General features: G+C 41.8%; 4 protein-coding genes across 9 annotated transcripts in view; 2 read left to right on the top strand and 2 right to left on the bottom strand.

Moving 5' to 3' along the window:
- Positions 1-3,297: 3,297 nt before the first annotated feature.
- Positions 3,298-56,419, bottom strand: IQGAP1 (IQ motif containing GTPase activating protein 1). Its single transcript, XM_041418604.1, has 38 exons — positions 56,180-56,419; positions 54,322-54,421; positions 41,954-42,110; positions 41,505-41,582; positions 39,757-39,833; positions 38,304-38,371; positions 37,163-37,276; positions 36,590-36,768; positions 35,858-35,948; positions 35,189-35,352; positions 34,082-34,166; positions 32,854-33,017; positions 32,327-32,487; positions 31,687-31,811; positions 28,258-28,421; positions 25,500-25,590; positions 24,346-24,507; positions 23,808-23,950; positions 23,285-23,455; positions 22,395-22,478; positions 22,225-22,296; positions 22,063-22,132; positions 21,092-21,300; positions 19,877-20,032; positions 19,499-19,662; positions 18,456-18,680; positions 17,105-17,245; positions 16,932-17,016; positions 14,529-14,761; positions 13,625-13,757; positions 13,175-13,277; positions 11,559-11,694; positions 10,654-10,741; positions 10,027-10,239; positions 8,804-8,970; positions 7,020-7,142; positions 6,036-6,144; positions 3,298-4,502 (listed from the first exon to the last, which is right to left on the bottom strand). Exons 1-38 carry the CDS (start codon positions 56,229-56,231, stop codon positions 4,389-4,391), a joined length of 4,971 nt encoding a protein of 1,656 aa, XP_041274538.1. The 5' UTR covers positions 56,232-56,419; the 3' UTR covers positions 3,298-4,388.
- A 2,981-nt stretch (positions 56,420-59,400) lies between these two features.
- Positions 59,401-72,365, top strand: TUBGCP4 (tubulin gamma complex associated protein 4). 2 transcript variants are annotated; one of them, XM_041418871.1, is made up of 18 exons: positions 59,401-59,526; positions 59,611-59,739; positions 60,284-60,406; positions 60,797-60,850; positions 61,314-61,370; positions 61,918-61,997; positions 62,615-62,816; positions 64,716-64,881; positions 65,871-65,995; positions 66,670-66,720; positions 67,091-67,196; positions 67,519-67,626; positions 67,858-67,996; positions 68,508-68,685; positions 69,453-69,587; positions 70,627-70,743; positions 71,167-71,306; positions 71,606-72,365. In XM_041418871.1, the coding sequence occupies exons 1-18, from the start codon at positions 59,449-59,451 to the stop codon at positions 71,616-71,618; spliced, it is 2,001 nt and encodes a 666-aa protein (XP_041274805.1). In that variant the 5' UTR covers positions 59,401-59,448; the 3' UTR covers positions 71,619-72,365. The 2 variants fall into 2 exon arrangements, with proteins under 2 accessions (XP_041274805.1, XP_041274806.1); XM_041418872.1 differs by lacking the exon at positions 60,284-60,406.
- A 52-nt stretch (positions 72,366-72,417) lies between these two features.
- Positions 72,418-98,365, bottom strand: TP53BP1 (tumor protein p53 binding protein 1). Of its 4 annotated transcripts, none has more exons than XM_041418806.1 (28): positions 98,102-98,365; positions 97,966-98,017; positions 97,809-97,896; positions 97,519-97,589; positions 96,668-96,826; positions 96,136-96,217; positions 94,789-94,934; positions 93,836-93,965; positions 93,418-93,509; positions 92,204-92,406; positions 90,100-91,261; positions 87,346-87,465; positions 86,485-86,721; positions 85,588-85,645; positions 84,309-84,401; positions 82,716-83,220; positions 81,788-81,940; positions 79,765-80,054; positions 79,277-79,450; positions 78,567-78,988; positions 78,244-78,435; positions 77,559-77,762; positions 76,870-77,082; positions 76,240-76,334; positions 75,023-75,222; positions 74,066-74,211; positions 73,170-73,353; positions 72,418-72,738 (listed from the first exon to the last, which is right to left on the bottom strand). In XM_041418806.1, the coding sequence occupies exons 1-28, from the start codon at positions 98,360-98,362 to the stop codon at positions 72,702-72,704; spliced, it is 5,769 nt and encodes a 1,922-aa protein (XP_041274740.1). In that variant the 5' UTR covers positions 98,363-98,365; the 3' UTR covers positions 72,418-72,701. The 4 variants fall into 4 exon arrangements, with proteins under 4 accessions (XP_041274740.1, XP_041274741.1, XP_041274738.1 ...); XM_041418807.1 differs by having other exon boundaries at positions 93,836-93,962; XM_041418804.1 differs by having other exon boundaries at positions 97,809-98,017.
- Positions 98,366-105,828: 7,463 nt separating this feature from the next.
- The window catches only part of MAP1A (microtubule associated protein 1A), a 46,312-nt gene continuing 28,070 nt past the window's right edge, over positions 105,829-124,070 (top strand). Inside the window, exons 1-2 of one of the 2 annotated variants that reach the window (XM_041419006.1) lie at positions 105,829-105,964; positions 110,597-110,698. In XM_041419006.1, coding sequence (XP_041274940.1) covers positions 105,829-105,964; positions 110,597-110,698 — 238 coding nt within the window. Of the gene's footprint in view, positions 105,965-110,596; positions 110,699-120,772; positions 120,805-124,070 lie in introns of those variants that run through there. The other variant, XM_041419007.1, reaches the window with a different exon arrangement.

Raw genomic sequence — 124,070 nt, 5'->3', positions numbered from 1 at the left:
CTGCAGTAACAGGTCTACAGTCCCTGTCACAGCCTTTTTAGCAATTTCAACTCTGACCATTCAGTTCGCATCCCAGCCCCACAGGGGTTTTACCCCAAACCCTACCATATTTCTGTCTCCTCCAGCTCTTCTGCCTCAGCTCCAGCTCCTCAGCTTCCTACTGCCTGCTGCTAAAAGCTGCTTCTGCTTCTCACTGCAGTTTGGGGCTGTTGATAAGGCCACAAATCAGTTACTGTCATCATTTCAGTGTCCCTAGTAGCTGTCCCACCCACCCTAGTGGAATCCCACCTTTGGGGACACTTGAGGCCTGAAGGCCAGCATCTACCTTTCCTCTCCCAGCGTGTCTCAGCCCAGCACCTGCCCAAAGACCTCCCTCACCTCCCTCAGGCAGCCCCAGGGGCTGGGAATAGCTACCAGGCCCCTGTTCCCCCATCCCAAAAGGAGCCCTTAGGCCCTGGAACCCTCTGAGCCCCCACACCCTCAGCCTCTGCTTGGTACCACGGGGCAGGGGCTGGGAAACCCTAGGCATGTCCTGCAGGCCCTGCGCCTGCTGCAGCTCTGTGCCCTTCTCCCATGGCATTTATCCAGCCCCAAGATTTCCACCACCCCGTATTGCTTTGGTCCTGACTCATGCCAAAATCCTTGTTCCACACCCTGGGGCTTTATTTCTCCACTGGTCTCACAACTGGAGTTTCAGCCCCAATCCCACAACCCTTAGTGAATTAACATCAGATATCTCGTAAAGAAAACAAAACCAAACCAAAGAAATGTAATTAAGCAAGCAAAATAACGAGACAATACACTAAAGAAACAAATCATTATTACTAGAAACAAAACAAAACAAAAAAAAAACCAAACAAAGATGAAAAAAAACCAGCTTTATTCCCAGTATTCTGAACGCTATATTAAACTCAGATGCCGGGTCCCCCCGGCGCAACTCCAGGCCCCACGCCAGCCGCCGGCGGCCCGAGCCGCGCAGAGCGCGGCAGAAAGAACTGGACAGCGGCGGCCCCCCCCACTGCTGGCGCAGGCAGACGAGCCCGTGCTCACCGGCGCTCCCCGCATCAGCAGCCGCGGCGCTCCCGTCCTGGCGCAGCGCCGCTCCTCGGATCGCGCATCCGCAGCCCCTGCCACTCCCAACTCCGCCGCCCAACTGACGCCACTGCCGCCTCAACGCACGCTATTTATGCCCCGGCGCCGGACCAGCCAGCCAATCACAGCCCGAGGCAGCGCTGGCCCCGCCCATTCCCACCCCCCCCGGGTCCCCTCAAACCCTGCTCCCGCCGCCGCCATTGCAGGGGCCGAGATCGCCCGCTCCCTGCCGTCTGCCCGTTTCCCTGGGAGAAATCCCGGCCAGGACCTGAACGGGAAGCTCCCGCCCGCCCTTCCCGGTCCCAACAGCGCCTGCCGAGGCTGCGGCAGCGGGGACACAGCTCCGCCGCCTCCCAAAGCGGCGGTGGCGGGGGAGTGGCGCCAGGCTGAGGGGCCGGGCCGCGACTGAGCGGGCTGAGATTGGCGGGACCGCGCCTCGATTGAAAGGGCGGCTGTGATTGGACAGGGCGGAGAAGAAAGGCGGGCCGGGATTGGCAGGCTTGGGAGCTGTGAGGCTGCGGCCCGTGGGAGCGTGGGGCGGAGCGCGGGCTGCTCGAAGGGCTCGCGAGACCCCCCCCCCCCCGTCCCCTTCTCCGGCCCTCTCTCGTGCCCAGGTCCCGGAGAAAAGATTCCCGCAGAGCCCCTACCGGAGCGCCCCATCGGCATGGGGCCCTGGACAGAGCATGGCACTTTCTTTAGTTGAGCCCTTTCCAGGTGTACATCATCCCAGAAAGGGACTGCTCCACCAAGAAAGGAGGGCAGCTCCCAGAAGGGTTGAAGTTCTTCCCCAGCCTCGATGTCACCGGCGAGAGGCAGAAAGAGGGAGTGACAGCAGAGAGGGCACAGGAAGAAAAGGAAGAACAGGGTGCAGGATGAAATTGACAAAAAAATCCAAACCAAACCAAATCAAACAAACAAACAAAAAAAAAAAAAAAAAAACCCAACCAAACAAAAAAACGCTTGGGATGGTTAGCATGACAGAGAGGGATTAAAAAGGAACAGGATCAGCAAACGGGACACAAGGATTCTGTGAGGAACAGTGGCACAACACATGGCACAGGGAGCACCACAGAGCCACAGAGAATAGAAAGGAACACAAGTGAGGCATGGAGGAGGACAGAGAAAAAGACAGAGTGCTACACACATGGCAAGGACAGAGGGTTACAGAGACAAACAGGGAAACAAGGACTGAGAGAGGAAATGACCATGGCACGTGCAGGTGGGGGGCGGGAAGGCGGGCAAGGCACAGCAGAGGAATGGAGAAAGGGAGGCATGGCCAGCAGGACAGAGGCTTACCAAGACAAGGGTACAATGAGGGAGAAGGGCTGGGCCATAGCTGCAGACAGGTACAGGCAAAAGGACAGTGAGAGGGACAAAGAAATACAGTCACAGTGCAGAACAAAAAAAAAAAAGACAGGAAGAAATGAGGAGAAATAAAGATGGAGGCAGGGAGGGAGAAAGAGAGAGACAAAACATAGAGGAGAGAGATTGAATAGTATTTATTAAATAAATATTGAGTATTTGTATTTTGAAAGAAAAGCAAGAACAAGAGAGAGTGAAGCAGAGAAAGAAAATGGGAGGGGGACCACACAGGACAAGAAAGGAACACAAAAGACACACTGGATGGAGAGAAGGGGTAGAAAGTTGGATGTAAGGCTGCAAGAAAAACAGGAACAAACCCCAAGACTTATTAAAGAGTGTGGCTGATGAATGTGTCAATAAACCATGAACAGAACTGCTTACTGTCGCGGCTCGGACTGGGACTCATTAATTACCATCTGTCTCTTGCCAGGGCCATAAACTCCCTGATAAAACATAAAGTGAAAGCTAAATGGCTGATGTGCTCCATGTTTCTTGGGCTTGGTAAGCAGTTTTTGTTATCAGGTTGGACGACACATATACCAACACCAGAGTATATTTAAATACAGTCTAAACACCAGCAAGTTTACGTATTTCCTTCCAAGAGAACTGCAGAAAAGTTATACTCAGGGACACAGACATTCCAAATACTAGGAGTGTCTTTCATGAGAAAAAAAGATATAAGCTGAAAGAACTTGCCTCGATGTAGATCAAAAAGTTCATTTAAACACTGTCCAAGAACCTGAACAAGCAGGCCAACTTGAAATTTGCAGGAGATATGTCTGTTAAAAAAAAGTGAAGGAAAAAACTGGGGGAACAGCTGAAGCAACTTAATTTAAAGGTCAATTATATTTTGTAAGAGTCTCTGCATTTTTATTGGATATAGCAGAACAGCCAGCACCACCACCACTGTGAAAAAGCACAGACAAAACCCCCATGAAATAATAAAAGATACAGGAACTTGAGTGTAGCTAGAAAAAATTAACTTTTTAAAAGCTAATCTATTTGAGATAGCCTCTACCTACAGACTTGTCCAAGGAAGAAAACTAATATTTATTACATCAGACACAGATATATAGAATATTGCTCTAAACTGGGGAAAAAAAAAGTGAATTTTACATTTCAAATGCTTTGCAAGCAACATTAAAAGTTAACGTGTCACAAGACATTGTTTCAGCTACCCTCCCCTTCCACAAAAATCTTTATATCTATAAGCCCTAGTAAATACATTCCACGGTCTCTCCATTGTAAATTACTACAGTGTGATAAACAGAAGCAAATCAAGAAAAATGAAACACTAAAGCTGCTATATGTGGCTGTAGTACATAATCACAAATAGCTCAGTAACTTTTTATGATGCTTACTGATTACCCTGACCGCAGTAGTTCTAATCTTGGCAAACTGGCCGCTGCCACCTCTACCAATGCAAGCTTGCAAACAAACAGGTAACCTGGACTTTGAACAGGTTTTCTATTGGTCATCATTGCTTGAGAATAACTGGAGTCCAAATACCACCTGCAACCCTTTTTTAGTTCTCAGGAAGAGGCTAACAGACCTCTATATAGTGCCAGCTTTCTCTTTGCATAGGCAACAAGAACTCAAGCCTCATAAAGCACAAGGTTAGGTAATTAAGCATTCAGCTGGCCTAAGTATACTCTAATATTAGTTTCATTCCCAAACCCATGTAAAAATACATTCTAAAATAACCTCTTTAAAGGGGATCTTCAAAGCTGAAGATTATAAATAAACAAGAAACCAACTCCCTGCAGACTCAATCAGGGTTGTCAATTCACAAGAGGTTCTTAGTCCTCCTTCATGATACATTTGATACAATTAGTACTCAGTGGGAATATACTGATACATCACTACATTATTATAAGTTGTATGTGCAGGTTTCTATCCATCTCCTCTTTCACAGACTTGCTGGCAGAGGTCGGTTACTTCCCATAAAATTTCTTATTCAGAAGAAAGATCAGAAGATTGACGTTCACTTTTGCTCTGTCAAACAACTTCATGACAGCAACACCTTCATACTGCAGCTGCAAGAGATCCTGCCGAAGAGAACGTTCTTAATGAGTGAGGAATCCTCAAGACCTGACAGAGAATATAAAAGACCCTGTAGTACAGTAGATCTTAAGGAATATCAACAAAAAAGTACACGGCGTAAGATAGAAAAGCGAGAGACTTATTAAAGAGCCACTTTTACTGTGTAAAAAATAGTCATTCTAAGGCATTTAAGGTCTTAAATATCTTAAGCAGTGGGTTAAAAAAATTACAAAAGAGAACAGAAACAGAAGACCATTCTACGTAACCCAAATTTCAGATTCAGCCATCTCCAGCCTTGTCATTTGCACAGTAGCCATAAAGTTGCTGTAACATTTAGAACATTTAGGTTTGCTATGTGCCTAATTCTATCATGTACCCATGAAACATCACAACATTCCAGCGTCCCTTTCTGAAAGCTTTAGTTGCCACAGATCTCAGGGAAGTGGATTACAGCACTTCAATCTATGGCACAAAAAGAAATGGCATCTCAGTCAGTATGCATATGATGTCGAGTCAGTCTCTCAGGTGTTTATGTGGGCAGTATTTCTAGTTATACTTTGCTTTGTCAGCAATGCACCTGCACTGATTTTATCTCACGGATTAAATTCTTCCCGCAATCCCACTCCTGCAGGTAACATGGTGGGTAGGTGTGGGCATGTGGGTGGATGTGTGTGATGTTGTATCCCTTGTTGCTGTCCTCTGACAACATCTGCTTTATCTGCAAAGCACTGCTACAAAGGCATAGTGGTATAGTAAACCATGTGCCTGAGAAGCGAGTGACCTTGGGTAGCCCCACGAACCGACAAGTTCGTGACCAGCTCTGACAGATTAGGACCTCAACATACTAGGGGAGTCCTCGAAGCAAACGAAAGGTGTGAGGCAGCTGTCTATCCCAGCAGCCAAGCCAGCATAGACTAACTGCAATGCAAAGTGCTACTGTGCACAATCTGTTTCGAGAGGCCTGAGGCGTCCACAACTAACAAACCTAATGAAGACCAAGATGGACAGGAGGTGGGGAAAGACAGGGACAGAGACACCAGGTGTGGAAATACTGGCATGAGAAAAAGAACAAGGAACCGTTTGGGAAAAGGTCAGCATGCCTGTTTGGTGGCCTAAGTAAAGGCTGACACCTAAGGAGGACACCTAAGAACTGGAAACAAACAGGTAAGTATAGGGGAGCAGAAAGAATACCAATACACAATGACTGGCTGAAGCCATCACACACAAGCCAAGGTGACTGCTGCCACAGACTCCCAAGCTCTCTGCTGTAGCAGGAAGTTGGTGAAAACGCAAGTGTTTGTTTTGTGTGCATATGTGTACACATAATTAAGAACACAGACCAAATCAGGCTTTCATTAGCAAAGAAACAAAAAGCAGTTTGGATCCCCTGTACGTGTTGCATCTGTTTCACCTGCAACAAATGGGTTATTTTTGAGAGCATTATTCAGACCGTTTAGGCAAAAAACGTGTCATTGCTATTTTGATGAAGAGACTGGTAGGGGAACTTACATGACACTATTAAATAGGACAGTTCTTACCTGATAATGTAACATAAAGGTTTCCATCTGTACACCCATGAATTTTGCTTTAACCTCAAAATCTCCTACTTCTTCTGTGGGACTGATTTCAAAAATCACGTTTTTAAACCTATGAAATTGAGAAATGAAATCACAGGGAGGGAATACATGAGATGAAACCTGAAGATAAATTTCTAAGAATTCTCTTCTTAACTCTTTATTCTATTATCTCCATTTGAAATGAGCCCATACAAGCCAATCAGACTCAATACAACAATGAACGTAAGTCTAACAGATTCTATGTCCGGTACATCATATCTTCACACATGCATAGCAGGAAACAGGGTCATTTAATACAGTTTGCACAATCTAAGCAGTCTACTTTAGTGCTGCACATTCATGCCTCATTTAATGCACCAAGTACAAAGTATGACTCAGAGCTGAAAAAATTCTAGTAACAGCCAGCTCCTCTATATTCCACACAAGATGTGCCAGCTTCTCAAGGCTAGCAAACTACAGCTGGAAAAACTCAAGCTAGCATAAAGCTGATTTTTCAACAATGGAAGCTATTAACCATAGTAATAATTCACCCAAGGAGGTACCCTTCCATAACTGTGGGGGTGACAGAGAAGGGGTTAGGGGAAAGAGGATGTCATGTTTAAACCACATTACACTTCTCAATCAAATAACTGCTTTGCTCCAACCAGAAAAAGAGAACTGAAGAGCGATCACTATGCAAGGTGTCTTGGCACTAGGGATGCCAGCCCAGGTCATCAAAGCAACTTTTTCAGCTTTAATAACTAAGTCTAACAACAACACTAAAATTCCAGTAACAAAATTGCAAGACAATGTGACACAGCTTCAAATAGATCTCAAAATTTCTGGTCCTCAACTATCAGCACCTAGACTAGTTCTAAGAAAAAGGCAAGAATTCAGCATACCTATTTTCCTTTTCCTTCATGAAGGTTATTTAGCTCTAAAGAGTTTTAAATAATTGATACTCACTGGTTACCTTGCAGGTCCTCAATCTCTAAAAGCACTCCCTTCTCATGAAGTCGAGCTGCTGTGTATTTCAGAGAAATCTTTTTACTGTTTTTGCCTTTCATCTCTCGAGGTTTCTTGGAGACTCTGGGGAAAAAAGACAAACCAAACAAATTAGAAGGTCACAAGTAAAGACACTTTGAGCAGCAAATTTTCAATCCTATTTGAAAGAGGGAATAGAATCAGTATAGCTAAAGAACTATGACTAATGATAGATAATTATGTACTTCTACTAGTCAGTTTACCTATAAAGCACTTGTAGCCCAGATCAGATCTTTAATTTTCTACTATTTACCAATAACATTTAAGCAGGATGATGATGATGATGATGATGATAATAATAATAATAATAATAAACAACCAAAGTAAACAAAAAACAACCAAAAAACCAAAAAAAAATCCCACCCAAAACATAAGCATAAGGTACACTTTATAAAAAACAATACCATCTCCCACTAGGCAAAATGGGGTCTAATGACAACTGACATGGAGAAAAGCTGAGACTACTCAGAAACTTGCTTGTATTTTCATTCTGCAAACGAAAAGGGTTCACATTCTCACACCTGACTGGAGAAGACAACATCCTTTTTTTCCTCCAGAAAATCTGATTTTTCTAGCACTATAACAGCTGACTTCATTTGGCGTAGAAACAGGGACAATTTGCGACCAAGGGTTTCCTTGTAGGTAACTATGTTATTTTCATTCTCTGTTCCTAAGAAGGATGACAGGACAGACTGACTGAGCAGCAAGTGCCTATGTGGACAACAACCTTTGTACCACTGGACTCTCTGCACTCTCTTCTCCCAAAGGGACCAAAAAGTCTTTCAAGATTGTCTTTTTGACACCGTTCATGGCAAGGACCTCACCCTGTATTTTCTTACTGCTGCTGAGACCCTTTTGCTAATACTACTGCTGTGGGAAAGAGCTTGGACAAAGAGCTTTGAGCAGATAGCATTATGGTTCTTCTTAGCAACACATGCTTTCTTGTAAGAAGCACCTCTAGGGCCATGGAACCACCTGCTGCAGGTCATGAGGTTCAAGACCATCTAAGGAACCTGAAGGTGTGGAAGTCCATGGACCCTGATGAGATGTGTCTAATGAGACGGGTCCTCAGGGAACCAGTGGAGGAAGTGGCCAAGCCACTGTTCATCGTGTATGAGAAAATGCGGCAGTCCAGTCAAGCTCCTACCAACTGGAGAAGGAAAATAAGGTAGACGCAATCTGTCTCATCTCTGTGACTGGCAAGGTCCTCCTGGAAACTATGCTAAGATACATGGAAAACAGGGAGGTAACTGGTGACAGCCAATATACCTTCACTCAGGTGCCTGGCCGATTTGGTGATCTGCTACAACGGGGTTAATACACCATTTCTGGATGAGGTTTCTAACTTCTGCATCATCTACCTGTATTTGCGGAAAAGCATTCAACAATGTTCCACACAACATCCTTGTGTCTAAACTGAAGAAACAGGGATCTGATAGATGGACCACTTGATGGATAAGGATCAACCGGATGGTTGCACTCAAAGAATTGCAGTCAACAGCTTCCTGTGAGGATGGTAAGGCTCTGGGACAAGTTGCCATGCGAAGCTACCCCATCCCAGAACTGTTCCAGCCCAGGCTGGATGGGGCTTGGAGCAACCCGGTCTAATGCAAGGCGCCCACGGCAGGGCGGTGGGAACCAGATGGTCTTTAAAAGTCCCCTCAAAACCAAACCATTCCACGGTTCTGTGGTTCCAAGATACTTACTTGCCCTTGCTGGCCAAGTTATCCAAGCACGTCTTTATGTAACTTTTGTAATAATCTACTTGTTCTCCATAAAAAGTAGCTTTGGAGTTCAAGGCACTGTATGTCTGCTGCAGCTTCACTAGCTCTGCCTTTCTTCTCTGACGGTATCTACGCTGATTTCTGATATCCTACAGCACAGAGAAAGACAGGCAGAGAATTAATGGTCATTTGAGCTCTCCCATGTCAGTCCCAGAGCCACTGAGTACTTGAAACACACCATTAAATTTTGCTTAGTCTTGCTTCATGCAAGGCTTGAGCACTCATTTGCACTTGCCCCAGTTGAAGTGTCACAACTTTTTCTCTGTGATGACTATTTGTGGAACTAACCAACTCTACAAGTTGCACCTTCTGTGGCTTTCTTAAACTTCAGTTCTGTTCTAGATGAGGTGACTAGATTGTGCACTGAAAGCCCATAATATAAAAGCAGCAATTTTGCCAGCATTGGAAAGTATCTTACAAATTGAGCGCAACAACTATTTTTTGCAATAGCAGCACACAGACTTCATTATTTTTCTTTGTTAGGCTTTAAGCATCACTTGCCTTATTATCTCAACAAGAAAACACTACATTCATTGACTGCTACTTTAATTTGTGACTCATATTATCTATAGTACAATTAATTCTTATAAAATCCTTCAAGGTGATTATTTAGTTGGTTTACTTACTTAACATTTCCCATATAGTTTTTCAGTAAACAATGTGATATAAAATATATTGTCACTGTAGCAATACACAACAGTACCGGATCTCTTTTGTAAGTTTTTCATAGCCACCTGCCTTATCATTTAGGGATTCTTTAATGGACACATTTAAATCAAAATAACAATCAGGATGTTTTAGAGTTATGAGCAAAACTTCTCTGTGTGAATAAGCTTGCAGAGGCAATACTTGAATTAGTGAAATGGAGCAGAAGAACACATCACACATCAGGACCTCCCTTCCAGGCTATTAAGTTTTTTCTTAAAGTACCTGAGAACCTGGCAACACAATCATTTAAGAGAACAGAAACATATAAAAGTAAAGGACTTTCCACATGCCAAGAGGTGGAAATGCTGCAACAAAAGGCATGATTTTTCTCTATAAATTAGCTATTAAAAACCTTACTCTCCTTTTGAAAAGTCATGCCAGTTTCACAAAGCTGCAAAACTCCACTATGATTACTAGGAAATCATCAAATGGTATACCTTCGCAATGTCATTGATTAGTTCCTGGTATTTATTTTTGGCATTCACGGGCCCCAGTTCTGTCAACTTCTTCAGGCCTGCCTTGATTTTTTCTTTTTTTTCTTCGAGATTCAAGTTGCCATCTTCCTTTACAGAGATAGATTTTTTCATCTTATCAGGAGTCTTAGCATCACGAATGGCCCGTTTCTGCATAGCTCTATGATGCTCTGCTTCCTAGAAGAAAACAAAAACCTGCAAGTTCATAAGCAGATCAATTGCAAGGAGACAAAAAGAAGCAGAAACAGATTGTCTGATCTCTGGCATAACACAGGATAAAGAGTTTTGCTTGGCGATTCCCATACCGACTCAAATGAACACATTTTGATGAACACATTCTACACGCTGGAACCAGGAGAAGCCTACTTATCATCTAAAGTGGTCTTCTTCATAAACAGTTTCTAGCGACTGCTGCAGGAGTAAGATTCACACATAAAATTTACTCCCACTGTACACCCTCCTGATTATCATAACACCCTGCTCCATCAGTGGAGACAGCCTCACTGCAATACCTAAACAGAGAGTCCCACATATATCTTGACAGATGACGATTTCCAAGTCTAAAACCAGCACAGACAAACAGCATCATACTTGCTCTGAGGTAGCTGAAGTTTCCAAAATTTCAGTCAGCGTCTCCCCTGGTTGGAAGCGGATTACATCAACAATTAAACGTTTTGTGCTGCAAAGAGATCAAGGAGAATAGGAGAAAAAAATTTAAACAGAAAGACCTTTAATACTTTTCTGTTCTGCAACAACACCAATGTACTGATTTATTTAAAGTCAGATTATTACTAGATGAGCACTCAGGTAGTCACAGGCTAAACCAGACCAGAACCCTGAGAAGCACTTTACTTTTTGGACAGTGCATTATTGGAAATTGGTTCCTCGAAAGGTTCCTCTCTATAATATGCACAATTTGCTCCCCAAAACTCCTTCAAACAGCAAGGAGGCTACCCCATATATTAGAAGGTAGCCTCAGCACTGCCACACGGACCACAGAAATTGCATTCAAGGTGAAAGATAAAGCTTGTCTGCCTATGCCAAGTACATACTGACCCAAGATTTTTCAATTAAACTATCTAGCATCTCAGCAGGAATGCATCAGAGGAGGTAAACATACATTTGAATGTCAGGTCACTGCTCTGTACATCTCAGCAACAGGAATTTGCTTAAAACTAGCCAAGAGTCATTGTCAGTTAAAAGTGTTCCAGAATAAAGATTCTGGCAATAATAAAATCCCTGACAGTCCATTGCTCTCTTTCCATTAGGTTATAAGACCTATGCTTCTCAAAAAGACTATTAGTCTTCATCAGTTAAAAGTCATGCCACAGCATGGAAAAGGACATGGCTACAATCTCAGTGTATTTGGAGTAACAGTCCCCCCACATTTCCTTAAATTATGCCTCAATTCTCTCATTTTCACATGCTGATTAACTGGTAAACTTCCAGCTGCTCCTTCTTTTGAGTAACATACCTGGTAGTTACCCCCTACTTACTTCAACAGAATTGTCCTTGCATCCATCTCTGCATTCTCATCACCAGGAACGTCAAATTTATTAGTGAGTGTGAGAGAAACCTGAGTCTTTGCTAGCATTTCCCTGTTGGGGTCATTAACATTGCCAAAACCTTCCCCTGCCAAGCAGAGAGAGTTTATAGATTAAATCACATTCTTTACCTTCTTGACTTTTAGGACTTTGTAATTTTTCCCTACATAACAGACACAGAAAAACCAGACTGTTTCCTGTACTGTCCAAAGGACACTTCAAAACCCAAACCAACATTTAAAGACATCATCTTGAATATATCAGACTATATCTTGAATATCAGACTTTTTCATAACAAATCTAAGAGAATGCACTGGCCAGAAAAGCACCACAAAATCACCACTGTATCCCTTAAAGATTTACATGCATTCCACACTGAATCTCAGTATCTCACTGAGAAGAGTGGCTGAACTGCCAAAAGTAGAAAACAAAAATGTGATGATGCCCATATGTCCATGTCCTCATCAAAATGCATGTTTCAAGCTAAGAGCAAAGAGCGTGTTAGCAACTGAGCTTGTCATTGTCTCTTGAACAAAGTAAGCTATCCCATCAAAAAGAAATTGTCTTGCTCTAACTGCATATGAACTTTGACCAGAACAATAGCTGGTACCTTTCCCCCCATTTTTTAAAGGGCTGCAGAAAGATCTGACATATTAGCCACAGTGCAACAATGCACACAGGAGAAATGAAATGGGGAAGGAGGGCAAGTTCTAGCTAAACCCATGGTCTGTGCTTGTTCAGATAATGCCTCTTACAGTTCTTTGCCAGTGCTTGGAAGAAAACGTGCTTGCAATCACTGCTTTAGAAGGTTCTAACCTTTCTGATCAAGCAACTTCAAGGTAAGTGTTTGCTGTCAGAGCATCCTCTCCAAAATCTGTGCCTGGTTTGCCTCCCTCCCCTCTGCTAGACTAGAAACTTCAAATAACTGCAACACAGAAACCAATGAAGGAGAAAAACTTTTGCATCTTTCCAGTATGTGTTACACCCTGATGCAGTAAACTGTGTCTCAGGTTTCCAGAACAGTTTCACAGATTAGTAGTGTTAGTTCCTTCTTCCCCCAACCAGAAGAGGATAAAATTCTATTTTCCTTATGGAAGGTAACTCTAAAGGAGGGGGAAAATGTTACCTGTCCACATGCCAAAGACTCTTAAAGGAACACATGCTATTTAATACATTTATTACTGCACTCTGAAAGGAACACAGATCTATAGGTCACAGAACCTACAGATCTCCAGTAAGGACGGATCCTTGCAAACAAGCTGGAACAGGGACACAAGCACAGAGGAATGGCTCCAGTGTAATGGAACAAAGAAAATATGTCAATATCCATCTGTTTTCTAGAAACTTCTAGAGTGGGATGAGGTAAGATAGGTAGGGACAAGAGAAAGAACCCCTACTTTTTTTTCAGGGCAGTACATTATGCAGAGAAAACACACTGCAGCAAATCTGCTGCTTTTTAGAGCATGTCCTCCCGAAGGACCTCTGATGATTTCTTACTGTTTCCTTACTGCACTTTAAGTCATTTCAGTTAATATCACACATTACATTAGCAGAATAAACTAGACTACCTATTAAGGACTCAATTGTAGGAACCTCTCCGAGATCATCCAGCAGCTCGTGAATTGGATCATTGTGCTCAGGAGCAATTGCATCTTGATGGTCTAAGAGCAACTAGATGAATGGAAAAAAAAACCAATTATGTTTTAACAATACATCCTTTTCTAGACAGTAGAATTTCATTACTTTAGGCTGGTATCTTTTAGAAAAAAAATCACTGAACTCCAAAGCAGCAATGTCAATATTCAGATCTGCATCAGTATCACATACTCAAATGCTTCCCAAAGAAACTTACTGAAGCCGTACCTAAATTACTTGATTCTATAAGCCAACAAGCTCTCACAAACTACAATCATGACAACTTTCAGCCTTGTATTTGGTACATTTGTGTTTCAGACAGCAGCAGCATTTTCTTCACAAACACCGCTTATAAGGAGCAACTGTAACTAATGTATACTTACAGTGTGTGTATTGATGATTTCACCAATAGAAATATAAATTACTGGTTTAGTGAGAGTCACCAAGTCTGAATATTCATCAATATTAAATTTATCCTGCAATTCGGGAACCTCACAGGCAGCCTGAAAAAAACGTCTTCAGAACAAAGAAGGAGAGAACACTCAGTATGACTCCAAGAGTCATGTGATATGTCAAGAGTATTTCCTCCCCATGACAATGTCAAGCATAGACCCTCCTCTTTAAACTGTGGTACACTATGACTATGACACACTACAGTTTGCAGCTTTCGTTTAACACACCAGAAGTAACCTAATAAATTCAATCATTGATACTGGCCATGTTGACATTTGCTCATTTTCAGAACTGACAGAACTGCTTTCAGTGACCTCGTTCTCCTGCCCCCACTGCATTATCATCCTTTGCCCCCAACTACCTCTGGTTAACCCTTTTTCCAAAACACAGGAGATATGACAATTTTTGAACAAAAGCTTAGTTCAACTATATGAATAGCTAAATGCCAACCTGCTTTATTCCTGATCACCACTAGATTTTCATGTGCAACCAGGGTTCACATAGGACAGAAGAATGTATGTCTATTCTAGTTGTCCACGTTCAAAGTACTGTAATAAGTATGTGCAAAAGCAACCTTTATTCTGGATACATGAAACTCCTGACTTGGCAACTTCATGAACATACAAATCCATTGTTCATAAATTCCAGGTACACATTTTATCTGCCATTGTCACTGATCCTTGTGGCAGTCTGGCCTGAAATCCTTTTATTTTAAATAGACTGCATATTTGACAGAGACAGAATTTTCCATATTCTAGATTTACTGTTTTCCCTTTTTACTTTTAATGTTACCCTCTGACAAACTTCCCAACTTAATTAGCTATGGTCTTCTACCTGAATTTCTGGTATGACTGCAATAGGTATTCATTAATGATGCTTAGATGAGCATTGTCTCCCATGAACATCTTATTAGACGCAGCATGCTGTAACATCTTTGCAATGGAACCAAGGTTTCTGCGTTGATCTGTCGTCAGCTGACCTCCAGCTGAAAGGTCAATGATGTCAAATGCATCTGGTGCGACAATGGCTGGATTCATGTAGCGATAATAGAGTAAGTTGCCAACAATCTGGGAAAGAGAGAAGAAATGTATCAATAAACAAAAGTACAGGACCTAACCAAATTTTATTGAAACTACTCTCTGTTTCGATAAATTATTTCCTTGTAAGCCTGTTTCCAACATAAAGGTTCTGCTGTATAGAAGCACATACCATCCCCAAAGACCTACAGTGTTAAAAAACCCCCAATATCATAAAGATGCAATAGGGCAGTCAACACAGAGGAAAGCCTGAGCACTATTAGTCACAGGATAATACAGCAGGAGATATTCCTATGCATAAAGATTTAGAACTCCAACTTACAAAAATGTACGGATAGGAGATACTATAAGTTACCAATGAACTACTGATATGAGCATGAGACAGTGTCAGGAGAATTAAACGCAACTGAGTTAGCCTAACAGAGGGCAGAATGACCACAGTATAGAGGAATCCGATAATGAAGTTTCAGTGGGGAACAAGAGCCAATTTTTAAAGAAGCATAAAGCACTGGCTGCCATCTCTGACAAAGCAAAAATAGGGAGGAAGAATGGCACACCAAGAAGTTAAACTGAGGAAATCCTTTTCCATTTCTTGTCCAAATCCCTTCTCTCTTTCAGAATAAAAGCCTTTTTCTATAAGCCAGCAAGACATTCAGGCACAGACCCCTAGTTAGTGAGAAACCATTTAATCCAGAAGTAAGAAAATCAGAAGTACAGAAAACAAATGGCATTGGATGATTCAAATATCCAATTTACCTAGTCAAATGTGAGCAGCAGTACATTTCAAAGAACTACAAATAGAGATTATCACATTCTCCATATGCTCACAATATTCTTCTACCCTGTATTGGATATTTTGCCAAAAGTAATTCTAGCAAGGGAAAGTATTAACTCACCATGCTGATTTAAAGCAAAAGCTCTCTCACCACATGCTCATTTGCAGAAGGCCAGGTCACTGAACCTTGGCTTCACCTGCTTATCATGTGACTAAAATGCATGGAAGAGATTGGGGTCTGAACAAACAGTTGAACACACAGAGAAAAAACCAAGCCATTGCTAAGTTCCAGAAATTAATAACTGGTTCCAGTGAGGCCATGTTTGGACAAGTGTTTTATGCAAGCCTCTCACAAATTATGCCATGGGATATTAACAGTCTGCTGACCATTAACAGTCTAACTGTTTACTGACAGTAAAAAGAAAACAACACCCATGAAAGAAATGGAAATAATGACAATTGAACTTGCAGGGCAAAAAGAACAGTGTATTATATGAGTATCTTCGGCTGCTAAAAAAAAATCTACAGGTAGATATTGCACGCAACTGCAGTTTTGACTTTCATGTGGACAGTTGCATTGTTTCCATGAGGATTAATAAAACCTGCAGTTTTCCACCTAAATTTACAGATGGAAAAAATTAATTCACCTGCACAGAAAGAACCGATGTCTCAGAATGGGAAAGCACAGAACTAGAAAAGAGAAGAAAACAGCATTCAGATTGGTAATTATTTTGTAATGAAGCAGAGGCAGAGAAGCTTAAAGAGACGTTGTCAAGTATTCTAATAACCAAACTATATTGTATTAAAAAGTAAAGCGTTCATGGGCATAAATTCAGAATTTACCAGAAGCCACAAAACCAAAGAAATTTCAATGAAAACCCCAACACTGTAGTCATCTAAGAGCAACTAATATTAGGATCCTTTTAGTTCTCCAAACCAACTGAAATGTGAAATACAAAACTGACCAGGCATCATGGGAAGCGAATTCTGCATACTGCCATCAAAATACCCCAGTGGGTTATGGATGGGGCATTAGGAATATCAGAATTTGGCATACAGACTTTTTAACTTCTCTCTTTAAGGAAGGAGCAGTAGGCAGTGAACACACTAGTTAACCCAAGGTTTACTTTCCAGGAGCAACAGTAAACTCCAGGTCAAGAAATCTAAAGGTCCAAATGCCCAAGATACTCAAAACAAAACAGATGCATCAGGATACTTCCTTCTAAACAACGTATTACATCTCAAGCAATGTGTATGAAGCTAACATCACTAGGCTGATGTGAAATATTTTCCATCTGTAGAGGTAAATGAATGGGTTTACATGTGCTCAGCTCCACACATACACCTAACAAGAGAGAAGAATGAGACGTGTTCGCCACAGCCAATATGGCTGACAATCATTCACAAAAGTGTATAGATCCTCACCTTCAGAAGCTCATCCTCACCAGCATCAGGAAACTTCTCAAGCAGGGAGTCTTTTAGGACCTTGGCAATGAAACGCATTCCATACCTGAGGCAAAGAAAAGGTCAAATAAGACTGCTGCAAGCATGAAGACACCAGCAACTTCTCAGGGATAACACCTGTGCATCAGACTCACGGGATTTTGTCCACTGAACTAATAATGGCAGACAAGAACTTGTCTGTCACTGTCCTCATGTTTCTGATTGAGGCATCCAGACGCGTCCTCACCTCTTCATGACTTAGGGCTTGCTCAGGAGTAACATCATATGGCAGTTTGCTATTTGAAAAAGTCAGACATATAAAGGAGAGTATTACTCAGGCTAGTACACTTCAAAAATGTATAGCCTGACACAGAAACATGCTTATATTCACTTCACTGCCAAAAACTATGCACTGCCTTTAATTAACCTGTTTGACACCGTCAGAACTGAAATTCTGTTGCTTTTACTTCCTTTACTTCCCCTTGCACTGGCCACTGAGAGAAAGACCCAGCTAACTCAAAATTTAATCTTTTTTACAGCATGCACACTAGGCAAAAAAAGTACCATCCATAACACATAGTGGTACTTCAGACTGTGAATTGGTGAAAATGAAAGCTATGCATTTGAGTATTAAAATGATGAAAACTTGGACACAAGAAGAGCAGCATCCATAAACTCATACTGCTGAAGGAATAGTTATCCTTTTTTCAATCAGCTGAAACTATTGCATAGTATTCCAGTGAACACAGACAAATGAAGCTGGTAATTCATAAAGGTGTATCCTAAATCTCATGTATAGAGAAGAATCTGAATACACATCATCACTTCCATTTTTACCATGCCCAGAATTTTGCATAAAGTGTGCAAAGGTATATGACTGCTTTAGATATGGAGGAAGTCATTAATCTGTATGGCTTTTGCTTTTTTTTAAATACATTAAAAAACCCCAATAACACAACAGAATCCTCAAGTTCTAGCAAATCACATCCATTGAAGAAAAAGAGACCAGAATGACACAAAATCACACAGCTCAATACAATTGTCATCAATAGCAGATATTAATTAGAAAGATGTTAGGACCAATTAATTAAACGCAATGTGACGCTTTTTGCCAGCAAGCGCGGCTTTGTGTGCTTGAGACCAGTACCTGTTTGCACAGGCCAAGCGTGACATGAACAGGGACTGACATGGAAACAATTCCCAAATACATTTTCTTACAATACATTCTTTTAGGTTAGAGGGCATCTCATAGCTACCTATCAAGTTAACATAGGAAAACACCAAAGAGCATTTCTTTTTCCATCATTTAATGACATTCCTGTTCAATACTCTCAGCACCATAACCAGAGTAAGAACTTTAGAACTCTCAGATGAAAGTTGTCTTGACGAGAAAGTCAGTTGGACAGATGCATGCAGCGGAGCCAAGGATGGTTTTGAATGACTAACTGAGCAATGCAAAGCAGCTAAGCAATGTTTAGAAAAACACAGTATTAACAGGTCCCATACCTAGCCTCTCCAGTTTGAGATTCCATCTGGTTAACCCAAGACTTGTAAATATCCACAGGATCAGTTTTGATATTAAGTGACTTGTCATCGATGATTTCCTTCACAACTGGTGCAAGGATCTGCCTCAGGGCATTCTGACCACGGGCACCACGATTGAAACTTACCACCATTTTAATAACAGTAGGATTCCCGGTCACAATTTCATGTATCTGGTCTACTTTTGATCTGAAGAAGAAAGAATCTATTAGAAATTTGAGGTATGCATAACTCTGTCACTGCCTACACTTCCCTGGACTACTGTTCCAAGCATAACTTCGGGGGTGGGGTGGCAGGGGGAGACACACAAATTTTTTACAAGTTGTTATTTGTTTCAGGGTATATATCATCTTCATGCTTAAAAAGCATTCCCAAAAATACTTGAGGGTAGTTCCTCAAAAAGTTCATAGCATATTCTTCCTCACAGCAAGTTGTGCCACTCTGTATTGTAAAGTCATGTAACTCAAACTGACACTTTGAGTTACAGTCATCTAAGTCCTGTTACACTGAGCTCCTAAGGCCCAACCAATCCAACAAAACATGTCTGAGGACAGCCAGAGCTTCTAACACTGACAGGAAGTAGAAATGCTGAACAACAGAGATTTCAGACTCCTCATAAGCTTTTGGAAATCCAGACAGCTTAGATTTAGCGCTCTTCCTGGCTCCTAAAGCCTGAGTTGGCAGTTTGTTGGACATATTTATAATCAGACACTGGAGAATTGAGATTAGACTGAATTTTAGCATGACTTTGCATCAGATTAGAAGTAGCTGCCATGTTGAGCAGTAAAATCTTGATTGAAGTGAAAAGCCTTCATCTTCTATAGGCATACTTGATTCTTCTTTGATAGACTACATTAATAGATATGCAATGGGAAAAGGACAGTGAAGGGACAGATTAGCATTATCTACATATAAGCTTCACATGACTTCACATGAAAATGTGCCTCATTTTCAGGAACTGCCAAAACTGATTCAACAGCAAAAATGTGTTGTATGCTACCACATACTTGATCTCTTCCTGCAGTGCTGTTTGGAAAAGTCGCAACAACAGGTATTCCTCTCTTTGATTGGATGCATAGTTATACAGCGTGAAGATGACAGAGTCCATGAATTTTGTGGATTTATTTTGAGGCATCTGAAAAATCAGCTTGGCCAAGTAGGTTGGGTTAGTCTACAACAACAAGAAAAATTACTTAGCGTGCAAGTCCCCGCTGGTGTTGCTAAAAACTAAGGTGGCTCAAAACAGTTGCTGGCTGGACTTGATTTTAAAGGTCTTTTCCAACCTTACTGCTTCTATAACAATGACAGTGCACAAGCAAAGACTGTGCTAAGACATATAATCTTCTATAACAAAAAGTTACCAAGTGGTGTAAGAAATTGCTTACCTGAAGTAGGTAGAACAAATGTTGATAGGCTTCTAACTTTTCTCTCTTTTCTTTGCTCAATGCTTTCAAACCTCCCCTTTGTTTGTTCAGCATCATCATGTCAGAGAGCTGTTCCTTGTTCTTCTTGGTAAGTTTTTTGCTATGAGAAACAACATCCTGGAAAGAAAGAACAGGTACAGATTTCACTCTGAGAAGTTTCAAACAAGAAATACTGGAAAACAGCTGCATCTGAGAGCTACTTCTCCTGGATGTGGAAATGCAGGGTCAAGGAATGTCTGGGGCTATTACAGTGAAGGATTGTTTGCTACGGCAGCATTTTCTCCAACTGGAAGTATATGTTCTGCTTTGTTCCTGACTTTGTGAATTTGTCTGAAACCCTACAAGGGTTACTCACTCTTGGTAGCAATTACAATCAGAACTGGTAGCATTCTGAAGGCACTTGGAAATGTTTTCCTTTTTTAAACTGGGCTTACAGTTTACAAATACTGTTCCATATCCAGCTAGCTCACTACCTCCATATACTCTGACAGCAATGGCACTTTTCACTGCAATCATCAGCCCAACCACTGCAGCTTCCTTCTAAGATAAATTACACTACATCAATTGAGATTTTGCACTCAGAGAAGCCTAAGTGTAATGAATCCAGGACCACATGAAAAGCTGACCAGTACTTCAGCTTGAAGAAAAGACAATGCTGTATCCGCAAGAGGTTTTTTGTTTTGTTTTTTTTTTTTTTTTTTTTTGGGTTTTTTTTTTTTTTTTTTTGCAGAGGGGAAATTAATCACACCAGCCAAGCTTAGATAGAGGGCGCTTCCTTTATCAACAATCAACCCAGCCACACAAGCATGTCTCCTGCCTCCAAAACCACCCCGTGGCTGAAAACTTGTGGCATGTGACTAGTTTAACCACAAAGGAGCAAAAAAAAGAGTCTCAAAGCCTTTCATTACAAAACCTGTTGCATTTGTTAGATCAAGGTAGTCTTGCTGCCCTTTTTAGCTTCAGGACTTGTTTCTTCTCTTCCTACAGTTTTCTTTCTAGCGATACATACTAAATTAGTGGAATGAACTAAGAACATACCGGGAGTAAAAACTAGGTCAGGGGAAATGTTTTCCACTGGGCCTGAGCAACCAACATCTGAGGCCAGAAGCTCTCCATGGTAACCACCACTGGGCTCAATTCTATGTGTAGCTGGTCTCCCAACAACACATTTCTTACCTGCAATGTAATTTTGTTTTTCACTAGCAAACCAATTTTGATGTCCATGAGATTGAGGTCATTCTCCAGTTGCTGATTGGATCGGATCAAGGTTACAACTTCTTCACGCAGTTTCATTAGCTCAAGCTCCTCCTGAAAATCTTGGTCACTCTGATCCAGCAAGTGGACAAATTTCCGAACCACAGCCATAGGTGGATTTTCAGCATTAACTAAAAACAGGCAAGAAAATAGGTAACACTAGGGTATGGCAAAAAGAAGTAAATATATGCCTTATCTACGTTTAAACGGCACATCAAGGACCACCCAGAGTCAAATTAGTACCATCTTGTCTAAACAGCTTCAGACATTTTGATTCTTCTGTTTTGAGAAAGTTGTAAGAGAACTAAATCAAGAACAAAGTCAGTAGTAGCATAGGGTAGTCCACACTGTCAGAGCTAACTGCAAAGCTACAGTTCTATTTTTCAGAAAAAAAAAAAAAAAAAGGCAGCTAGAATCAACTTCTCCTTCAGCCTCAAGAACTACCTACTCCCTGCACTGCCCTATCAACTTTATCCCAACTGCTCCTCAAAACTATCTTGATGTTGTAGATCACACAGCCAATATCATACTGGTTGACAAGAAGCTTGACATGACCCAGCAATGTGCACTTGCAGCACAGAAAGCCAACTGCATCCTGGGCTGAATCAAAACCAGTGCGGTAGGAGGTCAAGGCAGGTGATTTCCCTCCTCTACTCTATTCTAATGAGACCCCACCTGGAGTACTGTGTTCAGCTCTGGGGCCCCCAACATAGTATGAAGGATGTGGAGCTGCAGGACCGAGTCCAGAAGAAGGCTAGAAAGATGATCAGGGGCTGGAGGATCTCTCCTATGGAGACAGGCAGAGAGAGCTGGGGAATCTCTTCTATGAATCTATGATCCCTCACAAACAGAGATTCGAGGCACATCAGTTTTCTCCTCTTGGCAATACTTACTGAGGGTTTTGTAGTCTTCTCGGGCTTTGTTTGCTCGAATAAAGGCTTGAATTTTTACAACATCATTTATCTAGGATTTAAGAAACAAAAATGCACTTGACATCATTCTGGAAAGAGTACCGAAGTCAGGTACAGAATACATTTAACAAGATAGCCTCTTACATGGTTTCTGAAATACTGCAGACGATCTCTGTAACGTCTTCTGGCTTGATACATCCTGGTCATTGACTGAATCTATTGAAGGGTAACCAAAACACTCAGATAGAAACCTTATCTACGAAGTTCACTACCCCAAAGGCTTACCAAAACAGTCAGCAGAGAACCTGCACTACCTTTACTACTTGGTCCTTTTGTGCGCGTAGGTAATCCAAACGGCTTTGATATGCCTTCCTTTGCTTGTAGCCACGCCATTGAGACTGAAAACAAAACAGGCACACTGACTTTACCTTCCTAATTGAACAGAAGTAAGTACAAATCTGAGCTTCTTTGTGTTCCTCAGCTTCCAACTGCCCTTTTGGCTAAATGAAACATCAAGGAGAAACACTTGTCCTTTCAAGAGATACACTGTGTGAAGCATTAACTATTTAGCAAATGTAATCGTGAGAGACTTGATGTTACCCCATGAAGAGCCTGGGCCTTCTGAAGCACAGTAAGGGAAGGATACAGTGAAACAGTCAAGTTGACAGAAACTGTTCTACATGAGGATCATGTGTTAGCAGCTGCTGCTCCTGAGAATAATGGTGTAACATTTTAAGCCTTCCCAGCAGACCCACAGCCCCCCACACTTGGGAAGAGAAGTCAGGCAAGGGGTTGCGCTACACTAAAAGGGAGAGTGTGCTATTTTAATGAGCTGGGAGTGGGTGTGGAGGTTTTGTTAAACATACAGGCAGAGTATGTGCTACTTAGGCAGAAACAAATGGACATATACTGCTGAAATAATAAAATGGTAATAGGATGCAAAGTAACTATTTGTTAAAGCCTCCTCAAATAACTTTTTCTTTCTCCAATTCTGTGTGATTATTGGATTGATTATATATGACACCTAAAAGTGAATAATACACCAAAACTCACCGGAGAAGGAAATGTTTTTAGATAAGTTACAATACGAGGAAAGACAATTGTGTGCTGTAACTACCTGAATTGAACAAAAACTGTTAATAAGCTTGTGTACAGAAAACAACTGCAGAGTAAAGTTCCAAACAGAATTAAAGGGTATCACTACCTGAATGCAAGTGATTGCTGGGACTTGCTTCTTCAAAAAATTCATTCTTGAGTTGAATTCCTGCCGAACAAGATACCCTCGACAGCAAGCCTGAAGTTTCATAATCAGGTTCTCATTTGCAAGCCACAACTGTTCTCGGTTGTATGCTGCAGTGACTCCAGATATGGTGCTCTGATTTAGTGTTATGATAGGAAGAGAAGCCAGAAAAAGAAAATGGAAATACAAGAAAAAGGATGTTGCATCAGCTTTCCACACTGTGCTTGCAAGAAACTCCAAAGTTGTCTTTCAAAAAACAGTGACATCATGGTCCCATACTCTTTTAGTGACAGGATAAATTTTTATGAAATAGGACAAGGAGTTGTGACACATACAATCTGATGATGCCTAGCAAATCAAATTAGTTACTAAGTGTGTTAACATGACTATGGCATTGAAGAATTCTATCTTAGAGCTGCATTAAGGGTGGGAATGGTGAGAACATCAACTTTTGAGAGAAGGAGCATGTGTTAATCTATTACTCTACCTGTATCTCTTCCCGTGACAGCTGAGTGTCATTTTGCACAAATTCTGCTGGTTCATCCCATCCTCCCTCTTTGGTCCGCAGGTTATGGTAATAATGATAGCCTCCTCTCACCCAGTGTTTCACCCACTCACTGCCATTGCCTCCTAAGAGCAGAAACTGCAATTAGAAGTCTGAAACTCTGACAAGTGTATTACCTTTCACACATACAAATGTTACAACCAGGAAATTTACTTTACAGATTCTTCTTCCTCCAAGCAAGGAAAGGAATGTTTCTGAGTCCCTAATGACTTCACATGAGAGCTACCTAAACACAACACATTCTGTAAGTGAAGAACATTATACTATTCATACTCTTAAAAAAAAAAAAATCAAAAAAAAAAAAAAACCAAAAAAACAACCTTATTTCACAAAGCATCCACAGCTGCTATCTAGAACACAAGATTTTTTTCCCAGGGGCTTTTTTACCTCTAGTTCCAATTCCATGTACAATGAAGTATCTTGCATTTAATTCACTAGTAGTTAGCTACTTAAGGTGTACCTGCTGCCCTTTTCTTAACTTCTGACAATTCTTGCTGGTACGTCTCAGCACATTCTGGAGTGACTCCGTATAGCCCAACATCAGGTGAACGCAAGGCACTCAGGGTCTGGCTAACGTCACCATGATCTACTGCTTCATTAATGGCCAGAATTCCTAAGGAGACTTGGATAACACCAGAAAGCAAGTTAGTTCAGGGGTTCAGTAGCTCACAGCAAGCACAGAATGGCAGAACAGAGCAAGGCAACATGAACACACTCTTAGAGCTGGGTTGTATGTAAGATACACAAATTTTAAGTGCACATAAACATGAAATATAAATAAAAAACCAACTAGGCAACTTGCAGTATAGAGGCCTCTTCAGTACAGAGTATCCAACCATGTGTGGAACTGCGCCTGACAGCATGTAATGTGTGTGCCCAAAGTCCCGGTATGGTGCTGATTTACCACCAGAACTTTTCAACACACACAGTTACAGCTCTCCTCTGATGTCTGTTTCAGTTAACACAGTTTCTTCTGGCAGAGCCAGTCGCAAATCAAAAGAGGTCTTTTCAACAACCAGAGCAGTAATTACTTAATTGTTTCTGCAGACAGAAACAATATTATTACAAAGACTGGCATGCAACAATGGGTGGACCAGTCCACCGGCAAACTGCGTTAAGGAGCAAAGGTGAGTATCAATGATGTGTAGTACTCTCAGTATCCAAAAAAACATGTGAGTGTTTGTCTCGTAATACCTAAGAGAACCAAGTCAAGACAACAGTACCTCATGCAAATAAAAGGTAATGCTCACCAGAAAACACCATTTCAATAGCGCATGTGAACACTCTCACTTCTAACCAACCACCCACTGACACGCACAATTAGTCGCCAACGACAAACAACTGGATAGAGATTTGTCCAACAAGGTAACGTGGTCTAATGGTCACATGCAAAACCAGAAAAAAATGCATATCCCTCCCACAACAGAAGAAATTTAGTATTTGAAGAATATGACATTCACTCCTGAAAAAACCACACCTCCACCAGAAGCCTGTAGGCTCTTTTGGTTTTCTCTGCCACATGTACATGACATTTCTAGTCCCCAGCTCTTCCTTAAATAACTGGTATTTGGCTGGTAGTAAGGATTAATTGCAATACTGTGTGGTAATACTTACATCTCTGGGACTCCTCTGTGTCCCTGTTAGCCTTATGAATCCCATCCTGAATTTCATCTAACCAAAGTACAGCGGTTTCATCCTGTGTGTCCTGAAGAGAATACAACAAGAAAAATATGCAATATCAGGAGAAAAGTATCACTATTTTTGTCAGGTAAGATAACCTATATTCAGAAACAGCCAATAGAGTAGTTTTCCATAACAGGGGGAAAAAGAAGTATTTCAGTCTTCCTAACTAACTCCAGCACAAGGACATCATGTGGATTTGTGACTGTCAGAGACTACTATGGCATTACCAAACTAAATACTTTCTCCCAGACAAAAAAAAAAATTCTCAGGAAACAGAACAAACAAGAAATTCTATCAATAAGAATCACTCTAATAAACTGAGTGAACACAAGGCCAGGGACTTAGTACCAGCTAGTCCTAAAGCCATACTAGCGAAGAGGATATGATTTCCCAGGAAGGTAGTCCTTCAACAGAAGAGGACTACAAAGAGCTGCTGATGCACATCTGTATGCAGAAGCTAACAAAGCTTTGGGTAACTAACGTCACATCAGGTTGTTCATTTCTATGAACACAAAACTTCACAAACCTATACAAACTAACAAAGCAAAAAGCATCGTATGTGTTGTAGATGGGTGTACACACACAGCAGTCAAAGCCATGTTTTAAATCTTTATTTTAACAGATTGCCTGTCAAGGAGCAGTGATCACACCGTATCCTGTATTTTGGCTGGGAAATCTAGCCAAATGAGTTAATGTTACATGCAGAAATTTGAGAGGAGGAAAAGGACAAGTGTTTTGCAAGTCCCAAAATATACATAAAGAACAATGACCCAGCAGTTGCCAAGTATAAGCTTCTCCCCACCCACTGGTGCTTCCTGTAGGTAACTACCAAAAGAAATGCTAAGATGCAACCACCATCCCTCTGACAATTTTCCTCATACAAAGAGAACACAGGAAACCTTTAGTTCTGGGAGGGAATAGTAATCACAATGCACAAAAGAATCACTATTTACAACATTCAAGAGCTTTAAGGCCAGACTTAAAATTAACATTTCCTTATGTGCTTTCCATATTTTAACCACTGTTGGCAGTGGCAGATCTGAAACTAACTGGCTAAATGATACTTCATTCAAGAGCTTAACATGACCTTCACAGGCAGACTTCATCTGAAATCCAGACAGTCCCACAAGAGTACCAGCAACAGCAAAACTCCTGTCCAGGATGTGGGGGATAATCATCATTGTAACTCTACTGTACTATCTAGCCACAGAAGTCAACCTGAAGACTACCCAAACCATGTCAGGCTTCTCTACAGTTTTACTGCTGCAAGGCTTTCTGCAAGATACACACAGTGTAACATACTATAGAGTCTACTGTTTTTTTCTCTCTCACCTCATCACATCAGAAACATGCATGATGCAGCACTCCCCAGCCAAGTAAGCAACCAAACAAGGTCTTCAGGTGAACAATAATCCTCCTCAGCCCCAAGATACAGAAATCACTAGTTCATAACAGTTGACTTAAGTTTGTGCTTATTTTCCCCACACTGTTACTGTATAATATAATCTTCCTATTTCTGGAATTATTCCCATGCTGCTGAGAGAAGCCCTTTATTTATCTTATGCCTAAATAAGGTAATTTCATACCAACTCAGAAGTTACCACCACAGTCTGGCACAAGTTTAAGTACAGGATAAAAAGATTTCATTGTTTCATTCTGACTCAGCGAGAGGAAATGCTTCAGCACAAAATGGATCCTGAGGAACATTAACCCTGTCAAGACCCTTGGGAAAGCTGCTTAATTATTTTCATCAGAACTGCGTACAGTTTTTAGCTATTGTCATCACCCTGGTTTACCTTTAGTCAAAAACAAACTGTTCAACACAATCTAGACTTTAGCCTCTATACAAAATTGTGCATTGCTACTAGAGCAATGAGCTCCACAGCAGAAAAAAGAAAACAAAACACTCTCAAGCCACTGAAAGCAGACATCTGCTACGTCTCTGTAAATACATAAGGAAAAAAAAAAAAAACAGTGTCTTATCCCTACTACCCAAAAATCATTTGCATACACACAGGTGCACTCGTCATCCTTTCTGATACCTGTAACATGAAACTTGCTCTTCCTCTCTTCACCTTTCAGTTAGTGAAAACTGCAACAAGTAGGTAGAAGTCCTTGACTAATGACAACTTCTGCTCAAAAAAGTCATAAGCTACGGAATTGTCATCAGGTGAACAACAGCATATATTTTGCTGGTAACATGTATGTTGTTTCACATCTTTTTTCTAATTTATCACTTTACAGATCCGCTTCCAGAAACTTTCTTATTTGCCATATATATAACTATACCTAAGAGTACATTTAACACAGAACATTAGAATAAAATACTTAAGCTTGCAGACAGAAAGAAAACTTGCAATGAGAAGTTCACTACTCCTGGAATGAACCTGGTCTCCTCACAAAACCAGATAATTAATATTATTTTTTCACAAAAAAAAATACGTCTCTCACTTGGGACCTGAGTTTAGCTATAGCAAGCCAACATGTGCACTTAATATCCTATACCCATCTCCACAGTTCATGGATTCACACTGCTAGCTGAAATCTCTTTCTGATTGGTTAAGACTGGTTGAAGGTATGCAGAATGCTCACCTCTCCATTGCCAATTTTGATTCCTGACTTTCAAGACCAGTAGGAAACCAGGAACTAATGCAAAGGTCTTTCAAGAGGTGCATTTAACTGCACTCACCTGCGCTTTCTCTCTCTTGGCTCGAAGTAGCGTATCCTGGTAATGCTGTGCCACCTTTGGAGTTACACCTTCCAATTTTGCTGCAGGAGTCTGTAAGGCTTGAAGAGTCTTCTTCGTGTCCCCTTCATCCAGAGCTTCATTAATAAGACCAATTGCCAAAATCCCTAGGGAGAAATGCAAAGGTGGAGGAGAAAGACAAAGTTCCATTCTTGGTTAACAATAATCACAAGCATTGCTTCAGATGAAAAGTGTGGTTAGTCCTTCCTAAACCAAGTAACAGCTCAGAACCACAATATTTTTTAAAGAAAACATTATTTACTAGCAAAGAAACCAAAGCTATTTCTCCCCCCCAAAGCAGTCGTAATTCTTGAGCGCTGCAACCAAAAAAATAAATTTTCAAAGGGACAAAAAAAAACCAAAAAACACCTCAAGCAGACCACATGCAGGGACAAAACTGAATCCTCAGACACCCAGCTCAGAGCTTCTAGAAAGCCCAAAAGGCCGGAGTTCACAATATTCCAAGGTTCTGGCTTCTCCAGAAAGAAATCTTCACATGAAATTAAGGACCTGCATGGAATACCATTTAAAAATACAGTAACCTCATATTTTAGAAAATAAGGACATACATAGTATCATCTGTATTATCAGAAAAGTGGATGCTATTCAAGTACAGTAAAATTTACTGTTCAGCAAAATAAAGACCTTACAGTTAGGTAAATACAAACAGAATCTACATCTATAGCAACTGATCCTGAAAATCATGAAGTAACTCAGGTCAAGATGAATCCCTGAGTTCATCTGATTCAATTCTCTACTTAAACAGGGATCCAACCATGGTTTGTTCAGTGCAGAACAAAGAAATCTTTTATCTAAAAGAAAGGAGATCAATGTGGGAATCTCCAACTTTGGTTGTTGTATTCAAAGATTGCGACTCTTCAACTCAGAGCTGTTTTGTGCAACAAGACCCACAAAACAGAAGTTCATACAAAAAGTAGAACACCTTGGGGAAGAGATTACATTTGGATGGAGTAGAGATCAGGGAAAAATATATGCTGAGGACACTGCAAGAACTGCATCACTAAAACAATGGCATGGTTTCTATCAAAAACCAGCTATGATAACTTAAGAAAGCACACAGAAAAAAAATACATACATACACATATATATATATATATATATATATATATATATATATATATATACACACACATATAGCCACAAAGCTTGAGGAACTTCTCTGACTTAAATAAAGTTATTCATAGAGGGAAGATAAAGCGTATCTTTGCATAAGGGCATATACGAAGCAGACCAAAGAATTAGGAAATTCCCCAGGTGAACAATTTACATCATTACAGGACTTTCTGCAGCTTTTCTTGCAGGACAAGAAGCATTAAAAGAAACAGGATGTTAGGACTACACACACTTTTAGAATTCCACTGTAACCTCTTACACAGAAAAGATACTATAAAACTAGCACCAGTGTGTGCACCCCCAGTGTGGCGCCCTGTTTGCGTGGTTTCAACAAATCCACTTATGTAACCCAAATAGGAAACACAGTGTCTATTTGGAGATGCAGGAAACAAGTTAACCAAGACAGCAAGCTTTTAATTTAAAAGTTAACGATCTGTAGAGTATAAGTTTTGCAAGCAAAACACAACATGCCAAGTACAGAAGAAGGAGTGGCAGAAGACACCTGCTTGTCTCAGTGTACAACATAAACTTTATCATCACCTCCAACATTTGTGACAAATCTCTCCTGCTTTATGCTTGCTTTATGATGGCAAAGCTCCAAGCCTTGCTGAGATATTAAATATTATAAAATTATAAATATTACAAAGATGGCTTCAAAGTTAGTGCCAAACCAAGGAGGTTTTCAGTATTGGTCATAAACAAAAATGAAGAACCCTTAATGAAAACAAGAAAAAAAACCCCAAATTAAACCACATGAAACAGAACATCACAAGGGTCTACTGAAGAATAAGTTTGTTTTCAATGACTCCTCTATCTCCAGTTTTGATTTTACATACCTAATACTGTCTTAGCACAAGAAGAATTACTCCAGTATTCTTTTCTGATGAAGTTTTCATAATTATACTCAGACCTAGTCTTTTGTCACTGCTAAAAGACCATTATTAACATAAATACTACTGAGAGAAATACAAAGTAAAAAACTTGCAGGGCTAGGAGCATAGGAATTACATTAACACTCATCCACCATTTTCAGCTTGCAGCAGTATTTTTTTTTCCTTCATGAGTATATAATTTTCAGTACTCACACTTGCTGCATAGAGTGGTTTGGGTTGGAAGGGACACTAAAGATCACCCAGCTCCAAGCCCCTCTGCCACAGGCAAGGCACACCTTTCACTAGGCCAAGACTACAGACCAGGCTGCTCCAAGCCCTGCTGAACCTCGCACTGTATATGTATGTATATACACCTCTTCCTGTTCTCTTCAGTATAGGACTACTGACCAAATGCCTGTAAGTGCAATGCATTAGTGGTGATTCCTCAATCACACCTTTGTATATGAATGCGAAGAAACAGCCTTCCATGCTCCAGGTCAATGAGCCATCTAGAGAAACACTGAGCAGTGCGATTGGCTGAGCAGGGCACAAGACACATAGTACAGCTGAAGGATTAATTTCAGAAGCATGGTCACTGTGAGAGCTCAAACACCAGCGTCCCCGCACCCAGGGAGCTGGAGTCTCACCAGTGATCTGTGTTAGACACTTGCAACTTCAGAGAGTTTTTGCACATCTTCTGATTACGGAGCTAAATTACTGGCAACTAAACCACGGAAAACCAGGAAATGAAATACTGGGAAGGTAAAAAGAGCAATGTAGATTAAAAAAAAAAAAAAAAACCAAAAAACAAACCCAACACAAACCGGAATAAAAGGAAGAAGAGGAAAACCTGAACAGGGAAAAAGGAAAAAGTAGCCATCAAATAAAAGGATAAGACTTCAAGAAAAATATCCTCTACTGAACACAGCAAATTAGGAAGAATGGAGCACTCCAAGACAAGGCTACAACTAAGTGAGAGATTTTGGAAATACTACCTTAAATCTGGGGGATTGAAGCAAAATGAGAAGATTCTACACTAATCCTAGACACTGACACCAGACAATGCATTTCCAATCCGAAAAAGGTTGAAATTTACACTGGCAGTATTAACAAACAGCTCTGAAATACTGATGTCAATACCACAAACACAATAGACTGCCTGATCTCTCCATCAACAAAAAGTCCTGCAATCAAGACTTTCATATTACAGAACACCAAGTCTTGTTCACAACTAAGATCTTCCTATTTTTCTAATGTATAACACAACTACAAGTCAGTCAATAACTTTTTGGATTGACATGCATCTAATTTTAGCACTCCTTATAAGCTACAATCAGTCTACCATGAATTGAACAGAAAAACTTACTTTCATGCTCTTCATGCACAACTTTATTCACATGATCAACACATGACTGGATATCATTCCATGTGATAAATTCATTTCCTTCTGCACTTCTTTCAGCTTTCAGCTTCACCAAATCATCAATGTATCTGTCAGAAAACAAAACCCAAACCCAGCAAATATGACATTGCAACAAGCTGCTTAGGGAGCACACAACCCAGCACTGAGAACTGCACACAAAGTGGCAGAGGTAACATGAGGGGTGAAACTGAAAATGGGGAGAAAGAGAAATGCTTGTGTGTGTGAAGGATATCAGCACAAATGTGAAGTAGGTTCAAAGAGACAAAATTGCCAAACAGAAAAAAACACTGAAACACTGAATAAGAGTCCAGGGCAAAGAAAATGGGTGAGCTGGCATAAGTACTAGTGACAACCTAATGGTATTACAGCATGGTTTTGATGTGAAATCCATGAGAAAGCACTGGAAGACAGCACAGGAGTCAGACCAGTAAGAAACAGTAATTGCAAAAACAAGGTGCAACAGATAGCAGAGATTAAATCCATACTGTAACAAATAATGGAGAAATAATGTAAAATTTAAGAGAAGGAACAGAAAATTCATGAAGCAACATCAAGGATAGCTACAATTCCTTGAATTACTTACCTCTGCGAGTTCTCATCCTCAATGTTTGTAAGGCCTGTGACAGGACTGCTCAATTGTTTCCACACTGTATTCATATCCCCTGAATCCAAAGCCCTGTTAATCAGGGCCACAGAAGACAGCATCTCTACAGCAACAGATAGTTCTGGATGGGTGAGGTGACCCTGCATACAAAGACAATAAGAAATTAATTATATTCACTCTATACAAACTATTGCTGCACTTAGAAAAAACTGAGTAGCTGTCAGAACAGACATGTAACAAGAAGGGACATCCTTTAAGACAAAAAAATAGAAAGATGAGTATCATAAACAAAGCTAGAGCACCAAGTGAGAGACTGAGGTAAAGTCTTACAAGGCCGATCAGATCAAGATTAAAGGATTAAACCACATCAGAAAAGACTGAACACGAAAGCAGTTCTGTGAAGACTCAACACAGGTTTGTTCCAGAGAACGCATTTAGGAAAACAGGCAAGGTAGACCCAGTGACCCATGACAACTTTCAGAAATAACAGAGAAGGTGATACTTACTTCAGGGCTCTGTTGCTGTAAGGTGGCCAGCTCCCTTTGGTAAAGATCTGCAGCAAATGTATAAACCTCTGGTAACTGGGCCTCTGGATTCATAATTTCTGCCACAGTATTCTCAGCATCACCCATTCGAATTGCTGAATTAATTTTGACTACTGCTGCCAGTTCTAGCAATTCAAAGAGCATAAAAAATAAGGAAAGCAGACAGTTGAGACTCTCATAATAACAGCACTTTCATTTTACTCAAGAGTAAATTTTTAATTTTACTTAACTGGAGAAAGAATATTACCCAAACTGCAGGGAAAGAGCCAAACTTTCAGAACCATACACCCCCTACACTAGTTAGCTAGTCTTCCCTTACTGAAGACCATTAAAACACACAATGCTCAACTAGTTCAACTTTTTGTCTGGTTATCAAGGGACTGTTTTACCATTTCAGTATTCTGATAGTAAGAAGCCTCATTGCAAATTTTTGGATGGGTGAATCATAATACAGATTTTCTCTTCCTTTCTACCTCTATCCTGCTCAAGGCAGTAACACAGGCACTCCATAGTGGGTACATGCTGGCTAACTTAAAACACTGCAAGAGGATAAACAAATGTGGACTTCCATGCCTAACAAGTAAAGTACTTCGAAGGTAGCTGCCTACTTAATTTGGCATTCGCTATTTTCCTCTTTTATTCTAAATCCTCTCTCCTCCAATCTCTGTTACTCTCCTTTCTATCTGTCACAAAGTGAATTGCTCATGGACAGTAAGAGAGCTCTGTGTGGTCTCAGAAGCATCTATCAAAAACCAATCAGCAAATGATCTGCATTTTATTTGCTACCTGATACTCAGAAACATTAATAGCTCTGTAGCTCAGCGTGAATGATCAGCAGATAAATCTATCTTTCATATCTCTTGGAGCAACCCAGATTTTCTTCACAGATCCACAGTATAAAAATTCATAAAAGTATTCTATAAAAGAGGTTATTTAAGATGGATGCAAAAATTCTATGTTTCTTAATTCAAATTAATGTTTTTATGCTGTTATCTCCAGCCATGTTGAAAGAGCTGGACAAAAGACACTGCAAATAATTAGGGCAACCAACTCTCATGTTCTTAGCAGCTGTGAAGTACTTAAAGAACATTCACAATGACCATTCATAACAGACCCAAATTCTGTGCTGCCTCATGTTCTTGATCACACCCACAGTAACTTGGCTACAATAATTTCTGCTGATCCTTACTTTGCTGGTACTGTTGCGCTGCCCTGTTAGCAGCATCCACTCCCAACTGCAACTCTTCCTTCTGCAGAGGACCTGCAAGGCCAGCCTAAAGAAAAACCAGAAACTGTAAGGGTGAAGCAATGCCAAGTTAATTTCAATTACCTCAATGAAAATACTGCACTTGAACTTAAACCAGAAAGAATATACATAAGGAAATCAGAAATTACTCACCAGATTCTCATTTCAGATGCTGAAAGGTTGCATGTGTACAACCTGACCTTTTTTATATCAGAACTGCAGTCCCATGGACATAGCAATAAAAGGCAAGACTGACACCAAAGTGGTAACATATTTAAGACAAAAGGCACAACTTCGAGGGAAAAGGCTCCCTGTACATGAGCTGCGTGCTGCAGTGAGAGTACCAACTGTGCAGTTTGGCATGAAAAATCTATTAAGTAACATTGTGTTTTACTTCTGAGCAACTGTAGAGTTAGCAGAACATCAAAATGGACAACATGCAACTTTGGCTTATACATACACGCCCTTGGACTATTATGATACTACACAAATACAAATAGAAAAGAAGACTGAGTAACTAGGGGGTTAGGAGGACTTTAATAACCTGGGTAGCATCACAGAATCACTGAAGCTGAAAAAGACACTCAGGATCATTGAGTTCAACCATACACCTAATACTGCCAAATCCACCACTAAATCATGTCTCTAAGCACCGTGCCTTCAAGCGGTCTATGACAGTATTCTCCACAGTGAAAGCAGTTCAGGCTTATCTGATTGGTGTTTATAAAACACACATATTCACATTATTTGGCCACTGACAATAGCAAAATGAGGGAGGACACACCTTAATTTTAACAGTTCTATATACACATAAGTTGGTAGTTTAAGGTTTGGTCTATTGTATGCACACCTACACACAAACATACTGGCCTTTCACATGCAGAGATAAAGCCTAAATAATAGGCTTACTGAATGCTTCCACCTCTTAACACTGACTTTTTCTAGACTGTAATGCAGGTATATACCAAGTGATTAGTACACAGTTGTATGGTGAAAGGCAGAAGCAGGGGAAAAACCTCACAAATCAGGGTAATCTACACTTTTCCATACCTCCTGTTTCTGTTGTCTGTCACTCAAGAACTGCTTGAAATACCAGTCGCAATTTTCTCGTAGCAATCCTCGAAGTCCCAGGGATGGTGTTGCCAAAGCTTCGTACAGTGCTAATGCATCTCCTCGTTCCAAAGCCAGGTCAATCTTTGATATGGCTGCGTGTGCTAGCAACAGTAAAACAGAGTCTTGAGAAAGTCCCATGGTTTACACAGCCTACTGCTCAGAAAGAAATACTCTTAGACCTGACAGATAGCAAGCTAGGTATGTAATCCAAAAGGAACACTTCCAGAATCAATTATGAAGTCAATTATGAATTATTAGCCTGAAATACAGGCTAATGGTTGGAAATGACATGCACGATCCAGGATGAAAGATTGAAGGGCCCAGTAACATGGACAATACATTTCCAAAAGGAAGGGTAACAGAAGTCGTAGTGAATTAGGCTTACAATTATGTACTAATAATGACTCAAAAAACAAAACAAGACCAAAACCAACTAACAACAACAAAACCACACAACTGAAGAAAACCAGAACACCCCACCACTAAAACAACCCACAAAAACAGGGGAGCTGCCCTGAAATTTTGTCAGCATTACAGAAAAAGAGGAGCACAGGTATCATTTTGAAGTACTCTTAATTAAGACTATTAGTATAACATTACACTTACTGTTCACTTTATTGATGTTTCCCTGAATCTCAGCTTGAGTCAGAAGTTCTTCATACACATCTCTCTCTCTATCTGAACTTTCTGAGGCAATCTGAAGATAAAATAAAAACTAATAAGGGTTTCTACAGCTTCTTTCTCCCTTACAGACCTCCTAACTGAAAAGGTCAGGAAGGGTAAATGTTGATCCATACAGAGCTGTGATAGGCCATACATACACTACCTCTACACATGCAAAAAGAAGTCCTACACATAAATACATTTGGAGTAACTATAGTCAAACTCTGATACAGACAGCTTAGAAACATCTTATTTCAATCTAATGGCTCTACTGAACACACAGTAGAGCTCCAGAACATAGAAAGCAGTACCCACAGTTAGGCATGTATTATACAGTGTTCTAAAGCAATATGGACCACTCCCACCATCAGTCAGTTTCATTGTTAGGAAAACATATCTGTGAAAACAGAAGGATGCATTCCCAACATAAAAACGCTGACAGGAATTCTGTATCTATGTGGTCCACATTTCAGACAGTTAAACAGAATAACACAGCTAACTATTGCCTGTTTTCTGCAAGAAGATAGGTTACTGGGAAACGTAATAGAATGCCACGAGGAGTAAATCCACCTAAGACCACACACACATGACCGTAACACACATTCGGCAAATTCCCCACAGTTTACACTGCAATACAACATGCATGCAAATGGTTTGAAAGAAGAACTGAACTACCCTATTTTTAGCATTCTCCATCTTGTCTTGCTTTGCTCTGTAGAGTGTGGCTTGGTAAGTGGATTCCAGTTGATCATCCAGATTTATTAGCATGGCATTAGGGTTCTTCATTGCTGTAAGAGTGTCAGCTGGAACCTGACGGTCAATTGCTTCATTAATGGCAATTACAGCAGCATGCACTGAAAAACAAGCCACAGTCTGCCAGTTACTCCCAAACAAAACAGCACTGTGAAAAATCAAGAAATCCATAATCCCTTATTTGAAAACAGCAGAAAAATCATCTGAAAATTAACTGGAAAGCAAAAAGAATTATCAAAGTATCTCTCATTTCATCATGGCTTCGTGTTGTTGAAAAAAACAGCAGCCTACTTTCTATTTACAATATTTTAAGTAGTCAAATCATCATCCTCCAGAAAAAAGAAAAACACACATGGGAAATAATAAAAACATCTTCCCAGTTTTCGAAAAGGCCTATCAGAAAGATTGTACTAGGCTTAAAACCTGCAGCATTAAAACCAACACTTAACTGATCTGCTGATTTGAATAAGCAAACAAAATGCCATTTTTCCTTACATGCAGCTTCATCCACAGAAAGTTCATTTGCAAGAATTCCTCCAATCTTGCTGAAGGCAGGCATCTGAATACCATACTTCTCCAGTTCAAGCCTCATATTACTGATTTCCTCCTCTGAAACATACGTTAAAATAGTGTTACATGGCATTAGCATTAGCAATGCATTACCACTGTTGCACTAACTGCTGCTAAAAAAAAAAAATAGGACAGCTACAATAGATGACTGTTTAAATAATACTTTGAATGTAACTCGGTAAGTGAAACAAAATAAATGAAAATGCTAAGACATTTTGCACACTTTCCTAAAATCTACATTTCTCCCAGAAACTCGTACAGGAGTATTCTGTAGTTTTTCTCATTAGAAAACAATGCAAGAACTCTCATGAGGAGCTGGAAACCGACTCCATTCTGAGGTACCTCAGATGTGGTTGCTAAAGGTCAGGAAAACATACAGTCAGTAGTTTAAGATTTTCTTTTTCCCCACAAACAGGCTACACTGAGAGAAGCAAATGCAGTGTGTCAATACGTGTGGTTGCTAAATACCATACAACTCCAAAATATAGTTAATAGTTCAGCATTTTATAAGTATAATCAACAACCAATTTGCAAGGAAATAAAGTTTATACACCTTTTAAACCAGATGCGTGCCCTTGGACAAGAACCTCACTAATGCAAAACAGAATGTGACACTTTCACAAAATTAAGGAAGTGAAACTTTGAGGAGATGTGTGGACACACAACTTTGTTCTGGCATCTCCTGCAGCAGATCAGCTGTCAAACACTTCTTCAGACTCTAAACTGTCACAGGAGGTCAGAACCATGTACTAAGTTCCAAACTGAAAACTCTCCTAAGGAGATAGATGCAAGGCTTAAGCATCTTACAACAGAGACAAAAGAGTTAAGGCATTGTTATCTGTGAAATAAATGATCACAGAACCGATGACTGTCTAACTGCCTGGCTCAGAAGCTGGTAAATGAAGTCTCTTTTTCTTAAATTACTAAAACTCCTCACAGCCATTAATTTATAATTTTATTTACATTAAGGATATCAACAGCAACAACCCTTTAATTGACCTAAACATAACTGATCTAGAAGGGTATGGGATAAAGGCAGCATACATAAGTGCTGGGTTTTTTTTACCTGTGAAGTCTACCTTGCCATACAAATCCTGAATCTGGGGGGCAAGACCCAGTTTAAAAAGGTACAGGCTAGAAAAGAAAAGAAGCAAATAATTAGAACTAGTCATTTTTCCTTGTGGTTCTGACAATGATACAGTTTTAGGAGATACAGATTCAAGGAGAGGTAAGCCAATATAAGAGCTGATAATCATCAAGAGAGTGAATTGACTCTTTTCTTCTGCCCTCAGCAGAATGTAACTGGCCCACCACTATGAAGTCTTCACAGAATTAGAGAATGGTTGAAGCTAGAAGGACACTCTCAAGTTTGTCTTGTTCAAGCTCCCTTTTCAAACCAGGTCACATAGGATCAAGTCCCCCAGGATCATTTCAGATGGCTTTTGAAGATTGAAACAGTGGAGACCCCACATTTCAGAGCAACCCGTGCCACTCTTTGGTCACTCTCACAGACAAATGAAGCATTTCCTGATGTTAAGAGGGACTCTCCTGTGGTTCAGATTATGCCACTTGCCTCTTGTCACACTATGGGACATCACTGAGAAGAGCCTGGCTTCACATCTGTATCACCTTTGCATCCTCCCTTCAGATAGCTGCACACATTGTCGAGATTCCCCTGGCACTATGTGTTATATAGGCTGAATAGTCCCAACTGTCTCAGCCTGTCACGATAGGCAAGATCCGCTAGTCCATTAAGCATCTTAGTGACCCTTCCTTCAACTCTCTCCAGCTTGTTTGTGTCTCTCTAATGCTGGAGAGCCCAGAACTGGACACAGGACTGCAGGTGTGGCATCTCCAATAGTGAACTATTCACTAGGCTGATTTGGCTTACTGAAATGGGGTTAATGTATTCATCCACAGCCTGATGAGAAATGGAATCGCTACAAAGGAGGGATGAACCCATACCGCTGCAGAAAGATGGGTCTGGGAAAAGAAAAACAGCTCCTACTTTTTGCCTGTCATGCTAGCTTAACAAGGTCACAGAATCACAGAAAGGCTTGGGTTGAAGGGACCTTAAAGATCATCTACTTTCAATTCACCCTGCTTCCACAGGCAGGGACACCTTCCACTACTCCCAGAATGCTCCAAGTCCCATCCAACCTGGCCTTGAACACTTCCAGGGATGGGACAGCCAAAGCTTCTCTGGGTAATCTGTGCCAGTGCCTTACTATCTTCTTGGTTAAAGAATGCCTAGCTCTACCTCAGACAGCAGAGAGGGTGGGAACCAGAATGAAAAGGTAGTAATCTCAACATACTTGCCTGGCTTTTTTCCTTCAGAATCTAATTTGGCCATTGCCCAAGGCAAAATATTGGCTTAATGGATCTTTGCTGAGCTGATGAGATTGTTCTGCTAGAAGATTTGCCCTCATCCAGCCTTCAGTTCAGCTCTCTCTCCTGTCACCTTTCAGCTTTGCAGAAAGATTTCAGAAGCAATCAGATTTCTGACTAGTATTCCTTACCTGAGTGCGTGAATACAATAGATACAGCGTGGCATGTTCTTGCGATCATAGATATCTGTTGTTTCTGGGTAGAATATCTAAAGATAAAACAAAGGTAGCAGTCTGAATTATATTCACTCTATACAGCCAAATCACATCAGCTCAATTCTTCCACATTACACTAGAGAAACAGCTCACGGAACAAAACTCTTCAAGCTTCTCTGCCCTGGACCAATGTTTCTCCTAATGAAGCGTCAATGCTTCCTTTTGTTTCCAATACCCAAATCAGAGCTCCCCTTTTCCTGCCAAGTTCTACATATGTGAATGGGCAAAACATTTCTTTTTTGTGTACACCAAGATACTGACTGGGCCATGAGATATTAACAAGGACTTCGGTGAAAGACAAAGGATGAAAAAAAAGACTTAGAGAAGAAGAGAGAAAACAGAATTTTGTTTGGATTAAATGTGGTTGAGAAACAAGAGGAGAGACAGTTTCAACGGGAAACTGGAAACCCAGACCAGCACTCAGTTTTCCAGAATTTTCCGGAAACCCCGACCAGCACTGAGGTGCTCTGTATACTGTATTTTCAGTTAGCTGGACCCAAAAGCTTTCAAACACAAAGCCCTTCAAAGTTTAACAAATGACGTTTCAACTATTTCAGAAGTCCTGATTTATTGTAACATAATAAAGCATGTTATTTTACAGCTATTTGAAGGTTCCTTGCTGTTGCCTGCGAGCACAAAATAGCATTGCTCCTTCTGTAAAGGCAAGAGCAACTGAATGACCCTTAATTCCACAGCATCAGTTCCCTGGCTGTCCTGCATGGTAAAATACTTAAAGCACCAGTATCTCTAAACCCCAGCCTAGTTTCTTCAACATCTTCTCACACATTTACTTCCACCTAAAGTCTACTTGCATCTGAAAATCTTACCTCATACCTGGCACTTAATGTCTCTCTGTCTAAATCCCTCACTTCTTTTCACCTAACCACCCTAACAGCTTATTTTAGTATTTCCTAATAACAAATGTGTTTCTGTAAGATCATCATAGATCCCAGGAAAGCTCAGCTAGTAAATCACAACAAGTTATTTAAAAACCTTTGCCAAAACCGAAGTGTTCAATTTGCAAGTACATATGCAAAGAAAACATGCATCAGATTAAACTACACAATGCCAGTTTTGGTGAGACTGTGCATAACATGGCTACAAAAAAACTTGGCTATCAGCCCAACGCTACCACAGTTCCATGTATTTTCAGGGCAACTGTGTTTATTAGCTCCAAGAAGTTTATCTGGCCATTTCTCTAGTCAAGTCAATCATTTGTATTTGATTAAGCCACACCAGGAACATTTCAACTTGACGCGAAAATTTAATAGGAAAGTCTGAAGAAACAGAGAACATAGTATTTTCTGTTGTGCTGCTATGTTTAGCATTGATTTCTAAAAAAACTTTTACAATCAAACTGTAGCCTGGATACTGCCTGAAAGAATGCATGGCAAGAACAACATATTGCAGATATCATGCAAGATAAGTAATATCAGGGATATGGTACACAGGAATAAATTATTTTGTTCCTAGCCATTCTCACACATGTAGCAGAATGAAATCTTTGAGCAAGTTTTAGGAGAGAGTTTCTACAGGGACACAAATCTAGAAATTTAAGAATTAGAGTAAGTGTGCTGATTTTTTTTATAACAGCAAATGCTTCCACAGAATGCAAAGCTTTTCTGAGATTATTTATTTATTTGGATGTACAAGACAGAAGTTACCTTGGGGAGACCAATCTCAGACATGGCATTCAGCCACTGGATCACATTATCTGTGTGTCGGAAGTGGAGACCAGTTGCCTGAAATAAAAATCAGCAGAAACAAGAGGGAGAGCACTAAGAAACAAAATATCACAGTTGTCAAGAACAGCAGTGAATTTCATTAACACAGATAGTGAAAACAGCACTTTTGCAGGAAAAAAGTCTGAAGTCTTCTATAAACACTTATATTGACCGTTTACGACAAATTATTTCACCCAAGTGCAAGCTTACATATAAAGCTAAGAGTCCACCCGCCCCCTCATCTAACCATTGTTCTAGAGTGAAGGCAGTTTCTCAGGTAAGACTAATACAAATTAACTTTACGTTTATTTTCTCACAGTATCTCCAAGCGTACATATTTCCCTTTTAGATGTCTACCTAAAGAAGTATCCATGGTCAACAGCACTCACCTTATATCTAGTCTGCTCCCTGTCATAGATTTTCTTTACAGAAACCACTTTAGGGGAGAAAAAGTTTCCAAGTTTTGCCAGGTAGACTCCATTTCTCAATCCTTCTTCCAGCTCGGTTGTGGCAGGAAGCTCTTCATTCAAACAGGCCTCCATCCATCTGGAAGCGCAAAAACAACAAAGCTGGTCACATGAGTACATTTCTAATTTGTGAACACAATCCCATGCCAAACAAGTCTCGTGCTGCTGCTGCTGTCATACTCAAGCATACCATTCACTTAGCACTTGGGGCTGAAAACGGATATAACACTAACACAGAGTCTGCATCATTAAAATGCTAGTCAGTAACACTTCCGAGAAAATATTAAGGAGAAGAGTTCAGAGTTCATCAGCCACAGTTTCCAAAGTAATTAAGACACCATCTCATCTTCATGTTTCTCCTTCAGCCCACGACTTAAGTTTGTACGGGTCTACACATAGCGTGGCCATCCTATCCTTTTAACTAATTTAAACCTTCCCCTTGTACAGGTTTGTCTCACAAGCATTTCTTTACTCTTATTAATATTTGCTAGTTCTTTCAGGACTTTGTGCCACTTACTCAAGTTTTTTTAAATGATCTCACAGAGAGGCCCTACAATGTTCACAGAATCATAGAACAGTTTGAGTCAGAAAGGACCCCTCAAGGCCTATTCCATTCCAACCCTCTGGTATAAGCAGGGACACCTTCCACTAGACAAAGTTGCTCAGAACTCCATCTAAGACTGGTCCTGAACACTTACAGGGATAGGGCAAGCCACAATTTCTCTGGGCAAGCTGCTCCAGGTGCCTCAACACCCACACAGTAAAGCATTTTTCCTTTATATCGAATCTGAACCTATCCTCTTTCAGTTCAGTGATGATGTTCTCAAGTCTATCTTCCTATATATCTTCTCCCACCCCACTATTATGTTTCAAGAACGGGGGAAAAAAACATGGAACAGGCATTCCTCTCCTCATAACTCATTTTCCCTTATATTGTTGCCTTCCATCTCATTTAATGGTATCAGAATCTCATGACAAAAATAAAAGACTATAGTAAAACATTTTGAAAAAAATCACTGTTCTCAAAACGGAGGTGCACAGTGATATTTTTTCTGTACAAGCTACTGGAGGCTGTAAACTGCAAGCTCAGCTACAGTTTCACCTAAAGATGACCTGCTACCTGACTGCTCTGGTCTCTAAAAAAGGGACCTCCACAACCACAAGCCACTTTCTGAAGTGTCTTACTCAAATCATGCCTCACTTTCAGCTGAACTCTACAGCTCTTACAGGACTTGGACCAATTAAGATCACAGAAGGGTGACTTTCAAGACAACAGGGGTCCAAAATAGCAACAGTCTATACTACACAACAGAGCTGACAGTATAATATAAAAAACTTAATAATTGGGTTTACAGGGATGATAAGCCCACATTACTGGCTCTGATCTGAAACACAAGCAGCAGATGATCCTGCTTCAACCCAGTGCACTTTAAATCCCAAATGAGACACCATTGCACTGCGGACTGCAGCCTGAGCCCAGGAAAAGGGTGGGGCTTGCAACCCAAAGCAGGACCTGGAAAGTAATATTTACCAGGAAGAAAAGGTTTCTGGGAACACCTGGCTAATATCTATACATAAGCTACAAAAATAAACTCAGTTCTTCTTAAAACTACTGTTTTTCCAGGTTTTGCTGCTTTCCTTTCAAAACTTAGTTGCTCTTGAATATTAAGTTCTAGAAAAATGCACATACTAACTGAATATGTGATAAACATGACATAAGCTTAAAAATTCTGGACCATTATCAAAAAGATACTGTTACTTGCATGCCACAGGCCATTAGAACCAAGGATTCCTGAGAGGACAAAGAGCTACTTAGATGCTGGAAGAGTCCAAATCATAGCAACAGTTTTCACAATACCTTCCCAACTACCTTACAAGAACACAAAAAAAAACCACCAAAAAACATCCACTTCCTTCAGACTAGAAGACCTAAAGTAAGTAGAAAGGACATGTGACCAAACAATTTAATTAGTACCTTATGGAAGGACACAGAGGCAGTGAGTTTTGTCTGTCTCCATAACGAAAGACAAATGGCCCATAATTAGAACATAAGCTATCTCAATGTACTCATACCTGTTTCAACAGGTTCCTAAGTGGGCGTTATTGCTTGGTGTGGCATTGCTTAACCATTTGCTAAGCCAGAGGACAAAGCTGTGTTTTCAGAAAATATCATTCAGTACCTTTTATATTTAAAAGCTCACATATTTGTATTAAAATTAACACCTGTCATCCTTAAAATGCAGAAATACATTTTCTGGAATTTCCAGATGAACGAGACAAATACATTTCTCAATGAGCAGGGAACCTGGCTGATGGGCAACAACCTCTACTCCTTTTTGACATTAGGCATTAGAACACTATGCCATCAATAAGCTTTTTGCAGAAACTTTCAATTATTTGCTGCTACTTCTGTTACTTATTTCCACTATGCTCCCTTCCTCTCACCAGTACAGAAAACAATGTTTAACCTAGAATTATTTTTTCAATCAAGTTCCATCACATGACTGCATAGATAACATTGGACTTACAATTTTACTGAAGCTAGCTCTAATTAAAGTAGTAACTGCACCTTTCCAATCAGTTAGTCATGCTGTTACAAAACTCCTCTTCTAGAAAAAGATTCTACAAAACCTACATGCAGCTACTACCATCAACTGCAATTTAGCACCAGGCTTTCCTGACAAGACATGACAATAAAAAGGCAACATCAGGTATTGTTAGGCAGCCAGTCTCTCAAGTAACACTGTCATCAAGCTTTTAAAGCAAACATTGCTCTATACCAAGGACTGGAAAAAAATAACATCATCTCTCAACTAACAACTTTTTTATTTTCCCACAATATGGCATTATTGAGAGTTATGACAAATTTACATGAATGTGTCCTTATGTTTGAAAAGTATCATAGGTGTATTTCAACAAGAACTGGAGTTCAGACACAGCAAAAACTTAACACTGATCATATGGCATACCTTTTGCTCTTTCACCTGTGAAGATGTTGAGTCCAGCTAAACCTGAGACAATTGAAATAGTGTGGAAAATAAATTAAAAGCCGCTCTTTTCCTCTCAGAATACAGACAAGCCTGAGGAACCAGAACTAGCAAACCATCTCTCCAGAAACTGTTGCAAATTGAATAAACAAAAATACTAGAGCAGAAAATTTTAAAAATGGATAAAGCCTGTAAGGAAGGCTGCTCATTTCATGACAGGACTACCATGCAGTATGTTCCAGTAAAAAAAGAAAACAGAGCACGGCATACAAAAAAGAAGGCATCAATAGTTGGAAAAAAGTGATTTTATCCACCCATGAGGAAAGCTCACTTCTCGGTCATCATTAAGTAGCAATAATTCCCAAGTAAAACTAATTATTTCAAGGGGCCAGAAATATAAATAACATTTTCTAACCTTCAATTGTCCTATCATTCCAAAATAATGGACTTTCCTTTTTTACACAGATCTAGCCAGGGACGTTTTTCAACTCTGAGATGACACAGCAGCCCAACACACCATCTAAGTCTGCACCTGGCGGTCAGCTCCACTGTGCAGACCTCAAGAGTGACATTATATTAATTCTAGCAAATAAGAACTCTAAGAAGATAAGGTACGTAAGCTTGACACATCACACTGAAGAATAACTGGTACAATTTGTATGCGGGTCTCATACCAACACTGTTGGTTTAAGCTCAGTTCCACATCACATTCTGGTTACTGAATACCTCAACAGTTTCATTAGCAGGAAAGCTGCAAACAGAACCTCTGTGTAAACTTCTGAGCCACTAGTTTGAGAGCACTGGCCACAGAGTTCCTGATCACAGGTCAGAATCATGTGAGTCTTCTCTTTGTAAGCATGTCAGTGCCACAGCAGCGCTTCTTTGCTGCCAGTGTTCCCCTACCAACTACGTTTTAGAAGATCTTTGTCTTCTTCTTCAAGAAGTGTATGCTGCATTTCCCCCGGAATGAGGAAACAGAGGTAGACTGGAGAGGCACAGAGCTTAACCCTCTTTCCAGGTGTGTATATGACTGTTAGTCTCCAATCTTCGTAACACTGTCTGTATACCGTACCAATGTATTTTAATTAGGAAAATACAAGCCTACCTAAACCTGTGCTTTACCAACATAGTCAGACTGCCTTAAACATCTTACAACCATGAAACAGGCAGGCTGTTTGCCCAAAATCACATTCTACAAAGACATTTTCAACACGTGATTTCCATGCACGTGCTCAGACTGTGAGTACAGTTCTTGAAATCAGGTCATTTTTGTGCACTTTTGAAGTGCCTGGAGCATCAATAAAATCAACACTGGATACCTTTGTGGTATAACTCTGCCAAATATCACAGTGCTGATGCAAAAGTTCCTAAAGTTGTCTAGTTTGGGCTAAAAAAGAAAAAAAAAAAGCACAAAACATATAATAATAGTTTTGCTCACAAGAAAATAAATGAAAAATTTATTCTTGATCTGCCAAAGTTGGTATGAAAACCTGCAGCAGTAAAAACCCAAATACAATCACATACTTCCGTTTTCAGTAGTTAATTAGCTAGTTTCACAATTCCAGGACAGCTACATTTTGAGAATGAAGGACCTATAACATGATCAACCTGTCCCTGTGTTGAAAACTACATTTATTTGTGTGGAAAGTAGCTTGTTTCACAGGATTTCTGACGTACAGTAAATAATATAAACCTCCTTAAGTAATAGTTTGTGATAGCATCTTATTCATGTGACTGCTGTAACAGAATTTGGCAAGAATCTTAAAGATGGTAGAAAACACACAATAGGTCAGAACTCTCTGACAAATGGAGTTTCAGTGATCACAGTATAACCATCAGTCAGAAGCTGGAAATGAGACAGTGAGTAATGCTAGCCTGCCATTTAATTCCTATGACAAAAATGACAAATTATGTCACTCAATGACTTACAGAATACTAAGCATTCCACTCAGAACAACAAAACCTCAATAAAGAAAAACTGTCTCACTTTCCCTAACTCCCCAATGGATTTGCTCACCCTCAGGGTCCATATTTGCATGACACATAAATTAGCACCCAGCACTGACACCATTTAAAGCGTTATCATCTTTTGCCAGAGAACTCATCCTACAGAAACAAGGCTCACAAAAGGAGAGTAAGGGACACCAGCACGTTCCAGACAGCAGGTGTCCTATCTAAAGGAAGGTACCAACAATACTTATTTAGAATTCCACTCTTCAAAGATCATAATCACGTCCCAGGGAAGGGTGGGGGGAAGAGGAGCACAGGAAGGCTTTCACAGTGGTGCAACAATCAATATCCTGGGAAACAAGATCATCATCAAGAGATACAATGTTCAAGATCAGTCCCTTAAAGTCTTCCTGAGCAGGTAAATATGAAATCACACTTAACTCAGAGGACTTCGCTCATATCAGTATGACACATTGTCAGGTACCTTTACAACCATTAAAATTACACCAGTAATTACCATAAAACTATCAGGATTGTAATTTGAATTATTCTGTTGAGCAAGATGTGTTTACTAAAACACATCCGACTGCTGGTCTATTTCTAACCCTCTATTTCTCTACCAAAAGCATCATTTTTAATTTCACTTTCAACTCCAACAGCTGTGAAAAATCTAACAAGCCAAAATAGAAATTTAAATCTTTGTCACTTGCCCCAGAAAAGAAAAAGCTCTTGCTCAAGCAGGAAAAGGATGTTCAAGCTATCCACCCAGGAGGGGGCCATCACACCTGGACCAACAAGGATCAGGAGGTCCAGGACCTGTTGTCCTGACATGGAGGGTGACCAGTCATCTAGTTCTCCTCACATCTCCTCACACTTTCTCAGCTGGCAACTAGATGCAGAATTTACAGGTTACAGATAAGGATAAATCTTTCCATACCCTTTGATAGTAAACAGCAATGACTATCTCTGTCCAGTATCATCTCCATGATTCACCAGCATTTGTTCACTATGCTCTACCTCCAAAGGGGGTCTAGTGAAACCAAACGCAAACATGTTGGGATCTGGATGACTAGCAGCTAATCCAGGCATTGTTAAAGACAAATCATTCCAACTGTTGCACACGGTGCCTTCACATCTAGATGCTCCTGTTTGTGATCAGTTAGCCCTTCTTCCAATGCAATTCCTTAGAAATGTATCAAGGAAAAGATGCATGGCTGCTGCAGCACCACAACAGAGGAAAAAGCGATGAGAGCAAAAGGGCAGCACCCCTTTTTTTTTTTCCCCAACAGTATCTGCATAAACCACCCGAAAGAATGTACAAAACTATGGCTTAAAAACTTTTTCACTGCTCACTACTGCAACACCACAGGTATGGCATTTTTTTGACTAGCCATACTATTCATTTTATTGAAAGATGAGGATTCCCATACTCCAGCAGATCATTCACATGTAGAGGCGATCTCAAATATTTGTAGTGCAGTTACAAATGTAGACTTGGAAGGCATTCTCACAGATGGTTAAGAAGAGAAAACTTGGAAGACAGTCTCAGCTCTTCATCCAGTTCACCTGAACAAGGGCATTAGACAGCCATGGAAAAAACCCCAACATAAACTTCTCCTCAAAATAACTCATTCTACCAACTTTAAACAAATCAAGGAATCACTTTAAAAGATGAAAGATCTCTCAGAGAGTTAACAACGGCAAAGTAAAATAAATTTATCACATCAGGAGTGTTCTCCTCCAGAAAAGTAGGTGGATATTTACATGCCTTTCGGTAAGGTTTGTACAGACGGAGAGCTAGGAAAACAAGTACTACCCACAGCTAAAAGAATATTCTCATTATCCACACAGGCATTTTCAGTTCAAAGATACAAGAGAGCAGGAAATTAATGAGTAACATATGTCAGATTTTTCCCAGTGATTGATGTACTCTTCCTGGCAACATGCAGCTGAACCAAAGAAAATACTGATACTCTGTCATTAAAATCTTTCCCTCTACCACTTCCCACCTCCTTAAAAGTAAATATGAGGTTCCTCTTTGCTCCCTTGCAAACAGTGCCATCAACCTGTAAAAATTCCCTTAGTTGCTCTTGCTGATGAGGATACTACTGCACTTGCCATGTGTGCCAAAAAAGATTGGTCATTTGTCCTGCAGAGCTTTCAGATGAGTACCAAGCCCACAATCAAGAGGAACATAATTATCAAACACACAGAAATCTTTTTCAAGATAATTGCCTTGATCACTTAGCATTAGAAACTAAATAGGCCTAAATGCTTGGAAGCTACAACATCACTGAAGTTATCACTCCTCGAGACCAACTTGACTTCTTGTAAATAAGGGTTATTAAGAAGCACTCCACTGTACTTGATAGCCAAGAACTGTTAGTAACATCTGTTTGCTTCGGTTATTTTGGGCTGCTCTCTCCTTACATTATACACAGTACTCCTTCAGAAAGCACCGTCCAAAAAGAAAAATCCTGGTCTCTGAACAAAGAGTAGTTTCTTCCCTCCTGGCCTGCCTTTCATTACCATTTCCAGTGAGTCATAAAAGAAGTATCTGAAGTGAGGCAAAGATGGTGGTACTCCACCACTGTCCTTTCTGTACCTCTCTCCACCCACTTCTCAGAAAAATATAGTCCTGAATGTGCATTCCAAGCCACTTCCAGTCCAGACAGCCACTCCCTGCAACTGCATGAGGTCACACAAAACAGAACAGGATCTGTAGAGAAATATCGCAAGTCCAAACAGGAGCTGATAAAAGCCCAAATAAAGCAGTAAGAGCTAAGTAGAAGTTACTTCAACTTACAGCCAGTGATAATAAAATATTGTCTAAGAATACTCCTGGATTACAATCTAACACAGCACTTGCATTGTGTCTGAGAGAAGCCCAAAACAAACAAAAAACCCCACCACAAAACAACACATATGAAAAACCAATATCTGACCAAATCTGCAAGTGGAAATATTGATGAAGGATATTATAGTAAAACACCCTGACTTCTAGATAAGGATCACAAAAATCAGGTCTTGGGCTGCTTCTATTCGAGACAAATACACCCTTACCCTTTTGTAATGAAGGCAACAGAGTATATTTTTACAGTTTTATCTGCACTTCCACAGCTTTTCTATCAGATTACTGTGATTTGGAGACAGGGAAAAAAAAAAAAAAAAAAAAAAAAAAAAGCAATCCAAACAAACAAACAAGAGAACATGAAAGTATTAAACAACATTTATTATTAAAGCCATTTTTCTTCAAGAATGAGGCATCTGACTCACACAGAGTAGAGGAATCCCTCTATTCACAATCTTCATTTTAACTCCAAATTTCATTTCAGTCTTTCACAATCTTGAGCAACTTAGTTACACTCTGCTTCCCTTTCTCCAACTAGAAAGAATTCATTCCTGTTTCACAAGACTGTTGCCTTATTATTTCATTATTAACTGAATTATTTCATTATTAACTGAAATAAAAAACTACTAAATAACAATAGAAAAACAGTGACAGTCAAAAAAGACCAATCAAACAACATGCTGGAATACCATTAAATAAGTACAAATTATTCCGCTAATAATGCTTCTGATGTATGCTCATTAGCAGACAGGTCTTGCAAACAGCAATAAATTGCCATAAACAGAGTACAGAAGTACCCAAAGTTACACTGCACATGGGCCACCACATCAGACAGATCAGAAATTCAAACTTTTCTAAATTTTTTATTTCAGTACGAAATTAGGTGCTAGCCAATTATCATCCTACCTTCTTCTAACATTTTAAAAAACCCACTTTGCATGTAGATTCCGTACCGTTGCTCAGTTAAAGGACTAGGAAGCCTCTAACAATGCTAATGCAATGCTAATCAGCATGTTGTTAATCACACGATTTTAGCTGTCTTTATGTTGTAGAAGAAAAAATAAATACAAACTACAGTGTTTGAATGCAATACTATACTGTAATAATATAACACGATTACGGGGAAGAGGAAAGGAATCACCAGCTGCTGTTCTTCAGCTGCCTCCCACCCTGCCTTGGCTACTGCCACCTCTACAACGTTCACCTTTTCAGCTCCTGAGTGTGACACAGAGTACACCAGCTACCCTCCTCTGCTCTTAGGTCCCCCTCCTTAGAGATATAACTTCCAATCTGACATTCTCTCACCATGAAGAAAGATTATTAGCCCTCTCACAGCTCAGAGGGACTGTAATCAACAGTACAAGAAAAAGGCCACAGTATAACTAATTCAGATGCAACGCCTCAGTTACACTACTGGCAAAGAAGTCAAATATAGAACATCTCAGATCAAGGGCATTAATTTCAAACACACTGATCTCTTATAGTTCTTGTTTAATTGCTTCTGCTAAATAAACTCCTTAGCAATGAAGCAGCCAAGAGCCCTCATTTAGACTGTACTAGTAGCAATAAATAAAACTCGAAGTGCAATTTACAAAATAACTTCTCAGGAAGGAAAAAAAATCCTGGAAACAGACAGTGAACTCAAGCCTTTGCTCTCCCTTGTACGTCTTAATTATTAAACTCAGAAGTCTGCTCTCCCCCGGAGCAGATTTATCTTTAACTCTTATGTTAAATGATTTAATCTTTAACTCTTATGTTAAGTGATACAGCCTTCTCTATAGGAATCAGGAACTCCCACTCACATATACATGAATAGCCTGTATGCCACTAAGCAAACATGGGTTATGGGTTGAATAGGTTGAGGCTCTCCAAGCAGACCTTCCACTTGAAAAATAAGTGATCCAACTGCCAAGGTAGATACAAGGAAAGCTGTACACCACCACTTGCATTTTGAGCAGCACAGATGTTTCTTCATTCTTTACAAAACATACTGGCTACCACTAGGCATTATTTGAAACATCTCAATGCTCACCCTAAGACAAGAGTGAAAACTTCTTTTTTCTGACAAGATGTAGCAAAAATCAAATGCCCAGCTGCTCAACCTCATCAACAACAAGACAACACTCAGAAGCAGAGACAAGATCACTAAGAAGCTCAGAGTCAAAGCTGATCTATTTAAAGAGTAAGTACCTACGATTAAGCAAGACCTAGATGAAAATATTAAAGCTGTTACTGTAAAATGTATTTTGCCTGAGGTTGGTTTTTGGTCTTTTTTTTGCAGACCTGGGCATGGAATTCAAGTGAGAATCAACACCTCCTCTAGCATTAACTCCAAGGTTGATGGCAGAAAGGGCACACAAGTGAAGGATCCAGTCCTCCTTCAGGCTTGGACAGCTTCTACTGTGCAGCTCATCTCTCCCTGTTTGCCCCGCATTTGCTGCTAGACTTTGGATTCAAAGGGAAGGAGTTATTTTGAAACACAGTCAGATCTTACTTACTACTTCAAACTTCATTCAAGTCTGTATGGAAGGAGAATTATTATCTACTAGTAACTAAGCAGTCTCTGTGAACTTACAGTAGTGATAACTCTCATAAAGCACCTAAAGGACTACCAGCATAAACTGTGTGCTGCCCGTCCCTTCAAAAATATACCATAAATTCTTGATAAGATTAAAGTCCTGGAATTAAATCCTTTATATTCTGCCAACAGTGAACTTGTACAAACTCAGTACTTCCTCCTCAGTAAAGTCACTACAGCTGAATATGGCTGCCTTGCTCAGGAAGAATGACACAGATTTATACAAAATTCATCACCCAGCCAGGCAAAGTTTTCTGGCCCTTAACCCACATCATCTTTTGAAGGACAAAGGGAGACTTAAGTGTTCACTGAGCCATGACGCTCTCAGCTATGTCGAACATGCGTTTATGTATGTTGCACTCCTATTCTTCACATACAGCATGTAGGATTTAAAGGTTGCAAAGTATTTTTAAAATAGCAACAATAGGACTTCATGCATTCATTTTTAACACCAGTCCTTTTTCCTTCACAGCATATACTGTGTTCTGATCATACTTTGAATAAATTGTCTGAATGAAGATACACAGTATGTTTGTATGCTTATTAAATGTGGAGATTACACACATGCTAGAAGACAAGAATAAGATAAAAGTTATTTCAATATTTTAAACAAAAAGCAGGAAAAATCTAATTCAGCAGGATTGAGTGAAGGGTAACACTCGGGAAAACACGATAGACCATATAAACAAAAGATGAGAAAAAAAATGTCAGCAGCACAACTTCAAGGTCACAACTCAGCAAAACTCTACTATAGCAGAACATCATGAAAAAGCAGATACCATGCAATAATGTATGATACTATCAAATCTGTTGCAGAATACAAAATAATCATGTGTAATGTGCTCTTTGTAAGCATGCCCACTAAGGCCCTGTTGGAAAAGTTTTCTCTCTTTTGGCAGTGTACTTCCAGAAAGACACTGAGTGCCCAGAAAGTAGTCCGAGAAACCCAGGGAAAATTAGTACAGATCTATTTAATAGATGGATGCACGGAGAAATACGCAAGAATTGAGTTCTCAGTGTGCAAGGAATATACACTGCTACAATTTTAATTTGTAAAAGGTTTCAGTTAAGAGGAAGGAACGTGTTTTTCATGTGCGCTGCTAAGCTGGGAGGCAATATTGCACCAGACATATACAAGTTAGACAACGGGAAGTGATGCCTTTTCCTGCATTTAGAATTAAGACGGGGTTAAGGGATAAAGGGCTTTTTATCTCGATATCTAAGGATTTTTATGGTGCAATAATTCACCAAAGTGGTATACGCCAAAATGTACAGACACAGTAGATCACGTATACAATTTTATGGACTTTGTAAATTAGTATATTTAAAAATGATGTTCCACTGAGAGGTTTAAATGAACAGTGTGACATTTTCTTATCTTCAAGTATTTTCCCCCAGATGGACTTAATTTTAGTTTACAGGACGTGTTTTAGATGGGGTCTTGGTTTTTCAAGATACCATAAAGGTTTTTAGCCTCCAAGTGCAAGGCCTTCAGGATGTTTGGTCTTCTGGCTTAATAGAATACCAGGACCATGCTAAGATATTAAATTTAAAGAATTACAAGTATGCATGTTAAGGGTATTGAGAATATATAAGTGGTATATAAAAAGAAAAGGGAAAAAATCATCATAGCGTCAGGAGAACCCATGAACCCATCCAGTGCTAGGAATAACAGAACAAACAGCTACAGAGTCCTTGCCATGAAGTCTTTGAGAACCTTAGAAACACACATCAGAGGTCAGCTGTTTTTTTTCAGGGAGGAAGGGAGTTTCTTTGATTTTATTAATTGGTTTTTTTTTTCTAATGAAACTATATAGCCACTAAGAAACCGAGAGAAGAGGTAAGATGCATCCAAATTATTCCCTGTACCAAAGGTCACATCTCCTTTTAAAGCACCAGCAGTTTCAAAATTAATTATTCTCACCTCTTTGCTTCCTCCAGATGACAAAGGTATTCATAGGCTACATTCTGGCGTCGCCTTTCATCCATTTCCTCCGCTGTTAACCTCTCATTATCCAAGACAGCTGAAAAGAAGCAAAACACAGCCCTCAGATGGTTGAAGATTGAATGTAATGGAATATGCGCATCAAAAATCAGATCCAACCTCTGCCACAGAAACTCATCACAGTTGTTTTTTTTTTTTTTAAATTCAGAAAACTAAGGATGACTTTTCTTTACTAGCAAGAGAAAACTCTCCATTTCCTTATCCTTGTCACATAAATTTGCCAGATTCCTTCTTCCTGATTTCTCAAATTGACTGCATCCCTCTTACAATTTCTTAGAAACAACACTTTATTTTCTTATTTTCTTCTAGCTTTGCCTTTGTCTTCCTCAAAAGCACATCAGTGACCACTTGTCCCCTCACCTGTCCTCCAATTTGCTAGCAAAAGATTAAGGAAGGACACAAATACATATTCACATCATATAATCCCTTCTATATCTTTATAGTCCACCTCTAAAACAAGGTGGAAATGCTACTTACACTCCCTATATGGAAGGGAATAATTCAGATTCCCAACCTGCATGCCATTTTCAGATCATGCTGAAGACCTACAATGTGGTAATAGGCCTAAATTGTCTAGATTCTGTGTGTTCGAAGACTCAGTGAAAAAGTCGTCTCTTCCCATACTTACATCTCATGTCAAAGAAAGAAGAAAAACCCGCAGCTTTTTTAGGTTTTATGAACCAATTTGACAAATAGGACACGTCTCATACTGTTATTAAGCAAAGGTTAGCTTATACCTAAAACAACTTCAACAACAATCTACAGTGCCGTTTTGAGACCCCAGCAGGAGCACTGCATCCAGGTCTGGCGTCCTCAGCACAAAACCTGCTAGAGCACGTCCAGAGGAGGGCAACAAAGATGCTCCGTTGGCTGGAACACCTCTCCCACAACGGCAGGCTGAGACAGCAGGGGTTGTTCAGCCTGGAGAAGAGAAGGCTCCAGGGATACTTCACCGTGGCCTTTCAGCACTTAAAAGGGGGCTTATAAAAGGAAGAGGGTGATACTGATGGGACAAGGGGGAACAGTTTTAAACTAGAAGTGGAGATATTTAGACCAGGTGATAGGAAGAAATTCTTGAACCAAGAAGATAGGGAGGCATTGGCACGGGCTGCTCAGAGAAGCTCTGGCAACCCCATCCCTGGAAGTGTTAAAAGACCAGGTCGGACCGACTGCCGCTTACAGCATCGCCCCTCCACAGCACTACGTTTTCCTCCGCCGCTGATCATTTTTGACGCGGTATCATAGCACAGGCGAGAGCGCGTGTCGGACGCCAAGATCCTCCTTCTTCACAGCAAGCCCACGACAAGGCAGTGAAGGTGTCCGATGGGAGCGGCGTTCCGCCCGGTAAATCGGGTGTGGTCGCCGAAATCGGCGGGAAGGCGGAAGGCAGGGCCGCCCCCGCCCCGCCCGCGGCGGACATCTTGGGCGAGGCGCAGGGCTCGCCCGCGGCAGACGACGGCGGCACAGCCGTGGGACGACCCGTCGCTGCTCATCCACTGCCTTCTCTCCAGCACGCAGGAGGACCGTCGAGCTTCGACGAGCTCCGGCACGGCGCTCATCTCGCGGGAGGCGCAGCTCGCCGGGGCCCGCGAGGAGAGCCGGCGGGGCGCACCGCGCCCGCGGGGCACTCCCGAGCCCGGACCCCGCGGCTCCCCCCATGCCTGCGGTGACCCAGCCTCCCCTCCCAGCGCTGGACGCTGGAAGGCACGGACAGCTCGGGCTGGGCGTCGCTTGGCGACCACGCGGATTCCCAGACCCCCGGGGTCCCGGTACTCACAGCCATAGTGGGGCCGAGACACGGCCAGCCCGTCCACGTCCTCCGCCGCCATGGCGCTGCGCCGGGCCGAGGCTAGCGAGAGCTGGGCGCGGCTGTTCCTCTTCCTGCCGCACCGGGTGTGGCGGGGGAGGAGTCGCCCCTCCGCGCTCTCTCCCCCTCTCCCCGCCCCGGCCGCACCCTAGGCGCCCCCGCCACTTTCGGCTGCCGCTGGAGAGAAGCGACGAGTTGCGCAGTCCCCCTCCGGCCGGAGCCAGCCCCCAGTCTAGCCCGCCCCATCCCTTAAACCTGAAGGACCCGGCTTGGCCGCCTTCTCTCTCCCCGGGGTCCCTCCCTCTCACAGGGCCAGCGCCCTGGCCCTGAATCTTCCTGTTAGCCTCGTTCCTAACAAGCAGCTAAGCTCTCACCTAAACTCCACCAGCATATGCGGATAAACCCAGGTAAATCTGGTCATGACACACATCTTGCCCTCTCAGCCCTCCCAGCACAGCCATGTGTGCCCAGCCCATGAGGGCCCCACCGTGTGCAGTGTGGCCTTATCAGCTCAGCCTCCACAGCCCAGCTGCCTTCCACATGCTGCTTTGCCCAAGTCCTCTTGTCCTGCCAGGTTCCCCAGCTGCACTGCCCTTCACAGTAGCAAAACCTGGCCTTGCTGGAAGCAGCCATGCCTTTCCATCTAAACATCTCTGCTGACCAAACCGTGGTAACTCACCTGAAACGTCAGCCACAAGTGGAAGCAGGGTGCCCCAAAACAATAGGAATATCCAGCAGCACTGCCACAGGAGACTCACTGAAAATTTCCTTCCCCTCAGTACATATTACTGTTGCTTTGCCAATTTCTTGTTCAAGGGTCAGAGCACTGACAATGCCAGCCACCATGTGCCCATTTTAATTAGTCCCATGAATTTCAGTGCCAGGGCATACATTTACTACCTAAGCACACATTAAGTAATTTGGAAGACCAATAGCCTCTGTTAGGAAAAGCATCACCAGCAGGTAAGGGGAGTCAATCAATCATTCTCATCTTTCCAGCTGTGGATTCAGTTTCAGTTTTCCCAGTACAAGGAAGACATGGACATAATGGAACAAATATAGTGAAATTGATTAAGGGCTCGGAGCATCTGACATATTAGGAGAGCACAAGAGAACATGCCAAGAATCAGTGGGCAACAGACTGAAAAACATAAAAAGTCCCAAAAATAAAAAATATTTGTTTTCTGAAGGTGATCCAACACTGGAACAAGTTACCTGGAGAAGTTGTGGAGTCTCTGCTCTTGGAGATAGTTCAAGCCTAACTAGGCACAGTCCTGGACAAACCTGCTCGAGTTCACCTGGTATTGAGGAAACAAGGTGGGACTAGAGACTTCTAGAGGTCACTGACAAACTCAATGATTCCATGAGCCCATCAAAAAGTACATTCACTTACTAGGCAACATGCAATAGGACAAGAAGACACAGTCTAAAGCTGTGCCAAGGCAGGTTTAGGTTGGACATTAGGAAGGCTGATTAGAGACTGGAATGGGCTGCTAAGGAACGTGGTGGAGACATCATCCCTGGAAATGTCAGAGGAAAGAGTAACATGGCACTTAGTGCCTCAGTCTAGTTGACAAGTTGGTTTTCAATCATTGGTTGGACCTAACAATCTTAGAGAACCTAATTAATTAATTAAAGGAAGACGTTAATTCAATGAAATATGAAACAGAAATAACTACATTGGGGAATGCCAGACATAAATTACAAAACAAAAGGTTTTATAATACAGTTAGGGTTCTATTTATTAATATTTGCATTACTTCGCATGTGGCCACTTGGAAGTTATGCAATGAGAAGACATTCAAAATAATGTTTATATATAGACTGTGGAGTGCAGAATTCATTTGGTTCCCCCTAAAAATCTCATAACATTTTTTGCATAGTGCCACTATCCTCTCTCAAAAACATCTCATTCTGATAAGAAAAATAAAATATTATTATTACATATCATCAAAGAACCTTTCTGAACCTTTTAAAGGTCATATTCAATTGTACCTATAACAGCTCCCCAGATTTAAGATTTCTGGTGTTTGTTATTGACTCTGTGAAATGTTTTCATCAGGAGTTGTGTATCTACGTGTCTAATTTATTGCCTTTCCTGTTCCTTGTATTTTTTTCCTTTAATGTTGAATAAGCACTAGTCAGATGGTCCTGCAAATATTATAGAGATACCTATTTTTCTCTAATTTCAAAATTTGAGCAACCAATTCTGTAAAAAAAATCTTTTAAGTTTTTTTGCCTTAATGACTAATCACTAGGCTTCCCAGAGAAAATGAGCACCAAAATCCTTTAAATAAACTACTGTTATCTGTTCTTTTGCAGGGATTTCTAGACCAAATGTATACTGTGATATTTATGTCAAGGATGCATAACAAATGTCTAGCCCAACTCCTCAGTCTTTATCATGACGCTAGAAGGTTTGTCAACAGAAAGATGACAGTTTTATTGTACTCATACATGATAAACAATAATGTTGGGGCTCCCAATTTACACATAAAGCTGTATAGCTATAGATAGTACATGCCCCTATTCTTCCTACATTTCAGACCTTATTGTGGCAAGCTGAACCAAATACAAATTACATGACCCTTAAGACTAAACAATCATTTCTTCTGAATGAAGAAGACTAAAAATGCACATAGAGAAAAACACTGTAAAAAAAGGGGGGGGGGGGGGGGGAGGAATGAAAAAGAGGCTGCTAAAAACCACTTTATTAAATAACTTCATAGTTTTCAAACGACACAGTTTTGATTAAAAGACTACCTGGAATACGACAGGAAGTGAAGGAAAGCAATACAAAATAAAGGGAGAAAGGTAAAACGGCCACTGATAAAACACCGACAGATGACTTGAGAAACCGTTAAAGAAACCTACTGAGGCATACCGAAACCAAGTCTACATAGAAGGCTGCGCATTTGCTGCTGTCCTGGATTGGGACCACTCGAACAGGCACTCGCCATCACAGCCACACACGTTATGCACCGTCCTGCTCCTGCCGCGAGCCAAAGCCAAGGCGCCCCTGGAGCGCCCGGGATGTGAGCGGGGGCACGCACCCTCCCGCCCCGCTCCGCCAGGCCCGGGATGTGAGCGGGGGCACGCACCCTCCCGCCCCGCTCCGCCAGGCCCGGGATGTGAGCGGGGGCACGCGCCCTCACGCCCCGCTCCGCCGCGCCCCCCGCCCGCCGTTCCCGGCGGCCCCCGCGGTGCTCCCGGCAGCCCGCGCGGCCCCGCGCGGCAGGATGATCCACGAGCTGCTGCTGGCCCTCAGCGGGTACCCAGGGGCGGCCTTCACCTGGAGCAAGCGCGGCGGCCTCCAGGTGTGGCACGGCCCTGGGCAAAGCCCACCCCTGCCTCCCGCCCCCCGCGGCCCGTCCGTCCGTCACCTCTGTTTCCCCTTCCAGGTGTCTCAGGAGCTGCCGTTTCTGCACCCCAGCGAGACCAGCGTCCTGAACCGGCTCTGCCGCCTCGGCACCGACTACATCCGCTTCGCCGAATTCGTGGAACAGTACACGGGACACGTACAGCAGCAGGTGGGGCCGCCGGGCCGCGGTGTTGCCCCGGGAAGAGCGCGGCAGGTGCCAGTAAGGCCAAGCTGCCCAGGACACAGGAGTGGCCCGTGGCCCATACCCGCGCTCGCACCGAGCAGAGCTCAGAAAGCTCTCTGCGATGCTTGTAAGGGAGGGTAGAGAGCAATGAAGAATGAATCAAATGTAAAATCTTATTCTTGGGGAAGTCTTGTAATAAATTCTAACCACAGCAGACTGGCCAGGGTTTGTCAGCTGAGCAGGATGCTCATGACTGTCTCATGATTTGCAAAGAGCCTTGAGATCCAAGAGGCACACCTAAATGAAAAGCACTGGTACCAGTGGCTCCCAGCATTTTCATAGGTCCACAAAAGAGCTAAATATAAGTCTGCTCAAGTAACTCTCATTGTGACAAGGTTGTATTTGTTTTTCTGATCACTTTGTGGTGAGTTAAGGTGCATTTCAGCATGTTCTGAGCACTGCACAGATACTACGTTACTCTTCAGACTTGCACCAGGACGCTGATGCAGATTTTATTGTTTGGTTTTAGGATCACCATCCATCTCAGCAAAACCAGAGTGGATTGCATGGCATTTATTTGAGAGCCTTCTGCACAGGTCTTGATTCTGTGCTGCAGCCTTATCGACAGGCACTGCTTGACCTAGAACAAGAGGTAAAGGAGAGAGAGATACAGAACAAGAGGCTGTAGTGCTGCTGACAGATTGTGGAAACTTGGCATTTCTGCAGTTAATATATGAATAGTAGTTTCTAAGATGAAACAAAATATTTTCCTTTCCATGTGAGGGATGCCTTCCGAATTATTTCTGTGAGATGCCATTGTAAATTACTTTTCATCCTATTAAGTGTTGAACCCTCTTCCTTCAGTTCAGTAAGGGCTCCATCTTTGTCAGAGCCTAGTGCTGTCTCAGACTATTGTGGCTTCTGTTTTCAGTTTTAGAGGTTTTGATTAATCTCTGCTAGACTAGTAGCTGTCATTCCTTGGGTAGTGTCACCATCCAGTGGTTGTGATAATTAATTTTCAATAATTGCTTTATCTTTCTAGTTTCTGGCTGACCCACATCTTTCCATCTCACATGTTAATTACTCCTTGGACCAGGTATGACATGTAATTAAAGAGGTAGTGTTCTTTGCTTGCTCTTATCCCTCATTGAGTCTAATAAGAAAGTGGGTGGGATAAACAAGGCTTATTCCATCATGTCATGCCATTTCTATCTAATGCCTCTACATCTGTAGTCCCTTAATCAGACTTATTAAGAGGATCACCTCACACTTCAACACAAAGCTAAGGTCCTCCACTTTGACCCTCACACATTCCTCACTGACTGTGTTTAGCCTGAACTACTGCTGGAATGTAGTAACTTCGTGCATCTTGGCCCGGTGAAGGGAAGACATACTTCCTGGAGATTTGCATGTCATGTTTCTAATTTGTGAGGAAAGACAGATAATAGTTTAATGAAATTATTGTGTTCAGCTGCTGTCCACAGTTACTCAAGTACAGTTTTTTTCCCTCTCTTCCTTACATAACAACCTAAATCAATATTTCACTTCTTGTTCTGCAGTTTCAGTTACTCTTCCCCTCTGTGATGGTCATGGTGGAACAGATCAAAACTCAGAAGGTACAGTAAAATTACAGCTAGTTTCTCTTAACAGATTTTCTCTTTAACTGATAAAGTAATTTCTGCCCCATCCCAGACTTCTAATACTAGAAAATAATGTAGTTCCAGTCATGGATGCCCTATTACTAGTTCTACTGTAAGTATTGAGACTATTTTACAAATTTATCTGCACTGTATTTGAATTTTTCCCTTATCCCATAGTCTTTGATGTCTTGAATTTTATAGGACAGGATGCTGGTGGTTGGAATTTTTCTGAGTCTGTTTTTTCTGGCTGTTGCCTGAAATAAAAAAGGCAGAGGCTAATGTTTTAAGAATCCAGAGATGCTTAAATTTTTTTAAGGGAAAGTATTGAGAAAAGCTTGAGTGTAGACCCACACATAGAAGGCCTTTTTTGTCACTACATGCAGCATGTTACAACTTTCTTTCTGTAAGACTTGTTCAGTTTGTGAAGGCATTTTCTTGTTAGCTGAAGGTGTAATGTTTAAATGTATAAAAAGGTCAATACATATCCAAATAACATACCTAGTCTAACCTTTTCTTTCTGCAGATTCATGGGTGCCAGATATTGGAGACAGTCCACAAACATAGCTGTGGGGGGTTGCCTCCTGTTCGCAGTGCTCTTGAAAAGTATGTAGATCCAGTAAAACTGTTACTTCATTCTTCTGGAGTTTGTGTCAAAGTCTTTCTTACTTGTTGAAACAGTACATACAAAACAGCCTTGATGGTATAAAAGTAGGAGTAGCATGCAGGGGAAAACTGTCACCATCCCCATTATTAAGCAGGCTTGTGGTGAGAATTAAGGCTTTCTCCATTAATTTGAAGTTAAGGGCTTAGAAAACTTCAGACCCAAATTTTTCTTCTTTGTTTTGCATATCACTGATCTTTGATCCTTCAAAATCATAAACGTGACTGTGTGAGTGTGGTGATGTTCATATGTACTTGTGGAGAAAGTCAAACTACTTAAAATGTCCTTTGAGTAGAAACAGCAACCATTGCAGACTTACACCTCTGGTATACTAGCAGATTTCCATGGAGAAGCCACATGTTCAGAGGATATGTTAGCTTAGTTTTGCACCTTCTAGTTTTGTCCACCTTTCTCTGTTAAAAAAAAAAAAAAGAGATATACCACATTAGCCATTTAGTACTTGCCATACTGCCTGGCTGACCAGCTGGACTTTATGGACAACATATAGTGAAGTTTTGATTATTGTGTGCAAAGGCCTGACTGTTTCACTTGACCTCAGGATTCTGGCTGTGTGTCATGGAGTTATGTATAAGCAGCTCTCTGCCTGGATGCTACATGGATTGCTACTAGACCAACATGAAGAGTTCTTTATCAAACAAGGCCCCTCTTCTGGAAATGTCCCTAGCCAACCTGAAGAAGATGATGATGACTTAGGAATTGGGGGGCTTACAGGAAAACAGCTACGAGAACTGCAGGACCTGGTAAGATCTACGAGTTATAACTTGGCATCTTTGGTTCTTAGTGAACTAAAGAAGGTGCGTATTGTATTCTACTTTGGTGTGAGCTATGCTAGACTAGACATATACTGAAACCTTCTAGGATGGTGAATCGAAATAATACTGTAATAGTTGCTCCTAGGCCTAAGGGACAGAGACATATTGTTTGGCACAGCTGGATAACCCCACAGCAGAAAGCCCTATGGATGGAATCTGTGTAGACACTGATGTCAAGTAATGGGAGCTGCTGCATGCCCACTGCTCTTGACTGACTGGTTCCTCATTCCTTATGGTCAACACTGTGATCTGTTTAGCATAGGCATTGGTGGTAATGTGAGCAATTGCAAGGAACAGGGTGTGGGGAACTTGGCTGTTGATTTGATTTGCACACTTTCTATGGGCAGCTGGGTCAGGTGCCTTTCTTGCACAACCATTAGTTGTGCAATGTTACATAACAGGTTAATGCTACTGACATTACTGGTAGAAAACATGTGAGAGTCAATGGACTTCTAAGCAAGGAAGCAACCTGTCAGCACACTGGTGAAATGTGGTAACACTTCCAGTAGATGCTATACCATTAGAGTGCCCTTTTGCAAAGCACCTTTCTCAATGGAGTACTCTTCCACACTGAGCATTTGAATAGTGTCTGAATAGAGAACAGTGTGGAGCAAGTTCAACTCTAAATTCACCCTCTAGTTTATGGTGAGAAAACATTTCACGGGCACTTATGGAGTTAGTGTGGTGCATGCAGCTTTGCTGTGACTACACAAAAACTCTGTGTTGCATAGTAATTAAGTGCCCTGTGCCAACAGTCTCTGCTGAAAACGGACTACACCCAGACAAAAACAGGGGAAAACTTTAAAAGGCAGTTAGTGGAAAAATCTGTTATTTCACTATATTGGATAAAGAAAGTGAAGATTGTTGAGTCTTCTAGGTCCATGGTGGAAATTGTGGACTAAGCAACTTCTTTTTTCAGTATTATCGACTAACAATGTTGGCAATTCTTCAGTCAAAGAGTAAAATAAGAACTCTTGAGTTTTAGTGGAATAGATCGATAAAATACTTGGGTATTGCCTCATCTAAAAGTATTGCTAGAATCTTAAGAAATTGCCAACCTGTTAACACCAGTATACAAATTTTTACTGAATTCTCCTATTGAAATGAAGAATTTTGTAGATGGCAAACATTCTCAAAACTGTGGGTGATTTTTTTCTGGATTATGGACCACTGAAACTATTTCTCCAGTATCAAGAAAGCCAGATGAGATTACTAATATTGCATTCGTGAAGTAAGATCTTGCCTCCATACCTGGAGTTCCTTATTAACATTCAGAAAAAAAATTAATAACTTACTGTATTGTTCTAAAACAACTTTCATGGGAACTGAGATAATTGCCTTATCTTTGCTAGGAAGCCTTTGGATCTTTAGCTATTTGCTCACTAGTGGAGGTGTTTATATTTGGCCTGTACCACAAGTGTTCTAACAGTGTTGAAACATAGAAATGGGTGTAGGGTAGGATTATTTTTGGTAATGCTAGTTAACATTTTTACGGCAGTAAAAGACTGATGTAATGCATTTGCAATAACACTCCTTTTTCTTATGTAACATAACCCTTTAATACAGCCAATTTGTTTTTGTTCCACAAAGTTTAGCTTCTGCTGCACTCTGATGGGAGCAGTATCTCCAGGGAGATCTGCTAGCATACCAGAAGTATAAGGAAGATTACTGGCTTACTTAAATTATACAAATCAGTTCTGCTACTTTTCTGCTTACTTCCAATGCTCTTAAATGCCCCCTCACACATACACCCTTTTATATACCTTTTCTATCTGGTTTTCTGACACTGTTTTGCACTTGATTTCTTTTCTCTGGTGTCTCTGGCAGCGCTTGATTGAGGAGGAGAACATGTTAGCTCCATCTCTAAAGCAGTTTTCTTTGAGAGTAGAAATGCTGCCTTCATACATTCCTGTACGGGTTGCTGAGAAGATCCTCTTTGTGGGAGAATCTGTTCAGATGTTTGAGAATCAGAATGTTAACTTGACCAGAAAAGGTAAGGAACATCTTTCTTGCAACCTTTGCTCAGTTATGAGTGACTGACATGTAGTTTCCAAAATGCCACATTAACAAATTCCTCAACAGTCACTGACTATTGGCCATTATTCTTCAGACTATATGGATAGTTGTGCCAGGACAGATCAGTAGTCCCAGTATTCTGCTTCTGATTGATTCCAAGGCAGAGGTGTAACAACAGGATGAGTAGATAACACTTTCCAAACATAATCTCCAAGTTTCCAGCAGCAAGTCACCATACGATTTGTTCTGGATAAAGTGATTGCAAAGGCCTTGTTTTCTTTTCAGTTTGTGTCCTTCTCCCTAAAAGGCTGCATACAGTCACAAAGGCACATCTTGCTCTGAGTGTTTATGTTGCAGAATGGTGTCACGGGATTAACTTGCATTGAGGGTGGTTTGGGAAATATATTCCTACACCAATGGGGGAGGACTGCTGTGGTGGCTCCACCTTGAGCATGCCTATGCAAAAGTACTTAAATTACTTGAGTGACATTACAGAGAACAAAGGACCAATTCAGGTGAACTGTTTTCTTGCAGTAGCAGAAGCAAGGGGGAAAAGAAATTGGTCTTCTAGGTCAGTTGGTTAAAAAAACACAAAGTCCCCAAGTTCAAGCAGTAGGATAGATTTGAAAGGGGCAGGGGTATGGGAAGACCCAAAGCAACTGGTTAATGATGCAGAAAAGTTTGTGGGTTTGAAGATCTAGCTCAGTCCACAAAAAAGGGCTTTTAGCGGCCACCATTTATGTAGAAAATATTTGGGGGTTTTACTGATACCACAGCACTGCCGAGGCAAGTGTCTATACTGCAACTGTACATGCAATAGTAATCTTATACCTTGGTACTTGTACTTTGAAGCCTCCCCTTCACATTCCTTGCCAGACTTGCGACAGTGCTGCTTGGACAGCCTTTCTGTTCCTCTTCTGTCTGCATGCCTTCTTACTCTCTGAAATTCTTCTCATTGCTGCACAGGCTCCATCCTAAAAAACCAGGAGGACACTTTTGCAGCAGAGCTACATCGACTCAAGCAGCAACCACTTTTTAGTTTGGTGGACTTTGAATCAGTGGTTGACTGGATACGGAGCACTGTTGCTGAGGTGAGCATCCTAGGAAGGGTAACTACTATGCAGAGGCTGAGAAGCTCTAAAGTTTTGTGAAGGACTTGGAAGAAGAGGGCTCATCAGTGCCAGTGATTAAACAAACATGTTAATGGTGCAGCTGTTCTAACTGGTCTCAGAGCTTTGCGTAAACCAAACTTCTAGTGACAAAAGGACATTAACAAATACTATGCTCTTTCATGAGGGAAAGAAGGGAATTTTTATATATATTTTTTTTTATTTCACCTGAAATTATTTCAGAACTTTCCATTTGCTTTCAGCATAATAGATGGCATCTTGCTGTGCACATGCTTTGGTAGTTTTTAATCTTTTTTTCACTTGGGGCAGGGAGGAGAACCTAAGAAAATGGGGAGGTTAGAGAATTAAGAACAAAGCTGGGGTAGAACTGGTTTCATAGGAATTTGCACTTTTTTTTGTCACAGGTCTTCAGGTTTCTTAGGCAGAGTTTTTTGCCAGTATATATAAAGAATTTTAAACGGTAGCATGGGCTGCTACACAAGACTCTGACTGTGTTCTCTTGTACTTTATATAGCATTTTGTATAGGTGCTCTTTCTGTATGCATTGCAAGTGTTTTAAGACAGCAGCTACTCACCTCTCTGAATGCCTGAGGCGAGGTTTCTGTCACTTTGTTTGATTTTTGTTTCTTCACTAGCATCTTTGGAAACTGATGGTGGAAGAATCAGATCTACTAGGACAACTGAAGGTAATGCAACTGCTAGTTTATTTAGAGCTGCTAAAGTAGCTCTTTCTTCACTTCTTTCTTTCTATTAAATACTTTACTGCCTTACACTCTGGGCTTTCTTCATCTAGATAAAGCTGTTTTCACTTTCCAGTCTCAAGAATGAGCATACACTGATAGAACTTGGCCAAAGACAGTTAGAGGGGTATGTGTACTTTGCATCTTGAAGCAAAGGCAGGGTAGACTTTTTGGTCAGTGAATGAAATTCAGAGCTCTCCAGCTGTGTTTAGACACAGCACTTGTCCAAATAATAAAAATGGGTGCTATCAGCTAGGATGCCTAAAATTTCTGCTCAGTTTTTGGTAAGTTAGGTAGAACAAATTTATCTCCACAGATTATAAAAGACTTTTACCTTTTGGGAAGAGGTGAGCTGTTTCAGGCCTTCATTGACACCGCACAGCACATGTTAAAGACACCACCTACGGCGGTAACTGAACATGGTGAGTGTTGCTTATTTGCTTACCAAACTGGCCTCATTGTGGTATAGCAGGAAAGTGGTAAGCCATGTCCAGTACAGAAGAGTTCTATCTTAACTCTCTAGTTTTGAAACTACAGCACTTGTGAATTAGAATGTCTCAGAGAGTAAGTGAAAACAATCTCTCAGAAACCTTCTGATGGCAGGTATTTGAAACTGGAATTAAAAGAAAAGAGTGTCAATAGTGCATCAATTTTGTCTTTTAGGACCAAGAGTAAATAATTAATGGGTGTAAAATTAGCACTAGCTGCATCATCTTGTGCTGATATGTGTTCTCTTGTTGTCAGATGTCAACATTGCATTTCAGCAGTCTGCTCATAAGGTACTGTTAGATGATGACAACCTTCTTCCTCTTCTTCACTTAACCATTGAGTATCATGGAAAGGAACATAAAGGTATCTACTTGCATTTTTAGAAGTAAATTAAGAGGGGAGATGGTGACCTTGTTTTCAAATAGATTACTTACCCTTCTCTCAGTTAAAGAAATACTAATTTTGTTCCCTTTACTGCCCTATGTGATGGCCTAGACTACTTTGGTTCTTCTTAATTCTGTTCTTTCCCTTTTCCTTCTTGCCATGGTTGCACTGACTGAGAAGATAACAATTCAGCACCTTACTTGTTTTTAGATACTTCTCAGACTCGTGAAGGGCCTTCCCGGGAATTATCTCCACGTGAAGCCCCCACATCTGGATGGGCAGCTCTGGGCCTTTCTTACAAAGTTCAATGGCCACTGCACATTCTTTTTACTCCTGCTGTTCTCGAGAAGTAAGTACTAGGTATGGTCTTTCTGTATTCATCTGTATGTTCCCTGATGTGAGGCATTCACAAGTGTGTTGGGGGGATTTTATTCTCTATGGAGAGAAAGATAGAGCTATTGCTCCCTGAACCTTAAAATGGTTAATTCTGCTTACTCATATTGAAAGTACTTGTAATGACAGTAAGACATGCAAGATGCTGACAGATCTGCACCGATTTACAAACAGCACTACTTTAACAGTGTTTTCATTGACAGCTCCCCTCCTTACACTGAAGCGAACTTTGTATTTTTTAGGTCAGTAATCAATACAAGCAGAAATCTTACTCCACAAGATGTGCCACGGGGCACATGGGCCATGACCTGATTGGCCCTAACTATTGGCAGTCACCGCCTGTTTCTTTTTCCAGTCTTGCATTGTTACATTCTCCAGTAACTCCAGTTACAGTAACTCCAGTACTCCATTCTCCAGTAACAGAGGAAGATTTTCGTCTTAAACAGCTTTCTACTTTTTGACTGTAGGTACAACGTTGTGTTCAAATACCTGCTGAGTGTGCGACGAGTCCAGGCTGAACTACAGCACTGCTGGGCTCTTCAGATGCAACGTAAACACCTGAAATCTAATAGAACAGATGCCATCAAGTGGCGTCTGAGGGATCACATGGCTTTCCTTGTGGACAATCTTCAGTATTATCTGCAGGTCAGTATTACAGAGAAAGAAACTGTATCAGTTAATCAGAAACTGGCAGAAATGCATGGAGGGAGCACTGAAGACCTGTCTCAGGTTTCTGATTCCTTGTACCTTAAGGAAATCAGGATTTCCTTCACAAGTCTAGAGCTTCCTTCAAGTTCCCAGACTACTGCTACAATTACGAAGTTTTTGGACTTGTGAATCAGTGAAATAGAGGAGTTCTTTAGTAGCTCTCTAATGCTACTAAATGTTTGTGAGAAACCACTCATCTCTGAAGGACCATCATAAAGATACCATCCTGGTTCCTTCTCTGGCCTCCTTAAGTGAACTCTATTTTAAGTTAAGTTTTGGGCTTTTTTGGTTGATTTGGTTTTTAAAGAATTGAGAGGGAACCTGTATTTCTAAATTCTCCACAGTAATCTGGATGGGCTTTTGTACTGCAGCCTTTGCCCTAAGATTCCAAATAGTATCTCCCAGTATAAAATTCAGAAATTACTACAATCAAATACCTTTGTCTACATGCTAGCTATATACCTTTCCATAGTTAAAGAAAATGACCATTTCCCTTTCTACTTAGATATTACTTAGGCATCAAAAATTGTTGCATACCCCACATTATGTACTGCTCTTGTATAGAATTCATTCATCACCAGAGAGAAGGGGATCCTCAGCCTCTAACATAAGAGTAGCAGTAAGGAAAGTAAGTTTCTTATTCCAAACTTCTGGCACCCCCAGTTCCTCAAACCACTAATGAGGTATCTTCACAAATTCACCAGGTCGATGTACTGGAGTCTCAGTTCTCACAGCTTCTGCAGCAGATAAACGCCACAAGAGATTTTGAGAGTATACGATTGGCTCATGATCATTTCCTAAGTAACTTGTTGGCTCAGTCTTTCATCCTTCTGAAACCTGTAAGTAGGGCTTGTTTTCACCTTTTTCTACCAATTCTCTAAGTGCCCTAAGAAACACACCTTTTTGAACAGGTATGACAAATCACAAATTTTAAAACAGATCAGTGATAATCTCCTGCAGACTGCAGACTACAATTCTAGGAGTAAGGCAGGTATAAACTATAACTGGTAATTGAATTAAGATCTTCTAATTTACAGTTGGTGAGTGTGAATGCTGTATTCCTAGCAATTCTAAGTCAAGCTTATTTCAGCGTTCAGTTAACCTTAATAACTTGTATTTTATCACTATGTTTTTATCACAAGCTATTTTATTAAAGAAGAGCCAGTGAGCATAGTGCTGGGAACTGTATTCCTGAGGGATACATACTGATATGCGTTAGACTAGGAAAAATACCCTCTTCTACTTAAGAGGAAAAAAATGGTTGAGGTGTTCCTGAGTGGACTTAAGGTCTTTTCAATTTCATTTAAAAAAAAAAAAAAAAAAAAAAAGTTAGAAGTATTTTTATAAACAGCCTCACAAAAATATTTGCAAAGGAGGTTAGTTTCAACGAAACACAACGTCTCTGTGCTCATCTATGAGGTTATTATAGAATAAAGGTGTCAGAATACTAATTATCCAGTCACATAACTGATACAAAGGAAATTCCTAGTTTAGCAAACAGTGAAACCAAAGCTTTGAACCACAGCTCTTGTTGGTCTTTATCCTGCCTTCTTAATCCCAAAGCTGCAGTGATGACCTGCTGGTTGGATAGAGAAGCCAGTGTGCAACTCCTGTGCCTGTCTGGATGGTTCATGCCAATTGCTGTTTTCTCAGAAATGTCTGCAAAAGGTTGTGGGAGGGGCAGAGGGGAGATGCAGCATAACATTTAAATCCTTTTTCCATAGAAAACATTTTAAAAATGCTGCATCAGTATCTTCCTTTCTGACTAAAAAATACAGTATCAGCAACATCTTTGTTATGAATGCTACAACTTTTCTGCTTTCTCTCTGTGTATGAACTCTGTTTCAACTATTAATTTGTACTTTTTATTCCATGTAGGTTTTCCACTGCTTAAATGAAATTCTGGATCTTTGTCATAGCTTTTGTTCTCTGGTCAGTCAGAATCTGGGTCCCTTAGATGAACGGGGAGCTGCACAACTCAGTATTTTGGTGAAGGTGAATCTATGTTTCTGTGGATCTGTTCTCCTCCCATGCAAACATTTGCCTAAGCAGTTATCTTGACTTTAAAATCTCTAGAACAAGTGTGAGTGTAAGCCAAGACCTTTTATGTAAGTGCTTGTAATTATTTTACCTAATGAACTTTTCTTGAGTTGGAAATTCCGTGTGCACAGAGACATGGAACGGGGGCAGATATTGGAATAGAGAGGAGTTGGTACCTCTACCCCTCCTTTTTTATAACTAACATCTAGGAGTTCTTGTGGCTCACATCTTACCTTACCCTGGACCACAAGCATCACATCTCTTGTAGTGATTCTCTTCTTCAGGCTGTTAAAGGACTGGGTAGGCAGAAACAGAGATGAGATGCTTGTTTTCCTTCTCTTCTGAGAAGGCCCAGAACTGACATCTTAAAATTTGTAGGGATTCAGTCGTCAGTCATCACTTCTCTTCAAGATTCTCTCCAGTGTTCGCAATCATCAGATAAACTCTGACTTAGCTCAACTGCTGCTACGCTTGGATTATAACAAATACTACACCCAGGCTGGAGGAACCTTGGGCAGGTAGGAATATCTTGAAGGCTGCTTATAGCATTATCCTGAGGTACTTGAAGTACAAAGCCATTTTTTATTGATGGCTTCTGATTATTTTGACTTACACTAAGTGTTGATAAATACTATGACAGAGAAGTAACAAATCATCATACGGTAATTTTTGGATTTCATATGCTTTCTTCCCATTGAATTTCTTTTGGCAGAAAGTTGAACAAGCTGCTAGCTCATACTGGCCAAAAAATGCTGGTGTGGGTTGGTAAAGGGAATTACTTTCAACACATAGTTAATACTGTACCTTTCTCTTGCAGTTTTGGAGTTTAAGCACTAAAGGCCTTTGCTTCAGGCTGTGACTAGTGATGCATCAAGCACTGGAGACTGGTGCTCTTGGACAGTTGGAGAGTTTGCACTCAAACAGATTTTTCTTTGTAGCTGGCTTTTGCCTGATGAACTGCTGTTTCACAGGGAATTGGCAGGAATTGTCATTTATGTGAGGCTGCCCAGCGATTACAGAAAGCTATTCCATTTCTTCTGAACTCATAAAAATTAGATGTCTGGACTCTTCAGCTGGACGGACTACAATGTCTTTACTCTTCAGCTGGACTGTGTTCCACTTCAGGTTCGAGTATGGAGGAATTAATCCTGTTCTTGGCTACAAATGAAGTTTTGGCTGTATTCAGAAGCTCTACTTGTGTAGTAAGCTGATTTACAGTACACAATGTCTGCTAATCAAACACCACCAGGTAAACAGTAGTAGCAATGAAGTGAACGGGGAGGGAAGAAGAAATAGATTTTTTTAAGTCTCTTCTCATGCAGTGCACTAGTCTAGTATATGTGCATAGGTCATGGAGACACTGTGGCTATCACATGCTTTATCTATACAATTTAATAGTTTATGTGCTAAAATTACACTTGCCAAGACAGCTTTGCCCCGTCTGAGCAGACAGCGCCCTCTGCCGGCAGGAAAATGGTAAGGAGATGCTTACCTGGAACGTTCACCTGCGCTGGTCTCATTCCAGACTATTTAGTGACTACCCTACTGAGCCCAAATAAAAACATCTTGTCGTGCAATTATATGGAGTATGTTCAATGTCTGCACCCCAGTGCAAAGGGAATAGCCTGGCATGGCCTTGTCTGTCATTGAAGAGCAGGATCTGGCAGGAGCTCTTGCCGGTTACTAAGATTTCCTAGCCTTGCTATAATGAACAGATCATCTTCATGGAAGTCCATTTGAATGACTGGCAAAAGAGAAGCCTCCAGTCCATCACTGGGGTGTTGTATCTGGTTTCCCAATTTGAACACAAATGCTGCCAGGAAACCAGCCTTCCCCTCAAAGGGTTGGTATTTGCACACAGCTGCAGCTCACACTGAAGTTACATGTCCTTGGGGGGAAAAAGTCCTCTCTGCTCACTCAGGAAGACATAGTAAAAACAGCCAGCAGCACCTTAATGAAATTAATAGAAAATAACAACTGGAGCAAACTGGAAGAATACACAACATAGTGTTCTTCCCAACAAGCAGAAATGCTACGACCCTGAACTTCTGCTAATGGAAAACGCCCCTTCCTCAACACAATTGACTTTGTGTTAGCTCAGGCTTTACTCAAATCAGAATATTAGTAATATTTCGCTCAGAGAAATTTAAGCATTTCTTTTTTTTCTGCACTCCTTTCCTGAAGGCATTGCCCTGAATAAGTTTAGATAAACAAGGAGTACCAGCAGTTACCACAAGAGATCAAACATTTATTTAATCATAAAAGTCCGGCAGATAAAACTATATACAATAATCCATGCATACTGCCCAATTCACAAACATTTAAAACCTGTTTAAAACACAGTCTGCACAACAGTTGGACAGCAGGACATTTTCACTTACTGAGGGACATAGTCATGTTTATATTTTGGATGCTGCCTGTAGCCTACTCTCTCCCCAGTGATAAGACTCTGGATCACCCACTCTTGCGAGACAACAGGCAGCCGTAAAGCTTCTGCACACTTCAAGACACCAGCTGGGCAGGAAAAATCAGTCACCACCACATCATAAACACCCAAAGCAATATCTGTACAGGAGGAAAGACAGGCATCTGTCAGGTGAAGAAAGAGCATTTTGCCTTGCAGCAGAACATCATAGAAGCATGGAATGCTAAATTATTTGGTTTGAGAGGGACCTTAAAGCTCATTTCATTCCACCCTCTGCCAAGAATGGGGACACATTCCAGTGGACCTGGTTGCTTCAAGCCCCATCCAACCTGGCAGATCAGTGTGTTTTGCCACTGTGAACCATGCTTACATCTTCTCATTCCGAGGCAGCGAATTCTCTTTGTAAAAGTTAAGACACACCTACAGCAGCCCTGCACCTCGCAATAAAATATTCCTTTTAGTCCAGATAAAAATTAAGGGAAAACCAGTAGCCAACAGTATAGGCATGACCCTGAGTCCTGACCTCAGGCTGTGAGTGCTAGGGCCTACATCACATATGGAGAGGGAGAGACAGCCCAGTTCAGAAGGACAAGGGAAGCACAATTTGAGAGACCAATTTCCCTCTTTCAACATAGGCTGGAAACTGATGGCTTTTGTCTGAATTGCTGCAGCTTCTCTGCAAGACAGGTGTCCTAGATGTAATCTATACACAGATTATATTAGAGTAGCAAGCGTCCGCCCTTCGCCTGCCTTTCTGCTTACAGACAACCTTGTAAACCATCCCACATGGTTTTAAACCATACTAAAGACCACAGTGGCATAGGATTCCCTGAGAAACTGGCCAGTGAGTACCTTTGTTGTGAGCATGTGAGTAATGCTGTTTAACAGATGCTGCTCCCCCTGTCATGAGAATTTCAGACCACAAATCCAGGAAGTTCTCTTGCTGGTCTGACACCAGGAGAACCTTCAGGTTATGGAATGGGTTTTCTCGTGGGTGCCTGCAGAGTAAAGAGAAATGCAGACTGGTAAGAATATCCAGTAGTCTAGTCACCTGATTTGCTCCCATATATGTTTTGTTAGTGTCTTGCACACAATGACCCACTCTCTTACCACCCCTCCTGAGGTACTTGGAGTGACTATCCTTTGTTTATAGAGACTAACATAGAGCTAGACCGTGTTGGTAGGGTATGTGTGCAGCAGCCTGTATCCAAAGTTAAAATGACCTATTCCCTAATCCTGAACCACCTTTTTTGTGCACATCCAAATTGCTTCCACTTTGACAGGGCTGAGCAGGAAGATCTCAGTCTCCTGCCTAAAAGTCTACAGCTATCTACAAATTTGTGTCTGCCCCTCAGATTGCCTAAGGAGTCTGACCTCCTCTGTCATCTCAGAACAGGCTTACTGGATTAGACTCCATAGAAAGTGCAGAAGCTAGCTTCAAAACGTATCAAAGGAAAAGGAAATTAACATAGTATTGTTCTCCTTTATCCATTTCTGAGCAATTAGAGAAATTAGCCAAGGGTGTGGGAAGCCTTGTCTGAATTCTGCCTTCCTCATGAGAAAGGCTGACGCCTTCCTGACTTCCAAAAAGACTGATTTTTATGTATATGGCACCCAAATGTACCTTGGCATTAGAGGTCATTGTAAGTCCAAGGAAAGAGATGGAAGTGCTGTTCCTATATGGAAGGGAAAGTATAAGGAACAGTACTCAGGTCACCTTCAGTATTTGTAGCTATTCAAGAGCCTCCCAAGTGTAACAGGTCTCTCCAAGAGTCTTGTAGACTCAGATCATGGTTATCTGGCACTCACCATTCTAGCAACTTTTGCTCCTGGAGGCTGTAGCCAGCTGGCAAAAGGTAATTCCGATAATTTTGAAGCTGGTTAGCATGACAGCTATCATGGACCCAGATATGAGACACACAAGGGATCCCTCTGGCAAGGCACAGCAAGTATTTCTGAGTTCGACAATGCTGGTCCGCAATTAAAAGACACTGGTATGCTGCATTACACTTCAGGGGAGAAAAGAAGGCATGTAAACAGGAGGCAATGCTTGCAAAAAAACCCCTGAAATTAGCCTGATGCCAAACAGGTTAAAGAAGAAAACAACTGAAACCTTGATTTCCACAGCCATATTATGTGAACGGTGAATTAGATAAAGGTAGTACTGACTTCAGAATCTGTTTAATCATGTCCTATTCCAAGCTCTGCAGCTGCTCTAGGCAAAAACTCTGCCTAGTATTTTTTGTATCATAGCTCTCTTCAAGTTCAGACAAAAGAGATGATTTACCTTTTAGTCTGAGACTCAGTAAGTCACTAGACAAGACTGCTTTCTCAGGCAAGATGTTCCTAAACCAATTTACCTCTTTATTAAAAAAAAAAAAAAAAGTGTAAAAGCTACACTAAATTGCAGTAGTTATCCAAGTACATCTGGTAAGTGAAGAGCTCTACCTCTAAGTGTTCCTAGGCACACACCTGTGGTGAGACCCCCATCTAGAGTACTTCATCCACTCCCAGGTTCTGCAGTATACTAAAAACACCAGACATGCTGGAGCAGGTCCAGCCAAGGACATTGGACAATGCCCAAGGACATTACCAAGGACAGCCTGGGCACTAGAGCACCTGACGTACCAGAAGAAGCTGAGAGAGCTGAGCTTGTTAAAAGATCAAAAGGGGAAGGCTTGGGTGGTCTTTTTAATGCATTTTCATGACTGATATGAGGGTATACAAAAGATGCAGCCACACTGTTCTCAGTGTTATCCACTCAAAGGACAATAAGCAACAGTTACAAACTGAAATACAAGAAATTCCTTTTTTTTTTTTTTTCCCTAATTGGATCAAGCTGCCCAGAGAGGCTTTTTTGTTTCCATCCTTGACAATACTCAAAACACAACTGGACAAGGACCTAAGCAATCTGTTCTGTTTGAGCCTACTTTCAGCAGAGCAGCTGGACAAGATAAGCTACAGAAATGCCTTCTAATTTCAACTATTCTGTGACTGTTGTTCTAGATCAGTAAGTAAACCCTTACCTGGGTTTCATTGAAGTCTTCCAGGATATAGCCAGCTCCTGCTCGCAGCTGTTGTGCTATGTAATGTTTATCATATGGAGTCATCTCTAAAAAATCTACAGCAGATAGATTATAGTCAAAAATTGAACTATCTGCTTATATTCCTACATCTTAGTTTACAAAGCCCTCATTCATTCCGTAAGGGATCCCAGCTATTCTCCCAAGACTTTCTAACAACACACCAGTAGCCAGGTGAGCACCTTGTCACTTCTTTGACTGCATGAAACATGACACCAGCAAAGGCTAACTGGAACAATCCATACATGCTTTCAAGTTCTATGCTTGCCAGCACTATCCTTCAGCTCTCAAAACCTTCCTTCTTACATTATACTATTCTGACACTGATGATCTCACTAATTTTCACACCTTTCTTAGCTTGCTGAACAAGCCTATGATCATCATTGAGGTTTGTCACATCTTAGACCGCAAGTTGGCTAAGTCAGAGACTGAGTCTTAGGTCCTTTCTGCAAAGGATTAAAGAGCAAAAAGGTAAACAAGTACTCATACAAATGTCTGATCAGACAGTATCCAGCATTTTTCCTAAAGACACAGCATCTCACTTGAAAATGTAAGGGATAAGATTTGCCTCACCTTCTTCCTCCTCACTGCTCCCAGTGGGACCATCTGATGGCTTCTGGTGATTGACCAATTTGTCACTTGGTGTTGCCATGGTGAGAAGAAAGGCATAGCCCAAAAAGAGGGTCTTATTGTGGGGCAAGGGTCCATGGTCACTGTCCAGTACTGGGGGATCTGCAGCATCTACACCTTCACAGGTGCTTACAAACTCTCCAGTTCTCACAGCCCCTGCAGAGAGACAGAAGCAGCATGAGTTTTCAAAGATATGTCTTACCTGAGGAATCAGTTAAACTCAGATATTTTACTACAGGAGACACAGAGGCAGGATTGGGCTACAGTTATACTAGGCTAGGTAGGGATCTTTTATCCTTCCAGATTTTCAAAACATGAAGGACTAATAGGACAAGTCTGCAAGTCTTATCAACATCCTGAAACAACACTGACTGCTGTGAGGGGTCCCTTTAACAGCATTCAGGACTGACTAAAGAAATAAGAGCAAGACCAATCACAACATTAAAGTCAAAAGGCAGAACTGAAAGACAGCAAGTAAATATCTCTGGCTGCTGAATGCATCCAGGGAGAATCAGCCTCAAACCATGCAGGGAAAAAAAAAAGCAATCTTATCTACTTTTTAGTTATGGAAAGTGGAAAGATAATTACAGAAAAAGCAGTGCTGAAAAAACTAGATGAATTCAAGTTCTCACCAGCCTTTATCATTGCTGACTTGCGGCCACGTTTAGCTGGGGATCGTTCATCTTCAGAAGCAATAAGTTTCCTTTTCCCAGACAGTGAGACTGGTGGGACACGTGGACCCTCTTGCCCTTTACGAGTGGGAGTTGTGCTGCTGCTGGAAGTGCTGGGAGAACCAAGGTTACTACGTCGCTTCCTCTTCCCCTCCACCAGATTATCTGCAATATAGTACGCAGGAATTAGTCATGGGCTGTCACCAAACTCCACAAGCTTTCACCCTACCTATCTGTACACAAGTGGCTGAACTCAATAGTACCTTGAAGATACATGCCACCACCCTCTGAGAGAGGAAAGCAAGAAAAAAAATGTATCTTTCTTCTCAAGCCCTGTACCCTGCTTGTCTATTTTCCTCCCAGTACTGCTGGGACTTTATTAGCAAAGCAGCCATCCACGAAGTTTATGTAAGTATGGCAAGCATCACTGTCCTTGAAGCAGACCATGTTCCAGAAGCCAGTCAATACCACTAAGTCTCCGCTGCCAAACAATAAAAGGATCTCAAAAATCTCACTATAAAGTAAAAAAGCATCACTGAATACCCAAAAACATTTAAACACTGGCAATTCAGATCAGGTACTAGAGTTACCTCAAAGGCACAAGACACAGAATAGCAGTGAGCAGCTCAACAGCACCTTTCCTTACCAAGACTGATGTCAGCTGCTTTGGTCACAGGGGTGACAGGTTCATAAGGACCTAGCCCAAACTGCTCCCGCAGCTTATTTCCTTGCTCCTGAGACAGGATAACAGCCATTCGTTTGTACCACTTCCTCTGGCCTTCCTTTTCAATGCAGTAGTATAGCTCTCCAGACTCCTTCCGGTGTCCCTTCACCACACCTGACAAGACAGCAACTAACAGCTGTTAGCCAACCATACCCAGGCTTCTCATCCTCCTGGAACAAGCACCCGTTTCCCACCACATTCAGCAACTCAGAAAACCAAGTATCAAACCCAAGCGCTGCTCTCACCTGCACTGAAGTACTCATCCTCAGAGAGTGCAGTCACCTCTGTCTCCAGTGGGATAGGATCACACAGCAAAATATCTTTTCCTAGCACATCACACTCATATCCATCGTCAAAGCGCAGCTTGTACTTTCCTGCTCCAACATCTTGGGTAATCATCCCTGAATAAAAGTACCCATTTGAGGACCACTTTGCTACTACCCTGAGGCCCACAAAGCTGCTCCCAGTGGATGAGTCTGCACAGTCCGAAGGAACAGTCACCACTTGAAATGGGATTTCTGGAGAGTCACTACGACGTAAGGCACAGAAGCCAGAAGTGCCAGATTTCTCTTCTCCATCTGGCAGGCGAACTGAACGAGTAAATGATTTCTCCTCAGGTGATGCTGTAGTTGAGAGATCCTCCGTAACAGGTAGTCCAGCTAAATCTCTGTAGAAAAAAACAGTCCCATATAAGGGAGGGAAGAAAACAAACAAACAAACAAACAAAACAAAACAAAACAAAAAAAAAAAAAAAAAAAAAGCATTCCCAGAAGGATCTGAAAAAACAATTACTAAGTATAAAATACCTGGGGTGAGGTGCTTGCAGCTGCTATATGATATTACCAGAAACTTCTAAAATACTCAGTACTCCTTTTCCTCTAGGACATTAAGATAGAAGTTCCCTATTCTCTTTCTTGCAATAAATTAAAGTCACAGTCTCCTTCTTCCAGGGTACCTTGCTCCTGTTGTTCGAGATGGTGGGCGTCCTCTTCTTCCTCGTCCACGAAGTGTCACAGGTACTCTGCCAACCTGCCGAGTGCCAGGCATACAGTCCTCTTCCTCACAAGGCAGTGCTCCTGTCTGGCTAACTCTGAGTGACGATGCAGGCTGACCAGCTCCCTTCCTAGGGCTAGAGAATTTATGAGTAAACTGTTTTGAGAGAAGTCACCTCACTAGGATGCTCCCATTTTCTTGATCATCTCACAACATATGCAGAATTTTACCTCTTTGCTGCTAAACTGCAAAGTAATGACTCACAAGGAAACAAGCTACTCCTTCAGGAAGAACAGATGCAAAAGCAAATACTACCTCCTTAATTCTATTCATCAAGCCAAATCTTTTTCAGAAAACCTTTGATTTAGGCCTACCCTACTTCACACTCACAAGCCAGATGCTTGTTTCTGCAAAACATCTCTTCCTCTTTTCCTAAGACTCTACACTTACCTCAATTTTCCTAAGATGCCTCTGCCAATGGGTAAAGCAAATTCTCCGGTTTCTGTCCCACACACTTTCCCTTTTGCAGCTCCAGTTCCTCGCCCTGAGCTGCTGCTGCTGTGTGTGGCAGAGTGACCACTGCTTCCTCCACTGGATGTACGGTGGAGACTCGAGGCCTTAGACGAGAAAGAGCTGACATCACCAAGGTCCCCTGAGGTCAGCGACGAGCCCCCTGCAGTTCTAGAGGGGGACATGTCGGTCTCACATTCCTGGCACTCCACTACAGGCTCCTCAGTTTCCTTAAAATAAGCAAAAAAGACGATTGTCTAAGATGATGCAAGTGCTAGACACTTTACAATCACCAGTCCAAAGTGCAGACAAGCTGATATCACATTCATGAAGCTGATGACAGCCACACAAACTTCAGTCTGGGCTAAGCCGTGGTAGACAGTGCATCTCTCACTACAGGCCTGCAGCTGCTCTGTATCAAGAAGTCACATTAAGAACTCAGTCAGCAGTGGTGAGGAATACATTCAGTGCAGGTAGCACAGGGCTGCAAGTGCAAGCTGCATGTTGAGCTCTGGGGGGTGAGAGCCCCAGGCAAAAAGTCGTGGGACCTGGACACTTGGAGGCACAGCAGGAACAGAAGACACCCCAGATTTTCCCACATTTTTCCAGCTTAGACTGTAAGGGTATAAAAGCCCAGGGTGACCTTTGTTCGAGGTCTCTCCTTGGAGGCACCAATTCAAGCTGTTATTTTGTTATTTAGTTATTGCAAAAAGATTAAATTATTTTAAGGATCCAGATGTCTGAAACTCTGCCATGGGAAACCTGGGGTCCGGTCAGTGAGGAAACCTGATCTGACTGTGTGAATGTGGGGTGCATAAGGACTCAAGCAGGGCACCCATCAGCTCACTGGAGCTGTCCACTGTGAAGGGGCCTCAGTCCCAGCTCGTGGTGCAGTTGTGACTGCCAAAGTGGCTCCCGGATGTCTGGACAGGGAAGTTTCCTCAGCAACACGGAAGAGCTCAGCTTGGTATCCAATTGGTCTGGCTTTGAATAATTCCCACTCCTACAGAGTGTGAGATTGCAGCACATACATGACACTAGGAGCTTGGGCTGCTTATAATCCAAGATCAGTTCCAGACAGCTTGTCATCTGGAGTTACTAAAGCTTTATGGATATAAAAAACGCATCTACAGAACAGTGATATAAAGTGGTGGTAGGTAAAGCACAAATGGTTATATGATTGTGATTACATAAACTATGTAAGCATATTTCAGGACACTTAATTCTCCATTTTTATGTTACAAAAAAGAATTTTGTGTGTAGTATCAGTTGTAAAAGTATTGAACTAGTTTATCTTTTTGTTTCATTACTCACTGTGACTACACAGCACAAGACTCTCATGTTATTTACCTTCATAGAATAGTAGTAACATTTTATTGCTAACAGGCTGATGTGGTTATAGTGTTCATCAAATCAGCATTTCTCAGCTATCTTTCATGATTCTCTAAAGACTTTCCAATTAATGAGTTGACACAACACAAGTGTACTAATAGAAGGCTGGTTTGTTCCTCAGTTTTAAGTTGACTTTTGAAGACCCCTTACAGAATCTGGTACACAGGGTTCAAAAAGACTGTGGTTAAAAACTACACTGAACTGCAAAACAGGCTAAACTATCTTATATAGTTTTACAGGCAGAAGTGATTTTTGTTTACTAATAGAATTTCTGCTCTATTCTGCCAAAACTCCAAGACTTTTAAAATAATTGCACGCACAAAGTCTTTTGTTGAGTTCTTTGGGACTTGAATGTTTCTTGAGAACACATGGCATGAAGTGTACCAGCATCAAAACCATAGCTTTTGCCATCCACTAAATGCCCTGCAAGTCTGCTCATGAAGAAAGCCTTGGCATCACAGCATATAGTTCATTCAGCTTGTTTCCTGCAGTCATAACATGTTCTCACTTTAATAACTTCTATCTTTCAGCCAATATCTCATCCCATTTAGCCATGAAAACAGGAACTTACCTCAACCACCTTTCGTTCCACCTCTGCACCATTGATGTAGTAAACATCTGTTATAACACGCGTAACAACAGTGCGCACTTCTCGAATAGTTCGCATGTGGCGACGCTGAACTCGGCCTTTGGGTGGGTAAAGAAGGTTAAATTCCTCCTCTCCCTGTAATAGAGGGGATACAGTAAAACCAAAACAGACCACAACAAAAAGCAAACTATTTCTGAGTAGGGCTACCTCTACAGTACAGTTTCTTCATACCATGTTAAAGTACAGGAGTAGGGAACCTTTAAGCATCTTGTTACAAATTAATGCAACACAGGAGACCCTAAACAAAGGGGAACTGAACACATTTTGCTGACAGAGTAGGGAACCTTTAAGCATCTTGTTACAAATTAATGCAACACAGGAGACCCTGACACACAACAAAGGAGAACTGAACACATTTTGCTGACACTAGAGGAAGGGAAATCTTAACAGTCCAAGGAGGAAACAGCAAACATGTTTAGCATGGCTTCTGATACTCTTTGATTGAGTAGACTCCCACATGTATCACATCAATCTTGCATTGTCTTTTTATGGCCCTGTTAATCTCCTATTTCCCACAGGACACATTAGTCTTAAATCAGGTTTAGTAAAAAATCATTTTTCTAATCTCTCTCTTGATAAAAAACCTAGTCCCACACAAAAACAATCAACCAACCAATCAAAACGTGTCCCATTTTTCCAGAAAATACATATGGAGACAAACACCTCCCAAATTCATGCCGTCCCGTGAGTATTGCTACCTTAGCAGTTGATTCAGGACAGCTTGTGACATTAGCATTTTAAAATGGTCCTTGGCCTTTTTTCAATAGAAAACCAACTGTTAATGAATCTACTGGCTGAAAGGATACTTTACTGTCCTAAAGCAGTTAAATACAGGCAGCCCTCATCCCACCTGACTGCGCAAGGAGTCCGTGTCGTCTCCAGAGGTGTTGACAAGCTTTTCCCCACTCTCATCAGTTTGAATGTTCACATCTTGTTGCCCAGGTTTTTGCCCAGACATACTGGTTCCCATTTCCACCTGTCTACAGATTTCTTCTGATGTCTGTGTTGCTGTTGTAACAGTAGTTGTTGGGGTAAAAAGACAGTCTGCTGTAGTTTGGATCCCTTTATTCTTGATGTTTTCCCACCTCTCTTGACTTTGATCAATTTGAACAGCCTTACTTTGTTTTTTCTGCATTCTTTTCCCATCTTCTCCCTGAGTGCTTGCAACATCAGTCTCCATAGACTCGCCATCCTCTGCATCAGAAGACAGTTGATGGCAGTCCTGCTGCATCCTCTGAGGAATTAGGCTCTGTCCACCACTGTCGTCTGCCTTCTGCGGCTGGTACTGCCAATCACTGGGATTGGTATGTAATTCAGCATCTTCTTTTGGGCCAGGAAAAATTAACCGATCCCCCCTGCAAACCAGTTACACACAGATCAAAACTATTGATAAGGAAAACAAGACAACCAATATGCTTCCACTCAAGTGAAAGCAGTATTAAAAAACCCTCACCTTGGCAGTCACTCAGTTGCTTCTCCAATTGCACAGAACTCAGAGAGTTCAAATAATAAAAAAATCTTTCAACGCTTCTCAAGTGATACACAGGGTGGTAAAACACAAAACACTGTATAGAACTAAGTGCTTTTTGAAATACAAATTTTCTTGCTACACTCCACACATTAGGCACCAACTATGCAACTTCCCAGAAGCATGTCATCTTGAAGTTCCTTCAGGCTCCTCCAGTGCTTGATTGGCTTGAAACTGATAATCACACGCAGCAAGAAGACCCAGTAGCATAAACACAAATGCTGTCTAATGTTTTCATTAGAATTTGTCTGCTCTGCCAAAAGTATGCCTCTGCCAGGTACTATATGGGACACTATACTGAGGCAAACTAGAAGTATGTATTTGGCTTTCCTTGAGGATTTTAAGGAGTTGCTGTCTTCACTTCTGGCTGTGCCTTGTCCAGCACTGGAACTCCCTATTTGTTATGGTCTTTAATGCAACTGTTGAAACTCCGGTTACTCTTGCTACATAGACCAAGATCTCACTGTCCCATCAAGAAATAGAATGGAAAACACTGAAGAAGCAGATTTCTACTTCTAGCTCTCCAGGCAGCACCCTCCTCACCATAGCATATGTAGCTGTACAGTCCTTTGGAAGGGGGACAATAGCAGCAGCAACAACAAACAAAACTGGTCAGAAGATCTTAGAAGAGGAGACAGAAAAGGTATTTAAACAGCCTTAAATATCGCAATTTTCTCAAACCCAAGACTTCACTGAAGCATATCAGTCTTCTGGAATCACATGGCCACTCAGTCAAAAGGTAAGCCTGATAACCATGTGAGACACAGACAAACAGATTTAGTATACTTATCCCACTGTCCCCAACCTTCTGAGTCACCCAAAGAAAATGGCTTAGCGCAATTTCTTTGACGTAGAAAACGCACATCTGAATATAAATTCAACCACGACTGGCAGGCAAAGACTGTGAGGAGTTACCTAAATGGAGAAGTGGAAAGACCATGACCTCTGGCCTCATCCTCTCGACGAACTTCACAGACACGACTGAACACAGATGATGCTTTCTGGGAGCTAGCAGTGCAGATTTAAGACAAACAAACAAACAAAAATGCATCAGGAAATGAGAAAAACCCTCATAGAGCAAAACAAGAATTCTCTACCTCCTCATGAGAGCAACAAAGACTATTGAACTTGTTGACCTACACAGGCACAGAATGACTGATGATCTATCTCAAAGATCAAGAATTAAGCTGCAATTGCACAAGCATTTCTGTCATTTCTGAAGACATACTAACCAGAAACTGTTGTGTGGAAAACTGCAGCGCCATCAAGAGTTTATACTGCCTCTGGTACCCACCAGAAGACACAGTTAGACCCTTTATGGCTTACTTCTCAGGAATTTCATAGCACCACAAAAATACTGGGAAGGACAGTCATAAAGCAGACCCTGAGAGTTCATATTCATCCTATACCTACAAAGGTAACCCATCCTCAACCAGTGAGCAATTACTATCATCCATCCTCAGCACTGAGGCATGATTACTATCTACCAAGCTATCCTGTAACAAGAGATGCTGACTTTATTCCTATGTTTTCTCACTACGTCAAACCACTGCTCTTCACTCAGATTACTACAAGTCACCATCTTCCTACTGAGATTCCCATTAGTATTTACAAACATTACTCCCTGCAAACTAAATCAAGCAATGCTAGACATTAAATGTGATGTAAGATAGATACATACAAATCAAAAGACCAAGGGAATAACTCGATGTTTTGGTCAAAATGTTAACCTGTGACTTCTGTATATCCATGAACTGATTATGAGTTTCTATCAGCTTTCTACCAAAAAGACAATTCTCTTTCAGAACTTCTCAGAGATTCTTCACAGAAAACTGCACCGTGAAAGACAGCAGAAACCCATATATTTGGAATTTAAGAGACAGATAAGGCAGACTTGCATTCTGGACTGCGCAAGACATGAATTTCTGGCTTTGACCACAATCAAATGGAGGCAAAATGCTGGTATTAGTAGGAACCACAGAGCCCATAATGAACAAACAAGTGGGGTTCCCACTTTGCCTATGTAATTAAAACCTACTGCAACAGCTATAGAGTTAATATCATATCTACTGCTAGAATGTTCCTTGCTTCTGTGTCTCCTTCTAATTTTTTTTCTCCCTACAGCTGATAATATGTGGAGAAAGGATCTACCCAGACCTTCGTATTAACTCTGCCCAGCAAGAAGCCCAGTTACCTAGCAGCAGCCTCAGCAGCAGCAGAGGATCCATCTTTCCTGTCACTGGTTGCAGGCTCTGAAACAAGAAGGAAGGGAAGGATGATTTTGGCATCATCCAAAAGGACTCTCCTGACCTTTCCCAGCTCCATATAGTCAGTGAAGAGAGGCTGAGTAACACTGGACAAAGGGTGCCCAGGCTTCCCCATCCAACGTCTCAGAACAGACCTACATTTCTACAAGTTCTAAATTATCAGACTGAATGCCACTGCTCTAGTTAAAATCCTGTCAAACTTTTTTTTCCAGATTATGGACAGGTCCAGAGGAAGCAACAAATATGATGAGATGAAGTGGAGAATCCCTCCCACACAGACAGGCTGAGAAAGCTGGGCTTGTTCAGCCTGGAGAAGAGAAGGCTCCAGAGACACCTCATTGTAGCGTTTCAGCACTTAAAAGCTTGGAGAAGCTGTGGCTGCCCCAACTCTGGAAGTGTCCAAAGCCAGGCTGGATGGGGCTTGGAGCAACCCAGCCTAGTGGAAGGTGTCCCTGCCCATGGCAGGGGGTGTTGGGACTATGTGATCTCTAAGGTCCCTTCCAATCCAAACCATTCTATGGTTTGCTTATCTATATATATCTTTTCCCACCCAACACAATCAAACTTCACTTCCTGTCCTGTGTACCATTGCCACTATACATCACAATTTGTAGTCTGCTGGAAATACCTTTCCTCACAACAGAAGCCTCTCCTCTCACTTCATCCTTGCTTAGAGCATTGCAGAAACAGAGAAACAAATTTAAGTGACACTGCCCAAAAAGAAAAATGAGAAAAATTACAGGGACTCAGAGACTGTCTTGGGAGTTTTTGAGTTAGGGCTGAGATCCAGTAGGACCCATACACTTCAGGTTTTATCCTCTTACTTTCCAAGCTGAACGGCAAGGACTCCTCGCTCCCATCATTCACAGGGGTAACAAGGTTCATTCGCAGAGAAAGTTTTGCCTCCGACTCAGGAACCACACCAGACTCTCCTTTCTCATACACTTCTAATACATCTGCTGATACCACTGCACTTTCCACAGTGACATTGTTGGTCCCCATTGTGCCCTCTGCTGTAACATCACTGGTTGCTATAGTACTGTCTGGGCAAGTATCATCCACTGAAAACAGAAAAACAAAAACAAGAAACAAGAAGTAGCTATTGTCATTCACACTGCTGGGGTTGAGGTCCCAGTTTTGGTTTGAAGACACTTCACTGCATGCATTATTAATAATGCTGCTGTAGTGGAAATTCCTTTCTAGAGATCTGAAGCATGAAAATTCTGTAGCACAGGTACTATCCTTAGTTTGTGACAGAATAATTTACTACTACCCAAACAGAACAGACTTCTTTTCATCTAGCAGTTGCAGGATGCTGTTTTGTGAACCTAGCAGAGAAAGTCCTAATAAAAGATGATGAACACTGGAAGCAATCCTCTTGGTCTAAGCTCTTTTGCTACTCAGAAGGCTCTTTTACATTCTTTAATGAGTTGTATACAGGACCACAGTGAGTGCAAGGAAGACATGCTCCATGCCACCCTGTACTCAGGGAGCAAACACCTTCACTAGAGACTGAGAAAACATGACAAGGAAACTATGGGGAAGGGATAAGCGTCCCCCCCACAGAACAGCAATGTAGCCATTTTTTGCCAAGGCAGGTTTGAGTTACCCTAATACATGCTGCATCAAGAATCAAAAGCTCCCAGGCTTTCATTGCAGAATAGAGCCATTTGGGTCAGACTCACCAATTGGTGTGCTGTGTCTCCTGGGTCCCATTTTGAGATGGCCAGTAAGAGGTGGTGTTATGCTACTTAAGGACTGAATGACATCACCCTCCTTCGGCAAAGTAAAATGAAATTGGGTTCCTAAAAGACACAGAGCACCAGAATTAGTAATTTCAAGGATCTACTTTAGTTCAAGTATCAAAAGCACATATTCAACTGTGCTGTGGAAATAGGGAAAAGCATAACACTGGTGCTGTACAAAACCCCCCTGAACAGCTGCTCTAACTGACAGTCCTCACATTTTATGTGAAAAATCTCTCTCAGTGAAAATCTAGACTGTGGTCAACTGAATGCAGCTGTTCCCAGGTGCTAGATAAAAGGGAGACTAAATATCCTATGAGTAGGACTTCTACAGAATGCAGCTTTGCTTCAGAGATGCTCAGGATATTCCATAGAAGAGGAAAATGAGGTCAAAAAACAGAAATAAAGGTTAGGACAGAAATGAGCTGGCAAAGCTACATGTTGCCTGAACTGATAACCTAAAACTTACTCAAGCCACACTCCCTCATCTTTGAAAGGTCATGGAGTACAGGAGACGCCTCAGGACAGAAGGCCAGTGTCACTCCAGTCTGCAAAAAGGGCAAGAAGGAGGACTCGGTGAACTAGGCCACTGTTGCACCTCCATCCATGGAAAGATGGAACAAATCATCCTGGCTGTCATCACCAAGCACATGGAGGAGAAGGTTATCAGGAGTAGTCAGCACGGATTGACCAAGGGGCAATCACGCTTGAGCAAACAGATTGCCCCCAGTGATGGAATGACTAGCTGGGCAGATGAGAAGAGAGCAGTGCATGGTGTCTACACACTGCCTTCAGGGAGATTTTTTAAATTGTCTCCTGAAGCATCCACATAGGTAAGCCCAGGAAGTGTGGTTTGGATGAACAGACAGCAAGGTCAGTCGAGAACTGGCTGAACGGCAGAGCTCAGAGGGCTGTGATCAGTGGTGCGGAATCTGGTTGGGAGCCTGTAGCTAGTGGTGTCCCCAGGGGTCACTGCAGGGTCCACCCTCAACTTATTTGTCAGTGACCTGAAAGAAGAGACAGTGGACCCCTAGCAAGCCCCCACCTAAAGTTTGTGCTTACTGATTTATGCTTCATAATTTGTTGATAAGGGATTATACTCCTAAAATATTTATCATGAAAATAATTATTACAATAACAAAGCTGCTTTAAGAGTAGAGAGATGCTCTACAGCTCTTCATACCTTAAGGACTGAGTGATGGCAGGAGAGTAAATACCACTCTACGTACTTTTTCCACCATGCTTCACAAGTCTGAAGGCAATTAGGTAGAGTAGGTCAAAAGCCTGAACTCTCTCCTAACACCGATCAGCCCTTTAGTTAATACAAATGCATAAAAAATAAACAAGCATTCATTTTGGAATTAATTTTCTTTTAAAAATGGCTTACAGTTCCCTTTTAAAAGTAAACCCAGCCAACTGGGATGTTCTTAAATTGCATTTAGATTTGTCTAAGAAAAAAACCAAAACATTTTCAGTACAGTATGAGAGGCAAAATATTATCCAAAGTCAAACACAATTTAGTTTATGCTCTCTTAAAAAGGAAGTTTTGGACTGTGAAAATTGTGAAAAACAATACTGAAGTGGAACATGACATTTAACCTTGTTATGTAACTGCAGCTATTCATCTTTATCATCATTTTAGCAGCGTACTGCCAAAGTTGTTTTACTTAATAAAACCCATACTCTTCTTAAGTTTGAAGACCAGTACTGTTCTCCTGACTATGCCAAATCATCTTACAAAATCTGCAGTCCCAAATGCCGTGGACTTGTTCACAGAAAAATTCATCTTTGATCACAAAATGCAATGGAATCAGAATACCTTTGAACTTCCTGACCAGTATTTTGACTAGATCCCCTCAAAGCATTATTTTCTATATAGTAAAGCTATTTCTTCTTCTTTCAGTTAAAGGAAATCAAGAATATTGTAGCAAAAACGTCATTGTACAACTTAACATTAAATAACATTTGAGGTCCTACAGTCTTTCACTTTTCCTAACAGACTTCATAGGGGGGTAAAATACATATTCTGACACTAAAATCATTCTTTGTTCATTCTCATTTAAGGGCTAGAGAACTGTGTTTAAAGATGAAACCAGCTAAGAGGCAAAAACAAAATAGAAGTCGTATCCCACATCTTGTAAAATGACACACAGCATGTTAAATTATTTTAATGGATCATGACAATACCTGCTGAGCCATAGCTTACATGTGAGTGAAAAGCCATTCCACTTTTAAAAAATCTCAAGCAAAATCTGCTATATTAGCTTCTAGCTCAAAGTTGCTCTGTACATCCCCACAAAGAAAGTTCTCCTCTGAGAAGGAAGGAAAAAGAAAATAAGGAGACCTACAAGAGGGAAAGTACTGACTACCACACACCCTATTCCTTTCAAGGACCCTGCTGTTGTTGCTTCTTGAGTGGGGGAGAAGTCACAAAAATCCCTGAACATTGCCAAGGTCACAGAGTCTTCAGTTCTTCAAGCTGCCCTGCATTTCTACCTTAAAGTAGAAAGGAACAAGAACTACACCACAGGAGAAAACAGCGAAGTCATGTTCTGCATATAACACAGTAAGGTATAGTGCTGCTCAACTTGCATCTAATAGCAGTGCTCCCTGAAAACACTCAGGATTGTATACAGCTCTCCTTGACATTACTCAAAATACACACCTGTGAACTACTAACCTATATTCACTTACCACTGGAAGGACTGGGGGATTTAGAAGTTGCCTTCTCCTGTGGCTGCATTTGCTCTTCTTGCTCCAGATTCCTTGTCGTAACAGTATCCTCCATATTCTGTACTACTGGATTCTCATGCTGAACCACATGTGTTTCAAACCCTCTCTCTTGAAGTGATGGCTGATTGCTTATCACTACCTGTCCCAATTCTGAACAATCGGGATGGTTTTTGGCACACAACGCCACTTCTGATTGGACATCACTCTTTAAGTTCGGAAGCAAATCGCGCTGCTCCAGTGCCTCCCCTACAGAAGGCTTAGCTAAAACTTCATTGAGCTTTGCCATGTTAGTAGACAGTTTATCCAGGCTCTTTGCCTCTCCAGCATCAAAAGTACAACCTTTCAAAGCTTCTTTTCCCTGGCATTCTGGTCCAACCTCTTCTAATTCCTGGGCTACGTTTTTGCTATTTTTACAAGAATCATTCACCTCTGTATCTTCATGACACTGTCCTTCCCTTTCAAGAATAAACCTATGAGAAAGTGTTATATTAACAAGAGACTTATCTTCCTTTATTTGCAGTTTTTCTTCTTGTTCTTCACACTGAGTCTCAGGAACTGCCTCAGGTCTGGAAGTCTCTTGAGCATATGACAAAATCTCAGGCAGACCAGACTGATCTGCAGCAGCCTGACTTCCAGAAATACACTCAATCTCCTGATGAACTGCAGAGGCTAATGGCCCATCTCCTGCAACACCTGCACTAACAAACTGTCCTACAGGCATTCCTGCAGTCTCTACATCCTCCTTTTTTGCTTTTTCACAGTTTTCAGAGGGTGCTTGATCACCTGCATTCACTTTTAGTTTTATTTTATCATTGTCCACAGAACAGAGTCTTGAGTCTGAGGCCTTGCATTCAGAAATTCTCTCTACCTGTGTGGTTTCACTGTCTTGACCCGTGTTCAAAGAGTCTGAACTGATGTCTGTATTCGTGGGCTGGCTACATCCACTTGCAGAAAGCATCAGTTTACAGGAATCAGGAGGCTGTGACACAGAGTCACCTGTAGACATCTTTGACAAAGCATCTGTAGATCCAGAGAGATCTCCTGGTAAGCATAAAGGGGTTAAACCAGCAGTTTTTTCTTCTTCATGCCTATTCTCTGGACTCTGAGTTGGAACAAAGATATCCTAAAATGAGAAAAGTGGGACATGGAGTATTAGGACATCCCAAGTAGGACTGTTTATTATTCCTAAAAAATTACACTGGATTATGGATCAGAGCAAGTTTAGCAAAAAACTACAGATTAAAAAACAAACAATGAAAACAAAAACATCCAAAACATTTTTCCCACACATTTATGAGAGACATGATTGATCTGTTTTTGCTGAGAAAAATTATCACCACACATTACTAATTAATATACCTTCAGCAAAGTCAGACACAACCCTTGGTATCTTTCACTACCAAATCACAAAATACAGGGCAAATATGACAAATTAGTAGCTATTTTTACTTGAACCACCAAGGGTATTGGAAAGATTCTCTGTGGTATCTATTATATTAACACAAATGCTGTTTTCAGCTCAGGAGAAGCACTGCTTCAACTAGTGAAGTTTCTAGCAAGTTCATAACATTCGTAATATTAAGGTATAAACTCACAAACTCTTAAATCCTTTTGAACAGTTGTAATTTTCAGAATCAAAATACACAAAGGAAACAACAGCAAGAATAAGAAACTTGAAAAATGCAGTAAATAAATTCTAGCCTTGTAGAATAAAAATACTTTATTATGGAACAGCTTCCCTTTCTCCACAAAAATGATGCTAAGGTCTTGGCCAATAAAAAACTAATTTATGATGCAGTTTGAGAAGCAGGATGGCCAGTTCAGCATAAGAAGACAACAGTCTAAGTCAACAGCTTCTATGTTTTGTAACTCACTATGCCCTCTTAAGCTGTTCTGCATTTTTTCTGCAGGAAAAACTGCCACACAGTATGACTAATATATAACTGCAACTAGTGGGAACAGCTTAGCAGGGAAGCTCAACATAAAAGAACAGAGGTTGACTCAAACACATCTTATGCATCAGCCATATAAAAACCCCAGAAAAGCTATATACATGAACCCTTACATGAGAGAACTCTGGTTGTGATGGTATAGCTAAAGATCCAGGAAAGAAGGTTGGGGCACTCTGGGACACTGGAGTTGAAGCCTGTGGCTGAACAAGAGGTCTTGGAGGGACACAAGGAAAGGCCATCTCCACCAGCATATCTCCTCTCCGCTTTTGCGTCAGTTCTCTTCCATCTGCGGGCACAGATATATCCATCTGTTCATCTGGTTTGAAAGAGCAGAAAAGATATTAGCACTACATTCTTGTGTTGTATCTAAGTTTTCAACATCATACTAAAAGATTTGTCTTCAGTGGTGTATTTAACTTTGTAAATCTCGTCTCCAGCGGCATTCTTTTTGTAAGGGGAAAAAAAAAAATCAACAAAAACATCCGTATTCTTACTTTCAAAGGGAGAAGCAAGTGTTTTGTTACAAATTCATATGAGTATTTTGCTGCAGGTCTAGAACTTCTAAAATTAGGAAAAAAGTGTCTGAAACTTATTTTTTTTAAAAAAAGGCATTTTTCTGAGGTATTTATTTTCCTTTTGCCATCTTTATTAAAATGCAACTAAATTCAGACCCCAGCTAACAAAATATCTGTTGTAACAGTATTTCACATTCTGTGACAGGAATCTCTCAGAAAGGAAAATCTGATTTTGTATCGTACTAAAAACCTGTGGGGATGGACAACTTATCCTTGATGGTAAATGTATGCTTAGAGAAAATATTTAATAACCAATGCATCATATAGAAAAATTTCTCTTTAGGCATCAAAATTTAGGATACACACTTGTAGCACATGAAAGGTTTTACAAATATTGTGGAAGTTGTCTATATTAAGGTAAAATAACCTATTATGATGCAATTCTTATCTGTCCTTCGTACTGCCCTAACATAATACAGGTTTCTGCCTGTAGCAAGAATGGCTTGTTCCTAAAGAAGATAATTGCCAGCAGAAATCTGTATGCCACACAAAGCATCTCCTATCATTCAAATGAAGGGACACTGGTCAACAGCACTAATTTAATTATGATAGCTATGCAGGAAATACCAATAGCAGATAAAGAATCCTAAACAACAATCAGAAATACAGATCTCCTTTCATCTACCCCTTCACTGTTCTCAGTCCTACTTTATTCTTTAAACATAATTTTAACAGATTTTGAAAAGGCTGCAAGCTCTGACTAAACCAGTGCACAAAAACACGACCACAGACAGTATGCAGAAAAATGTTACCTTCTGCTCTCCCCTGTTCAGTAGGGCTGCTGGGGACAAGGGCATTTGGTCCAAAGGAAACAGGAGGAGGAATAGCTAGGCCTGAAGAGACACTGCAAACCAAAAGGAAACATGGAAATGAAAACCACGCCTCACTAAAAAATGCATTAAGTTCTCCTATCAAGCTCCAGCTTGCCACAATACAACTCTTCTCATGAAAGGTGTCAGGCGTTCACCAGTAAGAGCCTAGTGACAGTAAGGGATCACAAGGCCACCATTAGCTCATTTCATTGCAAAATAAGGCCATGCTCCTCTCATAGTGCAAAATTAAAACACTGATTGCTTAAAATCAAGCACAAGTCCTTGAATAATGAAAAGAATAGGGGGAATGCATTACTGCAACGAAGTTCTTGAAAGAGTTTGGGGGTTTTTCGCTTACGTGGAATCACCCTCCTGTACAAGGAATGCCTGTCCAGAGAGCTGCAGGACTTGCAGACTGCGGGCAGGAGTGCATGCCAGAGAACTTCCCTCTTCCATCCTGGTTATCGGACAGCCACTCCCTGCAGCTGCTTTGAACAAAAGAAAACAAAGATAGAAATACAGTCAAAAACCACAGTGATTAGAAAATTCCAAGGAATTAAACTCATGCTATTGCACAACTCCTTTTCAGATAGGCAACAACAAGCTGATTTTCAGAGCTGGTGAAGGACTGCACATGACAATTCAGTATGTGAAATGTGAGCACAAAATAGTTCAGATGAAAAAGAAAAATCTGAATAGATTTTAGACTGTACAAGTCTTCCAACCTGGGAATTTTTAAAAATCCCCAATGGCTCCAATATCAGCTCACCTGATCCAGCACTAGAATACAAATATAGGCAAGTTTCTTGTAAGAAAAGACACCTTGCACTGACCACTAACTCAGTGTGAGGAGAAGGTTGTTACTGAATCTTCTGGATACAGAAGGTTCACTCAGAAGGTCAGGCCAGAACAGACAACACTGGGCAGAAGTTTGCCCACACTACTTATCCACACTGGTGTGTCATTAAAAAGGCAGAGCATCATTAGTTTCAGAAGATTAAAACTTCCCTCAGAAGAGGGTAAAAGTTGGGTTTTGGTTTTGCTCTTCAAGAGGCACAGAAACAAAGGAAATTAAATGTATTTAACAAGCCAGTAACCATTCTAACAGGAAGTGACGTTTAGATATTGTTCCACACTGTAGTGAATGAGGCTGCGTCCTTTCATTTCCAAAGCGTTCTCAATTTTAGCAGAAGTTACATGAAAAATACTCACGGTGCTCTACACCCTAAAACACTAAATGAAGATCAAGTAGGTATGGTGTTTATAACTATCTCTGGGATGGATATTTTGGTTCTGCTTGTCTGTTGTTACCTGTTGCATGATTCTCGGGAAACATCTCTTCCTGTGTTGACAAGATATCTGACTCCTCATGACCAGAACCAAGGGATTCCTCAGTTTTACAAGCACCACTGACATGTGTCTCCTTTCTGGTATGCTCTTCTGCTTCCTGCAGAGTTCTGAAAATGCAAGACACAGTCATTGACCTGAGAAATTCAAAATGTGAAGACCACAACATCGCAAAGAAAATCTATCAGTAACAGATAGAAGACATTCACTCATGTATAACACAGGGCAAAAAAAGGAGAGAAGAAAGAAAACCAGCTTCGCCTGACAAAATGACATTTTCATCCTTGATAAGTTATACTTTCAGAACAGTTTTCTACATTTTATACCAATCTAAGTGATGTTTAAATGGAATGCAGATGCTCTACTGACTTCTATTCAACGTAGACTCTAGGAATTTCACTTCACCTCTTTAACATTATTTTGTGGCAAAATACAATAATACATGAAGAGCTAAATATTATATAAATTTTATGCCAGAGAGAATAAATACTATTCAACAAACTGAAGTTTCACACTTAAAAACACTTAAAACAAAGCTTACAATAGCAAATACACAAAAGCATCCTGGACTACCCACCACTTAGCCTCCAGAGCTCCTCTGTGCAGCCAAGGCCCATGCTACAGTGATTAAGTTATTTCAAGACAACTTCCATGACTCAACATGAATTATTGCTTCTAGCATATTCCAGTTATACCATTTTAGGAAAGTTACTGGCATATTTTATTATGTCATGAACCGCCCTTGAAAACAAACCTATCAGTATCTCTGTGTTTAGGAGTTTGACATCACATCTTTTCTCACCAAGGAATACTAAGAGCACTCCTTAGTCAGCACTGCTGCAAAAAGGCCTCAGCAGTATGCCATCTTTCCTTTTACCTTTCTCTTTTGCCTTAAACCCTCTTCCAAATCTAAAAATCTAGTAAAAATATAAATAAATCACCTTCCAGAATGCCAACAAACTATTGCAGCATATATCGCAGTTGAGACAGCCACGATACACAGCACAGCCTCATACGATTTCAGAAAGCTTCTACCCATACAGAGTAACACCACACCACTGCAGAAGGCTTCAAGCATCTGCCCTTATTCTTTAGCCCAGCCTTTTATACCCCTGATGTTCATGCATTGCCCTCTGCTCCCTTTGGTGATTGCTCAGCACACCTGGGCACTCCACGTCTCATTGCTGTCAGTGCTGCTCACCTGCTTTTCACAGCTGCACCCACTGGGGCTGGGGCAGCCCACCCCACTCCCAATTACCACAAACTGTGTGCCCACAACAAATAACCTACAGAGGAGACAGACTGCTTTACCTTTCAGACTTCTTTGCTTGGGTTTCCAAAGCAGTATGTGCTTCTGTAATGGAGTCAGTTTCTGTGTTGTCTGCACAAAATTCTGGGAAGAGACGTAAAATAAAAATACCTGGATTAATATACAAATAAGAAAATGTAGGTCTGTAATTTACAGAAATACCAAGGCAAGCCTTATATTAAAAAAAAAATATTTTTGACTATCTATAACAAGAAGGGAAAAAAAAACAACCCAGGATGAGGTTTTTACCAGGGAGAGAATTCAGTATCAGATTGTCTAAATACTTTGGAAACCAATTAGGAAAGAGAAGCGAAAGAATCAATGATAGCAGTTGGACAGGTACAAGAAAACAAATTAATCAGTCCAAAGGAAAGATGGGGCAAAACTCTTTGCAACTACCAGCGAGCTGTGAACTCATTTTTGAAAACTACTAGCACCATATTTCCTGTCAAAAAAACATAACATTTATAATTTAAAGAAACCAGATAGAATCTACACAGCAGCAAGAAGATATCTATGATCATTTTCACTTACCATATTTAGATTCATTCTTAACAAGTCTGGAAGAAAGGACAGTGGGTCCAGAGTGGAGCTGATGCCTAGCATCTCCCTCACTGGGCACTAAGTCACTCTCCAAGTCCTGGCTCTGTGACAGCTCTAGAACTCCGAACTGGAGCTGTGACATGCCTGTATCTAACACCAGACATCCGTTACAAACATACATACCAAAAAGAAAGAATCAAGTGCCATCTATCACTTTTACAAGGGCAAAAGATATATCCTCTAACATGCAAATTATTTAAGCTATGCTGAAACTCGGAATAAACTAACTGATCTGATCTCAGCTGTACTAATTAAAACATGGTATCAGAACACGGACAGTGGCCATTAACTCAAAAATCTATATTAATCAGCAAGAGCTTATGTAATGCCATTAGGAACTGCAGCAGACTTTCATTCCATGAATAGAAAATAATCTTGATAATACACAGCCCATGTCTGAAAATCCTCTGATGACAACAACCATTATGCCAGTTCATAATAAGGCTCCATTTCCTAATGACCACAATGCATCCCTGCTTCTTCTAAACCACATTAAATCTTGAAGATCCATTCTAACAATAATAAATAATTCTAACAATAGTAAACAATAAACATTCTAAACAAGACATTCTAACAATAATAAATAAACCTTGTTTTGTTTTTTTTTTTTTCAAACACCAAAGCATACAAATAAACTTTCAGAAAAGGATGCTAATTTCTGACCTATTACTACCGGCACAATTACCCCTGGTGAGACAAGTAAGTCAGCTCAACTGAAAAACTGCACAGACGGTCGATCCTATTCCAAAAACCCAAACACCGACCTGAAATGGGGAAGTTACCTTCTACACACGGCGAAGAAGCACAGTCCTCAACATCACCTTCACTTCGTTCCCCGGCCTTTCCAAGGGCACTGCAACAGAGATACTCGCTAACAGAGAGACTGCTGCAGGCCGCCTCGAGGGGTCACCCGGCACGGACCAGGCGCTCCGAGCCCTCCGCACCGCACGTCCTGGCACGGCCGCTGCAGCAGCGAGCCCGCCTTCTCGGCCTGTCCTGCCCTCAGCACGAGAGATTTCAGCAGGCCAGAGAGGCGGCGGCCGAGAGCCGCCATCTGGCCCGCCCCACGTACCTGCTCTCCCGGTCGGGCGCTGGAGACTCCTCCGCTGCGCAGTCCCGCGGTCCAGAGGCGCTCGGGCGGGCCGGGCTCTCCATGGGCTCTGCCAGCACAGCGCCGTCAGCGCGGCCGCGGTACGCGGACTTACCATCACCCCGCGCCCCGCCCTTACCTGCGAGTCGCTCCCGCGGCGCCCGGCTGCCAGCAGGACCGCGGACGATGTCCTGCAAGACAGAGGCGGGGGCCGCGTCACAGACAGGCCGGGCCGGGCAAGGCCGTGTGGTGCCGCCGCCACGCCGGGCGCTCACCAGCACGGGGCTCGGGCTCCGCCGGGCCGGCAGCCGGCGGGCCAGCACGCCGAGCCAAGCCCGCTCCGCGTCCGCCTCCGCGCCCTGGGGCTGCGAGTCCTCCACGATGAGGAGGGGCGTGTCCTGCTGCGAGAAGCCAGGGTCCAGCTGGCTGCTCCCGCCGCGCTCCATGCAGGTCGCCACAGGCTGCGGAGCCCGGCCGGGCCCTAGGCCGCCTGCCCGCCCGTCGCCCAACCCAGCCGCACTTCCCGCCGCCGCCATCTTGCCGCGCGCCGATTGGCGCGCGCGCCGCGCCGTTACCGGGGGGACGCGGGGGGGGCCGGGATGGCGCCGCCCGCTCGGCCTCCCCGCGAGAGCTCCGGGACACGAAGGGCCCCGCGGCTCCCGTCCGCCGGGCTCGCGCGAGGGCAGGCGCGTCGGCCGGTAGCACATGGCGGGCCGGGCGGGGGGCGTCCGCGCCCTGCCCTCCCGATCCCCTTTGCATCTGAGGTACAAAACAGCCCCGGGCCCGGGCTCCCGCACGGACCGAGCGTCGCGTACCCCGAACATCGCGTACGGCCTTTCCTGGATATCACAGCACAGCGAAATCCTGTTAATTTCCCTGTGTTTGTATGACTAAACAGTAATCGAAGAAGCCTTGCACATAATGATGACAGTATTGTTGTCTTTCCAGCATTCACCCTCTTGCCTAAAAAACAGTTTGAATAGCGTAATTTAAATCTACTTTTGGAAGTTCTGGTTTTTATTTCACCACCTCTCTATATTTTATAGATGAGAATTCTGTATATTTTATTTAAAAATCTGTTGTAAAACCAAAACCACAGAATCTGAAAAAATGGCACCTGGCCTGAAAGAAACTCTTATTGTGCATCATTATAGATAAAAGGTTGTACATAGCGAAACACTATAAATATGAGTATGTTACAAATTTCGTGTGTAATGTGAAATCCAAGTTTGCACGTGCATGTTAAGAACGTTAAAAAGGCTACAAATATTTGCAATTGCTACACAGGAGGGATGCTTTAGTGACCGGTTGTTCAAATCCCAGAAGATGCTTCTTTGTATATTAGAAGATACTCCAGTACGTATATTAAGCTCTATTATTGAAATGGGATTTTTTTTAGAAGTGTTAACAGTTACCTTACAAAATTCACAGCAGATAATGAAGACTAGAAATGGCAAACGTGCCAGTCACTTTCTCAAAATTCCTTTCAAATTCTTGTAAACTTTGGTAACAAATTAGGTTTGTATCTGGAAGACAAGGAGAGGAGTTAACAGCCAACATAGATCTCTAAAGACAAGGTGCATAACATTGATCTGATACCTTATGGCAGAACAGGACATAAATGGCAGAAAAACAACTTTACTGTAGTAAGTTGTATCTATATGGGATTCTCATAAGCAAACTAGGAAAGCATAGAGGTGATGAAGTTTCAATAAGGTAAGGAAAACACTTGTTTGGTATTCATCCTCAGAAAGTAATAATCCTCAGTTCAAAACAAGTACATTTAAGTGAGGGTTCAAATGTCAGCATCCTGTTCCTAGTCCACTGTTTTCTTTAATCCCTTTGGTCACAATGTAAGTGCACTTATTAATCCACAAGCAATCTAAAATTGAGAGGTTTTTTTAAAACGGTCTGGTAAATGGACAAAGTAGAATGCAGGTAAGAACAATGTTATATAAAATTAAATGCACAAATTCAGGAGAGGGCTGTTGGGCTGTATGGTATTTCTGCAAAATAAAGCAATGGGGGCCGTAGTGCCTCACAAACTGAGTCAGTGTCATTCTCCTGCCACAAAAAAAAAAAAAAAAAGGAGCAAACAAGTAAGCATTATACTTGTGTGTAGTATGCAGACCTTAAATGCATGAAGTAATTCTTGTACTCTCCAGTGGCACAGCCTAAGCTAAGCCCTGCATCTAGTGAGAAGATAGCAAAAGATTTGGCTATCATAATATTCTCCAGATAGAAAAAAAGTTGATGGCAAATAATTTCTCAATAATATTCACAGTTTAGAGGACAACTGAATTTGCCTTCATGAACTGCGAGTAGGTGTAAATTAAAGACTAAACAGAAATAAGCAAAAATATTTGAAAAGTAAGCCTCAAGAAGTTCTAAAAATTATGCCATTTCTAACATTTTAAGTTGTTGGTTTTGTTTTTTTGGGTGTTTTTTTTTTTGTTTTTTTTTTTTTTTTTTGTTTTTTTTTTTTAAGTAGAAACAAATGAGTATAGTTGATCTTGATCTGAAATGGGAAGTTGGACTACATTATTTCCAGAATTTCCTTCCAGTCTTGTTTTTTTGCAATTCAGTACTTTTATATGAACCAGAATATGACAAAACTGAAAACTCAGTCCAGGTGGTCAAATTTGTAAATGCCAAATCTGTGTGTGTTTTAAAGCTGACTGCCTGTTACTTGTGTCAAATTTGTAATCCCACTTTTTCCAGCTTTATTATGCTACGAAAATAAATGCTCTGCTTTCTTTATAATATACATGTCTTCATTGAAGTATTTTTCCTCAGCTGAGATTGCCTTTTTTCTGAGTCTAATTATAAACTATGAACAGGGCATGGCTACCTTTGTCTAAGAAAGAATAAAAGAGCAAAATGAATCTTTGCTTCCTTTTGCTTCAAACAAAACATGTCCAACGCCAGACTTCCAATGAATGAAGGTATGGTGACTGTCTGATTTTTCATATTTGGAGAATTTTTCAAAATTTCTTACAGGAATCTTACAGAATTCACAATAGCAAGCTGTTGCTGTAGTTGATTTTCATCCAAAAGCTCCTTTCCAATGCAGACCGCTATGGGAACCAATAAGCAGGACTGCTATTCCTTATTCTCATTTCTTGCACTTTGAATCTGGTTCTTCATATCCTAATGCAGCCCCAAGCCTCATCTTCAAAACTGGACAGTATTCCTAGAAAAAGGACCAAATTCTGAAATCAGATCCTGATTTCAAACGACAATTAGTTACAACAAAGGAAGATACCCAGCAAGATAGCTAAGCTTACTAAGACTAAGGATGCTGCTTGTCTTTGGAAAACTAGCTTTACGTTTTGTGCTTGTATTGCAATTTCTGTGATGCAGACGCATTTAAAAGCTACCCGGCCAATTTCCGTGTGCGCTATTCTCTGCGCCGTGACTCTGGGAAGGAGCAGTGCCTGGCATTCTCCGCTCTCGGGGCCGTGAGTGCAGAGGCCGGGCGGGCGAGTCACCACGAGCGGCCGGCACGACACCGAGCTCCCCGGCGGGAGCCGAAGCGGCCGCGGCCTTCCGCACTCGCTCCCGGACTGCGCCGGTCGCGGCGCGGGGCTCCTCCGCCGCGGGGCTGCGCGCTCTCCCTACGGCACTCCGCGGAGAAATCGAACGCGGGTGATGAAGACGGCGGCGGCCAGGCGCGGGCCGCTCCCTTCAGCTGCTCGGGGCCGACGAACGGCACTGAGGCTGCTCTGCCGACACCAGGAGAGCGCCGCCGGCGGGACCGGCCCGCCGCCCGGCACCGCTCCCGGCCCCGGCCCCGCCTCCGGCCCCGCCCCGCCCCGGCCGGCAATGGCGCTTGCCGGTAACGCGAGGCGTGTGCGTCCGTGGCCTGTCGAAGGCTGACCACACGAAAGTGTTCACCGCATGAATGCCACAACGAGAGAGCTCCGATATTCGGTCATGCCAGGCGGGGCTGTGATTGCCAGGCCAAATTAACTTCTCAAGCGTTCGTTTTATTTACGTGCACATCACTTTCTCTGAGCATTAGCAACCTAGTCAATCGCACAAAATGCACCACGAAATACTGCAATTAAGTTATTTCATTACAAGCCAGGATCGTGACGTTTGTAGGCACCTTTTTCTGGAGAAATGTTGAAATCAGTGCTTGACTGTACTGAGCAGGAGAAGTTGTGAAATACATGCACAATTAGGGTGGAAAGTGTGGCATTATCATTTCTTGCACTGTTCAGTAAGGCTGCGGGCAACCTACATGGTTTAGTCTGCAAAAAAATGTCAGTAATGTTCGACTTTTTAGACTTGTACTTTGCCTGACTATTTCAACTATATTATTTTGACTTATTTTAGTTATGTGGAAAGATGAAACAAAGAGGTACAGATTCTCTCCAGTTTGTATTTAATATTTAATTGATTAAAAATCACCTTGGCTTCAAAGAAGGGCTGCCATAAAAGTACGAATTAGTACCTTTCAATGCCTGATAATCATGTCTTTTAATTCCAGAGCTCTGAGTCACTTGACACAATGACTACCTGATAATTTTATCGGTCCTTATATCCTGGCCTTGATCAGAGCTTTGTTCCAAATTGCACAGGAGAGAGTATCTTGCCACACTTTCTGTAAGACAAAAATGGGAGGAATAGGAGTACTACTCTGATTACCCATGGGATTAAATAGAAGGAAAAATGTGGTTTGGTCAAACTGAAAGGCTTAGCCCTCTCTTTCTCTATCTCACAATATATTCTGGAAGTGTCAGTATAAACAACCATAAGACTCCATCTGTACAAAAAAGCATTATCAGTGCTGGGTTCTTCGCTCCACGGAGGGATGGCTGTGTTCACCACAGGAGAGATCAAGACCTGAACAAAGTCCCTTTAGGTAGTCATCTAATTTTTCTCTGCTTCTTAGAAATGTCACGGCCAAAATGATACTATATTTCACCACCATTAAAGACATTATGCTCACTTGGGTACTGTCACAGGTCTCTGATTCCCTGAAGTATTTTTATTCTCTTGGAAATTTTTAGCTGGGAAGCACAGGAAGGAATAATTCCAGACTGAAGGACTGAGGAATTGAAATAGTGTAGATTGTTCTTCTCAAAATACTATGAAAATCCTTTTTACACTATTTTGATGCTACTTTCTAAATCTCCTTTTATAAAGGTCATTTACCGGTGACTCGTTGCCCTTCAGTATGAAGTAATCCTTCAGTCTGCTTTTGCCACTCTCCTTCTGTGGTGTTTATAGGACCTCTAATATCTGCATTCAGCACAGTCAGCTTTTGATTTTCATGGGGGTGCCAGCTACTGCTGCAGTGCATGAAACCAGAAGCTTACACCATAATTTCTATACAGGTCTATTATATGGTTCTGGAGTGTGAATTTACAGGAGAAAGGAGGAGCTCAGTAAACTGGAAATACCTAATTTCACCGTCTCATGCAGTGCACACACACTTAGGACACAAGCCTTTTCTACTGCAATTCTACCACAGACATCTCTGATTCCCATTAGAAAGCAACAGAAATACCATCATTCTATTAATTAATGGTACAGTAGAAGAATGCAAATGGATCACATCACCAGAATTAGTGTTTTAATTGTAAAGTCTTCCTCAGAGCTTTCTAGTCTCTGAGTTTGGATATTCTTTTTAAGCTTTCACTCCAGTTTGCATGTCTCCTGTTTCATTTCTCCTTGGCAGAAAGCCAGCTGGAAGAGCATCTCTGCACTGCAGTAAAAGCTGCGGCTTTGGAAAGCTACCATGTCAAAAACAAGCAGCAAGTACTAAGACTGAATCACCAGGAAACAGAAGATACTTCTATCAGCTGGTATGAAAATATTGGAATATTTTTTACCTTCATGTGTTGTTGTAATGTTTTTCCCCCATGATCTACAATCCTACTTTCATGATAAAATTTAATGCACTAGCACTAGCATTTATTTTCAGGTTTACTATTTTATTCACTTATTTACCTGTTCAGTGCAGTCCTCTAAAACTAAATTATTGCTGCCATGCAGGTTACAACACACAGAAAAGAATGAAACCCTTTTGATACACTAATTCTCTCTGTTTACAAGGTTTAATTCATAAAATTCATAGCTTGTGGTGTCACCATAGTTTAATGTGGAAAAGACCTATTGCATCATCTCCTAATTTATCTGTGGAGAACTAGACCACCTTTTGATTTAAAATTTTAATTTGAGAAAACTCCATAAGCTAGTAACATCAGCTGTAGCCTGCAGATATAATTATTTCATATTTTTCTCCCTTTCTGTGGTTGGTTTTTTCCCTGACTATCTTTTGTCAGAGTCCTGTGGCACTATAGATTCATATATGCTTGCCAAAATGCCAACTTTCTGAACCTTATGAGTTTCAGCTGCAGTTTGGTGGGTACAAAAGAATGAAAGAGGGCAGGATGCTGACTTCTCTGCCCATCAAATTTATAAACTATAGCTCACCCGTGGAAATCCTGCGCACTGCAGGGCAGAACTTGACACTGTTTTAGGAAACACTGCATATTATTGCTGACTTGTGTCATTTAATAATAGCTGGGTTGCTTTTCTACCCAACCGCATTGGCACAGGGTGGTCCTTCCTTTTCTGTCAGAAGAGACATGGATTTTTCTATCTTAAACTAGTTTTGGGTGGCTCTCCCTTCAGCCTGTTGAAGTCTCATACTTTGGGGTTTCTCAGCTTTTGCACACAGCATCACAGGATTGCCAAGGTTTGACGAGACCTTCAAGATCACCCGCTCCAACCATCCACCCAGCACTACCACTGTAACCCCTAAACCACATCATCCAGATACAGATCCAGACACCTCCTGAACACTGCCAGGGGTGGTTACTCCACCACTTCCCTGGGCAACCTGTTCCAATGCCTGCCACTCTGACAGTGGAAACAATTTTTCTAATACCTAATCCAGATCTCTTATGTCTCAGTTTAAGGCCAGCTGCACTGAACTTCTTTTCAGCAGTGGCTGGCCAGAACTGCAAGCAACAGGGACTTGTGCCCAAAGATATGGCCTCTCTGGTCACCCCAGACAGCAAGTACTCCAGCACACACCACGGCCTGCCAGTACAGCCGCAGACAGCTCACACCAGCTTTGCACTGGCAGCTAGCAAAGCTCAGATTGTTCTTGTAGCTCATGGGCCTGGAACCCAGGAAATCCCATGATTTATCCTTGGAGACCATTACACTTGCTTTTAATTGAACAGAAGGAAGAGCCACCAGGAAGGGGCCTGCTCACGGCCAAGCAATGGAAGAGAGATAAGGAAGGTGAATGACAATACCAAGCCTTGGAGTCTTTAGAACGGCTGTCTCCTATGGCTTTATTGTGGGTATTGGAACAACTCAACCAAGCATTTAAAAATCTCTGTGGATTTCTGTATTTAAGTGACTAAATTCTAAACTAAGCTATAAACCAACACCCTTCGCCCATGATTTGTTCTTTCAAAGATCTGAGCCCCGCTCACGGTTTTGAGCATCCGAGCTGGTCGCTGTACCGCTCCGTCCGTCTTGTCGGAAGGAACTAGGACCCCGCGCCGCAGCGCCGGCGGGAGCTCACCGGCAGTCGCCGTGCCAGCACGGCCTGCCTCGTGCGGGCAGCCCGGGCGCGGCCGGTCCGGACCGGGACAGCGGCCGGTCCGGACCGGGACAGCGGCAGTCCGGACCGGGACAGCGGCAGTCCGGATCGGGACAGCGGCCGGTCCGATCGGGACAGCGGCAGTCCGGATCGGGACAGCGGCAGTCCGGATCGGGACAGCGGCAGGCTCCCGCAGCGGGGCCGCGCGGGGCGGGGCGAACCGGGAGAGCTCGCGGGCGGGGCGGGGCTAAGGGCGGGCCCGCGGGCGGGGCGGGGCGCGAGCTGAGGCCGGGCCCGGAGGGGCAGGCCACGCCTCCTCCGCAGCAGTGCAGGACCACGTGCCAGCTCGGCCAATCGGGGGGGAATTCTGGGCGCTTTAAGAGCCGCGCGCCAGTGACCGCGCGCTGCAGCAGCGGCCGCGGCGTTGCCATGGAGACGGCGGCTGGGCCTGTCGCCATGGACACGGCGGCGCCGCCGGGCGGTGGGCGGCACGCGCTGCTCGCCGTGATCGGGGAGATCGGGACGGAGCCGGAGCGGGGCGCGCTGCGCGGCGCGCTGGAGCGCGGTGAGGAGCGGGGCTGCGGCGGCGGGTCCGGGGCGAGGCGGACGCGATCCCTGCCCCCGAGAGCCGCGGAGCTGCGCGCCTGCCGCCTGGGACGAGGCGGAGCTGCCGGTGCCCTCCCCGCCCTGCGGCACTGCCGTCTCGCCGCAGGCTTCATCCGACTCCTCCCGGAGGGACGGCGGCGGCCCGCGGGCGGTGGCTGCGGGAAGGCTCGGGGCGCGGTCGGGGCCGCGGGGCGCAGGCCGAGGCTGAAGCCGGGGGCCGGCAGGGCCCGGGCGGAGGGCGAGGCCGGGCGGGGCTCCCATCCCCGGCGCAGTGCGGGGCCGCTCTCTGCGGCGTCAGACGGCGTCCGTTGTTTTTTTTTTTCTCCCCTGATCATTGCTTTATGTGCATTAGTGACATGCAGCTAGCGCAGTTTTCGAATGTCTTAGAGCTTAAAGACATTTCATGGTTCTCTTTCCCCTCAGTCTTTATTCTGTTAGTGGTTTGGTAGATTGCGTCTTATTTCCATCTTACCCCGAATTCTGTCTTGTTGGAGGAATTGTGGTGCTGGACTGTTCACTGCGGTCCAGGGACGGCTGTGAACAGGGTCTGTTGTGGTATGGCCTCTCCTGTCTGTAGAGCATGGACCAGAGTGAGGGAGGACTGGCCGCACAGTGAGCTGCTTCAGGAGTGACACAAGGCACGACAGGTCTGCCATAACATTCTTCTCCTCTGTTATCCGTATTTTAGTAACATCCAGGGGTCTTGGCAATTAATTAGTCTTTGTGTATTAGATGTGGTGTTGTTTAGACATAAGGGGGGAAGGAGGAGCTGAGATGATAGTTCTTCCCTTGTGGCAGTTTCTGATAGTTTCTGATCAAAAGACAAAGGAGAGCTGATCAACTGCATCAGGACCTTAAGGGAATCCTTGTTCTAATAAGCAGTTAGTACACCTTTGAGAAGTAACAACCTTCTGACTCACCTTCACTCTTTCCCTCAGCTCCCCACTTCCAAGGCACATTGGTTTGAAATAACAGTCATAACTATTGGACAAACTGTGTTATTCAGTGATACTTCTATGACTGTTTTCTTCCCAAGCATCAGCATTACTGAAGAACAGATGGACAGTGCAATTTAAGAAAAGGGTGGGTGTAAAAATGTCAAATATTGTCCAATTTCTTCAGTATCTTTTCCAGCTATCTCTGTTGGCAGGCCACTTTGTTCATGAGCAGTATTTAATTTCCTTTTTCAAGGGATGGCTTCAGGAGTGGTAGATCTGATTATGACCATCTGGCCTCTGAAAGACCTTCTCTGAAGGGGCCACTCTTGCTTCCTGCACAGCAGGATGACCATCTTCACTTGGCACTTCACTGAACTGGGTGTGCCAACCTACATCCTTATCCATTGTCTGAATCTTTGAAACGGTGACAGATCAGACTGTGAACTAAAGGATTTCACTCTGATTCTGCAGTCACATGCCAGTAACCTGAGAATTCCCACTGCAGAGGAAAAACCTCTGTTTGCAATATAAATTGTAACTGCCACAGTAGAAATAAGTTCTACAGTTGGCCTTCTCTGACTAGAAACCTGCTGAAATTCTGCCAAATGTAAATACTTCTTTCATTTGCATTAGAGGGAGCCATTTCAGTGGTATTAGTAAATTACTGGCAGTAGAAGTGAATCACTCAGAGCTGGAAACCAGGATTTCAGTCTTTCCTCTTACATGGAGTAGGGCCTCATGCAAATTAGAGTTTTCCCCACTATGAAATGGGAAAATGACCTCTTCATAAAATGGACCAATATTTGCAAATTGAAAGAGATGAAAAATGAGAATAGCTAAAATGACAGCAATCTTGAGACTTGTCAATAGTCAGCATATCATGGTGTTATAGAGAGCTGCACTCTTGATTGAGGGAGTTCAAGAAATGTGGAAATTATGATTCCTACTGAAGTGGTAGATGCTGTAGAGGGCTCATGTGAAGGTAGAACAGGCTGCTGAGCAGTGAATATACAAAGGATGAAGAAGCTAGGGTTTGTTTTGTGTCTGTTCTGTTGGCCATGACACCCTGTCTGCATTAAAAAAAAAAAAAACCCAAGCCAAAACAAAACAAACAAACAAACAAAAAACCTAAACAAACAAAAAATCCCCATCCAACCAAAAAAAACCCAACCAAACAACAACAGAAAAAACAAAAAAACCAACAAACCACAAAAACAAGCAAAGAACAAAATCAAGAAAAAACCCAACAAAAAAGCCACAAACAAAAAACAACCAAAGATTTTTTTCAGTTGATAAATCTCTTGCCCTGGCTGATATAAAAAGTATGTTTTTCCAGACTTCTTTCTATACCTTGGTTCAGAAGAATGCCATAGTGACTACAGGGCATTATAGGAACATGCTCATTTCCAGGGGTAGAGCTTTGTAGGCTGTAACATGGTAATTTGTGGGCTATCTGAACAACACTTTTCCCTAAATACTGTCTAATAAATACTAGTTTTATTTTTCTGTTACTGTGTTACTTTTGTCAAATTTTGAAACACTATCTGGAAGACTAGGTCTGGTATTGGGGAAAAAGGCCAAATCTTTTAAATTAATTACCTAAGCAGGATATAAACACAAGGGCATAAGAATGAGATGGAAAACTGATGAGTCACATTGTCCCTTATCTAGGCTTTGCATTTGTAAAGAGCTTGAATATTTACCCTTATTGTGGTATAGTCTGCACTCTCACGGTAGAGGATTCTAATCAGCAAGGCTCATCTGCCATGGGGTGAAGTGAAATTGTGGCAAATTTTTACAAATTTCGAGTAAATTCAGACTACCTGTAGGGAAGAAAATGTTGAATAAATTGTTGCAAGTATGAGAACAAGTGAGATAATTCCATTCTTCCCTTTCTTGCTCTGAAAGAGCACTTGTTCTTTCTGCATCCTAGAGGATGTAGCAGTACCTCAAATAGCGCTTATTGCTGCAGTCGGACACGACGACCATGACACAGCAGCTAGTCAGCAGCGTTTGCCCTGCAGAGTGCCACCTTGCTCCTGTCCAGGTCAGAATGCTCATAAGTGCTGCATTAAGATTCTCTTATACTGGACATTTGGTTAAAGAATTATGCTCTCTTGGAGTGTAGGATAGGAAAACACTTTGTCCATCTTCTTGCTTCATGTGTTTCATTTTTTCATATCTGATGTCCAAATTGAAAGGTGCTGTGCTGGTAAGTTGTCTGACTTTCTGGGTTGGGTTTTTTTTTTTCTTTTCTTTTTTTTTTGTGGGTTTTTTGTTTTTTTGTTGTTTTTTTTTCTGAAGCTCAGATGATTTAATGAGGGGGTTTTGTGCAGTCTGAAGTGAATACCGTCTGTAAATAAGCATAAATAAGCTTTGTTACTCCACTGTGTCAGCTGTCACCAGAAAAAGAAACTAAGTGTGATGGTTTTTTAAGCTGCTGTAGATTCTACAGGCCTTGAGACTACTGACCTGTGTGATGCAATGATTACTGTGTCTTGGTATGTGTAGAAAGCTGGAGCATGTATCCTTGAGGATCCTCTCTCACCAGTGGCCAGCAAAAGCTGTTGCATGACATGGAGAGCTAGAACTGCAGTAAATGGGAATGATATCTCCATGGAAAATTAACATGGTTACCTTGAAAGAAAGTAGATAATAGAGGCAATAAAACTTTGTATTTTATGCAAGAGAGGTGGTGAAACAACTCTTAGTGAGGACTCCATCAATAAATACTGGAGCTGAAATTCTTGTTTCAGTTAACCTCAGAAGTCTGTGGCATTGGCCTTCAACATCTGAACATTAGCAGGCATCAGCACCAGATGCTGGAGCAGGGATTTGTAGTGCTATCCTGCTGTTGTTCATTGTGGCACAGTGTACAGTCACACCATCTAGGAAAGGCTGCTCCCTACTGGGATGTGAAAATCCATGGTCTGTAGTGTTTGGTGTCCTCCAGAATGTACACCTGCTCACACTGAGCTCTGAAGGTGACTTCCTCAGTATGGCTTGGTGCCACTTGCTCTGGGAATAGAAGGACCTTCCTGCTGTGATATGAGGGCAACTAGCTGGCAAAGATTATAAATATTAAAGAGCAGACTCAAATGGTCTCAGTGGGATCAGTGTCTTTGAAGGAGTGATCAGGTGTGGAGAGTTGTTAGAGCAAGTGGAGGGGTGGGGGGCTTTTGTGGCTTGGAGGATGCATAGGCTGTAAGGGCAAAGCTGATGTCTCTGAGCTTTTCAGTAGCATAACCACACAGTAGCCCATCTCCACCAGTGACCAGTGCTGGAGAGTGCAGATGTAAAACTCACATAATGTATTTGGTTGGTTAAGCGGTAGTGTCATTCACTTGGCCTCATCTCTTGTTGGTTTCCCTTGCATGAAGTCCAAGTTGAATGGAGACTTGCTCACTGCATGTCCTTCATGGAACACTTCATTTCTTCAGGAAGAAATGTCTTATGCAAGGTAAGTATCTTATGGTGCTCTGCTTCTGAAGACCTTCTCCATCCTAAGTAAGCTCATCTAGTAGAGCATCCCTGGTCTTTGTGTGTCCTGCTCATTGTTCTTTCTCCACTTCTGTTTCTGGAGTAGATGTAATGACAAAGACAGCTTACTTTTTCCTTTTTTTTTTTTTTTTTTTTTTTTTTTTTTTTTTCAGGAATTCGTTCCTGGAACATTAATACTCTGCACTGTGATCTGAATCATCAACTGCAGCTCTTTGTAAATCGACATCTGGCTCAGTTTTCTTCTGAAGTCAAAGGTCAGATTTTTGGTTTATATGCATTAACTTTTAACTCTTGTTTTGGGTCTGGAAAAAAAAACAAACAAAAAACCAAACCAACAACAAAGAATAAAACTGATTATGATTCAATTAGTGACTTGTTTGCCCAGGATTCTGCAGGGCTAAATGCAAAAGAAAAACAATCTTAATGGTATGTTGGATGCAATGAATTTATCTTAAAATTACAGATCTTACTACTGAGAATAGAGTTGAATAGAAATATGTGCTGCTTTAAAGCCTATTAAACTAGTTAGAAGTTAGAATTCATCTATCTATCTATCTATCTATCTATCTATCTATCTATCTATCTATCTATCTTTCTATCATCTATCTAGCTATCTTCTGTATCTTATTCACATGGCACAAAATAGTTTACTTCGTAAACTATTTATTATCGATCTCTTCCTCTGAGGTTTTAGAATATGTTTTCATAAGCACAAAAGGTGTGGAAAATAATGTGTAAGAGTAGCCAAATTACCTTTTAGATTCATCTTTTTGAAGCTCCCTTTCCTGAGAACAATGCATAAGAGCATTATAAAAATGGCACCAACCATTAAAAATTGGGCTTGCTTAGCTTGTAAAAAGCTTGAACTCTGTTTATAATACTCTTATGTAACATATGTTACATGTCCTATATTGGACAATCCTGACCAATCTGGTTGTGTTATAGGTCTGGCATATTTGCCTTCTCATGATTTCTCCAGATTGCAGAGGCCAGACTTATCTAAGGGATAAGTCTGGGAATCTATCCCAGATATTTTGCTTTATATTTTATATTAATGCCTTCCAGATCTACCTCTTTGGGATGCTGGGAAGAGAAGTGTGTAGTGTTCAAAGTGGGGTAGAGCTATGCATTTACACAGTGGCACAAGGGTTTTTTTCTTCCTTTCCTGATTTCTGGAATATCTATTGCTTTCTGACTGCTGCTGAGCAGTGAGCTGACTCATGAATAGAACTGAGCTTATCATAACCTCAAGATACCCCCGTGGTAAGAGTTGGCTGTGGTTAGCAATAGTTAGTGTAACTTTATATGTGATTTATACTGGTAAATAAAGGGGCAAATAAACTCAGCATTGTGAAGTTTCCCTGGCAGTTCATGTGCAGCCATACTTGGTGCTATCCATAAGCTTTGCCAGCAGCCTGCTTTCCTCCTTTTCAGGTAGCCTGTGAATACACAGTGAGCAGCACAAGTCACAGTGTAGGCTTATATGACATGACTTATAAAATAATGGTGGCACTATATCAATACAACCTTTGAGATCTTGACAAGCTTATTTGGTTTTTATTAAGAAGGAAGGTCGTATTTTCTGTAAAGCCATGCTGACTGACATTAATTTAGTAGTCTGTTTGAATCGTTACTGCTGATGAGTTTTCCAGTCTCCTAGGACTTAAAGGCCAGAGTAGTGGAGCTCATATTGGAAGCTGAGAGCTTCTTAGTCAATCTTAGATCTTGTACAAGAAAATGTATTTTGCATAGCTTGGTCTGAATGCTGCAATCTCCCGCCATTGTTATTGTTAAAATTTCATTGTCTCTAAAATATATTTTAATTTCTTTCAACTACAGAAAATAAATATTTACTGAATGTTTCTGGCTCTATTTGACCTGCAGAACCTAGTTTTAAAATGAGCTAGCATTAAAACATCTGCTAAAGTTGGTAAAAGCAGTGTTTTTATATATATGGTCTTACACGGTTTTGCTTTTGTGCTGAGACCTCCTCTGGACATTACACACCCTCAGAGTTTTCTTTTTTTTTTTTTTTTAAGAAGCTGAACAGAATATTCCCCTCAGTATTCAGCAGAGCAGCTAACAGAACCAGAGCAGCTGTGAAAAATTGATTTCTTCGTAGGAATGATGCTTCCCATGGGTTGATGGGAAGATGGGCTTCCTGTCATGCATCTGATGCCAGTACTGCTTTGGCAGGCCAGGGAGTTGTCAGTCTGCCTCTCAGTTTGCCTGTTGTATTTCAAACTGTTCCTTTGTTCCTACCATGTCTTTTGAGGCCCTCGCTGTGACACCCCAAAGGCTATGGCGTGAAAATAAGAAAGCAAAGCCCCAGTGAGCTGTTTTGAACTTCAGCTCAGCACAGGCTCAGCAAACACCAGTTTCTTTCTTTTGTGCTGTTCTGCCCGAACTTTGTTACTGACTGAAGGGGGCAGGGGGAGAGGGGGCTAAAATTAATGTAATTTTGGAAAGGTTTTTCCTGTGTTTTCTGCATTTTATCTCCACAGATAATTAACTTTCCAATTTTGTGAGTTTCTTAGCTCAAAACTCCTAGAGTTGAAATCACCCCAGTTGTGAATTCACTGGTAGCATTTCTAAAGTTAGAACTTGCCTTACTAAATTGTTACTCTTGTTTCTGAAACTAGATGCTGTGGTTAAATGTTGCTGGCAGTTCATGGAATTCAAAATGTTGAAATGTATATGGAGGCAAAAAATAACCAGGTTTATCCTAGAACAATCTTTCTTATCCTTTGAGGACAGAGGAGGGAGTGCATTGAGCTGAGCCAGTCCTGCTGTGCTGTCTGTCATATAGAATATTTGAGGAGTCAAGATGTGTTTGAATGGACCTTGAGGGAAGATTAACCCTTGAATTTGATAGAAAAGGAAAGTAATGATGAGATCTTTGGGAAAGGGTTGGGCCTTTCTTCAGAACTCAATATAAAACAAGCATTTGGTTTTTTTTTCTTTAGTACTTTGTGTCTTGGTAGGTGTGACTGGTTTTTCCCTTGTTACCTTTTAAAATTTACCTTTTCTTTGTTACCTTTTAAAAAAGAAATATTGAGCCTGGGCTGTGCTTAAGGTAGTCGTTTGGAAATAATGCAACAGTTTTATTTCTCAGACCTTTTTTAAATGGCTGGAATACATTCTAAATTGATTTTAAACAGTGGAGTTTGCTCCAGTGATGTTGGTCCTCATCCGTAGAACTTTTTAGGATGGTCAAGTTGGATGACACCCAAATTTCTGATGGTTTAAGAAAAAAAAAAAAAAGGCAAAAATCTCTGAACAACACAATAGGACAAGGACATATATTTCTTTCAGATGACCTGATCTCAGTGTTTCATTCATGTTTTTGTAAACTAAGGCCTATTCTGGATTTTGTCTGCCTTCACACTGACAGTAGCTAATGTGGAAATTGACAATGACTATTTACAATGTTATGTGCTTTCAGGTAAGTGAATGGTTTGAGTTTGACTTAATCCTACTTCTTTGCCTCTGAAATTTTAGTGAGTACTAATGATTCTGTAGAAAAATCTGCAGTAGACAGACTTCTATAAAGAAAATTCTCCTGGGATCACTGTTCTAAAGATGGCATTTGCTTGCATTTTCATTCCTATTTCATGGGGATGAATAATTCAAAGTTATTATTGATTTCCTTTCCTCCCCTCACCACACCCCTACCCTCTATTTGTTTTCCCTCTCTGGTTTCATCTGAGCTAGATCTTTGCAGGAAAGCATGTGCTGCAGTGCTGATCTTCTCATACAGGAGAGCATAAACCCAGGGGGGAATAGTGCCTGAAATGGATGTCCTGTTTGATCCATGTCTGAAGAATATTTGCATATTTCTCATATTTTTCCTTTTTCTTGACTAAGCAGATTACAAGCAGAAAGTGTCTAGAAACCATGACATCCTAAACATGCACACAATTTACTAGCACTGGTTTGGAGGGACTAATGTTTTATCTCTTTAAATTTAAAATATGCCTGAAAGAGCAATTTCTGTTCTGTAATAATAGCATATGGTTATTTCTGACTTGTCTTTGCATGTAGTAGCAACTAGATCCTGTCACTGTTAGTTTTTCCTAGAATTTTCAGCTTGTCTTCAAACCTGGATTCCTTTTGAAAGAAGCCTCCAAACAATGCCTGTTAAAACTGCCTGAACCTGACAGGTAATGGATTCTACAGCCTCACAAAATGTGTCAGAGCTGTTTTGTATTGCTTACATAAAAATGTCTGCATGTCAACATCTTGGTTTCCAATTCTAAATGTTACACAAAAAAAATGAAGCACCTCTGATGGTTTTATGAACCTGTGGTATGGGTTAATAAAAAATATAAAAAATATACCTCTTTTTAAGCAAGTCCTCTCCAGTCAATGTCACAGCCATGCAAACATGGAATTACAGTGTTGTCAACCTTCCCAACTGTATGTTGTCTTGGCAATTTTAATTGTGCCAGTGCCAGTTCTAAATTCTACTCTACCCTCTCTGCAGCCTTCCTTTTGGTTTCTCTGCTAGGATTAGCTCCTGCCTGCCTTTTGCAACACCTTCATTGTGATGCCTGATGCCTGTTGCTGCTCTCTTAAGATCCTGCTGTGATTTTTTTTGTCAGAGCTGTCCTACCAGCTCCTTGTCTCTAGAGCATTGTGGCATTTGCTACCCAAATAACAGGCAGGGCACCTCTGGAATGATGCTGCTCTCCATAAGGGTGTTAGCAGCCTTTGCACCCCTGTTCAGGGCTTGAAGACGGAGTTAAAAGAGCAGGTTCCCAGAATCCATTTTTGGGGCAGCTGGTACCTTTTCCAACAGGTTACTATCTGGTTCAGGGCAAGAATGGGATCTGTGGCAGCTAAACGTGTCTGGAAGGAGAAAACACCCTCTGCACAAAGAGGAATCTAGCACTAGGATTTGGCTCATATAGCTTCTCTCATGTTGTCTTGGTTGCATTTCTTTCTTACTTTCAGTGACAGACCTGGCTTGTCCCTTCTCCTTTGCTCTGTGTGTCTGAGGGGAAATGTGGGAAGCATGGTTGTGTCTAGGGGTGCCTTCATGTTGGCTGAGTACATCCACCTCCAGCGCTGGCAGAAGGCATGATAGATGTATGCTGCTTCTTGGAAATGCTCTGGGAGAAGTCTGTTCTTTGAGCTCAGTGTAATTAGGAAAACACTAGGGTTTTATCCCAGTGTCACTAAGATGTCACTAGGATTTGATCCTGTCCCCCTCCCTCTTCTGCCACCCTTCAGGGTGCTAAGGAGCTGTGCTGCACTCATACAGGCACACTGCTGTGCTCACTGTGCTTGGTGTTTGCCTCAGTCCCTCTTCTCATGTTCCTTCTGCCTTGTAGTACTGCTTGTGTTTGCTCCAGTTTTACATCCTTGATTTATAAACCTCTTTATCCTTTCCACTGAGAGTTCTAGACAGGTCATCTTCCATTGTTTTCCCTAAAGGTTTGCAGTTGCTGAGTTAAATTAGGATCACCATTTTTAAAACCTTATTTTCTGGGGCAAGAAGGACCAGAATGTTGCCGCTGAAAACTCACAGGGTTCATGAATTTGTTTAAAGTAGGAATTGGAAAAGAGGTTGGTAGCAGGTGCTGATGGTCTCTCTGGGCCTGCATTAGGGATGCTATTACACAAAAGTAAAACCTTACTTGAAGAAGAAAATGATACAAAACTAAATGGAATGGATGACTTGGGCTGTCCACCTTTAAACTTGCAAAATTCCACATTAGGGCTGCTAATTCTCAATAGCTCAGCTAATAAATACTTTTTGGGCCCTGAAGCATCAGAAAGATGAAAACATCATTCTCAAATTAAGGAAAAGAAGCCTAAATATGTAATGTTTTGTTATAGATAACAATAATAAAAATAATAATATATAACTGCACCTGCAAATCTACCTGAAAGAATAAAATACTTTAGGGATCAAAGGTTACTTTAAGTGAACTATACTGACAACCAAAGGGTTGCCACTACATTTCAGAAATGGTTATTTAAAAATAAGAAAACTTGACAAAAGTGGGAAACGCCTCTTTGGTCAAATTTAAGCTAACATACAGATTAAAAAGATACATATACCTGCAAATAAGAAAGGAGATAGGATGACTCTTTAAACAATTGCAGAGAAAGATACTGTACTCAGCAAAAATGAGTGTCCTTTAAATACATCCTAGTAAAGCCTGTAGAAAAGAGTAACAATTGCTGTACCTAGGCAGAAATTAAGATAGCCAAGAGAATTTTGGGAGTCATTTGCCAAAGACTTGAACAAGTCATCAGTTTGTTTGTTTGATTGAAAGCAGATAGCGTGTGGAAGTCAGTAACTGGATAGTCTAAGCAAAGAAATCTTCCAAATGCAAACAACTCCTCATACTTCTTGGCAGTTTTTTTCAGTCCTGTGTGCTGTGGTGAGAGCTTAATGCCCCTGCTCTTGGACGTGCTGTGATAGCCTTGTGCAGTGAGAGCTTGAAAGCTGGGATGAAGACTAATGGAGAGGTCAGTAGAACTCTGCATTTCACACAAAGGTGTGGGGAAATAAATATATTTTACTCAAATTAATATCTGGGCTATGTCTGGGTCAGGCCATAGTTATTCTTTGTCCCAAGGCTTTCAGAAGATAGTGTATTCTTGATTAGAATACATTTTCTTATTGAAGCCTTTGGCCTAGAGTTTTTAGGAAAATCAAATGGTTTTGAGCTTAAGATGGTAGACAGCTTGGAGCTTTTGTTCAGAGAAACATTTTAGACTTTAGACTCATTGTAAGAATTATGCTTTAGCTGTAGTTCTTGATATCTCATTCTTCATAAAAACATACAGCCTTCATTTATATAAAACTGTTTTAAACATCATAGTAGAGAAAAACATGGAGATGTGACCCTTGCATTTGAAGATAACAAAAAAAACATTTCAAGAACTGCCTTTTTATATTTAAGCTGGCCTAGGGAAAGACCCTGTCTATAGCTTATTATTATTTATGATCCAGGACATTCCTGTCAGTGTGATACTGGCTAACGTGTGTAGTCATTAAATAAGCATTCACATTTTTAAGTTTAATTCCATGCTTAATTCCATATCCTCGTCAGAAAGAACTACACCTAACACCACAGGAAACTTTGTGGCCTTTTCAAAGCCACGAGGACAGGGAAAAGCCCAAAGACAGGATCTTTGTTTCAAACCATAGTTGTCAGTTTGACAAAATGGAAAAAAGTGGTTTGAGGGTTTTTTGCATAAATAGGGAAAAACTCCCTGTCTCTTTTCTAATTCAATACCTAAAATAAATCTGTCCTTGCATCAGAGAATAATAGTGTCTTTAACCTTTCATGTTTGAGTGGTCGTTGGAATTGAACCTGAATGAGCCTCATCACGGTCCTGGTGCCTGGTGTGAGGTTCCATAACTGTGAGATGAATCTCCTGATCTCCTGAAGGACTGGAAATGGAAATTACCTTGATCATAGCTCTAGGTCTTCCTGGTAGAAGCTCAGAGCCCTTTTTTTAGGAACTGGAAGAGCCTTGAAGATCGGTGAGTGCTTCCCTTACTAGTTCCCTTTTGCTTTTGGTGACTATTTTTAGGCTTATTGCTAAATGTTGTTTTCTTTAAAAGCTAAAAAGAAGAGATTATCTGCAGCTGCTACCTGATCATATGAAGGCAGGAGGGCTGCCTCAGAGAACACGTGTGCAGGAGGCTTCTTAGGCCACTTAAATAACAGGCACATGGTAAAGGCAGCAGCTGCTTTAAGAACCTCTGCAGTTTTCAGAAGTGTTGTGCTGATCAAACAGTACACTTATGCCAAGAAGTGTGCTTTCTGAAAACCACCATACCTTGAAAATTACTTTTGCTTTGTAAAAAAACATTTGCAAAGTATAAAAATACGCATTCCAGTTTGCTGGGGTGGGAACACGTAACTAAGAGTGGAAAGTGAGAGGGAAACTAGAGACAGTAGATGCACCTTCCTTCAGTCATTCATTTCACAGAGATAGCTGTTTCTGATGTAAATGCTCAATAGCAACTGGAAGATGCAAAATTTTTGTGACTTATAAAGAAGTATTTTGAGGCAAAAGAGAAAAGAGCATGACATATTGTTGAAACAATATTGTTTCCTGGTAAAATAAGATCCTGGATGGAAGATAACAAATTGGTCTGTTTATATATTAAAAAGGTTTTAATGCACTTAAGGATATCTGGCTAATTCATGTTTTAAGTTGTACTTGCATGAGTTTTAATAGGAAGGGATTTCGAAACTATTACTAATATCAGGAAATGTCCTGATTAGACAGTAAAATCTAATTTTGTTGCTTGAAATAGAATATATCAATATTTTTAACAAATCAGTGCAGAAGGAGATCATGCTGCTCCAAATATCCTGCTAGGGACTAAATTTGATCACTGTTGTAGTGGGCGTAGAAAAGGAAAAGGCTTGCAGAGCTGTGTGTCACTGTATAAAATGGCCTGGGGTATATGCCCTTCCTGGGTGTGCAATGGGAGCTGCCATTCTGGAGTGCTCTGAAAAATCTGCTGATGGCAGTGGAATTTCCAGTGTGGGTCATTTCTAGACCCAGACTATGTAATCCCCTCCCTTCCCTCCTGCACCATGGGCACTGCTCTCTGAAGTGACAGACATGTCTCAGTGTCGTGGGTTTGTTAGAAAAGACCCCAAGAACTGCCCAAGGGATGAAATTGTCCCTGGGCTACCCACTTGGGGCAGTTCTTACACTGAAGTGGATGATGTTAACTCAAATATCTAGTTTACATGAAGCAATAATAGCAAATCCATCCTCCTGCTTTGTCTTCAGCACTGCTACATAGCAGCACCTTTAAGGAATATCCTTTGCTTTCCTTGTGCTTCTTTGAACTGAAAAAGGGGACTGCACGTTTGGTTTGCAGACATCTGCATCTCCACCTGTTTACTTGGCTCTTTACTTCTGACTCATTTTTCACTTTGACTATACATAACTCTTCAACTTGTGTTATACTGGTTATAGTGGGATGACAAGTACAATGGGTAGTGATAATGACTGCCTTTGTTTCAAAGAATGTCCATGGTAGTGCACAGGGGACCCATAGCATGGAGCTATTTTCTTGATAGTTTGTCCTTTGAGAATATTTTAACCTTTGGTCTTTTTAAAATAGGATGCAATGTTACCTGTCCAAAACATACAGAAATCTAAGATCTTTGATCCAGTGCGTTGATTTTTTCCTCAGGTTTACAAATATTTGCCACTGATTGACATCATCTGAAAGCTACAGAAAGGAAGTTCTGGTTTGGGGTTTTCTTAACTTTTAAAACTTAAAATTATGTGATATTTTTATTTCTGAGCATTCCATTGTGTCTGACAGTCCTCCTAAAATCACTGAGGGAGACCTGCTGTGGAGCTGGCAGGACATCTCCAGCTCTCACAACTAATTCTGGAATCTAGAAGTAAACCAGCATCATGTGTAAGGCAAGCAGGGCAGTGAGAGAGTGGTTTCAGTTTTTGCTGGGGTGGGGGGGAGAGAATAAAAAAAATCACTATTGCCAACTAGCACACCATGAAGTAATCTGTATATTCCAACGCTGGACTGGGATGCCTGAGCCCAGCAAAGCAGAAACAAGGAGGCACAATTATTTGCAAGTGCTTTGGAGCTGATGCTGATTATGAAACAAGTTGCAAGGTTCTCAGAAAACAACATAAACATTTATCTGAAAACATGCTGGAAATAGGTCTCCAGAGGTCGAATGTCTGGTATTCTTGCCTCACTCATTCGCGTTCATTGTCTGTCCGGTGTGGTCCAAGCTCACTGCTGGCCCGTGTCCGTGCATCAGCAGCCGGGTGCTGGTGTGTGGTGTCAGGGACATCTGTCCCGCACTGGCTAGCTGGGGTGGCTCGTGTCCCTTGTCTTTAACTGGAGGAGCAGCTCTGCAGCTTCCAGTCTGACACACATAAGCCGAAGGCGCCTAAGGCGGGATGGGGAGCACCCCTCCGGGAGCCCGTGAGCAGAGAGAGGCCCGTGAGGCCTAAGAATGATGTGAGAAGCGTGCAGCCAGCACCGGAACCCGTGCTGGCTGGGGTTTGACCTGTGTCGGCTACTTCGGAGCGCGGGCCGCGGTTTTGACCCCGGTCGGGTGTTCGGCAGCGCGGGCCAGGATCTGGGTGCACGCCGTTGCCCGGAGGCCGGGAGCCAGAGCCCCGCCGGGCCGGCCGCGGCGCACCGCAGCAGGCAAGGCCGGCCGCGGGCGCTCCGCGGTGCGCAGCGGGTTAAGGCGCCCTGCGCACGGGCGGGGCCGCGGGCTCCTCCCGCCTCCGTGACACGGCAGCCGCTCGCCGCAGCCCGGGCCGTGCCGGCGCATCCTCCGCGCTCGGGGCAGCCGATCGGCGTCGCGTCCCGGCCAGGATGGTAGGTGCAGCTTCCTTCCCCACCGGCCTGGGGCGAGCAGCGAAAGGTGCCGGGGCGGTCGGGAGTGAGGAGCCCCGGTGTCGCGGAGGTTGCGGGATGGAGGCGGCGGCGCTTTGTTCGCGCTCGGATGCTGCTCATTGCTTTGGAAGACGTTGGTCGGCCGGGGAGGACGGGCCCTTCTGGGGAGGTAACGGGGGATATCGGTGACGGCAAGCGGACCTGTGCGGGCTCTGCGCTCCTGTGCGCGGTCCCGGTGAGCTGCTGGGGCTGCGCAGCCCTGGCAGACGCGCAGGTGAGCAAACGCACCTGCGCGGAGCGGTCATAGCGGGTGCGGGTTTATTTCCTTGGAATTTGGAGGGTTGAGGGGGATTAGTAACAAGAGGGGAAAGTGGCTGCGGATGGAGCTTGGGGTTTCTATGATCTGCGGACCTTCCCCCTTCTCAGCTGTTTGTGCTCGAATATAGGAACAAAACCCAAATTCCCCAGCTGCTCAGCTGTTTGCTGCACTTGTGTCGTTAGCTCAAACACAGAGAAAGATGTATGAAGATGGGTTTAGAGAAGAATCTGGAGAAAGTATTCTGCCTGTCAGGAACGTAAGGAGTCCTGCAGCATTATGTCTTTCCCAGTATAGTCTCTGACCCTGAAGATGGTGTGCTGCTGGAGAATGGAGGAGGTGGTACAAGGCATCTCACAGATGCTGCCTTTGGGCAGGGCTTGGCGAAAGACAGTATTAGAGTCTGTATCACCGTTCAGCTGATGCTGGAATGAGGCTAATGCCAGGCAGGAGGGGGGAGGGTTGTTAAGGTGGACTGTCATGCTATTGATTTGATGGAAGAGAGATACAAGGCCTGTCTTCTTTTGCAATTTCTCTGTCCTTTGGTGCGGCACACCCGCATATGAGTAGTCTTGAAGTAGCTGAAGTCTGACTTCCAGCTTCACAACACTACATTCTTTCAGTACAGGAAACCAAAAAGCATCCTAATGCGTCCAGTAAGTGGGAGAGGAAAAAGGGAAGGCTCCCCTAAAATGTGAGTGATGCAGTCTTTCTGTGGCAGCAGAGGGAGAAGATGTGGCTAATCTTGGAGCTGATTTTCATCCTAGTAGGCTATAAGCAGGAATTTCGTGCTTAAGAAATGATAATAACAAAATGCTTTCTTTTTCCTAGCAGTAGTCCTTTGTCATCCCTCACCTTGCTGGGCTGCCCTTGTAACACAGAGGGATAAGGGGCCAGCTGTCTCTTTATCATTAGCTCTCCTGCATTACCAGTGGTACTGTGTGATGATGACACCTCTGCAGTCACAGACACATGAGGTTCTATTTTAATAGGGCATCTCTGGCATTCATTAGTGTCGCCACCAGCAAGCTTCTTGTTAAAAGTGCTAAATTATCTGTATGCTAGAGCTGAAATGTGTTGAAGTATTTAAAAATATGACCTTTTATCTCCAGGGTTCAGAACTAAAGGAGCAAGAGCATGGTTTGGCACTTTGCACAGACATGGGTATGTGACCATGAATATCTGTCAGACACTGTTGTTTTGGCTAAGAGGGAAAAAGAGAAGAAGCAAAACCTTGTTAACCAGGGAGGGAGCAATGAAGTCAGTAGTGATGCCAACAAAAGCTTTCTTAATATAGAAGAGTGGGGGCTGAGAGTGATCAGACTGGGACTGTAAGTGATGTAGGGAGGGGAAAAAGGAGGGAGTGATAATCAGTGTGTCATTGATCATACAGTGAGCTTGGAGGGGAGGAGCATGGCTGCTGCACACTCACACACGCAGGAACACACGCACACACACACTGCGGCAAATTCTGCAGCTGGTGCCTGCTGGCTTGTGACTGCAGAAAAAACAAGCTCCGGTTTAAATTCTCTGATCTCAGAGACGAGGCTGTTTCTATTCCAAGTTGCTCTGGTTCCGCTGTGAAAAGCCCTGCAGGCTGGGCACTGTTCCAGAATGACAGGGATTCCTCTTTCTTCTGGTGGGGTAGGGCCCCTTTTGCTGTGTCAGGTCAGTACCCTCTCTGTCTCCTTGACAGCTCCATACTGGTTGGCTGCATCCAGCCTCTGTGCCTGTCCTTACAATTTCTCCAGCAAGTAGTTATTGAGTTGGGACACATTTTTTTTCTCCCCTGCTTTCCTTTCGTGTGATCTGGCAAGGCCGAGCTGTGAGACCTTCTGCCCTACTCCCATTCTGCAGTGAGAGAGATATGTAGCTTTGCAGTAGTTTCTTTCCTGACAAAACAATCCACCTCCTGTCGTGTCCTTTTGCCACTCTTCCTCATTGTCTATCGTGCTGGTGTATCTGAGTCACATCTTCAGCAGGTGTGGTGGTAAATGGATGGTAGATTGAATCACAGGAGCATGGTGAGCAATTGCCAGCTCTTTGGTGAAAGCAGGGAAGCTGCATGTGTGTGAACAAGCGGTGCAGTATGTCTCCAAGGGGCATGGCTGGACACCAGGGAAGCACAGAAGAGAGGATCCTCAGCACGAGTTTCTGTGGGATGTAGCTTGTGCTCTTTGTACATGTTCAGACACAGACCTTCCTAGGTAACTTCTGGGATGCATCTTGCAAAGGAAGAAGAAACTCAGAAGCACATAAAGGTACAGTAATACATTCCTGTGATAGGTGTCTGAGTACAGAGATCTGAGTGGGTGCTGCTTCTAGCAGAGCCCAGAGTGCTTGCTGCAGGCATTATCACAGACTTTCCACTGCTCCTTGATGGGCAGAAGAGAGAGGCTCCCAGTCCTTGAGAGGAGATGCTATGGGAGCCCAAAGCAGTTCAGGTAGTCTGGTTAGTACAGAGACCTGACAATAGTAGCTAGTTTAAAACACAGGGAGTATCTTCCAGCCTGTGAGTTAGGCAAAAGTACCTGGGGAAGAAAGTGATAGAGACTCTCCATAAGACCAGAAACTGTATGGGAGGAAGGAGAGCAAGCTATGTGTAAATGAATGCCAAAAACTTAAATTTAAGCGAGAGCTTACTGAGATGGAAAAAGATTTATTTTTCTTTCCCTCTCAAAACTCATGAACTTTCTGGACTCCAACACCAGCACAGGAGCTGTTGACAGGAAACATTAGAGAAAGTATTGAGCTAGTTTGATTCTAACTTCTTAGCTTGTATTTTTTTTTTCTCCATCCCCTTGGAGGTGCTTGGGTGCATAGTATGAATTCCTCTTACAAATACACCTTCTGTGTTTGCCGTAAACACTTTCCTTCTAAAACACTAAAAATGTTTCAATTAGACATTGAAATTAACAAGCTTCTAGCAGTT

Source organism: Onychostruthus taczanowskii, unplaced genomic scaffold (genome assembly GCF_017590055.1).
Source record: "Onychostruthus taczanowskii isolate IOZ18803 unplaced genomic scaffold, ASM1759005v1 scaffold6, whole genome shotgun sequence".
In the NCBI taxonomy this organism is placed as follows: Eukaryota; Metazoa; Chordata; class Aves; order Passeriformes; family Passeridae; genus Onychostruthus; species Onychostruthus taczanowskii.
The sequence above is the reverse complement of the archived record's forward strand: the minus strand, read 5'-3'. Positions and strand labels throughout refer to the sequence as shown.

Excerpts from the sequence above, each read along its gene's own strand:
- TP53BP1 (XM_041418804.1), bottom strand. The coding sequence starts at position 98,362 with ATGGCGGCGGCGGGAAGTGCGGCTGGGTTGGGCGACGGGCGGGCAGGC. Across the intron at positions 87,466-90,099 it reads ATCCCCCAGTCCTTCCAGTG|GAACCCAATTTCATTTTACT; the intron begins GTAAGTGAATAT and ends TGTGTCTTTTAG. Across the intron at positions 77,083-77,558 it reads GTCAGCAATGATAAAGGCTG|GGGCTGTGAGAACTGGAGAG; the intron begins GTGAGAACTTGA and ends GTCTCTCTGCAG.
- IQGAP1 (XM_041418604.1), bottom strand. The coding sequence starts at position 56,231 with ATGGCGGCGGAGGACGTGGACGGGCTGGCCGTGTCTCGGCCCCACTAT. Across the intron at positions 32,488-32,853 it reads TACAGCAACAGAGCCCTGAA|GGTCACCTCACCCATCCAGA; the intron begins GTAAGTATCACC and ends CTTTGTATGCAG. Across the intron at positions 17,246-18,455 it reads TCTCAAACTGGAGAGGCTAG|CAAACTGCCATATGATGTTA; the intron begins GTATGGGACCTG and ends TTTTTCAAATAG.
- TUBGCP4 (XM_041418871.1), top strand. The coding sequence starts at position 59,449 with ATGATCCACGAGCTGCTGCTGGCCCTCAGCGGGTACCCAGGGGCGGCC. Across the intron at positions 61,371-61,917 it reads AACAGATCAAAACTCAGAAG|ATTCATGGGTGCCAGATATT; the intron begins GTACAGTAAAAT and ends TTCTTTCTGCAG. Across the intron at positions 67,997-68,507 it reads ACTCCTGCTGTTCTCGAGAA|GTACAACGTTGTGTTCAAAT; the intron begins GTAAGTACTAGG and ends TTTTGACTGTAG.